The sequence below is a fragment of the Indicator indicator genome, chromosome 4 (assembly GCF_027791375.1).
Source record: "Indicator indicator isolate 239-I01 chromosome 4, UM_Iind_1.1, whole genome shotgun sequence".
In the NCBI taxonomy this organism is placed as follows: Eukaryota; Metazoa; Chordata; class Aves; order Piciformes; family Indicatoridae; genus Indicator; species Indicator indicator.
The window spans coordinates 32421799-32565977 of record NC_072013.1 but is presented as its reverse complement, the minus strand read 5'-3'; the positions used below and the strand labels follow the sequence as shown (position 1 = coordinate 32565977).

The following is a 144179-nucleotide window of genomic DNA, read 5'->3' as shown; positions in this document are numbered from 1 at the left end:
CATAACAGAGAACTCCACTGGCTCTCCTGACCTGGAGCATGTCAGGCATGGGTTTCCTGTTGACATAAATCCCTGTGCCATCGTTCATCCTTCTTATATCATATGGTCCTGTTCTTGCGATACTTCCAGCTGCCAGGAGCAGCCTCCACCAAGTGTGACTCTTGCCTTGGCCCAAAAAGGAGACGACAAGTCTCAAATAATTCTCCAGTTGTCCCTGTGGCCAGAAGGGTCCTTGAAATTTGTGTCTCTCCGAAAGAGCTGGTGGGTCCTGCAGTGCTTTCTTGACATCTGTTTCCACCAAAGGGAGTTGTTAGCAGAACACTTGAATCCATGTGATGGGGAAAGTGGATAAATCCCAGGTACTCAGCCTCTGAGCAGCCTGATCTAAGATGTCTCTGCTGACCACAGTGGGGCTGGACTAGATGACCTTTACAGGTCCCTTCCAACCCAAACCATTCCATGATTCTATAGATTTTACCAAACATTGATTCATCTCAGAGCTGAAAATGTCCTTCCTGCTCCTTGCCCAGAGCCTGAGTGTCTCACAACAGCTGTACCCAGGACCTCACTCCCGTTGCTGATCTTCCTCTGCACCACCTGTGTCTGGCTCATAGTTCTGGTACAACTCATTATCCTCAGCTTGGACTCCTCACCTCATGGCTTGCACAGCAAACCACCATTCCCTGCACCGCCCGTGTTTTAGTAAAGGATGAGGCAGAAATGCTGCATGAGGATGCAGGAACATGTCTCTCTCAGCTTTTGCCATCTCCCCATCAGTCATTCAACCAGCCCCAGGACCTCCAGAGATGTTGAACCATTGCCTCCAGCCAACCCACTGTCAAGGCTTCCAAATTCTTTCAGCAAAACCTGTCCCAGACGTAGCTTTCCTTGGCCACTTGCACTGATTCCTGGAGGGTGCTCTCCTGTGGATGCTGCAGATGCTTTGCGTGGTGCTGTCAGCAAGCAGTTGGTGTAACTAATCTTCTAGACACCCAGGATAGAAAATGCTGTGTTTTGATGAAGTCATCCCACAACATGATCAGTCTGTAGAGCTTTTTCTGGCTGAAAGAAACTTCAAAAAGTACTTTACTACACTACTGATTTCCACTTACCCGAGAGAAAAGAAGTAACTCCAGCCCAAAAGTTTAAATATCTCAACAATAGGCTCCCCCCACCCCCTTTTCTCCTGTAATATACAACATATTAAACCACTTTCTATTGCCCAACAGAGTTTTTGAGACTTTGCCACTCTCATCCTGGCTCTTCTCCACCTCCCGAAGGCCTCCTATTCATTGCCTTTACAAACACAAAGTTCAGGCTGGAAGGCTGAAACTCTCCCATGGAGCTGAAGCTCAAAGAAAACCCACATGTCACGCAATGTTCCACCACCATCCCTGGAGCTGGTGACTCTGGGCTCTTAGAAGAAGCACTTATCCACTGCTAGTCAGCAAGAAGGAAAAACCCCAAATCCCTAATAATTCATCTAATGGCTCTGACACCATCATCTGCAGAGCTGACCAGACAGTGGGAAGTGTCTGTTTGGAAGTGATTTACTGGGAAGCAGTGGGGAAAGAAGGAAAAAAATCCATAGTTCACACCACCAGTTATTCCCAGCTGCTCATTTTGGGGCATGGTGGGAAGCAGAGCTGTGGGAAAGCACCTTGTGCTGGGACCCAGCATCCTGGAGATCCATGCAGGTCATGAAGGAAGGGAGGAAAGGTGCCCCCAGCACTCTAAATGTTTGCAGAGCAGTGAGTCCATGACCATCACCCAGTTCTACAGAATCAACTCCCCACCCTGGGCCCTGGCACTGATGTTTCCTGTTATCTCTCCAGCCCCAGCTCTCCCCTCCCCAACGGTCTGGAGAAGCTGGCTCCCAGCCCGTGGGTTTTCCCTCTATCAGTGCAGGGAGCAGGGAGGTGAAGTTCATCCCTTACATTTCACCGGGGGTCTGAGGCCTGTGGAGGCATGGGGCATCCCTGAGCCATTCCCAACAATTTCCACCCTTATGGATGTGCTCTGCAGTGGGGTCAAAATCATCTCAAGACATGTATGGGTCAAAGACAGAGTGGATTCGTGTTCTGACCAGGTCTGGGGTTTCGCCAGACGAGTTTTTCCTGGTGAGTATTGTAAATGTTGCTCAGGGAATGGTTTGACCCCATGGGACTGCAAACACCACCAGATTATGAAATGGAGTAGTAAGTCCAGCCATGGGGACTGGTTGCCCAGAGATCCTTAAGGGACATGAGGATGGGGAGGATCTGGGATCAATTTTCCACTGTGGAAACCCCAGAAATTCCAGCCTAGGCTACTTTTCCCATCTGGCTGGCACCAGGATGCTCATGAAACACTGACCTGCTTGGTGCTGATAGCCTAGTCCCCACTCTGCAGACCTTAACGGATTTTTGAGGTGGGTTTATGCTTCATCTCCCATGTCTACGACAGCAGCAGCCTGGAGAGTGAAATGGAGAAACTCAAACCCTATCCCATGATGTGGAGAGCAGGCACCAGTGGTCAGCTGGGGTATACTCATGGACCAGCTATCCCCCAAAACTCCATGCCTCCTGAGAGTCATAGAATCATCACAGAATTGTTTTGGTTGGAAAAGACCTCTAAGATCATCAAGTCCAGCTGTCAGCCTAAGACCACCATGGCCACTAAACCCTGTCCTGAAGTGCCACGTCCAACACATTTCTTGAACACCTCCAGGGATGGTGACTCCACCACCTCCCTGGGCAGCCTGTTCCAATGCCTGACTAAAGGAGCCACATGGCCCTCTGCCCCCAAGAGAGGAGCTGCCTGCTGCCCCCTAGTCCAGCAAGAAGGAATGAGAGGCCAGCAGTGCTGGTCCTACAGAAACATCACCACTTTGTTCCCATTGTCTAATCCCAGAGGCATCCAAAGCCTTGGGAATAAGGGATTTAGAAGGAACCCACAATGGCACAGGCAGCCAGGAGTTCTCCAAGGCTGCGAAGGCCAAAGAAGTAGAACAGCAGCCCCATAAATCACACTCACCCTATAAATCACACCTTCCTGAGAAATCCCACCTCTATGGCAGGAAGCATCAAAGGCTGGAGGTGGAGGGCACTGAGGACAGAGCTGCTGGGGGGTGGCCACGTTTGCTGGAGAAGGAAACGCAGGAGGGATTTATGGCAAGGCACGTCAGAGCGCTGCCAAAGCCGGGCTGCTAACATGCTCCCCAGCACAGCCACCAGCCTGACGTGGGCACCAGCCTGACATGGGCACCAGCCTGACGTGTGCCTCAGGGCAGTGTTTGGCCACTCAGCCCTGAAGGAACCATCCTTCTGGCTACTTTCACCCTGTGTGAATCATCCAAATTTGCCCCACATCCCAGGTTGTGGGTGCAGGTGGAGCAACCCAGCATTGTCCCCTATGACTGCATCACTTGGGATCCATGGGACTCCCCACAGTCCCTCAGACTGCCCTTCTGTCTTTTTTTTTTCTTTTTTTTAAACCAAACAGAAGCACTGAGCTGGACAGGTTGAGGGTGGAGGGGAAGCTCCTGAAGTTCAGGAGCAAGTAGAGAGTCCTGCACCTGGGGAGGAATAACCCTTGTGCCAGTACAGGTGAGGGGGTGGCCTGCTGGAAGCAAGCTCCTTGGGGAAGGACCTGAGAGTCCTGGTGGATGTCAAGCTCACCGTGAGTCAGCAGTGTGTTCTTGTGGCCAAGAAGGCAAATAGCCTCCTGGGGTTCATGAAGAAGTATGGCCAGAAGGTCTAAGGAGATTCTGCTCCACCTCTGCTCTGCCCTAGTGAGGCCACAGCTGCAGTACTGGGTCCAGTACTGGGCTCCCCAGTTCAAGAGAGGCATCAGAGGTTACAAAGATGATGAGGCTACAAAGACACAGAGAATCACTGTGAGGAGGAAGGAGTGAAAGAGCTGGGACTCTTTAGCCTGGAGAAGAGCAGCCTGAGGGGGGGTCTTTCAATGCTGATCAATAGCTAAAGGGTGAGGATCAAGAGGATGGAGCCAGTGACAGGACAAGGGGCAATGGGCACAAACTGGAACCCAGGAGGTTCCCTTTGAACATGAGGAACAGCTTCTTTGCTGTGAGGGTACTGGAGCCCTGGAGTCAGCTGCCCAGAGAGGTTGTGGAGTCTCCTCTTGGGGAGATTCCAAACCCACCTGGACATTGTGGGTGACTCTGCTTTAGAAGGGGGGATTGGACTAGACGATCTCCAGAGGTCCTTTCCTACCCTGCCACTCTAGAATTCTGTGATATCCTGACTACTCTCGTTGGCTTCAGGGTGTTTGCTGGATGTCCCTGACCAAACCCAGGTATAAACAGCAGCAGCTAAGGAAGCTACAGCAATTTTCTCCCCATTTTGCAGATGGAGATGCTGAGGCTGGACACACAGTGCTGATTTCCAACCACTGAGCATGCAGCTCCCTGCTGGGGCTGGGATCATATTGCTTGGAGTGACTGGGGTGGTTTATATGGTGGAAAAAGGCACAACAACCCCTGTATGCAGGTCTGGGGCAAAAATAACACCAAACTGTTTCCTTTTTGAGGGAAAAAAACCCAGGAAGCTGCAGAGAAACCGCAGGGTTTAGTGCACTGATAGACACTGGGCTCAGATTTCCCAACCACATCCACATCTCTTGCTTTGGCTCTCAGTGCTATGCTGAAATTTTCTGAGCTGAATAAAGGGATCTGAGAACATCAAAGAGAATCAGATACCTGAGATGCTCCATGTGTCTGCAGTGGCCAAGCACATTTGGGAGCTTATTGCTCTGAAGGAAGTTGGAGATGGATGATGCCCAGACAGCTGGATGAGTTTGCGCTTCTTTGGCTTCAGTCTTCAGCAGAAAGGTCAGATGCAAGAGGGATGGTAATGCAGTTAGTGCTGGAAAAATAGAGACAGAGCAGAGTGGAGTAGTTTAGCAAGCGAGATGTTATTGAATCATCTGGGTGGGATGAACTTCATCTCCAAACAGAGAGGTCTGAGTGATGGGCAGCTCCCAAAGAAAGGATCCAAGCAGGAATAGGTGATATGGGGAGATGTTTGGCACTCCCCTAACCCCACTGAAGCAGAAGTGGGGTGGTGCAAGGGTGGTGAGACACTGGAACAGGTTGCCCAGGGAGGTTGTGGGTACCCCTTCCCTGGAGGTGTTCAAGGCCAGGTTGGATGAAGCCTTGAGCAATCTGGTCTAGTAGAAGGTGTCCCTGCCCATGGCAGCAGGGTTGGAACTAGAAGATCTTCAAGGTCCCTTCCAACCCCAAATTGCTAGTGACTTATGAGCTCCTAGCAGACACAGCCAAAGGTGCTGTTGTGCACCTACAGCTTCTGGGGCAGCCCTACATCTCCTGTAAACTGGGGACAGGCAGGGTCAATGAGGGCCTCACTGGGAACACCCACTCCAAGTCATCTGCAGACCATGGTGAGATGGGAGGATGATTAACGAGGAAAGGTAAAAGAATTCAGGCTGTTTACTCTAGAGAAAGAAAGATGCTGATAACATCTTCAGGTAGATAAAAGAGGGTGTATCAGAAGAAGGAGGGATGGAATAGGGAGGAAATGCACCTTTCCCAGTTTTCACAATGGACAGGCAAAAAACAATGGGCAGGTCACCTGGAGAAAGGTTCAGGTTAGCATTTTGGGGAGACTGTTTATGTGTGAGAGAGTGAAGGACTACAGCAGGTGTGGAATCACCATCATCAAAGGGTGCTGAAGGATATCTGCTCTGCACCAGTGGGGCTCTCCCACCTTCTCTGGTCAGTAAAAGCTTTTGGTGGTGCAGTGCTTAAACTGCAGGATGCTGGAGCTGATCTAAAGAGCAACAACTTCATTCTCTCTAACGATGGGCTTGAAATCAGTGCCATGCTCAGACTTGATCCAGTCCCTGCTTGCAGGTAAATCTCTGTGCTCTACTGCATGCTGGACTCAGCACTGAGGATGCCCCAACACCACCATGTGCTGGAAGGATGACTATCCACTTGTGTCATTGTAGCCATGTGTGGCTAAGAGCTCAGGATGGGGAGCACATTGCTTCTAGATCATCCCATGGGCCAACAAAAATACCAGCAGCACAGAATCACAGAAACCCAGCTCAGGTGGGAGTGGAGAGGTGGCAAGCACTGAGGGACCAGGATCCTTGATCCCTGCTGCCAGCTAGGACTATTAGAAGCTGGTCTGAGATTGCATCCTGAGATGCAGCAGGATGATTCTCATGGGATCATGAGGGATCATGATCAGCAATAATGGAAGGTTGGACACATCTTGGACCTGCTGCTCTCTGGGGAGCAGAGAGATCAAGGAGAGGTTGTGTTGCATATTTTGCAGCCTGGTTGATGTTGCAGCTCTCATGCAGCAGACACAGAGAGGAGTCAAGGCCAGTCACTAGGGCAAGAAACTGCAGGAACCAGCTGGGTCCTGGGAAAGAACAGAAAAAACCATCCAGCAAATAAGTAGCTGTGCCGAGAGCTGAGCGTAAGCGACAGTTGTTTAAACATGGCAGAGTATCAGAGCACTCGAGGAGCTGGATGTGTGTACAAGAAGAAGGTAGCTGGAGGTGGGTGCCAGCGTTTTCTGGCAGCGTTGGGCTGGAAGCATCCTTCAACTCCTTCGATAGCAAGCCGGAGATTACGATGTGAAGGAATGCACCGCCGACCGCTGCTGCGCACGGCCGGGGGAGGGTGGGAGGAGAAGCCAAGCCCCATGGCAGCGTGATAGGAAACAGCCTGGGAGGAGAAAATCAGGTCAACGCTCTGAAGTGGCTTAGCAAGCCATCAGGAAGTGCTTGGGAAGGAGACCAGCACAGGGGAGGATATTTTGGGTGGGAGGAGATCTCTATGGCAGAGAGGTCATGGAATCATAGAATGGTTGGGGTTGGAAGGGACCTTTAAAAGTTGTCTAGTCCAGTCCCCCTGCAGTCAGCAGGGATACCTGCAACTAGAGCAGGTTGCTCACAGCCACAGACTACTTGGCTGGGAATGGTGCCAGGGATGAGACATCTCCCACCTCTCTGGACATCTTGGGCCAGTGTTCCACCACTCTCAGCAAAAAAAATTCATCCTTGTATCTAGTTCCAATCTCCTCTCTTAGTTTAAACCCATCACCTCTTGTCCTATCAAGACAGGGTGATGGTTATTCCCCATGATGGATGTCATGATTTCAGCTGGGGTATGGGTGGCACTAACAGAGAGCCTCTGGGAGCAGGAGGGAGGTTTAGTGCCACCTTCTGGGGGATGAATGGGGACACCAGGCAGGTTTGGGATCCCAACCCAGGGCTCTGCCACCCTCCCATCTTTGCCTGCAAGTGATGAACAGGACCAGGGCATACAAGACCTGGGGTTCACCATGAGCTCCCTTATGCAAAGGTACTCTTTTCACCTGCTGACCCACTACTGGTGAGCACAGGAAAGCATCTATCACCTTGTTTGGCTCCCCAAAGCTCTCTACACCAAGCACCAGCTGCTTTTAGGAAATCCCATCTCAATCTGACAGCCCAAATCCTGACACATCTGCCCAGATCCTTGGAGGCCCATGGCACTCTGCATACAGCACTGTCCCCCACATTGGTGGTAATGCAGATGGGGAAGGACAAGTTCTGCAGGCTTCTCCTTGGCAGGGAATTAGAGGGAGGGAAGTTGAAACAGGAAAAGATCTCAACCGCATGTTTGAACGCAGAGCCAGCAAAGTGATATTCCCAAGACCTCATCTGTTTTCCCAACTACATGGAAACATGGCTGGAGAGAAGGAGAGACCTATTTTGGCTGTCCAATGTGCTTTTCTTCCCCAGAGGCCTCTAACTAAGGTCCTGAGAAGCCACTGCAGCTTACACTGAGCTTGAAATCTCCAGGTCTTTATTTTGACCGGTTTTAAATAACACCACTGTTGATTTCCATCCATTCCTTTGGGAATTCTCCAGGAGACTGTGCTGCCAGGGTATTTTTTCCAAGCATTAAGTCCCCATACTAGTTTGGGCAGTGGAGATGCTGCCAGCTGAGCAAAGATGGGTTATTACAACATCTGTTCCTTTCAAGGAAACACCTCTGCCTTCTCCTCCATCTTTAAAGTGATGACATTGGATGATGACACCAGCAGGCCAGGAAGGAACACTGATAGCAGCACTGGAAGGAATAAGGAAAAATAAAATTCCTCCATGTGTCAGTTCCTGTGGAAATTAGGCAGCAAGGAATCTTAGAACTGTGGAGGTTGGAAGAGACCTTTGAGATCATGATACCCAACTACTGCTAAGTCACAACCACTAAACCATGTCCCTCAACTCCCCATTCACACATCTTTTAAACAGCTGCAGGATGGTGACTCCACCCTCTTCCTGGGAAGCCTGTTCCAATGCCTGAGAGCCCTTGCTGTGAAGAAATTGTTCCTAATGTCCAGCCTAAACCTCCCTGGTGCAACTTGAGGCCATTTCCTCTTGCCCTGTCACTCATTGCGTGTGAGAGCACAATCCTTTCACCTCACTCCAACCTCCTTTGAGGGAGTTACAGAGGGAGATGAGGTCTCCCCTCAGCCCTTCACCAGCTTTGTTGCCCTTCTCTGGACATGCTCCAGCACTTTCAATGTCCTTCATGGAGTGAGTGGTCCAAAACTGAACCCAGTATTCGAGGTGTGGCCTCACCAGTGCTGAGTACATGAAGACAATCAAATCCCTACACCTACTGTCCATGCCATTCCTGATGCAAGCCAGGATGCCATTGGCTTTCTTGGTCACCTGAGCACACTGCTGCCAGATGCTCATCCTGCATTTTGCAGGAGTCACTCCTGGATCTCAAAGGAGATGTTACCAAGTCCGTGTATATTACTGGCATGTGGAGGTTGGGTCTAAATTATGTGTCCTTCCTGGAAAGCACTGCAGTGTAAAAACGGGACCTGCTCCTCTCCAACAGATCAAGCCCCATCTTATGAGAATCTGAGTCCTGGGAACACAGTTGGCATCTCAGGTGGCTTTGGCACATGACATCATGATTGCTACCTTCTGTACCCAAACAACTTGTGGTCACGGCACTGGGAAGAGCATCTCTCAGGCTTTGAGGAGGAGGAAGAAGCATGTGCCTCCTAATTTCTTTTCCCTGGAAGAGGTGCCACGATCAGGCAGGGCCACCCCACAATGCCAGCTCATGGTGCCCTTACATGCCTTCTGCTGTCAACCAGACACCTAGGGATGGCTCAGATGGAATAACTTTCTCTGTAGCATCATGCCAGTGGAGTATCCACTGAGTAAGCCTGGAGTTAATGTCCCAGGCAAAGTTGTAGGAAATGAAAAGTCCTACAGACAACAGCACAAAGCCTGGTGTGTTTCTGCTCTCCTGCATCCCACATCACACAAATGGGGATTGTCCAGTGAGGCAGAGCCATTTGGGGGTAAAATAAAGTAATTTAAAAAAATAGAAGGAGCTAGTTCTTTGCAGAATAGCTGCTCCAGAGATCATGGGTGACATTTCCAGCAGGGCAAGGCATGCTACACAGTCATGTCCCAGCTAATACAAGGAAGATGTGGGCTCGTTTCCAAGCTCTCTGGCTTCGGGCCAGTCACTTAACTCTCAGCATCTGGGTTTCTTTAGCTGCAAAAGAGGCAGGTTGTCCTTCCTGGCTTCTCTGGTACTGGAAGGTTCTCACTTTGGGAGGTGAGGATGGGGTGCACAGCCCCACCTCAGCAAGCTGTCAATGGGATGACCCTGATTTTTGGGAACCCAGTCCCATGCTCACAGGTGCAAGCCCGTTTTCTGCAAGGTCAGGTTCAGGAAACATCATTTGAATGACTGATGGTCTGCTTTTGGGGGGAGTTGTTTCCTTCTGTCAGCCAGCTGGAAGCTACCCACTGCTAAGGGCAGGATGTCAGGAGCACAGTGTTGGCTCTGACAAAAGCCCCATGCCCCTAACTTGCCCTCTCCAAGGAAATTTGGCAGCAGCAGCAGTGAAGGTCACTGCACTGAAAGCTCTCAGGGACAGCAAAAGGAGACCTGAGTGCAATGCTTTAAATGAATTCAGGAAGGGACACATCTGTCTGTTTGTCCAGTCTGTCCATCCATCTGAGCTATTTTGCAGCCAGCACCTCCACTGATTCTAAAAGCATTGTGTTGCCAACAGATCAAATGCCAAGTTCACCAAATCCAGAAGGGACATCTCTCTGAGATTCCCTCAGGCTCTTCATAAACTGGCCAGGCACAACAATCCATGTGCAGGGTGAGCATGGGAGTTTCTGCACAACCTGGCCCAATGTTTCACCACCCTCAGCATAAAAGATTTCTTCCTCAGATCTAGAATCACAGAATTATTTCAGCTGGAAAAGACCTTTAAGATCCTTGAGTCCAACCATTCTCTAACTCTACCAAGTCTGGTGCTAAACCGTGGCCCTCAGCACCACATCTCTGCATCTTTTAAACACCTCTGAGGATGGGGATTCAACCACCTACCTGGGCAGCCTGTTCTAGTGTTTGAGAACCCTTTCAGTGAAGAAACTTCTTCTAATGTCCAACTTAAACCTCCCCTGGTACAACTTGAAGCGATTTCTCCTTGTCCTGTCACTTACTACAAAGGAGAAGAGACCCATATCCACCTGCAGATTCTAGTCTGAACCTCTGTGTTTTAGTTTAAACTCATCACCCCTTGTCCTGTCACAACAGACCTTGCTAAAAAGCCTGTCCTCAGCTTTCTTATCATCCCCTTTAAGTATTGGAAGGCCACCATAAGGTCTCCCTGGAGCATTCTCTTCTCTGGGCTGAATAACCCCATCTCTCTCAGCCTGTCCTCACAGGGGAGGTCCTATCAAGATCTCTGCTAGGATCAAGAGAGTAAAAGATTCAGTGCTGGCCAACAGACAGTGTAAATGCCAAAGCACCCAAGACCCAAGTAAGGATCTTGCTCTAGTCAAGCATCAGTTGACAACAAACTGAAGACGAGCCAGCCCTAGTCACTTGCAGCCCGGAAGGCCAACTGTGTCCTGGGCTGCATTCAAAGAAGTGTGACCAGCAGGAGGAGGGAGGTGATTCTGCTCATCTGCTCTGCTCTTGTGAGACCCACCTGGAGTATTGTGTCCATTTCTGGTGTCCACATCATGAGAAGGACATCGAACTGTTGGAGCGGGTCCAGAGGAGGCCACGACGATGATCAGAGGGCTGCAGCATCTCACCTGTGGGGACAGGTTGAGAGAGTTGGGGCTCTTCAGACTGGACAAGAGAAAGCTCCAGAGAGACCTTATAGCAGACTTTCAGTAACTGAAGGGGGCCGCAAGAAAACCGGGGAGGGACTTTTCACAAGGGCTTGTAGTGATAGGACAAGAGGGAATGGATTGAAGCTGGAGGAGGGCAGATTTAAACTGGATGTTAGGAAGAGATTCTTTCCAGTCAGGAGGGTGAGACACCGGAACAGGTTGCCCAGGGAGGTTGTGGATGCCCCTTCCCTGGAGGTGTTCAAGGCCAGGTTGGATGAGACCCTGAGCAACCTGGTCTAGTGGAAGATGTCCCTGCCCACGGCAGGGACGTTGCAACTAGATGATTTTTAAGATCCCTTCCAACCCAAACTATTCTATGAATCTTGCTGCTCCCTCTGCTCTCCAGGACATGCAGTCCTCCCTTCCCAAGAGCTGAGATGTTTCAGAGCTCACAGAGACGATTCACAAAGCTGACTGCAAACTAGAAAACCTTATGTCAGGAAGAAGTCACAAGGCATCCTAACCAGAAACATATTTGAGGAGTGAGTCAGGGGAAGGGGGGGAGGGGAGGAGCAAAAAAGAAAGTTGCACCCTTTAACTTGATGAAAAAAGCAGATGGCAACAGCCAGCATTGTGAACAACATTCCCCACTGCAGCAGCCGAGCCAGAAAGAGAATTCATGACTCAACCCTTGCATTTCATCCAAATATAAAGAAAAAATGTCTCCTTCAGGAGGGGTATCTTCAGGGAGAGTCAGCAAGAACGGATTTAGCTGGTTAATTAACTAAATTGCTTGGGGAGGGTGAAATTATTTGGCAGAAGCTTTTAAACTCCTTTTAAAGCTCTGATTTAAACCCAGACGAGTGTGGAGAAACAAGTGCACTCTGCAGATGGATGTAAGGCATGAAATACATTCCTCCATGCTCACAGAGAGTCATAGAATGTTAGGAGCTGGAAAGGACCTCAAGGATCCTCCAGTCCAACACCCCTGCCAAAGCAGAATCACCTAGAGCAGGCCACACAGGAATGTATCCAGATGGGTCTTGAAGGCCTCCAGAGAAGGAGACTCCACAACCTCTCTGGGCAGCCTGCTCCAGGGCTCCATCACCCTCACCATAAAGAATCATAGAATCAACAGGGTTGGAACAGACATCAGAGATCATCAAGTCGTCCAACCTATCACCCAGTATCTCATGACTAACTAAACCATGGCTTCAAGTGCCACATCCAATCCTTTTTTGAACACCTCCAGGGACAGTGACTCCACCACCCCCCTGGGCAGCACATTCCAATGGCAGAGCACTCTCTCTGTGAAGAACTTTCTCCTCACCTCGAGCCTAAACTTCCCCTGGCACAGCTTGAGACTGTGTCCTCTTGTTCTGGTGCTGGTTGCCTGGGAGAAGAGACCAAACCCCTCCTGGCTACAACCTCCCTTCAGGTAGTTGTAGAGAGCAATGAGGTCACTCCTGAGCCTCCTCTTCTCCAGGCTGAAGCTTCTCCTCACACTGAGGTGGAACTTGCTGTGTTCCATTTTATACACTTCGTTCCTTGTCCTATAACTAGGCACCACCAAAACCAGACTGGCACCTTCATCTTGACACCCACCCCTCACTCAGATATTTATAGAGATTAATAGATCCCCTCTCAGCCTTCTCTTCTCAAGACTAAACAGCCCCAGATCTCTCACACATGGTTTCTCCTGGTGCCACAGAATAAACTCGGGGGAACTTCAATGCTTACACGGAACAGCTTGCATCCAGAGCTTCTTCCCCCAGAAGGCTGTGAAGATGTCACCATAAATCATCGAGCCGAGGAGGCCAAGAATGCCATCATGATTATGAAACATGAGGAGGAATTGGCAAAGCATTTGCTGCAAAAAAAAAAAAAACCAACAAACCAAACCAATCCATACAACTCTGATTGTCTGTGAGCAGCTGGAATCAAAGACCAGGACACATTGTGGAATGCAGGACCAACACGTTCTGCAGATGTTTTTCAGGTGCTGGCACTCGCTAAGGCTGCTCAGAATCAAAATCCACTGCAGGGAGACACTTGTCTGAAGCAGCCAGTCCTCAATATTCACGCCCCCCCCCCTTCTCCCCCCCCCCAAAGACTCTGTGGTTGCAGATGTCAAAGCTGTAATTCTCAGTCAGCACAGTGACTTGGGAAAGAAAGTGAAAAATCCCTGGAAAGCAGCTTGGCGATGTTGGGTGGGAACTTTCTGCCTCCAGGAGATCAGAGAAGATGCATTGGTCCCTCCTGACTTGAGGCACCCATCAGTGTCCAAGTTTAGATGGCTCTGGGTAGGGAAATGAAGGCTCCTGTGGCAGCTGCTCCTTGGAGGCTGCCCATTGAAAATGGGCTGGAGACCATGCACCAGAAAACCCCCATAATGGGGACAAGCTCAGCAAGGGGTTTCAGTTCCCTGGACACACACATGTATGTTATCTGGAGACACAGTTCCTCCAGTATTGGGAGGTCCCACCTAAGTAGACAGGACACAGGCTGCTTTGCAGGACTGTTCCCAGGCTGAGTGTGGTCACTGAAGCAATGAAATATCACCAGGAGAAGCCCTGTGATAGTCATGTTTTAGGTAAGCAGCAGTACCTTAGTGGAGGTGCTCTCACGGTGAGCAGGAAGGGATCACTCAACCCTGAAGACCAAGAGGGTGCTGAGGACAGGCACAGTACTAAGCCCTCATGGGAGGAGAATCACAGAACTGTTGAGGTTGGAAGAGACCTTTGAGATCAGCAAATCCAACTGCTCACCTAGAGCTCAGAATCCCACGACTACTGCTAAGCTGCTACCACTAAACCATGTCCCTCAGCACCACATCCACACATTTTTTAAACCCCTCCAGGGATGGTGATTCCACCCCCTCCCTGGGTGGCCTGTTCCAATGCCTGAGAGCCCTTTCTGTGAAGAAAATCTTCCCAGTATTGAACCTGAACCTCCCCTGGCACTATCTGAGGCAGTTTCCTCTTGTCCTGTCACTTGTTGCATGTGAGAAGAGACTGACCCCCACCTGGCTCCAACCTCCATTGATGTAGTTGTAGTGGGTGGATGCGGTCCCCCCTCAGTCTCCTCTTCTAAAGACTAAACAACCTCAGTTCCCTCTCCTGTTCTTCAATACTCTTATGTTCAAGGCCCTTCACCAGCTCAACTGCTCTTCCAAAGCACAACTTCTACCTTCAGAGCTCTCACCCTGCTTGCTGCCATCCGCCTTGCACCCACATCTCCTGATGGGAGCATCAAGCTACAACATGTGTTGAACACGTGCTGGCTGATACACATCAGGCTGTTCCATCAGGCTGCCAAGCTTTGCCTTGATTTAATCAGTGCTTCTCCTGCCTGTTTCTCTCCCCCCCACCCCCTTTCTTCCCTGCCAACCAAAATGCAGATGTGGTCTCTCCAATACCAAGGAGATGTCAGGTTTCTTTCATAAGAGCAGAGCACGCAGTGTTGGAAGGAACATCTCTACCTTCTTCCCTTTTCTGCAATCACCACAAAGCAGCCTCACCTCCCTCTCTCCCTCCCTTCCCCCTGCTGATTCTTAATACTTTGGTTTAGATAAAAATTAAAAAAACCTCACCCCACACTCAGTTGCATGCAAGGGGCAACCTGTGGAAGGAGAAACCCTGAGGAGCATGCTAAGAGATATAACTGTACAAAACCCCAATGATGTTGGGGTGGGAAACACAGAACATTCATAGAATCAATGAATCATAGAATGGCAGGAGTTGGAAGGGACCTCCAGAGATCATCAAGTCCAACTACCCTGACAAAACAGATTCACACAGGGCAGCTCACATGGGAACACATCCAGATAGGTCTTGAAAGTCTCCAGAGAAGGAGACTCCACAACCTCTCTGGGCAGCTTGTTCCAGTGCTCTGTCACCCTCAGAGTAAAGAAGTTTTCCCTCATGTTGAAGTTGAACTTCCTGTGTTCCAGTTTGCATCTACTGCCCCTTGTCCTGTCACAGGACACCACTGAAAAGAGACTGGCCTCTTCTTCTTGACACTCACCCCTCAGATATTTGTATATCTAAGATCCTCCTTCAGTCTTCTCTTCTCCAGACTATTCAGCGGCTACTTCAGTACAAGCCCTCCAGACATGGACACCAGCGCCACAGCCAAGCTGTTTAGAGATTCCAACTGAATTTCTCCTTATGGAAACCACAGAGATTGACTGAAGGACCCTTCACAGTCCAGTAGCTGTAAAACAAAGTAGGGAAGTACTGGTGGCATCGCTGGAACCCACTCCTGAAAGACAGTAGCTGGGAGATAGATTCATAGAATGATTTGGGTTGAAAGAGACCTTACAGACCATATAGTTCCAAACCCCCTGCCATGGGCAGAGACACCTTCCACTAGACCAGGTTGCTCAAAGCCTCATCCAACCTGGCCTTGAATACCTCCAGGGAGGGGGCATCCACAATCTCCCTGGGCAACCCTTTCCAGTGTCTCACCCTCCTCACTGGAAAGAACTTCTTCCTAACATCCAGTCTAAATCTGCCCTCCTCCAGCTTCAATCCATTCCCTCTTGTCCTATCACTACAAGCCCTTGTGAAAAGTCCCTCCCCAGTTTTCTTGTAGCCCCCTTCAGTTACTGGAAGTCTGCTATAAGGTCTTTCTGGAGCTCTCTCTTGTGCAGTCTGAACAGCCACAGTTCTCTCAGCCTGTTTGTTTTGGAAGTGGTTTGTCCTTTGCAAATATCCTTGAGCATTTCCCTACTGAAAGTACACCTAGCAATGTTGAAAGTACAGCAAGCTATTTTTAAACTTAAGTATTGGTTACTTAAAAGTAATTCTGAATGTCAAAAATACTGACAAATCCTGCAATGTGAAACATTCTGGAAACTGAACATGAGCATTTTCAGGCTGAACAGGTGTTTGCTCCTCCTTTGGCCCTTCAGCACAACAGAATGGGATGAGAAGCAGGGAATAAAATAATTTGTGTACGTTTCATAGAAACGGAATGGGTTGGGTTGGAAGGCACCTTAAAGGTCACCTTGTTCCTACCCAGCCCCTACCATGGCAGAGGTACCTTCCACTAGACCAGGTTGCTCAAAGCCCTGTCCAACCTGACTTTGAACACTTCCAGGGTTGGGACATCCACAGTTCATCTGGGCAACCAGTTCCAGTGTCTCACCACCCTCACAATGAAAAATTTCTTCATTTTATCTAAGCTAAATCTCTCCTCTTTCACTTTCAGGCCATGACCCCTTGTCCCATCACTATGCTCCCTGATGAAAAGTCCCTCCTCATCTTTCTTACAGCTTCTCTTTAAGTACTGATAGGCTGCATAAGGTCTCCCTGGAGCCTTCTCTCTCTTCAGGCTGAACAACCCCAACTTTTAAAATCTCAGAGGGTTCTTTTTTGGGACTTCTCCCATTTTGCATTTCCACACCAATTCACAACACGGAAACACCTACCCCAGGAGCTAGTGGGGAGCCTGCTCCTGCCCAGTTGGACTCGGAGTGATGAAGCACAGGGCTGGTGGCAAACCCACAGCAAACCACAGTGAGGGGAAGCCCCACTCCCTCCTTGCAGGCTGTTTTTTTGCAGCACAGCCAACTCAGCATGCCAGCTGCTCATGGTTTCATGAGCTCCACAGCCCTGAGACCACAACCATTTACCTCAACTCATCCATCTTTGCTCAGTCGTTCATAAGTGACTTTTCCACTTTTGAGGGTGACTCAAAATTATCTCCATCCCCAGCTTGCTGGGTCCTTACTCTGCAAAACCTGATTAACAGGAGTGCAGAAAGCCCACTGCGTGTTGGTGACTCAGATCTGAGAACACAAGCTGTGAAAAGACACCAGAGATGATGTGGTCTGTCAGCCTCCTCCTGCTGGTAGCACAAACTCCTTTTCAGTTGTGGGTAGGTGTGAGAGGCAGCAGTAGATGGAGAGATATCACAAACTCACAATTAGCAGAGCTGCTCTCCATTCCCCCTTCCTGTGGCTTTGGTTTCCAACCAGTCTGGGCTTGGCAGGCAGAGGAATACGAACAGAAAACCAGCATTCAACCCTCTGCTTGCTGAGAGGTTGCTGGGTGTAAAACAAGCATGGAGCAGCTCAGGGAGGCCAAGACAGATCCCAGGGTATTGCAGAATGGTTTGGGTTGAAAAGGACATTAGAAATCATCTCTTTCCAATCTGCTTACCATGGACAGTGACACTTTCCACTAGACAAGGTTGCTCAAGGCCCTATCCAACCTGGTTTTGAACACTTCCATGGACTGGACACGTCTAGTTGCTCTGGGCAACCTGTTCCATTGTCTCACTACCATCATGGGGAAGAACTTCTTCTTAATATCTGCTCTAAATCTCCCTTATTTCAATTTAAAACCATCACCCCTTGCCCTATCACTACATGCCTTATTAAAATGTCCCTCTGCACCTTTCCCATAGGCCCCTTTAAGTACTGAAAGGCCACCAGAAAGTTTCTCTCAAGCCTTCTCTTTCTCAGCCTGGTCTCATAGGGGAGGTCCTATCAAGATCTCTCCAATCAAGGGATTCAGGGATTTGGTGCTGTCCAACTGGCAACCTAAATGCCAAAGCCTTTTATTCCCCCACCTAATCCATGTTATATATGAAAACTAGGAGGAGCAATAAGCACTAAGGGCACTCAGAACATGATCCAACAGTCACCAAAGTCAAGAGATCTTTCTTTCAGCCAAGTAGGAATCTGGCTGTTAGAGAAATAGTATAAACAGGTTAATTTCTACTTCAAACAGCTGTTGTGAGTACAAAACCCATGTCAACGGAGCTTTCTTATAGACTGAAGAAAGTAGTAATACCCCAAAACCTGAGATGCTTTGGTGCAATCATAGAATCGCTTTTGTTGGAAAAGACCTTTAAGATCATTGAGTGAAACCATTATCTAACTCTACTAAGGCTGGTGCTAAATCATGTCCCTCAGCACCACATCTCTACATCTTTTATTAAACACCTCCAGGGACAGGGATTCAACCACCCCTCTCAGGTGAGCCTGTTCCAGTGTGTTTGAGAACCCTTTCAGTGAAGAAGGTTCTTTTAATGTCCAACCTAACCTTCCTTTGGTGCAACTCGAGGCCATTTCCTTTCATTCTATCACTTGTTACTAGGGACAAGAGAAAGACCCCCAGCTTGCTCCAGTCTCCTTCCAGGCAGTTGAAGACACTGAGAAGGTCTCCCCTCTACCTGCTTTACGCAGGCTGAACAACCCCAATTCCCTCACTTGCCCCTCACCAGACATGTTCCCCAGACCCTCCACCAGCTTCATTGCCCTTCTCTAGACATGCTCCAACACCTCAATACCTTTCTTCTAGAGGGGGCAAACATGCATGAAACCCCTGTTCTAAACTGGAAGCCAAGGATCTTCTCTATCAAGGGGTATGGGGAAATGGTAAGACCCTTTAAGTAGCTGCTCTTTAAGTACAGAGTATGTGACCAGTCTGAGATGACATACTGACCTTCAAGGAGATAGTGAAAGAGCCATAAAGCCAGCAAGAACAACAAATTTGACCTGGGCTCCTTGGAACTTGTGTGTCTGGTCAGGGCTGGAGTCTGTAGAGAAGTTTGCACTTTTCCTGTCCCATGTTCATGCTCCCAATCAATGAGTCACCAGGGAATGGGCAGAGTAGCTGCAAGAAATGCCATTTTATTTGAGAAACAAAGAGAGAAGTTAATCTGTGGCAGATGTCTATAGAATTGTCAAATGGAAACCCTCCCTTTGGATAAATCAATGAGGATTTCAAAACCACAAGAGATTGCTTCTGGGACATCTCATGTTTGCAAGGGGACTCAATGACTTTTCACTCTTGAAGGGAAAGGATTGGCCAAGGGCTGCTAGTCAGGAGCAGCTGCCACAGAAGCTGAGGCATTTTTTTGGGGAAAAGGCCGATGCTGGAATTTGCTTCCTAACAGGACCAGGGAGCACTGACCTCCAGGGTGAACTGAAACACTATAGCAAAGTGTGGGTCAAATGGACCTCAAGGGATGCAGGAGAAACCCAAAGAGCAAGCAACCAGTCTTTGGAGAGGCTGACTCAGATCCACTGCTCACTAACACACTACAATTAATTGCCAGTGACAGAAAATGCTCTGCCAGTCCCAGGAATAAGCTGACTGGAAGGCCACTATAAGGTCTCCCCAGAGCCTTCTCTTCTCCAGGCTGAACAGCCCCAGCTGCCTTGGCCTGTCCTCATAGGTGAGGTGCTCCAGCCCTCTGATCATCTGCATGGCCTCCTCTGGATCCACCCCAGCAGTTGGGTGTCTTTCTTCTGCTGGGGTACAGAACTGGACACAGTACTCCAGGTGGGTCTCAGAAGAGCAGAGGGGGAGAATCACCTCTCTTGTCCTGCTGGTCACACTTGCTCTGGTGCAGCACAGGACATGGTTGGCCTTCTGAGCAGCAAGTGCATATGGATGGCATCATGAGATGACTTTGTAGGACACCATGGGTCAGTAACCTGCAGTCCAATCGCAGCAGAAGAATGATGTGTGGAGGTGGAAAGCTCATTTCCAAGCTTACCACAGAAAAATGAGAACAAGGAATTTCAAATAAACTCGCTGGGCAGAGGGCACACAAACAATCACCAACTAACTGCAAACAGTTGACAGTGATTCATGAACTCCACTTGAAAAAAAATCAATCCCCACCGATTTAGCTATGAGCTGAGACAGCTCAACTGATAAGCAGCATAAAAGAAAACTACAGAGGGAGAGGTGGCAATCCAGCCTAACACAGTCAGCTGAGAATGGGAAACATGTCAGATCAGCCTAATAATGCTAATTAGGAAAGGAGATAAAATAACTGAACTTGGCCACCTAGACTATCATGGTGAATGGAAATCTGAGCTCAGTGTCCACCAGTGCAGTAAGCTCTCTGGTTTCTCTGCAGCCTCCCAGTGTTATTTTCCCTCATAAAGGAAGCAGCTTGGGGTTATTTTTGCCCCATATCTGTATACAAGGCATGTTGTGCCTTTTTTCCACCATACAACCCCCCCCCCCAAGCCATCCTGAGTGATATGATCCCAGCCCCAGAAGGGAGCTGCATGCTCAGTAGGTGGAAGTCAGCACTGTGTATCAAGCCTCAACATCTCCATCTGCAAAATGGGGAGAAAGTTGCTGCAGTTTCCTTGGCTGCAGCTGTTTATACCTGGATTTGGTCAGGGACATCCAGCAAACACCCTAAAGCAAACAAGAGTAGTCAGGATATCACAGAATTCTGAGTGGTAGGGGCAGGAAGAGACCTCTCGAGATCATCTAGTCCAATCCCCCCTGCTAAAGCAGGGTCACCCACAGCAGCTTGCCCAGGATCACAATGTCCAGGTAGGTTTGGAATCTCTCCAGAGATTCCACAACCTCTCTAGCCAGCCTGCTATAGGACTCCAGCACCCTCACAGCAAAGGAGTTATTCCTCCTGTTCAGATAGAACCTCCTGGGTTCCACTTTGTGCTTGTTGCCCTTGTCCTGTTGCTTGGAACCACTGAAAAGAGTCTGGCTCCATCCTCTTGCCCCTCACTCTTTAGCTATTGATCAGCAGTGAAAGATCCCTTCTCAAGTCTGCTCTTCTCTAGGCTGAACAGTCCCTCAAAGCAGAGGAGTTTCAGCCCTCAGCATCACTTTTGTGGCTATCCTTTGGACCATCTCCAGTCCCCTAATCATCTTTACATATACAAAGGAAGAGAGGTTGTAGACAAACCATGACAGAAAAATTAGGAAGAAAGTGATAGAATTCAGAGAAAAAAAAAAAAAAAACAAACAAAAATGCTCACCCCACAGCCATAATTAAAGCTGATTCTCTGCCAAAATGACCTTGTAGCAAAAAACCCCCAAACCTGTAGGTATAAAATCTGGGCTAAGTTCTCAAGGCCAAGCTTCAGAAAACAGCTCAGTATCGGTCAAAGACTGACAACACTGCAGCGTGTTCCCCTTATCTTGGTTTCTCAAGAGAAACCACCAGTCAACACAGCTTGTAAAGCTAAACATCATTCTTGCAGAAGAAAACAAGTTGGTAATTGGAAGCCAGGACATTCCATCTCTATATTATGCCACAAACCATCTGACCAGAAAGTTTTAAGTGTGAAATTTAGACTCCAGCATGCAGAGACGTGACCCCACTCGAATTTGTGTTATGCTGCGGGAGGGAAATGGGGCAACCCTTTTCCTAACAACTTCAGAGTTTCATTTTCAAATGGTGTTTTGCCTTTGCAGGAGGACAAGAGATCTTTTTGGAGGATTAAAAAGATGAAAGCCTGCCTACAGCATGCCTAACACCTTTGCATACACTGTAGAATAAATCTCCATTTATTGTTCTGAGGTACATTTTATCTTTGTGATCAAGAGTGGAGATTAGCAGATGCTCTATGAAGCTACAAATCAGAACAGCACCATAGAATCATAGAATGGTTTGGGTTGGAAGGGACCTTAAAGTCATCCAGTTCCAACCCCCGTGCCACAGGTGGTGATATCTTTCACTAGACCAGGTTGCTCAAGGCCTTGTCCAACCTGACCTTGAACACCTCCAGGGAGGGGCCATCCACAACCTCCCTGGCAACCTGTTCCAGTGTCTCACCACCCTCACTGTAAAGAACTTCTTCCTAAACTCCAGCGTAAACCTCCCCTTCTCCAGCTTCAATCCCTTTCATCTCATCACTATAAGCCCTTGTAAAAAGTTCCTTCACAGCTTTCTTGGAGCCTTCTCCAGGCTGAACAGCCCCAACTCTTGTAGCCTGTCCCCAGCAGGGAGGTGTTCCAGCCCTCTGATCATCTTGGTAGCCTCCTCTGGACCTGCTCCAGCAGTTCAATGTCCTTCTTGTACTCAGGGCTCCAGAACTGGACACAGTACTCTAGGTGGACATGAATACATGTCCATTAACTTGGGAGAAAGGCAAAGCAATGAACAGGTATTGATCCTCCTTATCCCTTCTTCTCACAGCAATATGATTTACTTCTCAGCTCTATCTTCTCCCTGATTCACCAAGGTTTAAGTACATAACAGTGTGATCCCATCCCTTATATGGACAGCAGTCAGCAAGTAGCAGCACGTTCTGAGGAGAGGGGAACAGCTACTCCATAAATCTGAACCACACTCTGGACACCAGCAGTTCACACAGACCACAAGAATGACAGGAATTAACCCCCATCTGTTTACAGCCTTTAAACTGGGATCTAGTATAGATCCAGTAGTGGAAGAGGGTAACTCAGCAGTGACACAATCCAACTCCAAGCACTGAAAACACAAACCATGCACATTTCGAAACGGTTTGTGTGTCTTACATACAAAAGGGGATTCTCCTTTACTATGTTGCAGCTTTCCTAATTAGGAAGGGCTGATTAAACAACTTATCTAGGAAGCCAGCAATGTAAACAGAGGCCTGTTTTCTGGAGCAGAGGCATCAAGCTTCCATCTCTGAGAGGGCTGCTTCAATTTTTCATTGTTTATCAACCAAGATAAATACATCAGGCAGGAGAATTACAATTCAGTGAGCCCAGAAGGATTTCTTTGCAGAGCCACAGTCAAGTGTGGTACTTTGCACTGTCTCAACATCTTTGTTCACTGCATTTATAGTCTAAACACAGAATGCTTTTGGTTGGAAGGCACCATCTAGCTCAACCCCCGTGCAGTCAGCAGGGACATCTGCAACTACAGCAGGTTGCTCAGAGCCCCAAACAACCTGACCTGGAATGGTTCTAGGGACAGGACATCTACCACCTCTCTGGACAGCTTGGGCCAGTGTTTCACCACACTCACAGTGAAGAATTTTGTTCTACATAGTCTAAATCTCCCCTCTTTTGGTTTAAAACCATCACCCCTTGTCCTCTTGTAACAAGGGTGGTAAAGATAAAGTCTGTCCCTATCTTTCTTACTGACTCCTTTAAGCACTCAAAGACCACTAGAAGGCCTCCCTGGAGTCCTCTCTTTTCCAGGCTGAACAACCCCAACTCTCTCTGTCTGCTCTCATAGCAGAGGGCTTCCAGCCCTCCCATCATTGCTGTGGCCTTCTCTGGCCCCACTCCAACAGGTCCACGTCCCTCCTGCGCTGAGGACTCCAGAGCTGCTCCCAGCACTGCAGGTGGGGTCTCAGCAGAGAGGAGGAAAGGAGCAGAATCCCCTCTCTCCACCTGCTGCCCACATAACACTTACAGTGGCCATATACATTTAATAATAGTAAGCATATGGCAGCTGAATCCTCTGCAAACAAAGTCTAAAGTGAAGTCAAAACCTTCACATGCCTGAGAAACACTCAGGACCTAAAAAGCAAGGGCAGTTACTTACCTTTGAGAAGAATGTGACTGATGTAATTTGTGTGAAACCACAAATATTTATTTTTAATGAAAAAATACTTAAAGTGTGCCACAGTGTCCATATATTCATTTGAATAGTAGTACAAAGATATGTATTTCTGAGAAAAAGTCTTAACACTGTAGAAAATAAATGTGGTTCTTAAATTATGTCAAAAGAAACCAGTAAAAAAGTAATGTTTTATACACTGGAATAAAATGAAACAATTATTAGAGATAATAATAAATTATAATTACAGTATTTCAAATATTTGCTCCATGCCTTATTTTTTTTTTTTTTGTCTTTTGTCTTCAGCATTCATTTCTAAATGGGTCAATGTAGAATAATACACCCTTAAAAGCCAGCAGTCAGATGGTCTTTCAATGGAGAAGAGGATGTGGAGCTGAATAAAGTCCTGGGGAAATTACACCAGCAAGTTGTTATTGACTGATACAGAAAACATCAGAACATGGCAGTTTTAGGTTTGTCTCTAACATATATTTTTCTTAATGGAAATTAATTTAGATTTGATTTTTGTGTTGTTTTTTTTTTTTAATCAACTAATCTTTTATACTTCAATGAACTAAACATTCATTATGCTCATTAACAAGTATGTCACCCAAGCACACTGTGCAACTGTGCTTACAGGATGCTACACATTTTATCAGCTTTTTATACAGTCAAACAAGAATTTGGGGTCATTTCAGGGCTAATTAAGCACTGCAAAAAATGTTTAAAACTATAAAGTGCTTGAAAATACAAATTCAGTTTTGCTTTTCAGAAATAGGGAAAAAACCAAACTAAAAACAAACCAACAAACCCAAACATGCACTTAAACCTGAAACCTCCATGCCATACATTACTGCAGTTGAACAGTAAACCATCTGGGTTTGTGCCATTTGCTTTAAAATCTCCTTCCCCAGCAAAAAATTCAACTCAAGTCCAAATTGGATTTGTCAGGATCTTCTTGGTCCTGCTTGTACATGAAGGTGAGGAGGAACAGCGCGATGTCCAGGGATGACCAGTAGGCAGTGTGCGAGGTGACGGCAGACCAGTATCTGCTTTCCACAAGACCTTCCCTGAGCTCAAAATCAATCCTGTGCTCCAGTTCTACTAGAAAGGGAACAAGAAACAAAAGCATCATTAGAGCTGTCCATCAGCAGAAGAAAAAACACCATCAGCTTTGGGTTCTGACTCTACTTGTCAGAAGAGCAACAAAACTGGCAAAGGGTCTGGAGAACAGGTCTGGTGAGGAGCAGCTGAGGGAACTGGAGTTGTCGAGCCTGGGGAAAAGGAGGCTGAGGGGAGACCCTGCTGCTGTCAACAACTCTCTGAAAGGAGATTGGAGCCAGGTGGGGGTCAATCTCTTCTCCCAAGTAACAAGTGAGAGAACAAGAAGCAATGGACTCAAATTGTGCCAGACAAGGCTTAGGTTGGACATCAGAAATTTTTTTTTCCCTGAAAAGGTTGTTAAACCCTGGAACGGGCTTGCCCAGGGCAGTGGTAGAGTCCTCATTCCTAAAGGGATTTAAAAGCCATGTAGATGTGATGCTGAGGGACATGGTTTAGTGGTGACTTGGCAGTGACCATGTAGATGTGGTGCTGAGGGATGTGGTTTAGTGGTGACTTGGCAGTGCTGGGCTCATGATTGGACCTGATCTTAAAGGTCTTTTCCAATTAAATTGATCTTATGATTCTAAACCCTAAAGCTTGCAGAGAGCTGCATTTTTAAAGCATCTGTTTTCCTTTTAATAGCTACATAAATACATTTATTTATGCTCCTGATGATAACTACAGAGACATGTCCAGCAAATGTTGAGGCCCCATTAGGAAACACTGACTTTCAGAAGTTGGATGCTCAGATCTTTCTAAAATAAATGAACTTCTCACTTCTTCAGTGGCCCTACAAGGAGACTACACCCAATATTAGAAGCCCTTTCTGAAAACCAGCAGTCCCTATGCAGCACCAGCCCTTTTAATTTCCAGATCATTGCAAATCTCTTTCAGCAGCTATCCTTTCAAGCTCAATGGCTGCTTTGATTAATTCCACATTCAAGGCAGTTTTCACTGCGTCTTTAGCGGGGCCAATGGTTAACCTATTGTTAAAGGAACTTCAGTGGTCAGAAAAAAAGGAAGAAAAAAAAATCTCTGCAAGGAGCAATAGAACGAAAAGGACAAAATGAAAAGTCTGCTCAGCTCCAAAAGCCAAAACCCCATATTGAGTAAAAAATGCATCCATTTATCAAAGCCAGTTTGAAGGAATGTTAGTTCTTGGCTGGAAGAGCGCAGAGAGGGAGCATGGCGCTTGGGGAACCACATCCCTGCGCCTCTGCACGGGAGCATCGCGCACGCAGCAAGGAGAGGAGGTCAGAGCCTTCCAACACCAGGAGATGACCAGACAGAGTCATTTCCACCAAGAGCCATCTGTCCATAAAAGCCAGCTGCTTGGCAGGAAGGACGCCCTGAACGACTCTGTCTGAGAGGCTGTTACGGCAGCTTGGGAGGCAGCCAAGCCCCACCACAAGCCCAGCGGCCGCCCTCTCAGAAGCAAATACTTGGGTTGTGGATTGCATCATTCAGCTCACAGCCTCCCTGGCCTCTGCTCCATGCTCTCCTTCTATGGAGCAGGGTCAGGCTTTCAGCAAAGAGGGAGGCAGGAACCATGTAGGCGTGCCAACCCCCCTCCCACCCCCCTGAAAGGACCTCATGGCATATTTGCTCTCATGTTGCTCTGTTTTCCCCAAGTTTCGAACCAAATCTCTGTCCTCAGCTACCAACTCAGACAGGTTGTCTGTTGAAATGAGCAGTGAGGAACTGGTAGCAATGCATCATGTGGACACTATCACAGGATACAACATACTTGTGACTCCTTAGATTGCAAAACCCACCCCTTGCCTTGCATCAGTGCCAAGGAGAAGTATGGAAATAAAACCCACCCAGTACGAATTCCTGCAAAGGAAGTACCTATATTTTTCCATAAAAAGCCAGCTGCAAAAATTGCACATTCTGTTCTGGGAGGTTCAGATCAGGACAAGGGCAGCTTCTGTTTCCAGTCATATGTGCCTGTAGATACAGATTGCTTCAGAATTGTACATGTGTGGGGAAATGTAAATAAATCCGCTAATGATGAATAGTGAGTGGAATTCTCTGCAGGAATTACTTTGTTTTTCCTAGCAGAGGAATTATTGATATGCAGAGTCCAGGAACTACTGATATGCAGACCTCAGTAACCACAATTCATACATGCACACACATACACATCTGGGGCACATGTATGTATGTACAAAACCATGTAAGATAAGGTAGATTGGAGAGAAGGAAGAAATTTTCTATGCTGAGGGTGGTGAAATGCTGTCCCAGGTTGCCCAGAGAGGTGAGAGAAGCCCCATCCCTGTAACCATTTTCCAGGTCAGGTTGTTCGGGGTGCTGTGAGCAACCTTCTATAGTTGCAGATGTCCCTGCTGACTGCAGCGGGGTTGGACTAGACCTTTAAAGGTCCCTTTCAATCCAAATCACAGAATCATTTTGATTGGAAGAGGCATTTAAGATCATCATGTCCAACTGTTAACACTATCACGTCACTGCTAAACCATGCCCCTCAGCACCACATCTACACGGTGTTTAAATACCTCCAGGGATGGGGACTCCACCACTTCCCAGGGCAGCCTGTTCCAGGGCTTTATGATCCTTCTAGGGAAGAAATTCTCACTAATATCCAACTTTAACCTCCCTTAGCACAACTTAAGGTTGTTTCCTCTCATCCTGTTCCTTGTTACCTGGGAGAAGAGACTGACTCCCACCTCACTTCAACCTCATGTCAGGGAGTTAGAGAGAGTGAGAAGGTCTCCCCTTACCCTCTTTTTCTCCAGGCTAAGCAACCCCAGTACCCTCAGCAGCTCCTCATAAGAATTGTGCTCTAGACCTTTCACCAGCTTCAGTTGCTCTTCTGTGGACATGCTCCAGTACCTCAATGTTCTTCTTAGAGGTCAAAAAAAAAAAAATTAAAACAAGAACAAAGAGTCAGTCATTGGACAGTCTTAAGATATTGAAGAACCAAGCTCAGCTTCAGTATTTATCATGCTAGAGCAAACCAAACTAACCAAATAGTGACATATTTTATTATAGTATTTCCAGCCTCTCAACACACATGGAGCCCACCCAAGCTCTTGTTTCCACACACTTTGTAAGGTGGCCTCAGCACTAACCTGTGGGTTCGAGAAACCCCGAGCTGCTGTGTGGTAAAGGCGGCGACCCAACAGTTGTGGCCTTTTTGTCATCTCCCTCAGCTCCATCTTTTCCTGTCTCCAGTGTCTGTGGGGTGGTTGTGCTAGATCTTCCAAACCTGGAGAAAAGCATCCCACCGAGGCCCTTCCCGATACTCGCAGCTCCTGTAGTTGGCATGGAGGAAAAAACCCAAACACAAACAGAAGGGCAGCTACATCAAACAGCAAATTTAAGTCACTGTGGCACCTATGAATTACAGTTGAATGACAGATGAGGGAAAACACCATTCATGCTTTTCTAGGGTGGGAACAGCTTATCTGACTTCAGTGTCCACTGTTTATCGTGAGGCTAATCTAGCGTAGGAGCAAAGGCTATAATTTGGAAACTGTAGTTAGGGGAACAAAAATACATGAGAAGACTCCTGCAGCAAGAAATGTGGGACTTGTACAGAGCAGAGTAATTCCTCTGGTTTAAGACTAAGATCAAAATGCTCTATAACAATGTTAGTACCTTCTGCACTTAAGAATTCCATCCCATTTAAGATATTTGTCTCCATAAGGGTCTTTCTGTTGACATCAGCCTATCGACACTGGGAAATGCTCTGTCATCCTGCAAAGGGACTTTTTTTGGTTGCCCAGGAAGAGGGGTGTAAAAGTTAAGACCAGATCTGCCATGTTTTCTCCCGACTTTGCTGCCACCTTATGGACAAGCCATTAAAGTTACTATAGTTAACACAGCAAAAAGCAAGCCTGCTTTGAAACATAACCTACTTCTACTTAAGGACTTGACTTGTTTGGGAAGAATCCTGGCACCAGCTTTCTTCCAAATCCCACACAGAGAGCTAAAGAAAAGCCTTGAGTCAACAACAACTGTAAGTGCATGCTCAAATGTAAGCTCCAGTAAAAGTGAATTTAGGCTCACTTAAACCAGGGCTCATTTTGAAACAGAAAGCCAGGAAGAGACAGACTTGGCATTAAACCAGCCTGAATGTCCTATGGTGAAATCGTGAGTTAAATATAATAGCTTACACAAAGTGATTTTTCTTCTATTTGCCAAAATTAAAAAATGCAGTCACAAACCAAACTTTAATTTACTTTTTCCCCCCCATAGAATGGAAACTATTAAATCACCAGGATGTTGCTTCCTTAAGGCAGACAGCAACCAAATTCATAGAATGGTTTGGGTTGGAAGGACCTTCCAAGATCATCTAGTTCCAACCCTTTTGCCATGGGCAGGGACACCTTCCACTAGACCAGGTTGCTCAAGGCTTCATCCAACCTGGCCTTGAACAGCCCCAGGGAGAGGCATCCATGACCTCCTTTGGCAACCTGTTTCAGTGTCTCACCATCCTCACTCTAAAGAATTTTGGCCTAATCTCCAGCCTAATATTGCCCTCCTTAAGCTTCAAGCCATTGCCCTTCATCCTATCACTAGCCCTTGTGAAAAGTCCCTCCCCAGTTTTCTCATAGCCCCCTTCAGGTACTGGAAGTCTGCTACAAGGTCTCTGTGGAGACTTCTCTTCTCCAGGCTGAACAGCCCCCAATTCTTTCAGCCTGCCCCCATATGGGAGGTATCCCAGCTCTCTGATCATTTTTGTGGCTTCCCCTGGACCTGCTCCAGCAGTTTGATGTGCTTGTGCTGGGGTACCAGAGCTGAATGCAGTACTCCGGGTGGGGGTTCACAAGAGCAGAGTAGAGGGGGAAAAATAATCTCCCTTTGTCCTGCTGGTCACACTTCTTTTGATGCAGTCCAGGACATGGTTGGCCTTCTGTTGCTCCAAGTGCACACTGCCAGCACACACTAAAGCAGCAAGAACATAAACTCCCTGGTCTACATCCTCTCCCTACAAGCTTTGACTCCAGCATACACAAACTGTCTTTTCTTCAAAGGAACTATCAGCTGGGAGTTAAACAAGCCATAAACTCACACATAACCTTTATAGGCACAACCAAGAAGGTTTGAAGTGCTTGTGGTTGCACCTCAACCACCACACCACAAAGCACTGAAGCTCTACAAGAAAAGTCTTACACATTCTTTACAGTAAAGGTAGTGAGACACAGGAACAGGTTGCCCAGGGAAGTTGTGGATACCCCTTCCATAGAGGTATTCAACGCTAGGTTGGGTGAGGCCTTGAGCAAGCTGGTCTAGTGGAAGGTGACAGAGGAGGTGGAGCTAGATGATCTTTAAGGTCCCTTCCAACTCAAAGCATTCTATGAATCTGTAAAACAAAGGAGATCAAGAGGAGTTACCTAATATACTTGCTTTGCCTATATTTGTTATAGACTCCCCATAGTGCCGTCGAACCATGACTGGAGAAGTAGTTGGGCTCGGTACTGCCGAAACGCTCTCGCTCTCTGTAACTGAGGTAGGTTCTTTTGTTGGGTTGAGGAAACTTGGCTTCATATGCTCATAGGGGAGAGGGTTTGCAGTGTTGTACCAGTGGATCTGGACAGGCGAAATGTTGCTGTAGTGCTTCAGAATTAAAGGTTCTAACCTATAGGCCTGCAAGAGTAATTCAGGAAAGAACATCATGAGTGGCAAGGCTGAAAAACATCCCTCCCCATACAGAGTCCTGTCCAACCACAAATCCAAAACATCTAAGGCATGGAGCCTAGAATCTGTCAGAATGGCGGCGCTATGTTCACTTCTATTTTCCCAGTCTGGAAGATAGATTGGCTGTCCAGTTGCTTGTGCATTCCTTGTGGCACATTGACCTGCAACACTACTTCTATTTCAGCATGTTTGGAACACACAAGTTACCATCAACAGATGTTGGTCATCATGGATGGACAGTGCAAATTTTAAAGAGTCCAGCTGCTTCTGCACAATGCAACAGAGAGGGAGGAACTGGCCACGTAAACATGTTGTCTGATGAGTCTTCATTGGTCCCACACCATGGTGTGCTTATTAAAACCAATCATTTTCTATTGATTCATCATTTTTCTTTCATGTAGAAAAGCATTCTGCAGTTCTTTCTCTTAAAGCTGACTAAAGTTACTATTTCCAGAATGGGATCACAGATTGCAGCCTGACCAGCCATCCCGAATGTCCCAGGGGAACTGAGGTTTTGGAGTAGCTGGAGCTGAACAAGATCTTGAGATGGGCAGATCAAGCATGTTTGGATTGAAGTCTGAAGATACTCAGATTCAGGCAGAGTTTAAACACAAAATTACCCCCAGTTTATTATTCTAAGATAAGCATGAAATCCCAAATCAAGCTTGCATCAAAGCAGTTGCCAAGGTGATAGAGATCAAAGGCTCCTTGATAACAGCAAACACTGGCTATCTATAGAAGAGTATAAGGACAGGGTGAACCTATTCCAGTCCTGCCCTTCCAAATATGGTCCCATCCTCTACCAACCTGTTACTCTGGACCCTTTGGGGAAAAAAACTCCACAATATCAGTGGTTTTGTTTTTCTATAGCATCTTGTAAACTGCTTGTGAAGCCTTTTTTTTAACATCAGTAGTATCTTTGAGCAGCTGATGCTTAATAGAAGTCACTAAGTTAAATACAAGCTGGAACTTGACTGAGAAGGATTATTTCTTATGTCTTTGGAAACCAAAAAAGGCAGAGTAATCTTTAATCTTATGCTTATTAACATACGAAGGGAAGCAAAGTATCTGGTACTTAAGGCAATTCTCTTTAGGAACTGTTATTCTACAGTTACAACCCCCAAGACATTGCAGGATGACCATTAACAAATAGTCCTGTGCTGGAACATCCTTGTGCTGATTCACACCTTTGAAGAGCACACATTAGCACACTGCTGATGCTTAAAAGTAGTCAAGGTAAAAGCTTGCAGCTGCAATTAAAACTCACCACTGGATCTGTGGGATGAAAAATATTTAGCAAGCGGTTACAAATTGTCCTGGGCAGAATATGGTCTTGACTGCCACTGTTTCCTGGACGGATGCCACGCAATGCCAAAAACACTGCCAGTGGAGATCCCATGCAGAAGAAATTCTCAACCTAAAGAGAGATTTGATCCACGTTAACAAGGATGGAAATAACGCTTTAAACGTGGCTGGGTTTGAGTTCCCTCTTTCAATTGACTTCTCAGTTTCAACTGAGGGACTTCCACAGTATTAGTAAGTCAGAACAGGGAAGACCACTATAACATAGATATAACATGAGGGTCAAGTTTCCTGTGTTCCATTGCTGTGAGAACAGCTATGTGCTGTGGCACTACAGCAGTGGAAAACTGAAAAGCAAGTCAGATATCGGAACTGAATGTAACAGTGTGAGAGCTGAAATCCCCCCGCCCCGACTATAACCAGGCTAGCTCAGTCTGGAAGCAAATGCAAGCTGTTATTTACAAGCAAATCTACAATCTATGATGAAATGCAATGAATATGTACAAATATACACTATTCACAACATTTACAAATATATACAATCAACAGAAAAGCACAACCAAGCTCGCTTTGCTTCCCCCAAAGAGGGGACCTCCCAAGGGGCCTCTCCTCCCAGACCCTCCCTGGCAGAAGGCAGAGTTAAGCAGCAGAGAGGCTGTTAGACTTAGCTTGCCAAGGTCAGTGTGTTATCTTCAACCAGAAAAGACGAAGCAGCAGTCAGACAGCCCAGCAAGTTGCAAACTGCCCAACTCTGTTTTGAGTAGGGTTTCTTAAACATTTCTCTCTCTCCAATGGAAGTGTTTAGTACAATCATTATTTTGCTGTGTTACACCCAATAGTGACTTATTTACATTCCTTCGCTTTCTCTGCTTGAACTTTGCAAAGAAAAATTAAAAAGACAGTTTCAAACCATCACACTGAAAGAGGTCAACCAACACTGGAAAGGCTGGAGCAAGAAGAATTTGGAAGACACTAAGGAAATGTGGTGAGTTTTGCAAGATTGAAGACTGATTTCTCATGAAACATCCCAAAGCTTACCATGTCCTTCATCTTAACCTAACCAAGTATTCCATAGTTTGTTTTGCTGCACACAAAGGAAGTAGAAATGCAAGCCACACTGAGCATTAAAGGTGACCTAGAGAATTCTTGTAGCAGTCACATGCATACAGGCTGGTGTTGGGTACACCTCCTAAAACACCTCTTGATATGTCAACAGAATGGTGCTTCTCAAAGTGCCACCATGTCAGGAGCCACTGCCAAGGGACAGGTACAGCACACTGACAGACTCTGTGTGCTGCTCTCATGTCATCTAAAAGGACTGCCTCTAGCTCTGAGAGGCAACTGAGTAAACCTGACCTGCAACTGCTAACCCATCTGACAGAGGTCACTGAACATAGAACCACAGGATTCTTTTGGTTAGAAAAGATCTTTAAGATTGAGTTCTTTACCTGTACCAAGTCTGCTGCTAAGCCATATCCCTCAGCACTGCATCCCTGCATCTTTGAAGCACCTCCAGGGGTGGGGATTCAACCACCTTCCTGGGGAGCCTGTTCCAGTGTTTGAGAACCCTAACACTGGAAGGTGATAACCCTAACCTGGACTGGCACTCAACAGGGACCCAGAGATGAATGGGTCTGTACCCCGTTACTAACCCTCAGCAATCAGCTCCTAGAAACACCGGATGCAAAACTCTGTAGTTATAACATAGAATCATAGAATTGAAGGGACCTTTAAAGGTCAAGTCCAACCCCCCTGCAGTCAGAAGGGACATCTGCAACAGGATCAGGTTTCTTAGAGCCCCAACTAACTTGACATGGAATAATTCCAGCAAGGGGCATCTACCACCTGTCTGGGCAACCTGGGTCGGTCAGCATTTCACACTTTCATAAGCCAGCATTATTTTTTAACCTTCAAAGTATTTTCTTCTATGAAAAATAAACTCCACCATTGTCCTGGTTTAAGGCTGGACAGATCCTCTATTGCCTTGAGAGGGGCAAAAGAATGATACACAAATGGACTGGAAAGTGATGGAAAGTTTAAATGAAAAAAACAATTAGTGTTTTACAGAAACTACAAAGCATAGTGGCAAAGATATCTCAAAGCATACAGAGTCCCTTGCACCTTACCTAAAGGCCTCCCAACACTTCCCTTCTCCCCAGCTAAGGGTCTACCCAAGAAAACCCAGGGATCTTTCTTCCCCCTCAACTGCTAGGCTAGTCCAGGCTGGCCAGGTCTGAGATTTGTCCCCTCGACCCCCATCCTGGCATCAGACCTAGAGAGGCCTAAGAGGCCTTAAGATACTCCCCCACCATGACCTGATCAGGAGCATCTCCCACGGGAGCAGAGAGGGAAGAAAGAGGCAGAGAATGACTTTGCAGAGGAATTTAGAGGGTGCAGGATTTATGGGTAGAAAGAGGCTGTTTCCTGTGTCTACCTTTATGGGCTGGACACTCGGGACACCAGAGGTGTAACTTACGTGGCAGCAACAGGAGGCACCCAGCCTAAACTGCCACAAGCGTTATGAGACCTTCACTGCAACTTGCCCAGTTTGCAGGGCACTGCAGCTGAGCAACTCCTAGTGTGCTGCTACTGAACCAGCACGAGAAAGCTGCATTCTTGCTAAGTGCATGCGGAGGATGGTTGGATTCCCATGTGCCGTCTCTATACATCAGCACATGGAGCGAGGGTGTAGAAATAATGGTCTGTTTCATCTATCGGATTCCAGCACCGCACAAAACATTCCTCCTCCTCTGACTTGGCTCTGGTACCCCACCTCTTCCTTCCAAAAGAATAGGAACAAACATCTCGGTCTTCAGCAAAGCTATTCAGTGTCATATGCTGCAAAGCTCTGCTCTGTCATCTCCATTGTTCCTTTAGTCTAGTCAAAGCTTCTCTCCTTTCTTAGAATGAAGCTTTACACAGACCCTTCCATCCTTGCATTTTGGACAAAAAAAGCTTTCTCATCTTCAGATACAACAGAAACTGATATTCACCGTGCAATCCTTTGAAGTGAATAAGCAACCTTTAGCCCTGTCCATCTGATACTCCTGTATCCACCACCTGGAACACACAACTATGGGCTTTCTGCTTCAGAAAGAAATCAGAAAGCCACTACCAGCTTACGCTTGCTAGCAGATTCTTGAAAGATGCTTTTATGATTTCCCCTTAGCCAACTGCAGACTAGGCCAAAATCTCACAAGGTAGATAGTTTTGGTGGTTACATGGTACATGGCTTTTGCTCTCTTGTTTCTGTTCACAGACACGAGATTAACAGTGTTCATGGACAGGAGCTTTCTTCTCGGACAGCACTCTTTGCTATGTATTTTCTTACACACACCAGCCTTTTAGTGTGTTTTTCCAGCTCTGGAAATGCTTACAAAGACAAAGTACCAAGAGATGGGGGCACCTTAATGGGTAGCACCAGACCAACACCAAAGCAGTGAATACTACAAATCAAAATTAAATGTTCCAAAAATAAAGTCCTTCAATTGCAGCCATTAGACTCTCAGTGCTGTTGCAGAGTGGCTGATGAGAAGATTGCCGTAAGATGAAACCCATAGGGAACTAAGGACTAAAATCTTTCTATGAAACATCCATTTTGGCGTTTCTCCTAGAAGCAGGAATGGAGCACTTCACATACACTCCTGTAAGTGTTTAATCACAAGGAAGAAAGGTTTAATACTCAGGCAAACACTTTTTTTTCTGTGTATGATTCATAAACAGAAGACTAAATGAATTTATTTGTATTTTAAGGAGAAGCTGAGCCAAACGGTCATCCATTCACCTTCAGACTGCAGGATTTTCCAAAGTAAATAACCAAAACCATCTGAATGAGCTCACATAAGTGAGGCAGCGTAGGTGAATGTGGGGGAGAAATGAAAGTTGTTTAGTGGTGATGTTAAAACAGAAGACACAGAAGGTGATTACAATTTATGGTTCTGTATTGCCTTTCAGCCCGAGGGATCCCAAATATCCTCCTAGAATGAGGAAGTAAAGATCTCTGCACCAGCCTCTACCTGTTTCTGCACCCAGGAACGCCCTGCAGCTTTGACAAAGGGAGCAAAAACCTCTACAAGTATAACACACAGAAAACTGAACTGGGCAGTGTGTGTTGAACTATATGGCACATTCCGAATTGGATTTAAAGGCTTCCTCTTCTCAGACAAGGCTGTATCCGTTAAGCTCTTGTAATTCTTGTACATGTGCTAAATCACTAGTAATAAAAATAATTTGTGATAGTTGTCAACACTGACAACACTGTCAGATGATGCTACATAGAAACCACAAGGTTAAGGGCTTGAGCTTCTTTCAGAAGAGTTTGTGTAAGCCTGGGTGAATGAGAAGCGCTAAGAAATCCTCCGGCACACTGACAAGCCCAGATATCAATGGATTTCCATATTAGTCCTAGGGAGCAGTGTGTCTTGTCCTCCTCTTCCCAACTGTGACTGAAAATTGACTTTCAACAGCTATCTTCACGCACCACAAAGTCATAAAGACATAGGTATCACATCATCCTTCATGTTTTCATGTTCTTCAGCCCCTTTAACCTTTTCCTCCAACTTCTCTCACGCAGCTGGGTGAGGAGAAGGCTGTGCTTCTACAAAGAGTGTTTGCTTTGCTTCTAAAACACACAGTTCCTATTGATGTAAGTGTATTCAATTATAGCATCTGAAAAGTAGAGGAAGAGAGAAAGATACCTCACCCTCACTTGTCCAATCTATTATTAGAATACAAGACACTTCATACCTTGAGGTTTGTTGGTTTCATTTCTTCCCCAAAGGCTCAGTTAATCACACAGATCCTTTCAACACCAGCCAAGTCAGCTGCTGAATTTGTTCTTGCACTTGCCTTGCCAAAAGCAACCTCTGTACTTGCTCAACATCAGCAAGCTTAACTTTGCTTAATGTAGGACTAGTGACTCTCATCTTGGGAAGCTTAACAGTCCATAAAAGAAGCAACACATCAACAGTGCTGAGCCTTTTTCATGACAGTTAGATGTGCCCATTACAGCCTAAGGAGATCAGTGACCAAAAGGTCCAGTCTCTGGGCTCACACAGACTAAAGTAATTGGTGAATCAAGCATTTGTGGTGAATGGCAAATCACAATCAAGGCAGAGCTCTGGTCTGCCATGAAGAGTCAAGGAGCAGGTAGTTGGTACCTACAAGGCAGTAAGTTCTCTTTCAACAAGCTTGCCACCCTCAGTAAGTTGGACTGGGTTGTTGATGAGCAACTCTCTTTCAATCAGCCTGCTGAAATCCTCTTTTGGCAGAAGCACTTTGCCATCATGTTCATGGAAAGCCCCTCTCTGCCCTCAGAGCTCTGCCTCAGTTATGACAATTGAAGCAATTACAGTCTCCAGACCTCTGGAGATCGTCTAAGCCACCCCCCCTGCTAAAGCAAGGTCACCTAACAGTTGACTGCCCAGGATCACAATATCCAGGTAGCTTTGGAATCTCTCCAGAGAAGGAGACTCCACAACCTCTCTGGGAAGCCTTTTCTAGGGCTCCATCAATGTTTCAATGGAAGTCACTAGTGTAAAGTTTCCCAGAAACAAAACATCTTCCTCTCAGTAAGGGCAAGAGAAGGGAGGTACTGCAGTGGAAAACTACCTAGCAGTAATTTGGATTGACACAGTCCTCCCTTTCATCTTCCCCTCTTTTCCTGCTCCCTCTAAAAGACAACTGTTCATAAAATCTTCAGTTTAGTGGAGAAAAAAATTTCACAGAGCTGGAGGAGTATCAGCCTGACTCCAGCTTCCTTGATGGTAGAGATAATAGCATGACACACACTTCTGAGCAGCAATGAAAAGGAGAAGGCTGTGACAAACTGAATTATGGTTAGCTTTCTTTTTTTTATAGCTCAAGGTTGACCTTGGCTTCTGGGAGTCCTTCTGAACTCAGAAGGAAAGAAAAACGGCAGGTTAAGACACAATCATCTATTTTGTTCTCATCTACCATGTCACATTTTTTATGATTTAAAATCTCAGGATAGTTTAGCACATCCTACCAAGAGGCTAGCAAATGTCTTTTCCCCAACACTGAAAAGTTCTGGCAAATTTGTACAGCTGATTAGCAAGCCATCTATTTCTTGAGACTAGAAGTAACTTGGGCTAACCGTCAGAGCAGAATAATTTGGGAGGAAAATCCACTGCTGGAGGAAATTCAATCAGATTTGCTCAGAGATGTGACATGTTAAAAGTAGTCCCCGAGGAAAATGGATTAGTCAACAAAGCAGAAGTGAAATTGTTTAAGGTGCATGATTAATGTCATTTGCCAAATAGCTTTTACCTTCCCACACAGTTGTCTCTGTGTGTAGTAACAACAATTTATGTATATATTAGTAACAAATAATAAATGAATCCAGGAACATATTTACACACATGGACACACACTTCAACATATTGAAATGATTCTACCAACATCAACTCTAGGGACATGGAAAAACCCCACCCAAACCAGTGAACAGAATCACTCCTATTGCAGGTCTATTTTTACAGCAAGCAGAATATTCAGGAGAAACTTTCTTAAAAATACATACCTTAAATTTTAAGACAGGTGGTTTTGATATGGTGGATGCCTTTAACCCATATAATCTCTCTTCTATCTCTCTCAACCTAGAAAATAGAGATCTTTCTGAGATCCAATAAAAAATGCAGCCTTAACCTCTCTGATCCAAACAGGCATTCCTGTGGGGTCCAACAGTTTTGTCTGCTGGGAAGAGAGAGTGATGGTGTCAGTATTTCTTGGAGGCAGTTCAATTGATTAAGAATCAGTATATGTGAAATCCTCTTTCTCTGACCACAGAAGAAATCAATCAACACTTGACAGTTTCCTTGTTCAGCACTCCAAGCATCTGCCTGCCCTCTTTCCTCAGGAGCAGGTGATTCACCTCCTGTTTCCTTGGTGTTTTTGCAGCTCAATCATCTGGTTTGGTTTCTTTTCTTTATTAAAAAACCAAACCAAAACAAAACACCAAAGCCAGAGAAAACTCCATGGTCCAAGCATTATGGAGCTCTGTATTGTGGGGGAATAGCTGGAGAACAGTGTCCCACCCTTACAACTAGCATTGAAAAAGGGTGGGCACCTTCAGTTAGATGGAATTTAAAAAGCAGCTACAACAAAAAGCACTCATATGGAGTGGCAAAACTGTAACCAGTCCCAACACTAGAACATTACACCCTTCAGAGCAGGAAGACTTCATCTCATAACGGTCATAGGTTCATACAATGGTTTGAGTTGGAAGGGACCTTAAAAATCATCTAGTTCTAACCCTCCTGCCATGGGCAGGAACATCCTCCACTAGACCATGTTGCTCAAGTTCCATGAAAGTGTTACAGAAACAAGTACCTTAAAATTAACCTCTGCCATCCTGGTTAGAAAGAAGCAAGTCTGGAGCTAAAAATTCTCAAAGATTTCCCAGTACAGTCAAAAAACGTTTGTGTGATTCAGTCCTAAAAAAGGAAGGCATGAAGAATACTTGACTATTGTGAACTGCTGTTGAAGGTTTGAAGGTTTCCAGTGCCTGACCTCACACCCTGTGTGTGATTATGCAGTGTAGAATATTTGTAGGTGCTACAACACATCCTGCATAAGCACTTCCAGAAATCCACTCTGTGTTTGCCAACCTTACAGGACCAGAAATCCCCAAGTTACAGGATGTTACCAGCAGATTTTCTATTGTTTCAGGCTGAACTGTGCTAGAGATGTTTCACAAAATGGAGTTACTCTTTCTAGATGGAAGTGCCAGTGTAAAATAGTACTTGGATTACTGTGAATGCAACCTGAGCACCTCAAAGGGTGCATCAGGAGCTGGAACATGAGTGTGAAAATTGTAAATTTTCTCTGATGATATGCTAGTGGTAAGCCTGAAGGATGTGCCTGGACAATTTCATTAGAATCACAGAATGGTTTGGGTTGGAAGGGACCTTAAGGATCATCTAGTTCCAAACCCCCTGCTATGGGCAGGAACACCTTCCACTAGAGCAGATTGCTCTAAGACCAATCCAATCTCGCTCTGAACTCTTCTAGGGATGCAACAGCCACAACTTCTCTGGGTAACCTGTTCCAGTGCCTCACCAACCTTGCAGTGAATAGCTTCTTACTTACATCTAATCTAAATCTCCCCTCTTTCAATTTGAAATCATCACTCCTTATGTTACTGCACTCCCTGATGAAGAGTTGCTCCCCATCTTTCCTGTAGGCCCCATTTAAGTACTGGAAGGCAGCTAGGAAGTCTTTCCACAGCTCTTTGCTTCTCCAGCCTGAACAACCAGCAACGATGTTTCTTACTTCTCTCAGAAAGACTGCACTTTATCCAGCCTTGCAGTTGATAAGAGATGTCCTGTACAATCCATAATTACATAGAATCACAGAATACAAGATTGAAAGGAACCTCAAGGATCATCTGGTCCAACCTTTGATGTACTGATTACAAGCTGTATTAATGTTTCCAAAGTACCACCAACACTACAATAGGTTTAAAGAAAGAACCAAAAAGAACTGTGACCATGATTGATCCTCAGTTCCCCCTGGGAAAACTAAAGCTCAAGCTTCATCTGTGGGTGTCTTAATAGCATTTCAATACCCAGGTTAGGACAGCTAAGTCACCTTAACACTGTGGAGACATCATGATGATCTGCAATGACCAAGAGTCCCTACCAACACTTTCAAGGTGCCAAAACTGAGACCACATCTGTCACAGTGGGCAGTACTGCTTCACACTCCCAACAGCACCCACATTTCTAGATGTGAGCAGGAAGAAGCTGGTAGATGATGTGCAGGCCAGCAGCAACCCCATAAGCCAAATCCCAGCAATTACATCCGTATCCAGTTGGTGGAGCTCAATTTCTTAGGCTCAGCTTGAAAAACTCATTTTGCTCTAGAAACTTGGGAATTTGACTGTTCAGGTTCTGCACAGTATTACAGCTCACTGCCCACCTGTAAGCTACTTTATTGTGCTTCTCCAGTATCTGAAGGGCTAATGGCCTGATCTTCTCCTTTCTTCTTGGCTATGATCTGCTCCCACTGCATCTAGTCAGTGAGCAGTAGCTACTTGCTTGGTTCTGGTACAGCCCATAGGATGTGGATTTAGAGCTCCTATTGTAGTGCCAGCTCCCTGTGCCTGAGCTGAACTCAGTCCCGTGTTTAGCTTTCACCACAGCCACTCAGTGGAAGAACATCAGCCACAACAGATAACAACCATGGTTAAATTCTGGAAACACTCAAAAAGCACCATCTTGAGATGTGGTTTTCTCCTTTGATAATCAGAAGTGGGAGCGTTACCGTTGTTTAGTTATGTAAAGCTCTTCAAGCAAATGTTGCTCCTCATAGCTCATCCAACGGTCTTCAAGCTCCTCCTCTTCCTTCTGCAGCAACTGTTCATAAAGCCTGACTGGGTTCCAGCCAGTCATGATGTCGTAGGTGATGACGCAGCCCAAGGAGTGGGACACAATGGAGACTTTGCCTCCTTTCTCCTCAAACTCAGGATTCCGGGAGCAGAAGAGCGTGTACAGCCGGTTCAGCTCCTGCTGCAGCCCTTTCACCAGCTGTTTCGACAGGGCAAGGAAAGAAAGTTTAATATCAACATCTTACCACTCTTGCTCATATATGCTCATGTACTACACTGACCAGCTTCTCAAGCATGCCTCTAGGGTGAACACAGATAAGTCTCTTCACTTACATTTTGAAGATGAGTAAAATCTAATGGCTAGCAGCAGCAGTTTGGCTGACTGTCACCGACTCCAGCAGTTCATCTCTACCCCCTAGACTCAGCAGCAATGGTCACAGAGGACACCTAGTGACCCTAGAACTACTACACTACATATGCCACAGCACTGCATTGAAAGAAACCCTTAAACAAATGACAGCTCTGCTTAAATCACTTCACAGCATCCTTTGAGGTGAGCAACAGCAAGGTACTAGGTTGTCACTAGTGGTCCATTAGCACAACAATGAGTAATTAACACCACTGAATTTCCCTTACTGGTTGTTTTTCTACTTTTTTTGCATCACTGAATGTTTCTCCTGTGTCAGAGGTTTAGCTCTTTTTTTTTTAACCTAAGCAGGCTGAGCCATACATGGTCTAGAATCGACTCACATCAAGACATACTCTCTCTTCTCCATTTGTTCAAGTAAGCATCAGCATTCATAGAACCATACAATGGTTTGGGTCAGAATTTACCTTCCAAGGTCATCTAGTCCAACCTCCCCTGCAGCAAGCAGGGACATCTGCAACTAGATCCTCTCGCCCTGCACCCCTGCTATTGATCAGCATTGAGAGGATGCCCTCTCAAGACTGCTCTTCTCCAGGCTAAACAGCTTCAGGTGTCCTTTCCTCCTCACAGAGATGCTCCAGGCCCCTCATCATCTTTGTAGCCTCCACTGGACTCTCTCCAGTAGCTCCCTGTCTCTTCTGAACTGGGGAGTCCAGAACTGGACCCAGTCCTCCAGATGTGGCAATACTAGGGCAAAGTAGAAGGGGAGGAGAACCTCCCTCGACCTGCTGGCCACATTCTTCTTGATGCACCCCAGGATACTATTAGCCTAATGGTAGCCAATACATACATATGCAACTTATACAGAATGATATCAATAATCACAAAAATTAGTTTTAGAGAGAAAAGTTGAAAACTCAGATTTTGGAACTAGACAATACATGAAAAAGAAAAGGCAGCTTTGCTTGTGGAACTCAGCGTGGTAACTGAGCAATGCTTTCAGGCTGTGGCAGAGAGGAGGACCAACAAGAAATTGCAAATCATCCCCTTGTTAGCAGCAGGAAATTGAAGCTATAGAAGATGTAATTTGAGCATGATTTTTCAAGAGCCTGAATCATTACTGGATATAAATATGGATGGCACGAGGACTGTCAGCGTTTGAGACACATTTGACTAAGCGAGAATCCACACATCCAACCCCCTGCCTAAAGCACTGTGAAATGATTACCAAAGCCTTACAACAGCTTGGGGAAATCAGGATTTTAATACCTATTCTCGAGTATTTTTGACTGTGACGTTGCCTCATTCTTGTCTTTGGCTCTGTACAGACTTTGGAAACTACTTTCACACATGAACAAGCAGGCAGAGGTTTTAGCAAGAGCTGGAGCTGAAAACAGAAATCAGGACTAGCTTTGGCTGGCTGGAACGTTCTCCACTTAGGAAAGTTTTGATCAAAACCCAGATCACAATAGTGAAGATCTGTTGTAATCAAAGTGTTTTGGGATTCCTGCCAGGAGCTCAGTGAAGCAAGGGAATACTGATAGCCAGCAGCTTGTGTGGCTGGCTGCTGTGGAACCCTCCATGTGAGCCAACACACATCATCCTGCCATCAGGGACCACAACAGGGAACCCATGACCCTCCAGCCATGCAGCTGGCACTCTGGATGGAGTGCTGCCTTCAGGTTTCAAAGCTGGTGGTGTTAAAAATGCCAAGCAAAGTAGTGCTGGATTCATCAAGGCATCCAGCATTCCTGTCAGTACAGCAGGGAAATGAGTAATGTCATCTTAGAATTATGGAATTGTTTTGGTTGGAAAAGACCTTTAAGATCATCAAGTCCAGCTGTTAACCCATCACTGCCAAGTCTACCACTAAACCGTGTCACCAAGCACCACATTTACCTGTCTTTTAAATCCCTTCAGGGATTATATTTTTTTATCCACAGCCTGTCTTTTTGCTCACCCAGAGCTTGATGACAGCTTCTCCTGCTCTCACTGCACCTCCATCCAATGACCTCCCCATTCTGGAAGCCCTTTTCCCTCTGTCTTCCCTGGCATTTCTTACAAACCCCAAGCCTCATTAACTGCCACTCCATGGAATCTATTACGTGCTTAGGAAGCACCTGCTGGTTTCTACCTGAAAACAGGAAAGCAGATGTCATCCAGGAAAACAAAAAAGGGGAATAACAGAATGCAACATGACCAGACCCATCTCACTCTCTTCCCATCTCTCTTCATCTCCTCTCTCCCAGTTCCCACTGTATTTGGGGACCACTCCAACAGCTGTTTCTCCAGCCCCCTTGGCAGTGACATTTTTTGACAGTCCTCCCAGTAGGGCTTGCCTCAAGAAAAGACTACAGTTCCCTTGGGTTGCTGCCCAATCCATACTGCCATCTCCTAAGACTTCTCCCACAGACAAAACAAGCACAAATGTCTCACAAAAGATAAACGTGGCAGCAGTAGATTGAGGAAATTTTTTTTTCCTCTTATTGCAGCTGCTCCCACAAATGCTGCTTGCTGCTCTGACTGCTAAAGAGCAGGCTGCTCACTCTGCTCCATCACCCTCAGCTCTTCCAGGAGCACCAGTGTAACAAACAGCTCAAACCACTGTGACAAAGGGAGCACTTCCTATTCCCTCAAAAAGTCATGTAAAATCCCTTCCTCCCAGCTGACCAGAAACTACCACAGCATTAGTTCAAGCATCAGCTTGAGCACGCTGCAATAGTGGAAATAAAAGTGCAGAAAAATCTTCTAGTGTTCCTATTTTTTCCCCAAGAAAAGTTCTTTCTCCCTGTTCTGCTTTTTAGGGGAAAATTTCTTCCTTTTCCTCCTCGTTTCAGTGCAGAATTCAATAGCTACGAACCTTGTAGTAGTGCTGCAAATATTCCTAGCTACCCAGAGAAAATGAAATACAAACAGAGCAGGGTTTTGCAATGCCTGAAGCCTTTAATATAATCAAATTTCCAAGACTGATTTTATGGCAAGACCTAATGAGGCAGATGAAGCACCCCACAGATCTCAGGCTGGAGAGAGAGCCCTCAGGCACTATTAAAATTTCAGACCTGCTTAATTCTGTTTAATATCTTTATCAATAACCTGACAAGGGGATTGAGGGCACCCTCAGTAAGTTTGCAGACAACACTAAGCTGGGAGGGAGTGTCAATCTGCTTGAGGGTAGAGAGGCGCTACAGAGGGGTCTGGACAGGCTGGATTCATAGGTTGAGGTCAGTGGGATGAGGTTCAATAAGGCCAAGTGCTGGGTCCTGCACTCGGGGTCACAACAACCCTGTGAATGCACCAGACTTGGGGCGAAGTGGCTGGAGACTGCCCAGTGGAAAAGCACCTTCCACCCCCTACCATTCTATGATTCTGTGTGTTGGCTAAATAGCTGGCTAAAAATGAGCCACTGTGTGCCCAGGTGGCCAAGAAGGCCAATAGCATCCCGGCCTGCATCAGGAATGGTGTGGCCAGCAGGAGCAGGGCAGGGACTGTCCCCCTGTGCTTAGCACTGGTGAGGCCACACCTTCCATACAGTGCTGTTTTTGGCCACGCTTCCTCCAAGGACATTGAGGTGCTGGAGTGTGTCCAGAGAACAACGAATGTAATGAAGGGTCTGGAGAATGAGCCTTGTGTAGAGCAGCAGAGGGAACTAGGGTTGTCTAGCCTGGAGAAAAGAAGGCTGAGGGGAGATCTTCTTGCCCTCTACCACTCGTCTGAAAGGAGGCTGGAGCCAAGTGGGAGTAGGTCTCTTCTCCCAAGGAATAAACAATAAGACAAGAAGACATGGCCTCAACTTGTGCCAGGGTAGGTTTAGGTTGGACACTGGGTAACATGTCTTCCTTGAAAGGCTTTCCAGGCCCTGGAACAGGTTGCCCAGAGAAGTGGTGGACTCAGCATCCCTGGAGGGGTTGAAAAGCTGTGTAGATGTGGTGCTGAGGGACATGGTTTAGGGGTGACCTAGCAGTGTTGGATTAATGGTTGGTTGGACTCAATGGTTTTCTAACTGAAACAATTCTGTGATTCTATGACTCTAAAACTACCAGAAGCATAAATACTTGAGAGACAGCTTGACACAGTTCAACAAGGCAGCATCCAAGAAATGGATGCATTTCCTACATGTTCTAGTCTGGTCCCAAAGAGTAAGGGAGAGTCCTGATTACCAGTAGTCAAAGATCTCACCAAACCAGGGTGAACAGAGAAAAAAATGCCACTGGACAACTCACCACATGTGGTGTGCTGTGTGCTGTGCTCCTACAAAGTTCTTCTGGGAACGTGATTCATGCTTGCTTCATGAAAAGCAGGTTAATTACTAGCTGCCTGAAGCTCCCTTTATCAGCTGAAGTTTTGCCAACAAATTTTCCATGCAGGAAACCCAAGCCCACTAGATCAAGTTGCTCAGAAATCACCATCTTATATTCTGACAAACAGAGGTTAAATGCTCAATGCCCTTCACAAACCAAGTTAAAGGCACAAACCAAATTCTGCACATTCATGGAGAGCCAGTGCGTGCGATCTGAGAGGAAGCCAAAAACCAGGCTGTCAACCAAGGAATGGATTGTTGGACTTCATCAGACTGAAAATCCCCTCTCCTTTCCAGTAACATGCCTACTTGGCATATCATTTCCAAGAAGTCAAAAAATAACAGCCCATTCCACCTGGTCAGGAATCCTGGTGGCAAGGGCCATGTGTTTTATGAAGCCAAGACTGGAGTCATGAGTCAGATGAGACACACCAGTGTCATTTCCAGCAGAAGGAGGAGCTGTGGGAAGGCTGATAGTAAGCACTGAAGAATCCTATCTCTTACCACCTCTTGGGTACTGGGTAAGCCTGAACTGCTTCATCATGATGGGAAAGCAAGTAACTGTAAGCAGTGACACACTGAGAGCTGCTGTCTGTCTCATATGAAGCCCTTTTGTGCAGAACATTAGCAGCATCCTGTGCTGAGCTGGAAAAACCCAAGCCTCTGAGTCTCTGGCACCAGCATCCACAGCTGTTCACTCCTCTTCTGACGCAAAAGAAGCCTCACGAGACACCACCATAAATAATCACTCCTGTTTCCTCCAGGCAGGAGGAAGAACTCAGAACTAGAGAAGCACAGAATGCTTCTGGTTGGCAGGTATGGAAAGCTTCAGGTTGGAAAGTCATCTAGTCCAAGCCCCCAGCAGTCAGCAGGGACACCTGCAACTAGAACAGGCTGCTCAGAGGCCCAAACAACCTGACCTGGAATGGTTCCAGGGATGGGGCATCTACCACTTTCTCTTGGAAACCTGTACTGGTGGTTCACCACCCTCATTGTCAAAAATTTCTTCCTTCTCTCCAGTCTGAATATCCCTCTTTCAGGTCAAAGCCATCACCTCTTGTCCTGTCACAACAGGTCCTGCTCAAATGGCTGTCCCTGTCTTTCTTATCAGCCCTCTTAAAGCACTGCAAGACTACAATAAGGTCTCCCTGGAGCCTTAGCCGGGCTGAATAACCCCCAAACTGATCTTTCTGCTCAGAGCAATACCTGTTCCAGTTCATTACGGAAGTGATTAGCCCCCCTGCAGCTAATTGGAGTGAGTCCTGCAAGATCAGGCCTTTCCATCCCCCCAGGAGAAGCCCCATGCTCAGCCAAGAAGGATTCTACATTAGGCACCTTGCATACTTTGCCCATTCTAGTGGGCAGATCACTAGGGTCAAAGGGGCTTTTCATTGCATGCCAAAAGCACCAGGACAGAAAATTACATTTTCCCTTCAATACCCACGAAATGATTTTTTTCAGAGAAAGCAAGGAGCACAAAACTCCTGCCAGGACCCTGATTACAGAAGTAACACTGAGCTGGGCACAGTTCTCACTCAGATCCTCAATGGCCTGCTTGCTGCCAAAACTTGAATACAGCACTCCAGACCCAACCTCTTTGATCTGTCAAAGTCAACAAAACCGTTTGCTCTCCTCTTGGACTATTCTGCTTGTTCTTTTCTGAGACTGCTCTCAGCTCTGACCACCCCCATGTCGTAACTTTGAGGTCCTTTGTCTCTGCCGACTTCAAAATACCCTTACCCAATGAACAACCTTCTCACATGAACAGCTTGAAGCACAAGAGAAAAAAATTTAAGATAGCTCCATATGAAAGGGAGTGCAGGAAACTTGACCTCTGTACCCCTCCAGCTTGAACAGCATGACTGTTTTTGTAGGCTTCGTGGGAAAGGAATTTTAAGGAGATCTGAAGAACAGTGTTGCAAGCTCCCTCTAAACGTCAAGAGAACTTCAGGAGAAATTGCAAACTCATTTCAAATTCAGGAACCAGGCAATGAGAAGGTGTGTGAGGGAACCGGAAGTAGAAGAAGGTCCTAAAAAGCCAACTAAAGAGCTGCAGCTCAAGGATGGATTGTCAAGGAGCGTGAAAGCGAAGACAAGAAGTGTTTGCTTCACGTAAACGAGGGGAAGGTGCCAGCACACAGCATGGAGATGGTGAGCCTGCTGGCCCTCCAGAATACAAGTTGTCAGGCTTCCCGACAGCATCACTGATGGCTGCCAAGAGAGTGTCACAACAACAGATGAGAGGCCAGAATGACACTTAGCTGTGTGAACAGACAGGAGTGGCTGCGTGTCTTAGGGATGTGACAGAAAGAAGATCTGCCCAGACCTGAGTTTTTCTCTCAATTAGTACTTCTGCTGCTGCTGAAAAGCTGAGTCTAACTCGCTTCTGACCAAGTCACTGTGTTCAAGGCCAAGTGTAGGTTTAGGCAGATCCAGTAACCTGTCACTTCATAAAGTTGAGAGTAGATTCAAGGACAATCAAATGAATTAAGTAAGCCACAAAAGTGCTGTCGAGCAGCTCCTAGACTATTAGGTTCACCAGAGTAAGTAAACCCAGTGCTGAAATAGTCTCAGTTAAAAATTTCCTGCTTCACATCCCTCTTGTTTTCAAACACACATAAACCAGTTGCCTTTTGTGGCTGAAAGGATTGCTGAAGTGTCTCCAAAAGGCAATCAAGGTGAAGGGTTTAGAGCACAAGTGTTCTGAGGAACAGCTGAGGGAATTGGGATTGTTTAGCCTGGAAAAAAAGAGGTTGAGGGGAGACCTTCTGGCTCTCTAGAACTCCCTGAATGGAGGTTGTAGCCAGGTGGGGGTTGGTCTCTTCTCCCAAGGAACAAGCAATAGGACAAGAGGAAACAGCCTCAAGTTGTGCCAGGCGAGGCTTAGGTTCAACATTAGGGAAAACATCTTCATGGAAATGGTTCTCAAAGCCTGGAACAGGATGCCCAAGGAAATGGTGGAGTCCCCATGCCTGGAGGGCTTTAACAGCCTGGTAGATGTGGTGCTGAGGGACATGGTTTAGTGCCGCTGGGTTAAAGGTTGGACTCAATGTCTTTAAAGGTCTTTTTCATCTAAATGATTCCATGATTTTATAAGAGAAGAACATCTCTGTTGCAAAACCTCATATCAAAGAGGGATGAAGGCTCTAGGAAGAGTTAATACTTGTCCTGACTTCCAAGGATATAGTCATTAATTCTCCTTTTTAATACAACAGGCAGATCATCAAGCCATTCAAGGTGGACAGTGAAGTTTGCTCAAGGAAGCAATACTAGGTTGACTGAATTGCACTGCATTCCCCCTGACCTTCTGAAGCCTGTAATGATCCTCCAACACCAGACCTACAGCCACCACATCCCAGATCCCAGCTTCTCCTTTGTTTCCTTTCCTCAGCTGGTGAGAAATGGTCAATATCCACCAGGTTTCCTTGCTCTTCAGCTGTGGTGGAAGTAATCCACAAACTTCTACTAATTTTCTAAGGCTACAGTAATGTTTGCATTAAATCTTTAGAGCTCTCGGGATGGTGGATGTAAACAATGTTTATCCTGCACTGAAGGCATTTTCTGCCAAGACATATATCAATAATTTACAGAATTACAATTAGGCTGCAAGTAAGCACAGTGAAGATCAGTAAAATAAGCATTTAGCAATATAATGGAGGTGTCAACACTGAATTTACTATGCATCAATTAGTCATCTTAATCTCTGCTACAGCCATTTATTGTTAAAGGAATATGAAGCTACAGTGACACAGATGTGAAACAGTCACCCACTGAAGACACTCAAACCCAAGATGATGTCAGAATTAAAATGTTGAGTGAGTGTTCATTTAGAAACAGGCACATGTGCAGCCAAATAGCTATTTATTGGTTTTCCTTATTGTCTGTATCATGTTTAAAGAGGGATTCTGTTTTACTCATCATGGACCACTGTATAGGTGAGAACCTGCACAGCACAATCCACTTTGCAGCCACACACAAACGCTCTGTTGGCTGCAGACGTTCTCCAGACTGAACCCTGAGACCAGGCTGTCTGAGATGCTCACAGGGCTGCACACTGAATTATTAATACTTTTCTGGTATCAAATGACATGTCAGAAGTCAGGGGCACCTTTGGGATATTCTCCTACCATGCTGCTGAAGAAACAATACTTGAAATGAGAGAGGGAGTCATCCACCATGCTCCTGTAACACTTAGCAGAGCAACACATCTGCATCTCAAACAGCTCCCTGCTGTCTCATGTGAAAGCCTACCTAGAATCACAGGATTGTTTAGGTTGAAAGAGACCTTTAAGATCACCCAGTCCAACCATTAAACCATCATCACCAAGACCACCACACTAAACCATGTCCATCAGCACCACATCTACACGCCTTTTAAATCCCTCCAGGGATGGTGTCTCCACCACATCCCTGGGGAGCCTGTTCCAGGCCTTTCAGTGAAGAAACTTCTCCTTATGTCCAACCTAAACCTCCCCTGACAAGGCTTCTTCCTCCCAAAAGAAGATAGTGGCTACCCACTTGCAAATCCCTTAATGACGTGTTTGAAGAGTGGCCAAAAAGAAGCAGTTATGATACTTTTAGATACGCAAAAAATCCTTGGAAACAGAAAGAAAATTCCTATGGAAGTACTGCTGAGTGTTGCTAGGTGAACAGTGGCTTTACACAAGGCTAAACTTGTGGCACCGCTCAGTTTATTTCACAGCAAAATTTAATCGGTCCTTGAGAGACAGTTTTAGGATTTCTGGATGGAAAGCACCAGGAGTGCCTGCACCACACAACCAAATGGTCACTGTGATGAAGTGGTGAGCAGGAACACTAGTTCTGAGCAACATGTGACCACGTGCTTGAAGACAAGGCTTATTCTGAGCTGGAATGTGCACTTGGAGTTAAGTGCCACCAAAGGGCTCCACACTGAACACGGGGGAAAAAACCCACCAAAACCATTTTCCCAGAAGAATGCTCAACTTGATACTATTGTTTTTAAACTCTGCAAACATTAGGTCACAGAAAATAAAATAGGATAAGGAAGAGAAACCAAAAAAACCCACAATCAATCAACCATAAACCAAACTAAGTCTTCTTTCTGTAGCTGAAGGCAAAATAGAAGGTGAAAAAAATTACAATAAATTATTTCAGCTTTACATGATTTCTAAACCAAATGAGCAGAATCAAACAAGAAGCCACAACCCTGACAACTCCCTGGCAGAAAATGAACTCTGTGGCTGAATGAACAGCAAGAAAACCTGCATCCCAAACATGTTGACTGCAACACCCAAGATGCATTTCAGAAACTGGTTCTTCAAGGTTTTAACGTTTCATTTATAATGACACTTTCTTCTTTGGACAAATGCTTACAATTCAAATTGTACAACTCTGCTTTGAGAAAGTTGAAGAGTTATCAAAACAGTCTGAATGTGAACCACGGAATGGTTTGAGTTGCAAGAGACCTCTAAAGGTCATCTAGTTCAATACCCCTGCAGTCAGCAGGGATGTCTTCTAAAGGAGGTTGCTCAGAGCCTGAAACAATCTGATGTGGAATGATTCCAAGGGTGGGGCATCTACCACCTCTCTGAGAAACCTGGTCCAGGGTCTCATCACCATTAGCACCAAAAATATTTTCCTTTTACCTAGTATGAATCTCCTCTTCTTTTTTTTTTTTTTTATTGTTGTTTTGTTTAAAACCATCAGCCCTAGTCCTCTTGCAAAAGGCCCTGCTAAAAAGATTCTCCCCGTCCTTCTCCATCCCCACACAGAATCACAAAGGTTGGAAAAGAGCTCCAAGATCATCAAGTCCAACCTTGTACCCAACACCTTCATGACCCATATGGGATAGTATCATCAACTTGTGTGTATTGTTGCCAATGCTTTGAGAAAATTCACTTGATTTGGTAAAAAAAAAAAACACCAAAACAAAACACCACCAAAACAACTTGCAGAGCACACCCATTTGATTGGTCCATTCCTGTACCCAAGGGAAGGTGACATACCTGAAAAACTGCAGTTGTACCCAGCAGTGAATTAAATTTTTCATGCATTGTTGGCCAGCATACCTGAACTTTACTTGCTAATCTTTTTCCCATAAGATGTCCACAGACATGCCAAGCCTCTAATGCAGTTTGAAAAAAAAAAAAAAAAGTCTATTTTAAAGCTGTCAGAAAAGTTTTCATCTCGTGTCACAAAAGTTCATGCTGGTCTCAAGCTGCACAACAGACAGATAAATCTGATATACAAGGGAGGTACCCAGGAGACCTGAACAATGAACTGTGCATCACTGAGCAATGAGAGAGGTTCAGGTTTCAGTGCACCTGTTGCTAGTGTTGGAAGCTTAAAAGGTTCATGGTGATCTCACTACCACTGCTGCTATCAGGGAAAGAAGTACTGGGTTCAGTTGTGGGGCTCTTGCTGCAAGGAGGGCACTGAGGTACTGGAGTGGGTCCAGGGAAGGGCAACAAAGCTGGTGAAGGGTCTAAAGCAGTACAAGTTTGTGAGCAGCAGCTGAGGGAACTGGGGTTGTTTAGCCTGGAGAAAAGAAGGCTGAGGGGAGACCTTCTGGCTTTCTAGAACTCCCTGAAAGGAGGCTTTCTAGAACCCCTGAAAGGTGGGGGTCAGTCTCTTCTCCCAAGAAACAAGCAATAGGATGAAACAGCCTCAATTTGTACCAGGGAAGATTTAGACTGAACGTTAGGAAAAATTTCTTCCCTGAAAGGGTTGTCAAGCCCTGGACCAGGCTTCTCAGGGCAGTGGTGGAGTCCCCTTTCCTGGAGGTATTTAAAAGCCAGGTAGATGTGGTGCTGAGGCACATGGCTTAGTAATGACCTGGCAGTGCTGGGTTAATGGTTGAACATGATGCTCTTAAAGGTCTCTTCCAGTCAAAACAATTCTATGAATCCATAAACCTGGCTTGGGCATGTTTGCAGACACTGCCATTCCATCTGACAGCACAAAATGACAAATGGCCACAGATCTTGCAAGAGGCAAAAAGAAGATCATCTCTGTAGACTCCCATTACTTCCAATATGCAGATGTATGATAATGCCATAAAAAACATTCCCATTCCCAGACTCAGTTTAAACAGACATTTCTGCCCTAAATAAATTATTCCCTTTTTTCCAGCTGTTTCTCTGATCCTCTCACTCTCAAAACTCTGTATTTTGATCACTATGGATAACCATCACATACTTGCAAAGTGCTGGTGTTCTTTATGCAGGCTGTCTCACAAGGAAACTTTGCTCTCATTCCTAAGCCCAGCTTGTTTCATTCTCTGTGCCCTGCTCTAGTCAGCCTTCCATAAAGCGACACTTACTTCATCTCTGTAAAGAGGACTTGTATAATACATGATATCCATCGCGCTGCTGTTCAGCATATCCCTTAAACCTCGGACTTTATCTGGGGTAATGGAGTCCACAGTGTCTGGAAAAAAAAAAAAGTTTGAGTTACATGCAGGAAAATGATAAAGGCACAGGATGAGAACATGGCATGAAACTTCTGGGGACAATTTTACAGGCTGGGGGCAGTGATTGTCCCCCTGTACGTGGCAGTGGCGAGGCTCCATCTCAAATATTGGGTTCAGTTTTGAGATATTCACTCAAAGAATAACACTGAGTTCCTGGAGCACGTACAGAGAAGAGCAACAAAGCTGATGAAGGATCTGGAAAACAGATCTGGTTAGGAGTGGCTGTGGCAACTGGGGTTGTTTAGCCTGGAGAAGAGAAGGCCTAGGGGAGACCTCCCTGCTCTCAATGACTCCCTGAAAGGAGGTTGGAGCCAGGTGGGGGTGACAGATTCATAGAATACATCAGATTGGAAGGAACCCTGAAAGGTCATCTTGTCCAACCTCTCCAGCAGTCAGGAGGGACACCTCCAACTCGATCAGGCTGCCCAGGGCCGTATCAACTCTGATCTTGAGTGTCCACAGGGACGGGGCCTCAACCACATCCCCGGGCAGCCTCTTCCAGTATTTTACCAATCCTGTTGTTAAGAACTTCCTCCTAATGTCTCAATCTAAATCTGCCTTGCTCCAGTTATAAACCATTGCCCCTCATCTATCACTACAAGCCCTTCTAAACAGTCCCTCCCCAGCCTTCCTGTAGGTCCCCTTCAGTTATTGAAATGCAGCTATAAGGTATCCCCAGAGCTTTTTCTTCTCCAGGCTGAACAGCCCAAATTCTTTCATCCTGTCTTTGTAGGAGAGGTGCTCCAGCCCTCTGATCATCTTGGTGGCCCTCCTCTGCTCCAGCAGGTCCACGTCTCTCTTGTGTTTGGGACCCCAGAGCCAGACACAGTACTCCAGGTGAAGTCTCACCAGAACAGAGTGGCACAATCATCTCTCCTGACCTGCTGGCCATGCTTCTTTTCATCTTCTCCCTAGTATCAGGTAATAGAAGAGGAAATGGCCTGAAATTGTGCCAGGGGAGTTTTAGTTGGGTATCAGGAAAAATTTCTTTTGTGAAAGAGTGGTCAGGCATTGGAACAGGCTGCCCAGGGACGTGGTGGAGTCACTGTTCCTGGCAGAGTTCAATAAATGTGTGGACATGGCATTTCAGAACATGGCTTAATGGCCACGGTGGTACTGGTTGGATTTGATCTTGGAGATCTCTTCCAAATGAAACAATTGTATGATTCTATATTGGAACAATAAAAGAACCAAGTAAGTAATATACCTCCATCAAGCGTGAGTTTTGATCTCCATTCAACTGGGAGAAATTCGACATGTGTTGCAAGATTGGAAAAATATTTTTCTTCTATTTTTCGTGCAGTATCTCGCATCCTGTAAAAACGAGAAGAGAACATGTTCCTGCAAAGGCTGCTACAGGTGTCCTTGTCTCATAAAGCCACTGCAACCGCGAGCAACACGCCTCACATTTCTACTCTTCAAGTGTGGTAATGCCTGCATACTAACGTTGGGAATGACCTCACCTCATGCTTTTGTTATAAAGTAATTAAATTCTCAAATGATGAAGAATTTTGTGCATTAAAGGCTCAAAAGAAAGAGTTTTATAACCTTTAAACGTGTCATAACATGGGCTTAATGTAAACCACCTAAATTCAGCCAAGAGATAGCTGTTAATTCTGGTGGGTTTGGGGTAGAATATGACTGAAAATTAAGAATTTTATTACTGCCTTCAAATTTTGAATCTAATGAAATCAACCATCTATACCAGTATGGAAGGAAGATAATTTTGTGCTTTTTAAGCACAAAGAAAACTATAGCAATATTGCTTGAAAAGTCAAAATTTTACTTTAATTTCGCATATCAAAGTGGAAGGCTTGAGAGCTCCCAGAGTGCCATCCCCTGGAGCTGTTCAAGAAACTTCAGGGCATGGCTTAACGCCCACAGTACTTGTAGGCTGATGGTCTGATTCCATGATCTTAGAGGTCTTTCCCAACCGAAACAATTCTATGACTCTATGATATAGGAGCATTTGTTAGCATTTTAACTTGCAGTAGCAGGAGGAATGGCTAACTCTCCTTTTAAAAGGCTTTTTGTTTTCAAGGCATACCTGAACGTGAACCTGTTTGAAAAGATGTGAGAAACTTTGAAGTACCTTAGAAAGAATGGTCAGGCATTAGAATAGGTTGTCCAGGGAGGTGGTGGTGTCACTGTCCCTGGAGGTGTTCAAAAGATGTGTGGACACGGCACTTCAAGACATGGGTTAATGGCCATGGTGGTGTTAGGTTGAAGGTTGGACTTCATGATCTTAGAGGTCTTTTCCAATCAAAACAATTCTATGATTTTATGATAAATAAAGTGCTTCTGACCCTCTCTGTTGTTTTGGTGGAGAAAGGGAATCATGGTGTGCTATATTCTTTTAAAAATGCTACTTTACTAGTGTGTGTGAAAGTCTGATCAGCAAAAAATGAAAAGCACCATGAATTATACTAGTTAGTAAAACATCCATGCATTCTACTAAAATCAGTCAGCAACCAAACTGAGAAAGCATTCCACTTTCCTTCCTTTCCTTTCCATGACTCTTGGCTCCCAATGACATTACTATGTTCAAAGATGAGCATGACAAACTAAATCTGACCAAAGGGCAGCTGTGCTGGCTTCCCAACAGCTGGTTCCCAGTTCCAACCATTATTTCTGAAGCAAAGCCCAGAATTTCAACATGGGTTGCTTTTATTCCTTCTTCCTTTCAAGGCAAACTCCTTTTACTGATTGCTATGACCAAAGCCATGATGACATTAATCTCCCATCTGTGCTTCCACCAGTCCAAATGCGGTTTAGTGAGCTTAGCCCCCTTGCTGAGGCACTTTCCTTAAATATATTAATGCTCCTCTGGTCTCCTTCAGTAGAAATGAGACAGTTTAACTTAAATCACTATCAACACCTGAGACAGTAATCACTTAAGCTGCTCCATTTGATGAGCACTTTCTGCACCAACAAAACATCAACCGCACACAGAGATCACATACAGACAACTCTGCCAAGCCTGAGTTTCAGCCCCCTTTAGAACAAAAGCAGCAGGACACAACAGGGAGCTGCAAGATGAAGTCAGGAGCTGCCCAAATCTCCTCTGGACCTGACAATATAGATAAAAAGGAAGAGGTATTGACAAAATCTGTTCTTCATCTCCCGCTGTAGCTGTCATCCTGTCCAGATGCAGCTTTGCTAGTGGGATATAGGCTGTGCAGAAGAGCAGAAGGCAGAGGTGCCTGGTGGAACACAGAGATTAATTTCAAACATCAGTGGCAGCTCCTGAGGGCTGCAGAGAGATTTCATGGTGGCTTTGGGCAAAATGCCTTCTATGTTTTCACTTCACTGTGCAGTGAAAGAACACTTCTCTAAGGAAAGGGTATAAAAGGCAATGCCCTGCAAAAAACATTTTCTACAAAGATAATGAATTTTTCATCTGCATCCTGTTGTTTGTTTCACCAGGAAAAGGGAAAGCCCATCGTGGTACTAAAGAAGCAAATCTCAGGATCACAGGATGTTAGGGGTTGGAAGGGACCTCTGGAGATCATCTAGTCCAACCTCCCCATCAACAACAGACCAAAATTTTGAAGGAAGCAATCAAAACACTTTTCCACAGATGACATCTGCTTTTTGATGGGGCAAGGGTAGAAATGGGGGTAAGGGAAATAAAAGTAAGAGAAGTGTCCTTTACACCTCTGGCTGACCAAATGGCTAAGAAACACAACTGCTCAGCAGCTCTATTTTTAAAGCCTGGTTTGATTGCAATCCTAATCTCCCAGTCTTTAGTACAACAACATGACAAAGGTTTAAGTAAAGCAGAATGCCCTGCCCATGATGAGGAAAACAAAAACAATTCATCGAGAGGATCTGCTTAAATTGAGGTTGACTTAAGGCCCGAGCTGACCTAGCCTTGCAAAACACAAAACCACCCTCACCACCCCCACCCCACACAACACACCCCTAAGGCCATTTTTTGGAGAGCCTGACTTCTAAATTATCAACAACATAAAAAAAAAAAAAAATCAGTAAATACATGAATATGCCTGGAGTCCCCAGTCAACCAAAACAAAAGAGGAACATGCCTGTCTGACCAAAATCAGAAGATTACTAGTACAAGGAATTGCAGGGACTCCAAATTTCAACAAACCTGGTTTGGAAATGCAAACAATTCTTTGGTACTGACAAGTCAGCTTGATTTTCCCTGCATGGAGGAGGATGGTGGCCAGCTCAGAAGAATTTCAAAACAGTTAAGTTTAGCAGGAAACCAGCCAAGCAGCAATATAAAGCTGCCAGGCTAAAAAGCAATAAAAGCATAGAAATGTGGTATGAATCAAGCACAGGATTCTACACTGGAGCTACTACTTTAAATGAAGGAACCAGTAAACAGCCTGGTCCTAACAGTGCAGGAAAAAAAACATCCAAAGTATTTACCCATCGGTAAACATTATAAAGAAACAGTCATTAGAGCTTTTGGCATCCCCATATTCAAATATGACAGCTACAGGGTTTCTTCTTCAAAATGGTCCGGGTCTTACTAAAGCTATTGACAGGCAATTTCTCTCCCCCCCCCAACCCCTTCACTAGAAGTCTCCTTTCTAGAGCTAGATAGATGAGTTTGGAAAAAACACTGCAGCAATTCTGCCAAAGCTTTTGGGAAAAGCTGGAAGTCTTTCCTCCTAAAATCTATGCAGGTTTTGTTTCCTTATGCAAAATACTGTGAAATGCAAACCCCAATTTTACCCAGATCTGGAGGGTTCTCCCTGACATCAGCTGAGGCTGTCTAGATAACGCCCAGCCTTGGGCAGAATAGTCCCAAACTTCTGCTAGAACGGGTTATAGAACAAACACTCAAAAGCCCTTGGCTCTGTGTGAGTCTTCCCTGTGCCTGGCAAAATCCATCCTGGCAGAAATGCACAGGAACTCCATTTCAACAAATTTTTCTTTTATTGTCCTGGTTTAAGAGAACAGAACTAATTCTGTTCAGTGATTTGACTTTTCAGCTCAGTCTCTGCTAAGTAAGTGCACTTTCTGAAGCTCACAGCATGTTTTCACAGACATTGGTTGCTTCTAACAGTGGTGATGCTGACATTTAGAGTGACTGCCAAGGACTGCTGTGCAGAACAAGGTCACTACTAAATCTTGTGTGCTGTATTGGGGGTGCAGAGCAAAAGGCTGCACCTGCAGGGAATGGCAGACAGTTCAGGTGACCCTAAACTGACCAACAAGGGATTCCACTCCATATGCATATTTGATAGAAAGCTGAGGGATCACCAGGGTCAAGTCTTTTTTTTCCACTCTTCTTTCAACAGCTGGCATCCAAGCATCTGCCTTTGATCTCTGTCCATGAGTTTCTGAAACCAGTTCCAGAATCTGGTTCCCATCTGCTGCTGAGTCCAGCCTGGCACTTGCCCAGTGCCTCCCAACAGTATCAGTGGTGATAGTGACTAACTGCCATCAGGGGGCTGGGTTTGATACTGGTTTGCATGTGTTTGTATACAGTTCATTTTATTGTTACTATTTCCATTGAAGCTGATTCAGTTTTCTTTTCCAGCCCATCAGTTTCTCTCCCTTATTCCCTTTCTCTTCCCTTTGGGAAGGAAGAGGGGTTCATGGAGAGCATCTGTCACCAGTTTAGAGGCCAGCCCAGCCCTAACCCTTGACATTGATACTACAAATTCTGAAGAAAATTGTGGTGTCATTGCCAAGTGATGTGGCTGTGCTCACACACAAAATCCCAGCATGTATACCTGCTATACACAGCCTCATCTGTCCTGATACACAGGTGTTTGTTTCTTTCCTTCTTCTATTTTCTTTAAAATAAATATTTTGAGCTATTTTATTAACTAGCAAGTCCTTCCACTTATTTGCTAAGTAACACCAACTGAAGTAATAAATATCCACCTAAACATGCAGAGAATCATTCTCCTTTCTAATACAAACGGATGTTGAAATATCTACCCCAGAGAAACAATTACTTACATCTTTACATTGAAAAACATGGTAACAACCAAAATTTATGATTTTTCTAAGAAAAACAACAACTCAGGTGCAGATACACTGCATATCCTTGAAAGCATTTTGACATATTGCTGTTTTCCATGCAAGAAGTTAAGGCCTGAAAATAGATGCTTTGAGACTCCCCATAAATAAAACGTGCTTGGCTGCCTTTCTCTGATTAAAATAATAAACTCATATTTTCACAAGCATATTCCAGAGATATATTAACATATTTATGATCCTTGCTGGGTTATGCTACAAAATTTACTCTTGTGCAACATTCACAAATACTACATTAAAAAGTGGAGAGCTACAAACAAGTTCACTTCAGCTAGTTCACCAGTTTTATAAAATGACCTTGACAGCTGGGAACAGAACAAAATGCCTGGAGGCTTGGAGATGATAGTCACTTTATTTCCAAGTCAGCTTTGCAGTCTCTCCTCGGTTAGATGATCAACAGCCAAGAAAAAGGGAATAGTTCAGAATTTAAAAAACATTACACCAGCCAACTTCTTACTCTGAACTCTTGATTTCAGAGATAGACAAATGAGATGTCCCCATAAAAACCCCCACAAACCTAAAGTCTGGCTACTGCCTGCAAAACTGTGTGGATCCATTGCTGGACTTTGGCTGTAGAGAGTAAACCATGCTCTAAACTATTTCTCAACTGCTTCTCAACATTCTGATGTTCACAGAATGGTAGGAAGTGGAAGGCACCTCTGGAGATCATCTAGTCAAACCTCCCCCTGCTAAAGCAGGTCACCTATAGCAGGATGCTCAGCATTGCAATGTCCATGTGGGTTTGGAATCTCTCCAGAAGAGCTGTCACAGTCTCTCTGGGGTAGCCTGCTGCTCCAGGGCTCCAGCACCCTCATAGAAAAGATGTTTCTCCTCATGTTCAGATGGAATCTGCTGGGCTTCACTTTATGCCTATTTCTACTTGTCCTGTCACTGGGCACCACTGAGAAGAGTGTGGTCCCATGCTCTTGACCCCCACCCTTTAGATATTGATGAGCACTGAGAAGATCTCCTCTCAGGCTGCTCTTCTCCAGGCTAAACAGCCCCAAGTCTCTCAGCCCTTCCTCCTCACACAGATTCTTCAGTCCTCTCAGCATATTTGTAGCCTCCAATGGACTCTCTGCCCATTAGTTCCCTGTCTCTCAAATGGAGCACAGCATTCACTGCACCTTTGGGGAAATAATAACATGACTTAGTGAGGAAACAGGTCTGGCTTGAGCTAGATTGGTCAGTCAAAGTGAGAGTAGGGGGCATAAGTAATTGTAGAAATGGAGATCTGCTGAAGCCAGAGGAAATGAAATGAGGTTGTTTTCAAAAGCATAGCTGCATTGCAGAAATGTCAAACTCAAGTCTTAAGCATATTTCAATGAGTCATCTACTTCAAACCTCCCTGCCATGGGCAAGGACACCTTCCACCAGAGCCAGACTACACTTGAACCCATGAAGACCTCTGCTCTAGGACACATATAGACTCATTTTACTCCAGAAGAGAGATGGAAGTTGCAGCATGCAGACAAAATAAGCATGACTGTAATTTACACTACATCCTTCTCAAGAATAACAGGACTGTGCATGATCAAAGAACTCAAGCTGCTTGGTTAAGTGGATTATGGAATTCCTGAGACAAGCTTGAGGAGATTCAGGTGCTCCAAGCGTGACTCCCTCCTTGGCACTGCCTTCTGAACAGCAGGCAAGCTTGTTGGATAGGGCTTGCAGAAATCTGGTCTAGTGGAAGGTGTCCCTGTTCATGGTAGGGGGGTGGTTAAAACTAGATGACCTCTAAAGGTCACTTCCAACCCAAACCATTCTGTGATCCAGGGAGACGTCTTCCTTCCATCTAGTCTAAATCTCCCCTCTTTTAGTTTAAAACCATCAGTCTTCTTCATAAGAGGCTGTTAAAAATCTGTCCCCAGCTTTCTTATAGAACCCTTTAAACACTAGAAAGCTGCTAGGTCTCCCCAGAGCATCCCCAACTCTCAATCTGTCCTCATAGCAGAGGACACCTCTTGTTAAAAGGCCTCCTTCAAGTACTGAAGGCTGCAATAAGGTCCCTCCTTGAACCCTCTCTTAGATGTTTAGGACATCTAAATCCTAAAGGGGCTGTTACAGCATCTGTCCAATCTGCAGTCCTGTGTTAGGTAATTAATAAACAGACAGAAACCAAGCTCTTCTGGAAGTACCACATGCCCTAACACACTTTTTACCTCTTGGGTTGAACTTCTCACTTAGCTTGCAAGACAAGCTCACATTGAAACCTGTAAGTCAGTTTTTACCACTTGGATGCTTCATTTCAGAAGAACATGCTGCCATTACCATCAGCACCAAGGAATGGAAACCAGACACATAGTACCTATGCAATGCAAGCATTTTGATGGAAATAAGCAAAACATAAAAATAAGCAAAACTACTAAAGAGCTGAAAAATTAAAAATTACTGACACAAAAATTGACTTGTTCTCAGTTTCCAGAAGCACACATTTATTGCACTGAAAGGCCTCTGAACTTCATGAGGGCTTGTATACCACTGGAAATCTACCAAAACAGCTATTCTGAAGTAATAATTATAATGACATTCCACAATTAAAATGCTTTCTAATGGGATTTGCAATAAACCTGTAACTGGTGATCCTTGAACGCCAAGATGATGTCAGCTGTCCAGACATCAATTTTTGTGCTATGAGCAGCAGTGCAGGCAAATACAATGTTTGAATCAAAACAGGAGTTCAGCGGCAGATAGAGAACAGTTTAGGGTAAGAGCAGCCAAAAAGTGTCACAACATTACAGCTACTATGGGAATACAATGAACAGTTGCTTTCGATTTTCAAGTACTGGAACTAATGAAATTTAGAGGGTCAGTCTAAGGGTCTGACCTTTATCTAAGTCAAGTAAAACAACAGGATTCTTTCTAAAGCAGGTTGGAAATGTGGATAGTAACATCCCTAAATTCTATTTAATATGTGGCAAGAAACCCCTTCTCTCTTAATCTAGCATAAATTCAACTAAATCAGAGATTAGGCTTCAGTGAAAAAATATTCCAAATAACAGGAGAGTGTGTGCAGTAAAATAAAAGAATATTCCAAAATTGTTTTAAGTCAGCATTGTGCCTTTTCAAAAACCTGATAATGCCAGCATACTGCACCTGATGGCAAAGAAACCCCCTCCAGCTATGTATGGTATGCCATAGTATCTTACAGAACATCATGGAATCACAGCATGTTTTGAGTTGGAAGGGACCTTTCAAAGTCATCTAGTTCAACCTCCCTGCAGCCAGCAGGGACATCTGCAACTAGAACAGGTTGCTCACAGCCCTATACACCCTGACCTGGAAAGTTCCAGGAATGGGGCATCTACCACCTCTCTGGGCAACTTGGGCCAGTGCCTCACCACTCTCAACATCAAATATTTCTTCTTCCTCTCTAGTCTGAATCTCCCTTTTGCAGTTTAAACCATCACCCACTCTCCTGTCACAACAGGACCCTGGTCAAAAGTCTGTCCCCAGCTTTCTTATTAACACTTTTAAGTACTGAAAAGGCCACCTGAAGGTCTCCCTGGAGCCTTCTCTTCTCCAGACAACCCCAACTATCTCAGCCTAGCCTCACACCAGAGGGTTTCCAGCCCTTCCATCATTGTGTGGCCTCCTCTGGCCCTGCTCCAACAGGTCCATGTCTCTCCTGTGCTGAGGACTCCAGAGCTGACCCCAGCACTGCAGGTGGGGTCTCAGCAGAGCAGAGGAGCAGAATCCCCTCTCTCCACCTGCTGCCCATGCTGCTGGGGATCAGCTCAGGACAGGGACAGGTCCAGGCTGTGAGCACACAGTGCTGGCTCATGGCCAGCTTTTCAACCACCAGCACCCCCAAGTCCTTCTCCTCAGGACTGCTCTACAGCCCTTCATCATCCAGCCTGTGTTGATACCAGGGGCAGTCCCAACCCAGGTGCAGGACTTTACAGCTTGGCTTTGTTGAACTTCATGAGGTTCACAGAGTCCCTATTCTCAAGCCTGTTTTAAATCCCTCTGGATTTAAGAATAAGAGACACCACCTTTAAGGAATTAACTAACCATCCCCGTGCTACCGAAGTGGCTCACACTATGTTATTCTGCTCACGTTAGGTCAGCTGAATCACGACTCCAGCCTGGAGGATGTACAGTCCCTTCCCAGATGAGTTCTGCACTTAATATCAACACTGACAGGAACAGCTTGTTGTACCAGCTGCTGTGCTACGTTTAGATAATAAATGTGTTTAACTACACTGGGAAGAAACAAAATCATGGCACATCTACCAAAGATCTGTTCAGTCAAGCATCGATAAAATGCATTTTTTCCATTTACTAACTCACAGGACACTGTGCAACCACAGCATTTAACCACATTAATGATTAGAGTGAACTCCATTCCTTAATGAAATTAGTGCATATAATGTTAAATTACCCTGGAAGAAGAGTTCTGTTTTCACCTCTGTAACCATGACAATCTGTCTAATGATGCAGATGCATCCACGAGAACTGCATCCATTTCCTCTCAAGGTGGTAACCTGAGGACAGAGGACATCAAGTGCTCTAGCAACAGGACATGAGGAAATGTCCCCAGTTGCACCAGGGGAGGTTTAGGTTGGATATTTAGAAAAATATCTTCAAAGAAAGGGTTGTCAAGCCTTGGAATAGGCTGTCCAGGGCAGTGGTGGAGTCACCATCCATGGAGGGATTTAAAAGCAGTGCAGATGTGCAGAGGGGCATAATCTAGTGGTGACCTGGCAGTGCTGGGTTAATGGTTGGTTGGACTCAAGGATTTCAAAGGTCTCTTCCAGTCAAAACAATTCTATGACTATGTAACAGATTTAGCATGGCTGAAACCACAGGTTTGCTACTTAAAAATATGCATTTAAATGGGAAAAAAAAACCTCAAACAAACAAAACCACAACAAAAACCTAAAGTCTTTTCTCTTTGTCTTCTAAGTGTGAGTGGTCAAAAAAATACTTCTCCTTATCCATCTTATCTTTCAAAAGGCACCATCTGATTTCCCTGTGTCCCTGTTGCAAAAGAATGTTAAAAAAAACAAATTAAAATGCACACGTCTACTGTGGATGAAGGTGCTAACAGAAAGCACTAGCATGGCTTGTGTGAGCTGCCATTGAGCTGGCCTGACAGACATTGCTTCTAAAATCTCTTCCTAGAACATATGGGATGTTCCTCACTGATAAGTTTCAAGCAAGAAAAAAAAAAAGAGGGACTTCAATCTAAACTGATGCTTTCAGTTGCAGATTTTGTACAGAATACACAATTTATGCCAATAATTAGCATTTGAAAAGGCTATGCAACACTGTCTGATATTTCATGAGGATATGAGTGAGATTTACAGAAGCATGACACGTCTTGTTTTCCTTTTAGATAAAAGATCTCACATAATGGGCTGTCAACTAAAGCAGGACTTCTTCTGGAATAGAAGTGATTATACATTGTGTCCTGAGCTGTTAATTCACCCATGACCTCTATATGTATGTTCAGTTGAAGATGAGGTAAGGAGAAACAAAAAACAGAGTCACAGAATGGTAAGGGCTGGAAGGGACCTCTAGAGATCAAGTCCAACCTTCATGCCAAAGCAGGATCACCTAGGCCAGGTCACACAGGAATACATCTAGATGTGTCTCAAAAGTTTCTAGAGAAAGAGACTCCACAACCTCTCTGGGCAGCCTGCTCCAGGGCCCCAGCACTCTCACAGTGAAGAAGTTTTTCCTCATGTTGAGGTGGAACTTCCTGTGTTCCAGTTTGTATCCACTGCCCCTTGTGCACCATTGAGAAGAGACTGGCCCCTTCTTCTTGACACCCACCTATCAGGTATTTATAAGTATTAATAAGGTCTCCACTCAGTCCTCTCTTCTCCAGACCAAACACCCCCAGGTCTCTCACACTTTCCTCATCAGAGAGATGTTTCAGTCCCTTGACCACCCTTGTAGCCTCTGTTGGACATGCTATAGCAGCTTCCTGTACCTCTTCAACTGAATAGCCCTGAACTGGACACAATACTCCAGATGTGGTCTCACCAGGGCAGAGTAAAGGGGGAGGAGAACCTCCCTTGACCTGCTGGACACAGTTCTTAATGTACCCCAGGATACCATTGCCCTCCTTGGCCACAAGGGCACATTGTTGTCCCATGGATAAGTTACCATCCACCAGGACTCCAAGGTCCTTCTCCAAGTCCTCAGAGTTAAGAATAAATATATGAAGCAGCCAGAAGTAGTCAACAATTAATGAGCAGGCCAGGCATACACTACACATTTGACCTTTCCACCAGGAGCAGTGGGAAAAGAAAGCCAGTGAGATTTAGAACAGATTTTCATTGCTTTGTAAGAGGGACTGCTGGACAAGCTGCATGCATAGCTGTGGGGGGTCTCTTCCAATGTGCCCACACAGGTCTGTGTCTGGGTTGATATCCCCCAACGCCACCACAGTCAAGTTCATCTGTTCTGGATCTGCAGTGCTGATGGCCTAGTTCCCTCAGAAAACGTTAGCAATTCTAAGGTGGAAGTCTTATTTCTCATCACTCTTACATCAGCAACTTATATCCAAGGTATTTGCATCCCCAGTAATTGCATCATATAATAATGTCACTTTTTTAATTTAGTGATAAATTCAGCTTTTCACCTTTTTCTCTTTAGTTTTGATTGCTTGCTCTTAAACATCATGAAGAAAAGAGCATGAAGAAAAGTGAGAGAATAAGGGAGTTAGGGAGTAACAGCTTTGAGATGACAAATGACACAGTGGTGAAATCTAGAGGTTTGCTTTACTGCTCCAGAGGACGCTGGAGTGGAACAAGAAGCTGAAGAAGCACAAGAGGCTGCTGACATGCTGGCACACACCACAGAAACTGCACAGCAGCAGTGATCTATGTTGTTATTCTGGGTTTAAAGGGAGGTTCACAAAACTCTTACCATGAAATCAGCAATACCAGATCTACACACACTTTCACAGGAGTCACTGGTAGGTCCACTGTCAACTTTGATAGAACATGGAAGTATTTGGGACCCAGGTACTAAATCATCTGCACAATCCAGATGTGCAGTTAACACTTCAGCTCTTCTTTCAGCTAGTGAAGAATTCCTTATGCCAGCTTTCCCTGCACAACACTGTTGTCATGATTTGACAATTTCTTCTAATATTCAGAAATCTTTTCACATTCAGCATTCTCAATAACTCAAGAGTTTGTCTTCCAATTCAACAGCACCCAAAGTGGTCTTCTGAGTTAGCTCATATGTCAAATCAAAAGCCATTTGCAAAACAGTCTTCACAACAGATATTTGATTAAAAGATCCGGTGAGCTTTCAATCATGTTTTACTGTTCAACTGCTGTCTATGCATGAAACCCCATGAGCAGTCCCACACCAATAGCTTCCAACTGCATGAAGTAACTGTACTTTTAGCAATGCCAACATTCCTAACTTAAAAGGGGCTTAAAAGAGAGCAGGGCTTGTTGTGACGGGACAAGGGGTGATGGGTTTAAACTAAGAGAGGGAGATTCAGACTAGAGAGAAGGATGAAATTTTTGGTGCTTGGGGTGGTGAAACACTGGTTCAGGTTGCTCAGAGAGGTGGTAGATGCCCCATCCCTGGAACCAATCCAGGTCAGATTGTTTGGGGCTCTGAGCAATCTGCTCTAGTTAGTAGACTACAGGGGAGTTGGACTAGATGACCTTTAAAGGTCCCTTCCCATCCAAACCAAACTATGATTCCTGCTAACTCCCTGCTTCCCCTCTCTTACCAGTATGCACTTGTCCACTGTTCTGGCAACCAACAGGAACAACAGGTTTCTCTTGATTTTGACCAAGTGAAAAATGTCTTCCTTGCTCAAAGTAATTGACCAGAGCAGCTAGAAATTCACAGGCCAGTCTCCTATAAGACTCAAGTGCTGGTCATGAAAACAGAGAGTACCCTTTGGTCTTCCTGCTTTTCTGGCTTGCAGCTGCTCCCACTAAGTCCACACATTCAAATTAACACAGAAAGTAGCATATCCACAGGAGTAAGACTAATGACTCAGGGAAAGAGGAGGAAAAGGAAACATGAAAAGACAGAGCTTAAACCAAGAAGTCTGATTATCATTTAGAACATCAGCCTTAGATTCAGGCTAGAGTTTGGTACTGTAAATATTACAGGGCACTCACATAGCTGTATTTTTGATGATCCTTCCTTGGTCCATTTTCTGCCCAATACCATGCACAACAAACACAATGTGACTAGTTTGTGGTGGCTTGTCTTCTAACGTAGCTTCTTCTACATAGCCTCTATGTAGCCTTGTCCCACTACTTGAAGCTGCAGAAAAGACATCATCCTAGATTAGTTACATTCTATGAAGTGCAATGGTCTCATATGCTGACAAAAGCTTAATTTTTCTAACACCAACACATTATTCTGAAAATAAGATTATACATAAAGGAATAAGATGTAATTTGGAATAGCAGCAATTTTAACCTCTTGAGGGATTTGAGTGAGTAGGCAATACTAATTGTATCAATTAATTACCAGGCCTTTTCCACTGCAAAGATAATTTCAGAAATGTTTTGAAAACCAAATTTTGCGTAACTGTGCACTTTTACAACAAAATACTCTTCCTCTCTATGTCTCAGTCATTAAACTTCCTCATATATTCACCTTAATCCCACAGCATAGAAATATCACAGAACTGTCTGGCCACCCATTGTCACTCTTTCTCTGATCCAGTTAAGAAAGCTTTACAATTTTGATGGGGAAAACCTCTCTTTGACTTCAAGCTGATCCAACCTCACATTTCTCTGTTCAATGGCCAAGCCAATAATCAATTAACCAGGGCAAATCTGGGTGCTGTCTGAGATGCTTGAGAAACCCACACAGCGTGCCTCCACCCCCCTCTAGTGACAGACCCATAGAGAGGACCACAGCCACACTGAGTCCAGAAACCCCTTCAGAGGGTCATGTAGAAGAAGGCAGCATCGTTGCCCCTGACAAAAAATGGGAAACAACCAACCTGTTTTGTTTTAAAAGAGGAGGAAAATGTTCCAAAACCCTTCAGGGCAGTTTTTTTACAGAGGATAGGTTTTGTCTACTAAATGGGATTCTATCTGATACTTCCCCCTCTGCCAAAATTGTTTAGGATAGATACTATTTATTGCACGCTAGCCAAATAATATTCTGGATACAGAACATTTACTTTCTTCTGGAACTGAAGCACTGAATCGTATTCATTTGGGGCAAATATTAATTAAGTATCCACCCTTTTACCCTGTGGGGCAAAAGGACATTAATGACAGGACAGAGGTATGGAGTTTACCTGACCTTGCCTCTTCAGAGACCAAGGAACAAACTAGGTGTGTATGTTCTTGTTTTTGTGGTTGTTCAGGAGCACAAGGCCAGAGAGGACAAGTTCCAGTTTTCCAGGTCAGCAATAATTTGCCTTTTGGTTGACAGAGACCATCCTCTCTTCCAACCATCCCAGCCTTGCTGGCTTTATGACTAGTAGTTTTGAGCTAAAGCAAGCCTGGATTCCTACTGAAAACAATTCCTGTCTAAATGTTTCACTCCTCCTCTCAGTTGATATGTTTAATGAACAGAAAAAAGGCAAGAGATGGTGGAAGGGGAAGGTGTGATGGTGTATTTGAGGAATCCATCACAGCATGCAAGCACACACTGGTGAAGTTAAGATTGCAAGGGAACTGTAATTCTCTTACTGTGTCTGTGACACTCTGCCACTGTAATATTTTCATATAATTGTAATGCTGATGCATCCAAAATAATGATAAAATATGTAATAAAATTAACTCACAGCCCACTCACATCTAGTTACGATTATGTACAACCATAATCTGTAAAAACTGCCATAGTCATTCATAATATTCTTTACAAACTCCGAGAAATATTACCTTTGGAAAACCCCAACTTTTGTGTAACAGTTCTTGCAATTTTAGATGTTGTTGCATCACTGTAAAGATACACTTCATCCACACTGTGCCAGTCCACATGGTTGCGACTCAACTTTAGACTATGAATAGCTGCAGCAAAAAAGGAACAGCATTTAATTTAGGTGGGTAAGATTAAAACAACAACAACAAACAAATCTCTTCAAACAGAGAGAAAAGCATAATTTATATACAGGTTAAAGGCTAAAGCTCCATTATACCTGAATTTGTATTATCTCTTACCTTGGAAAGTTTTTACATTTAGGATTAATCTGCCCGGGACAAGCAGCAATTTGGAGACCACCTCTGAGGACATTTCACATCATTCTCTTCCCACCTGTAATTTGGGGTGGCAGGTATCCAAAATATTCCCTTAGCTGAAGACAAAAACCTAAGTGGAGGCAGGGCAAAGCATCCTGAACTACTGCAGGTTGGTGTGATGACTCACACCATGGATTCTCAGCACTAGAAAAAGGCATGTCACTCTTATCTCCTCTCTCCTGGCTCTGTACAATGAGATCTTTGGGTTTGACTGCACTCTGCAGTGACCCAGAGGCTTTCAGTGACTCCATTACTCGAAGGCTCCATTGCATTTCTCTCCTTTCAGAAATATCTAGGAGCTGGAAACGTGGTTCAATGAGCAAGCCTGTGAATGAGTAATTTCTGGCACAGAACAGAATCTAGCTCTTTCAAAAGCCATTAAGAGCTCCAGTGGTTTTTGTGCAGTTACTGTGTTTTCCAGATTTGGAACTGATTGAGCTCTGGGACCAACCTCATGACACACACTGCCTGATTGTCAGGATTAAGCCCAGCAGGCATGTTACAATGCAGATCAGAATGTCTCATCTAAAGCGTGGAGCTTGCATGAGCAAAGCAGTACCACAGCTGTATTAGTAGTAATTTGGATTTCACCTTGAGTTTGGAAATCTGCTTCTTAGGTCTCATCTAATATGGGATACACAGCATTTGGAAAGCTGACAACAGCAATAACCCTGTGACAAAAAAAAGGTATTATTTAACTGTCGTCGGCCTTGCTAAAAAGCTCAAAGTTGTGGAAAACACCCAGAGGGGTAGCCTTGGATTTGTTGGTGTGGGGTATTTTTTTCCATAACAAGCAGAGCTCTAACCTGTCTCCTACCTGGAACCACTGAAATGATTTTTTTGTACTCTTCTAAAAGCATTCTGAGAAAGCTTGAGCCATCATGATTTTATGTTTTAACTCTGCTACAGCACAAACCAAACAAGCCAGATGTTGTGACCTTTCTCCTATAGCATGTTTGGTTTCTTTGCCAAGGCAGATAGACCTGACCCAGTCTGATGAAAAACCTAAATGAAGTCTGTATAAACAAGGGGATTAGAAAAGGATTACCCCTTCAAAAAAAAAACAAAAAAACCAACAAGAACTGTATTGCTGTTTTACACTGACAGAGCAAGAACAGGAAAGGAAGAAGCTTGGCTTTGAAGAGCAGACATCAGCTGAAGGTAATGACTGACCAGAGCAAGCAGTAATCAATGAACATGCTTTCGTAAACATCTCTGCAGGCAGAGAGATGAGTCCAGGTCCAAAAATCTCTATTTAGAACTGGGGAAGGAAAAGAACTCAAAGACAGTGCCACAGAGGCTGATGTCCTGAGACAGGCACACAGTTTAGTGGCAAAGGCATGAGACCGCCTTGCAGATGCCACTGCATTGTCTTCCACCCTCAACTCCATGACAAACAGAGATGTGTTATGCATTGTTTAGCAGCTCCTCAAAAGCTGTTGTGCTAAAATTCCTTTCTGATTATGTTCCTGGGGAAGCTGAGAAAGAAGAGCTTGAAGCTTGATACCTTTTGAGTGTTGTGCTCAAGGTCCAAAGAGTGCAGAGGCAGAGGGGTCCATGGCTGAGTCACTTATTACCAGTGAAGAAAAGCAGTTTGGGAAGGAGCAACTTGAAACTCTTTCTGGATTCAAGTACATGAAAGAATATACAGAAAGAAGTAGGTTTTCCTTAGCCCGCATTAATTATTCTCACTAGGGAAGAACAATTTCTAATTCTTACTCTTATGGTGTTCCTCAAACACGTGTGTTGAAGGACACATCAAAACGAAACACAACACGTGCAAGCACTGAGGAACTGCAGATGAAATACCCAATGTCATTTCTCTGCATATTTAGCAATGCCTTCAAAAGAGAACCTGAAGAATTTGGCTTACTGTTAACACAAGCACCACATGAAACAACCAGAAACCTTCAGTAGGAACATACTTCCCTGTCCCTTGACAACAGAATGACTTACTTCTCTGAGTTGTATTGTTAATCTATACAGAATGGTAGGGGTTGGCAGTGACCTCTGGATGTACTGAACTCAAGCTCAGATCTTTTTACAGCCCTTGGACTACACAGCCCTTAGACTACAAAGTCTTCCTTTCTGCCCAGCACCCAGAATAAAAATACAAGTGTTTATTTGTTCTTGCTTCTCAGTTTTCCTTAAACCACAAAGTATCAGGAGCTTTTAGGGAAGCCGCAGGATCCAGGACACGTGTATGGACAATGCCATACAGAGAATCTACCAATTTGCCAGTGAGATGACAAGATTTTGCAACTTGACATATTTACATTTTGTTTTGCATCTCTTCACAAATTTTGTTTGCCAACACATTTACTGCTTTGCTTTTCAATGCCTGTCCATGTGCACACTCCTGAGCAAAGCCCAAACCAGCAGTATAGAGACTCAAGTCACTGAAAAATGTGAAAAAGTGTCCTAGTGGGGCCACATCTGGAATACTGGCTCCAGTTTTGGGCTCCACAGTTCAAAAGAGACAGGGAGCTCCTGAAGAGAGTCCATCAGAGGCTATGAAGATGCTGAGAGGCCTGGGGCATCTCTGTGAGGAGGAAAGGCTGAGAGACATGGGGCTGGTTAGCCTGGAGAAGAGCAACCTGAGAGGGGATCATTTCCGTAATCAGCAAGAGCTAAAGGGCAGGGGGCAAGAGGATGGGGCCATACTCTTTTCAGTGATACCCAGCAACAGGATAAGGAGCAAGTGTCTTCTTACTATGGTGGGGTGGAACATTGCCTTGTCTTTCTTAATTTATAGTAAAATTGAGAAGTCTGTTCATCCTCAGATCCTGGATGTGATGTCAACCATGTGGAACAAAATCCCCTAGTAAGGGAAAAATCTGTCATTGTGTGCTCCAGGCCCTCTTGATGTGCAAGAAAATACATTCAAAATAGAAGAGACACCCAACTTGACAACTGTTGTTGTGCTTTATCTTTACCGAGACTGCGTCCTAGCAATGACAGTGTCTAGGGAGGTAAAAATGGTACAGCCTTAGGGATCTGCATGGCAGAAACCCAACTGAGAGAAGAGCTGAGATCAGTCCTGGGATAAAGGATCCATAAGGCATGTGTGCAGGCACATCTAGGTAGAGACATTGGATTTTATGTCACTATGCACAGGAATCATAGAAGGGTAGGGGCTGGAAGGGACCTCCGGAGATCAAGTCCAATCCCCCTGCCCCGCAAGATCACCAAATCAGGAGATATTCTTTTTGCAAAAAAACCCAAACAAACTACCTCCTCATGAGGGCCAACACTGCACCAAGGATGGTGAGGAGATGCTCAAGACTCTCAGGAGTCCAACCAAAATGTGCTTCTGATGCCAACAGTCCCAGGGTGTTAATAGTGAGGCAGGAAATAAAAAAAAAACCAACCCCACACTACCCTGTCTTTGGAGAAGACTTGATTGCAGTCTGAAAATCATCATCCTAAAAAGAAATCAAAATATGCAAACTGCTGTCCAGGTGTGGAATAACAAGAGATGCTGCTGCTGTTTTGAAACTGATCACAAAGAAAAGAAGGTTGGGTTTTCCTGAAGATGAGGTAACATGATTTACATTCTCTTTGCAGAACAAACAGTGACTGTCCTAGACATCTCTTGCATGCTGCAGAGACAGTCAAATTGACAGTTCAGGTTAGACAATGGGTATAGCACAAGGGAATGCTCTTTGTGTTAATTCTTCTGCCTTCTGGGTCCTTCAGAAACATGTTTTCCATGTTTGTGGATTCTCTCCAGAGCACCAGGCCAGGGTGTGGCTGAGCTTCACTGAGATCTGACTGCAGCTACAGCATCTCCGAATGTCAGGGACAGAAAACAAAAGGTCTCCTGTAAAACCATTGGACAGGAAGCCCCCTCTGGTCTGGACCAGACTTCTCACAGCTTTATTTCAACATGAACTACTTCTCTGACATTGACAATATGCATAGACGTCTTAGCAGGTGTCTCCTCAGGGGCATCTTCCCCAGTTGCAGAAAACCCTTGGTATTCTACACACTGCTTAGTCTTCTAGTTTGGGACTGAAAGCCAAGCTCATGGAAATTAGATCAAGACAGACACCTAGAGTATGAGTATGGGGAAGGCACAACTCCACTGCATATGGAAGACAACCTGATGCTGGACAGGAGTGAGCAAGCTGTGCAAACCCAAGGAGAGAAGCACAGGAGAAGAGAGAGGAATCAAGAAAGTACTTCCTCCAGCTGAAAAAATTGACAGTTGCTACCACACAAACCTTCCATTTCACCAAAAGTGAAAACCTTTATATATGAAAAATGAAGAGTTAAACATAAAAAGCAGAATACTTACTCCTAAAGCCTTAAAGAATCTGATCTCAATAAGACTGCAGAAACTCATCTTGAATCAAAGTAACTGGAGAATAAGTGAGGAGCAGAAATTCTGCACTATTTTTGATACTTATGGAGAAAGCTGGAGACACACACATGTAAACATCCTCCCAGCTAAAGTGCTTGAGCAGCTGAACACCTCCAGCATCAAGTACAGACAGACAGGCACTTGAACATGACATTTCACCATGGCATTTAAAATAAAATATCTTTTAAGGTAAGCACTTGTGTTTTTTTCATGTGGTACTCTCATCCCTGCCAAGACCAAAGCATGGGGTGATTCTCTTCTAACAGAATTTGACTGAGCTCAAGACAAAATTGATTTAGAGGAAAGCATCTTTGACATGCTGAGAGCTGATCTTACCTCCATCTCCACCACAAAGGCACTGCCATTCCACTCAGGGCTAAAGACCAGAAGAGGGATATGTGCTGTCTGAAAACCTTTTCTGCCTTCTTTTTTTCATTTTTTTTTTAATTTAAATCTAGGTGTCTTGCCATCAGTAAGCAGTGGTTTCTATCTAAGAGCCTGCCACAGGTAGCTAAGAGCATAACTTGGCTGTGATTGTTCTTTCTTAAACAGCTCTGAAGCTCTGATATGTAAACCTGAGGGACAGTTGTAGATTTTTCTTATTTATGTAAACAACAAAAAGCCATTAAAAGGGCTGTTGCTCTTAATTAAAAAGTGTTGTTTCACATTGCTGTCATTTTTACCATTGCACTTTACCACCTCTCAATTCATCAGTGTCACTTTTTGTTGTACCAGCAGTTTCTTTTAAATTCAAGCACATTCATTACAACTGAACATGATTTGGAGAAAAAAAAATAAATTTGCAATTATAATTACAAAACAAAAGACAGAAGTTTTTTCCTACTGCTCCAGACAGTAACACTTAATCACCATTAACAGATTCAAGTTCCATGTGTGAGAAGAGACAGGAAAAAGTTTACTGTTAAAAATTCTGATTTCAACCATTTTCATTTGGACCAAATTATAGGAAAACATAATGAAAGGAAATAAAAAGGCAAACATTTCTGCATCTCAGTATAAATTCTCATGCTTTACAACATCCCTAAGAGCTAGAAGAATATACGACATGAGAAGGATAACTCTAAACTTACCATACACTTTTACATTTTAATCCAAGGGTGCATTTTCCAGAGGTCTAGGTCCACAGACACTGCAGTCAGTAAGAGTTTAATCACTACTGGATTTAATGGTGGCAGTGAAAGACCAGTGACAAATACTTTAGAGCCTCTGCAATCAGTAACAGCTCCTCTAGGATCTACTCCCAATTTCAGCAACAAATTTGCATGTCAGCTGCTGCAAAGTTCAAAGGTTTTATCACCTATTTCATCAGCCTTTCCCTTTTTATATTGTATGTGCAAAGTCTCATTTCATTCCACTAATATAAAAGCTGCAGTAAAAATTATTTACAACATAAAATTAAGGATGCATGCACTATCCAAAAATAAAAAGTGACAAGGATTACCTAATACAACCCCCCTCCATGCCTTCTCTGACATTACCCAGCCTAAAAATGGTTGCTTTTTGTTTATTGAAAAAGCCAAACTATAATATAAAGAGCATAAGAAACAAACTTCTACAGTTTTCATTACATTCACAAACAATTATAATAAGGATTACTGCTGTTACTACTGTTAGCATCTACTTTGCTCTAAGACTCACAAGGCTTCTGCTTTTTCTTCTAAGATTTAAGATGCTTTTTCCTTCCATTTTGAAGGAAATGGCATGAATACAACTCAAGAATCTGAAGCATGTAAATGTAACACATTTAACTGGGATAAGCAAACTAGCTTTTCAAGCTTCCTAAGCCAGGAATACTACAGGAAAAAAAAAAAAGATAAATCTACAATTACTGTACCTTGGGAATGCTTTCGCTTAAGACATGCAGCCTCTGACTTCTCCTTATATCCTCTCCATTTGAACAAAGAAGGGAGGGAGAAGGGAGGGAGGTAGTAGAGAACTAAAAGTAAAAACACTGAGCTTCAAAGTAAAATTTTTAAAAGGGGGGTAATTTTTTTTATTAGTATTTATCATTTTTAGGAGGGCAGAAAATAAAAAAAAAGTTGGCATATTTTCTGTATACACATTTAAAAAAAAAAAAAACTGGTTTTGTAGCAAAAGTGTCAGGTCACATTAGCCAAATTTAATTTCTTCCCTCTTCATTAACAGTTACGATAGCACAACAAAGCTAAAAGCATCAGTAAAGGACAGCTGGGACACAGTATAATCAGGTTCACCAAGTACCTTTGCACTTATACTTACAAAAGCACAAATGAGCTATTTCTATAGGGTAGAACCCAGTAACCCCTCTTAAGTATATACCAAACATTTGAGAAAGAAGCAAAAGCCAACTTAATTTTAAGCACACCTCTATAATTTTCCCCAAGGAGTGTAAGTGGATCACTAAAAGCTAGATTAGACAAAATAACCCTACTCTACCCTGTTCTGTAACTCCTGCCTTCTGTGGTGAAATGCAACAGTGTGGACTCATGCTTTGCTGCTGAGCTTCTCCTTGATGGTAAGACAAGACCATAGCTTCTGTGAGACTTTCAATCATCTTTGATTTTACTCCTCGTGAAGATACTGAAATGTTGCACAGCAATCCAAAGGATTCTTTTTTCAGGGACTTATGTATGGGGTGATTATGGAAGGAAATATGGAAGGTTAAGTGAAAGCTGCTGCTAAGGAGCAGGTCAACCTATGTTAGCAGGAAGAAGCTGCTCTTGGCACTTCCACAACAGGAGAACCTGTCTGCACTGTTAACTCAGGCATAATAGACAGACAACCTTTCACACTTCTTCAGGGCTTCCTGAGCAAGGCCAAAAGTCCTACAAATCTACACCTTCCCTTCTCTGTGGGCCCCTCACTCACACAAATAAATCTTAATTTCCAAATGTTTTAGTCTCAATAAACCTGATTTAGTCAAGAAAACATGTTCAAAACCCAGTGAGAAACCAAGACTCTCCAGCTTCTGAATCCCCAGTCATTAAGCTGTGAAATCAATCAGGAGAGTGTGAGTGAATGACATCTTCCTTTACAAACACCAGGAGTAATTAATACTCCATGATCCAGTAACTTATGCCAGCATGAGTGATATTCCATGGTTATGTCAAGGGCTTTGATAATAGTCCAGGATCTCACATCTTCGCAGCCTCAGCTAACAGCTCTGTCAGCAGATGCCTTAATGAGGATGCAAGTCAAGTATATTACTATTCACATCAGAGGAGAGGAAAATTAGGCTCATAGCTACTGCACTTGAGACTTGATGGAATAATTTAGTCTGCAGAATATTGTACTGGCAGTTCAACACTCAAGAAGCATGTACACAGGAAATCCAAGAAGAGTACAGGAAAAAAAAATGCTACAGTGAGGATGGTAAAACACTAGAACAGACTGGTCAGGGAGGCTGTGGAGTCTCCATTGTTGGAGATAGTCAAAACCCCATAGGAAACATCCTGAGCAACCTGCTCTCATTGACTGTGTAGCTTTGAGCAAGGAAATTGGACTAGACCATCTCCAGAAACCCCTCTTGACCTGTGTGACTCTGTGTTCGGGACATTCCCATCTAAAGGTTAACCTTAGCAGGCTGTGACAAGAATCTATATACATTTTATGACGAGAGAAAATATTATTTCAAATAAAATTTAAAAAATCCCACAACTATTCCAAATGCAACTTCCATAGTTTTTGTGGCATGTAACCACGTGCTGAAATTCCAGAAAAAAAAACAAAAATGCCTTTTCAAAATCAATGCACTAGCAAAATTCTGTTTCTGACCCACAGGATTTTTTTCTACAATTCTTATCATCTATCACAGAATCATCAACTTGATCACAGAATAACTTCTGTCAAAGAGAGTTTTGGGGCTTGTCTGCTCTAATCGTCTACACATAGCAGGATTGACTAAGTTGGATAAAATCCAGCTGAATCAGGTTGCTTAGGAGTTCTGAGCATCTCTCTGTGCAAATACACTGAACTACACCTATTCCTATCATACTATCATATATATTAAGCTTTCAGCTTCACTTCATCCTTAATTAGAATTGTCAGGTCATACCTGAAAATGATGATGGAGTAACAACATGACAGGTACTCAATTGTAGTTGTGATAGTAACAGCTAACCAAGTATTCTTAAGGTAGAGATGGAATTACAGAATCATTCTGGTTGAAAAAAGATCTCTGAGATCATCAAGTCCAACTGTTAACCCAGCAACGATAAGCCCACCACTAAACCATGTCCCTCAGCACCACATCTACATGGCTTTTAAATCCCTGCATGGATGGGGAAACCACCACTGCCCTGTGCAGCCTCTTTCAGGGCTTGGCAGCACTTTCCATGAAGAAATGTTTCTAAATGTCTAACCTAAACCTCCCCTAGCACAAGTTGAGGCCATTTCCTCTTGTCCTATCACTTGTTGCTTGAATGAAGAGACAGTCCCCCAGCTGGCTCCAACCTCCTATCAGGAAGTTCTATAGAGCCCAAACCTCTTCCCTCAGCCTCCTTTTCTCCAGGCTGAATAACTCCAGTTTCCTCAGCTGCTCCTCACCAGACTTGTCCTGTAGACAAACATTAAAGCTGGTAGAGGGTATTATTGATACCAAGGGCCATTTTATGATGTACCCTTTGAGCCACTGCTCATGGTCTTGAATGGAAGAATCAGAACTAGCCCTCATGCTAGCCTAGAGCAGTGGGAGAAACCATCCACCACTACTTTCCCAGGAGCACGCTGAGCTCGTGCTGTTCCTGCTCTGCTGTTTGACACCATCACTGAGACATGGAAGGCAAGAGATGACAATTTTACTGTGGTAAACTGCTGAACCCACAGGTTGACCCTGCAGACGAAAGTCACAGTGTGTGACAAAAGCTACTCTTCCATCTCTGACTGCCTTCCTGCACTTGAAACAGGGGGCACCTGCCTGCTAAGAGCTCCTCTGTGACTGAGGAACTCACAGCAAGGGATATGTGGGCTCTGACCACGGAGCAAGAGCGAAAAAAATCAACAGTGAAATAGTGACTTTGACCCTCCATCAAGATGTTCTTGGTCTGAACATTGCTGCCTTTATTGCAGTTAATGCCGTTAGCAAAACATCTGCTTTGGGAACCCTTAGGAACCTGCTATGATCCGAGTTCATGGTCTTGTTTTATCTTACAATGGCCTTGATATTACTGAAATCTCTTGAGAACACTGCTCCTTTAATGGACTACTTTAGCTAAGTCCTGAACTCACTGTCTGCATCAAAAGCAGTTTCCAAATCTTACGTGGTTCTGGGAGCTCTAAGCCTATTGACTGCTAAAAAAGTATCCTTTGCCTATTCCCTTCCAAGTGGTTTCAGCTGCAGTGCTGCTTCACAGGACAAGTATTATAATCTAGGTTTTTCTCAGAAATATTTATGGAATTATCTTACAGTAGTAAGTGTAATCAGTGGGTAGATGTAGTATGAGAAAGGTCAGTGTTCCTGCAGAGAGATATAACCCATTCCCAACCTGATCACATAAGCAACTCATACATTTCCATATCTTAAGGGCTGAAGTTAATATCCAATATTTAACATTTGGAACTTAAAAACAGATCAAAATGTCACATCTTCTGTTCCAGAATCACCGAATTATAGAGGTTGAAAGGTTCCTCTGAAGGTCATCTTGTCCAATTTTCCCACCAGAGCAGGTTTATCTAGAGCAAGTTGCAGGGGACAGCATCGAAGGGGGTTCTGAATGACTCCAGAGACACAGATTTCATCACCTTTCTGAGAAACCTGTTCAGTGCTCTACCACCCTCAAACTAAAGAAGTTCCTCCTCATGTTTAGATGGAACTTTCTGTGTTTAAGTTTGTGCCTGTTACCCCTTGTCCTGTCACTGGGCACCACTGAAATAAGACTGGCCCCATCCTCCAGACACCCACCCTTTAAGTACTTGTAAGCATTGATAGATTTCTCCTCAGCCTTCTCTAGGCTAAAAAGCCCCAAGTCCCTCAACATTTCTTCATAAGACAGATGTTCTAGTCCCCTAATTATCTTTGTAGCCCTTTGCTGTAGCCTCTCAAGCAGTTCCCTGCCTTTCTTGAACTGGGGGGCCTAGAACTGGGCACTGCTCTGGATGTTGATGTTAATTTAACATATGTTAAGTTTGAAGAATAAATTCTTCTTAAGGACAAGCAATGCTAATATGAAAAAAGAGTTTAGTGCTACCTGAATGAAAAAACCAAGTACCAGACAAATTAATTTGGGGTCTTAAAATCTTCCCCAACATTGTCTATCTCTCAACAGAGCAGCAGATCAACAAATCAGACCTGGAAGCCCACATATACTGTTACTGCAGTGCAGCATCTCATTTAGGGGTTTAAGGTGTCATCCCAGTTGACTGCTTTTAGCACAGACTGGAGTGGCAAACACCAAGCTCTGCTCCTCAACGCAACTACAAAATGACAATAGGATGACTTTCATTCTGCTCAGAAAAATGATATAAAATTACTTTATGCAATGACAAGTGCCTTCCTTAATCTGTCAATATGCAAATTTGTGCAAATGTGTGATTTGCATTAAATGCAGGCTGCAGACACTGAATTTCCCAACAAAGAAGATGAGATGCAGCCAACCCCCCCAGTTCCTTATCCGCGTCAGTGTGGTTTCCTCCTGGCTACTGTGTCTTAAAGATCATAGAATTGTTTTGGTCGGAAACAACCTTTAATATCATCAAGTCCAACCATTTATGGCGACATCTTTTCCTTTATCAACAGCAAACTGTTTAAACTGGAAAACCTATTTGGAATTTGGTCAGGATCAAAGCAGAGTCCAGGATGGTAAGATGTGAAACAGTGTGGTCAAGCTTTGGAGGAAATGGGTGATGCCCTTGCAGCATCTGCTTGCACCAGGACCTCAGTAGCATTCCTCTGGCCTGGTTTTAGGAGACAGAGCTCCTACAGGGTCAATGAAGTGAAAGTTTCATGTTCTCAGGATCCCTCCCTGACATGAAGACCTCCTGCTAGTCTGTGGTGATGTGGGGAGTCAGCTGTCACACACCAACACCTGCCATGGATACTCCACTTCAGAGATCTCAGTAGACTTAACAACCACCTTGATGGGACCATAATATGTTTCATACAGTATGCAATTACAACAAATTGTAGCATTTAAGGAATTTATAACCTGAATTCAGCACTTCTCCAACTAATTATGTTTACTTCACCAGAAATGATGCAAGTTGTAAAGCTTCTCCCAGTGCCACGTGCAGATGGCAATCATGGATGCCAGCTGATCAGAGATGTATTCAGAGGCACATTATAATGACAAAACCACTATTCACACTTACTGGTAGCTGTAATTTTCCTGCAACTCTCCTATTACTACAAAAAAAAAACCTCAACTAAATGTATTGAAAGCTATTGGCAACTTGACAGCCCATTTTGCAGCTTCTGCACACATAGATGGGGATTTTTTTATTTGTGTGGTTTTTCTGTGGGGTTTTTTTGTGGTTTGTTTTGTTTCTTTTTTTTGTGTGTGTATTTTGTTTGTTTTTCTTGTTTGTGTTTTTTTCATTTTTTTGTTTTGTTTTCTTTTGACTTTAGTTTTAAAAAATGTACTGGTATCTGACTTTGGAGGTTTTTTTTCCCTAATCTTTTATGTTTGCATATATATTAGGGATTATGTCTTTTTCATCATTCTTTCAACCTCAAATCTGAAAATTTCTGCTCTGCAGACCAGACTTTTTCTTAAAAAACCTGAACTTTCTTCCTTACTCAATAAGAAGAATCCAGGTACAACTGAATCCTTCCCTCCCTCCTTTCTCTCTTTATCTTCCTCCCTTCCAGAATTAAGCCACCAAAAGCTACAAGCACTCAGCAGCATGGAGAGATGTGTTTTTCATGCAAAAGCAGACTACCCCTACCACAAACAGGGTGCAGCTGTACTAACAATGCTGAGCTTTGTACCAGTACACTGGAATAATAGATCAGTACAAGTAGACAGAAATACAGGTATAAATGCCTTTTAAAAGGGTGGTTGTACTGGTATGGTGCTGTAGCTCAGGGCTCACATCATTTTATGCACCTGCTTGACAGAGCTGTTGAAAAAGACTGTGCTGTAGGCATGGCTAGAGGAAAAGATCTTCTAAAGTGGGACAAATAGGAAAAAAATATTCAGAGACTCCTTTGTAGCTTTAAGGGGAGTTAGAAACTTAGTTCTCTCTGTACTGTTGAAAAACCTCCCTGATTCAACAGATTATATTCTGTTTTTCCTTACAGTAATCACAGAAGCACCTGAAATCCTGCCTTGCTCCCAATTTATTTACAAGTTCATACTTTTGTGCAGTCCATGCAGCTCACATATAAGAGCTCCTCCATGCTCAAAGGCCAAAACACAGCCACTCCTGCACTCTGTAACTGTTTCCTACACAGTTTAACTAAAAGAGTTTAAATGTAAAGTTGTTTTATAAAGAATAACACAACCAAACTCCTACTAAAATATATTGTGAGGCCTCTGCACTTGCAGCCTGCAGTTTGTAGATTGCTCACCAAGTGACAAGCAATAAACAGAAGTGTGAAAGCCAAAAATACTTAAACTTTTCTGTGCTACACTTACCCTGAGCAACCAATGTCACTGGGTACTTTAAGTAATGGATCAGCCATTTCAGATGGCTATTCTCAAAAAAGCTAACTGCATTTGACTGAGATTCCCAGGAACACTAATTGAATGTCCTCAGCCTGGTCATCAAAATATAAGGACTTCCATAAAGGAATGAATGTCCAAGATTTACTATAGCTGAGAACTACTCACCACAGACTGACCAAGAATGGAAAACGCAATGTGATCTGTAAAACTGATACTCCTTTCAGGGCAGAATTAAGAATGTTACCCAGACAGCTAACAGCCACTTTGCATTTGGACACTGACTCTTCTTGTTCCATCAAGAGATTTCAGTTTCAAGTGAGATACAATTAAAGATATGCAACATGAAGCAAAATAGGAACAAGAAGTTTACCCATAAATATAATTTTGCAGTGTTCATCAAACATGTTGCAACAGGAAATCCTACAACACTGGGATGCATTGAAAAATGGGAGAGCAAACTGATGCCTTGCAACAACATTCAACCACTATGTTGGATGGAAAACATTACAGATCACATTTTAACTTAAGAAGACTTTGGGTGGTTGGACTACATGACCTTTAAAGGTCCCTTGCAACCCAAAGTGTTCTATGAGTTTAAAACCAGACTCCAATTTCCCAGGGAACATACTATAAAAACAGTGAATGAAACACAATCTTACCCTCCTTCCCATCAACAGGTTTTGCTACTTCCATGTCAAAGCTCTCCTGCAACTGCTGGCCTTTGAAGCGGTTGAGATGCTCCTGTTCTATTAAGTTGCTTTCCTCTTCTTCCAGAGGTTGCCATGTACCATCAATAAACCACTGTCCACGCATTACAGGGATCTTTTCTGTTTCTAAAATAAATAAAAAAAAAATTATGCAACAAATCACAAATTGACAGCAGACGAGAAGGAAAGGGAATTGTGGTTCATGTGCTGCTGAGAAAGTTACTCTGCTGCTGCTGGGACCCCTAAGCGAGGCAACCACAAATGCCTTGAGAAACACAGAAACACAGACTGGTGGGAGTTGGAAGGAAGCTATGGATGTCATCTAGTCCAACCCTCATTCTAAAGCAGGGTCACCCAGAGCGAATTCCCAGGATCACACTGTCCAGGTGGGTTTGGAATCTCTCCAGATAAGGAGACTCCACAACCTTTCTGTGCAGCCTGATTCAGGGCTCCAACACTCTAACAGCAAAGAAGTTTCTCTTCTTGTTCAGATGCAACCTCCTGGGTCCCAGTTCATGCCCATTACTCCTTGTCCTCCCACTGGGAGTTAGGACAGGACCTTCTCCCCTGGGGCTGAAATGAGTAGTGAAAGTAATGTTCATCTGCAAACATATCAGCTAGTGAAGCTAAATTTTCAGAGTGTGTGAGGATGTGAGAGTTGGACAAAGATGCAGATTCTGTAAAATTTATTAAAGGTTAAGCTCAAATAGCAGTCCAGCTTTAAGGGGATACTGACCCAGTTGCCTTGAATTCTCAACACATTATCAGCTTAGCAAGACTCATGCTCCTCTATAAAATCTGACAATAACCCCTGGTTTCAAATTTATCAAGGGGATGCAGAACATGGAGGAGGTATAAACCTAGTGATGCTTACCCTGACTGCACAGAGCCTTGTTTGCTTTGGGAACTGCACGTACAATAACCTAAATCATACCTCAATCATCTTTAAAATCACCCTTTATGCTAAAAGATGTTATTTATGAAAACTAGTCTTTCACCAAGGGCTGGTTTTGAACACTGTCCTTCTCGTTTTGGCGCTCTGAACAAGGAAGCTGAGTGCCTGGCAAGTCCTGCCCATGTGACCAAAGAGAAGTCTCTATGAAAAAACATATTCTGCTGCTAATTCTTCATCAAACTGTGCTTGATAGCCCACACTAACTACTGGGGTTGTATCGAATAAGGCTTCTCCTCTTAAGTTCATCAATGCAAGCAAGATGAGACAGTAACATTCAACAGCTCAGCTCAGAATTTCTCCATCATCTGGATAATCAAGAATTAAAACGGTGTGTGCCTGTGGTCCCTAAGCCTGTAAGAACCAACCTTCAGCTTCAAGGGACCAGCACCAAGTCTACTGAGACCCTGGAGCAGTTGGACCACTGACCTCCAGTGCATGCTGATGTATGCTGCTGTATCTTGCCTACATATTGACACTTGGCCAAATGCAAACATCTCTTGTGTGGGCACACTAATCACACAAGATTAGCTCTCCAAAGCACCTAAGAACCCAAGCCCAAAGAAGAAGTTGGAGAAAAATGGAGTTAAAGAAAAAAAGAAAAAAGGCTTTACTACTCAAAAATCTACCTAGAAGGCGGGAAATAAAGCTGGTAAGGACATCTTGGAAAAGAAACAATACAGGCAAAGAAACAGTTAATTAAAAATAGGTAAAAAAAAAAAAAGAAGAAACACAGGAGAGCATGGAGATTTCAGTGTTACTGAGCAAAAGGCAAAAATCTATCTGATCTGTCTCCAATACAAAGGCAGCTGGACAAGATGACCCAGCCAAGGGCAGGAGCTTTTCGCCTGGTCACACTGCTCTGTTAGCACAGGTCATACAAATATCTGCTTCACAGAGCACCACACCCACACCAGACAGGTCCCACTCCCTCTGATGGTGTCATAGAATCACAGACTAGTAAGGGTTGGAAGGGACCTCTGGAGATCACCTAGTCCAGCCCCACTGTCAAAGCAGGGTTGCCCAAATCACAATGTTTGGAATCTCCCCAGAGAAGGAGATTCCACAACTTCTCTGGGCAGCCTGCTCCAGGGCTCCATCACCCCCACACCAAAGAAGTTTCTCCTCATGTTCAGACAGAAGCTCCTGGATTCTCATTTGTGCCTATTGCCTATTGTCCTGTTGCTGGGCACCACTGAAAAGAGTCCAGCCCCATTCTCTTGCCCCTGGCCTTTTAGATTTTGTTGAACAATGAGAAGATCCTCTCTCAGCCTGCTCTTCTGCAGGTTAAACAGACCCAGATTCCTCAGGTTTTCCTCCTCAGAGACCAAGCATCTCTAAACACCCCTGCACTAGTGTTCATTGGGCTCCTGGATACTAGTGTACACCAGAAGTGTATACATACTAATTGCTTGCAGGTGAGTACACAATAGAATTACAAGCACCTCCATAGTTACTTGGAACCCCTAAACTATTCTGAATTCATCCCTCAGACCACTGCAGCTACTAGCTATGAAAGCAAAAGGAAAACCTCTCTGCAATAATCTCCCCACGGGGCAAGCAACACTCAGAATGTTACAAAACCAATTGTGAAACGTTTCAAATAAGGGATTTAGAGGAAAACACTGTTTCCACAGTACTAGAAGGAATGGTAAGCTCTTAACACCCTTGTAACACGAGAAGGGCACATTTGTGGGTGATGGCATCCTTAAGTTGGTCCTGCAGTGATCAGCAAGGAACAGCAGGAAAGCCTGTGGCAAGGAGGGAAGAGGAAGCTGGAAGCAGATGATTGGGAGCAAGGAGCCAAGATTACCACTGTCCCTCACCTGGTGCTGGCAGATGTGTTCTTCCAGTTACCCAAGTATTCTTGTGACTAGGAATCCTGCAGGCAACCCTATAAAACAGCTCCTCTGTGTAACATGGCACAACACAAAGTGACTTTCTCAAAACAATGGCTCCAAGCACTGCCAGCCTCTCATCTCAACTTCCCACAGATCACTGTTTTCTCTGCAGGCATCGAATGTACCAGTTCACCCCTCCCAAGTCCCCCAAAGCTCCATTCAAACTCTTTGATCTCCCTGCATCCTCAGCTATAAATAACACAGATGACTCAGGTCTTGTTGGCCTGACCAAAATGCAGACAAGAGCAGTGCAGGACCCAGTTCTGCCATTCAGCTTCTGACTGCACTGCTAAAATAGCTACGTCAGAGAGAAGCCACTTGCTGTGCACTGAATTTCTAATGCTGCTGATCCATTGGATGAATAAAGAGGTTGGACTGTTCAAACAGCATGGTTATTTAATGAAAAATTAATCCCAAATATATCAGAAGAACAGAATCATAACATTACAGAATGGCTTAGGTTGTAAAGGACCTTAGAGATCATCTATTCCTAGCTCACTGCCATGGGAGCCTTACACTAGACCAGGTTGCTCAAGCCCTTATCCAACCTAACCTTGAACACTTCCAGGGAGGGGGCATCCACAACCTCCCTGGGCAACCTGTTCCAGTGCCTCATCACTCTCACAGTGAAAGCTGGCAGCCACTACAAATGACCAAGAAAATTCAACCGTTTATGAAAATTGAAACTAACTTTGGAGTCTGCATCCCATCAATGAAGTGTGAAGCAAGAGCATTTAGTTTTCATGAAATCAAAGTTAATCACAGCAATGTTGTCACCATATAAAGTAGACTCTCATCATGAACTTCCCTGAACCTCTGTTGTATTCCTCTGGACTTCACACCTGCCAGAGATCGACGTTTTTCAGTACAGTTAATGTCCACAGACCCAGTCAGGCTGCCCTTACAAAGACAGCACTGTCTGCAGGAAAAAATGAAATGCACATTATATGTGTGGGTAGAGAAAGGATCCCATTGTTGGTGAAGCAATGATCCCTACTGGGAAAAATCTGCAAGCAATCCCTCAATTCTTGACTAAACATTCTGATGAGGCTCCATTCATCAAATCCACAAAAAGATAATTTTTTTCCAAATCTAAAAAGATTTTTCTTTCAAAAAAAGTAATAACAACATGAATACTATTTTGTACTCCAAATTGAATTAACACAAGACACCTCTTTTTCAGTTTTGAAGGGCTTTAAGCTTTTCACATGGGAATTTCCACCTACAGATTGCTACAATTCTAGCATTAAACATTAAAATAAACATTTCCAGGCTCTTTTTTGCCCAAGAGAGACTTTCCCATAGTGGTTCTTTACAAGATCTGTCTGCAGCACTCAAAGGCAGCTCTCAAATGTAAGATGAGCAGTGCCTTTTCCAGAAAGGCTCAGCCAGGAAAAATTGGCATGTCTGAAATAAGAAAAAAATTATAAAATCCTCACAGGGTGATTTACATTGAGAATAAAATAAACTACTATATCTGACTATGGGTCTGGAAAGGGTGTTTATATGGAAACATAAATAATTTCAGACCCAAAGACAGATGATTAGGTTGGAAGGGTTTGGGTTGGAAGCGACCTTAAAGATCATCTAGTTCCAACCCCCTTGTACTTGACAGGGACATAAATTCATAGAATGGTTTAGGATGGAAGGACCCTTCAAGATCATGTAGTTCCAAACCCTCTGCCATGGGCAGGGATACCTTCCACTAGACCAGGTTGCTCAAAGCCTCATCCAACCTGGCCTTGAACACCTCCAGGGAGGAGGCATCCACAACCTCCCTGGGCAACCTATTCCAGTGTCTCACCATCCTCACTGTAAAGAATTCCTTCCTATTCTCCAGTCAAAATCTCCCCTCTTCCAGCTTCAATCCATTCCCTCTCACCCTATCACTACAAGCCCTTGTAGAAAGGTCCCTTCCCAGTTTTCTTGTAGGCTCCTTTCAGGTACTGCAAATTCTTTCAGTTGTTTTTGTTTTATGGGAGAATTAAAAACTGAAGACATTTACACCTTGTTGTAATTTAACTTATTTTTCTTGACAATACCAAATTCCAAATCTATAGTATGAACTGTTACTTGTCTTCATCCCTACCATCTTGATCCCACCCCCAGGAAAGGATTTGCCTTGATTTCTTTACTGCCTTAAGTCTTACGCCACATAATCTGCAGTGCTTCAGACTGAAAGATACCAATATATTTGGCTGGTTAAACACTTCCATGGTTTATTTATTCAACATTTTCCAAATAAATTTCAATGGCAGGGATTATGAGCCAATGAAAAGCACTTTATTTTAATTAGTCATAGATACTTTACCACTTTCAGAGGAAAAATAGTTTATGTGATCTAGACTGCAACAAAGGATTTATTATTTTACACAAAAAGGGCTTCTTTCCCCCCAAATCTAAAGAATAAAAGAATACAAGTGCTGTAATTAATGATGTGAAAAGATATTAACATGCATGATTTGCATTATGATAATCACCTAAATCTTCCAAAGAAGAAAAATAATGTTAAAATAAAACCTGTATCATAGAATTACGCCCCCTCCCTTGGAGGTGTTCAAAGGCAAGTTGGATGAGGCCTCGAGCAAGCTGGTCAAGTAGGAGGTGTCCCTGCCCACAGCAGGCAGCTTGGAACTAGGTATCTTCAAGGTCCTTTCCAATGCAAACCATTCTATGAAATCTATGAATCATAGGATGGTTTTGGTTGGAGAAGACCTCTAAGATCATTGAGTCCAAGTGTTAACCCAGAACTGTCACCACAAAGGCATGTCACCAAGCTCTGTATCTACATGGCTTTGAAATCTCTCCAGAAATGAGGACTCCACCGCTTCCCTGGGCAGCCTATTCCAGAGCTTGACAACCCCTTCAGGGAAAAAAAAAAAATTTGTCCTTGTTCAACCTAAACCTCCCTTGGTGCAACTTGAGGCAATTTCTTCTTGCCCTTACGCATTTGTTACTTAGGAGAAGAGACCAACACCCACCTCACTACAACCACCTTTCAGGGAGTTGTAGAGAATGAGAAGGTCTCCCCTGAACTTCCTCTTCTCCTGGGTAAACAACCCCAGTTCTCTCAGCTGCTCCTCATAAGACTTGTATCTGCAAGACACAGCACACGTGTGCAGTGATTTATCTGCGTGCCCCAGCTACTTCTTTTTTGCAAAGATCTTTAAACTGTGTCATCACATCCAATATAAACGGCATGAAAAATCTATGGACTCCATCAGAACACAGCATGAAAAGTAATAACTGTGCACAATTTGCCTTCATTTTTCATCTTGTACTACTACATCAATGATATCATTTGTTCCCTGCCACCACACTGGTTGAGACAGTGTACACCAATTTAAACCCTGCACAGCTTGACCTGGCTTACATTACCCTCTTTCACCTTACTTCATTCAGAACCAGGAAACTCTTGCAAAACTGAGATAATACAAAGATAATTAAAGGATAACAAACAGAGCTTGAACCAGCAGCTCAAATGCCTGCTTAAAAAAGATGCCAATACCATCCAGCATGCAACTTGGAAAATAAACAGAGTAACTGAGAGCAACCAAGTAAACTTCTATTTGAGTCCTCTCCAAAGCTGAGGTCCTGTTCAGCTTCATAGGTTCACAGAGTGGTTTGGATTGGAAGGGACCTGAAAGATCACCTAGTTCCAAACCCTCTGCCATGGGCAGAGACACCTTACACAAGACCAGGTTGCTCAAGGCCTCATCCAACCCGGTCTTGAACACCTCCAGGGAGGGGGCATCCATGACCTCCCTGGGCAACCTGTTCCAGGGTCTCACCACCTGTAGAGAATTTCTTCCTAATCTCCAGTCTAAATCTCCCTTCCTCCAGCTTCAATCCATTCCCTCTCATCCTATCACTACCGGCCTTGTAAATGATGGAAAGTTAAGGCACTTCTGGCTCTCTTCACTCATTGATCTCAAGACAGCTATAACAATTTACCCACAAATGAGACCTAAAAGGTTAATATAATATTCAAAGGCTGAGAAATTTCAATTAAAGCTGGTCTTTTGCTGACATTGACAATCCCATTTTCCCAGCTTTGCAAGCCCAAAGCCAGTAGGTTGAACAAGAAACACAAGCTCATGAAGTGCAGCCAGCTTGAGATGCTTTTCTGTGTAGCAATTTCAGATTCCTGCTTTTCAATGTACTTCTGTTCCTTAAATTTTACTTCCTTATTACTAGTTGCAAACAATTTGCAAGAAGGTAACATCTGCACAAGCTGAAGGCAACTGTGAAGCTACCGTAAGTGACATTTCAAGATGAAAGGTATTTGAAGTGCCTACACATTCACCAAGGGGGAGGGGGAAAACAAACACAAACCACATGGGGAAAAGAGTTTTCCTCATTTTCTTCTTTCTCCCTTTTCTCTCCACAAAGGCCTGCTGAAAGTGCTGAACATCACATGTCTTGGAGCACCGTGAGGCCAGCAATTGTAATGCATGCAGGAACGTGCAAGAATGGGGTTTAAGATTGGGCATTAAGAAAAACTTCCTCTCCCAAAAGGGTTGTTAAGGCTTGGAACAGGCTGCCAAGGTAGTGGTAGAATTCCCACCCCTGGAGGGATTGAAAAGCTGTGTAGATGTGGTGCTGAAGAACATGGTCTAGTAGTGGTTTTGGCAGTGCTGGGTTAATGCTTGGACTTGATAATCTTTAAGGTCTTTTCCAAGCTCAATGATTCCCTGATTCTTTGATTTTAACCTGAATGTTGATATCAGCCACAGAAAGAAATGTATTCTGGAGTAACATCAACAATATTACTGGAGATTTCAAATTTTGCTATCCATTCCTACCCTATCTGTCCTTCAACTCTGCTTTGGGTATAGTAGCTACTGCACAGCCCTGAAAACTTTTCACTAGTGCAAACCTTGTTAAGTATAAGGTTGGGTATTACTTGACCCTTGCATCAGTGTGTCTCCTACCCTACCAACAGCCACAACCCCCACCACATCCCTAGCAAAAGCAATTTGCAGATTCTGGTTTTGTCAATGCAAATGCACAACTTGCAGTCTGTGGGACAAGAGCTCTTCTTACTTAAGTTTTCTTCTGGTTGGGTTTGTATATGAGCCTGTAGAAGGAAATGAAATAAAAAAAAAAATAAAGAACTCATGAAGTTTTAATTATGAGAATGGAATATTACAGATATTGGTCATGAGATGGAAGATTTCACAGATTCACAGAAAGGTTTGTGACCTTAAAGATTACCTAGTTTCAACCACCCTGCCTTCTGCATTTTACTGTCAGGAATATGATCTTGCATGCTCAGTGGACAAACATATGTTATAATGAAATAGATCCAAACTAAAATTACATTATTTCATGTTTGCTACCTAATGTTAGAGACTTTTGGTCTCTTTTAATAGCTTTAAGTTCTTCATTTTTCTAGCTATTCCCTAACGTATTTCATAACAGAGCAGGTCACTAACATCTAAACAAATGGAACCACTCATTTCATCACAGCCTGGGTGACCTCCCCTTTGTTTAACCACTAACACATGCAAATCTGGTCTGCTCTCTCGAAAGTAAAAACGTAATCTGAAGCGGAGTTCAAGGGTGAAATCCTGGCCACAAAAAAAACTTCACAGACCTATACAAATTTACAGAGCCAGACATGTACTTTTTTATTCAGTATCTGAGATAAAAAGAGAGATTTCATTCACTGAGTAGTAAAGGATATGAGTCAAATAATTCTGAATTGCTTTAGTGAAGCAATTTCAAAATTACAGGTAGAAGTCAATTCTGAGTTTCACAGAGCCTAAGCATATTATTAAGAACAAGCTGATTGGCATAGATAGGATTTTCTTTCCAGCTCTGATCTAGAAAGCAGCCACACATGTGAGCCTCTACATTTGCTTCTATGTTAGATGCAGCAAGGGAGGAACATGTGGTTTGTTTGCTGTGAAACTGTCTCTTTTTGACCAAGACTGCCTGAATTATTCAAGCACCAGCTTGAAACTGGTTGTCCCTGAACCATTTCTAATCCATTTACACTATGAACTGAGCATTCCAAAACAGTAACAAAAGGCTGCACTTCAGGGCTGCTTCAAATATCAAACTCAGAAGGAATGCCTCTAAAAGAGATGAAAAGTCATCTCTCATCTCAGGTGCTCTATGCCACCCCAAAATACAGCACATATTGTTGTTTTCAATAACGATTTTCCTGGTTTAAGGTACTACTTCAATTAATATCTCTACAATTGCTCTTTATACAGACCTGAAATTGATGGTCCAAATAAAATAAAATTAAAAAAAAAGATCACCTGATGGTCCAAGCAAAAAATCATAAAGCTCATCTTCCTTGCCATATCAATGATCACAAAAATCACAGAATGGTCTGGGTTGGAAGCAACCTTAAAGATCATATAGTTCCATCCCCTCTGCCATAGGCAGGGACACCTCCTACTAGACCAGGTTGATCAAGGCTTCATCCAACCTGGGTCTGAACATTTCCAGGGATGAGGCATCCACAGCTTCCCTAGGCAACCTGTTTCAGTGTCTCTCCACCCTCACAGTGAAGAGCTTCTTCCTTGCATCTAACCTAAATCTACTTTCTTTCAGATTAAAACCATTACCCCTTGTCACAACAGACCCTGCTCAAAAATCCGTCCCCGTCTTTCTTCTCAGCCCCTTCAAGCACTGAAAGGCGATCAGAAGGTCTCCCCGGAGTCTCCTCCGGGCTGAACAACCCCAACTCTCTCAGCCTGGCCTCACAGCAGAGGGGTTCCAGCCCTCACATAATTTCTATAGCCTCCTCTGGACCTGCTCCAACAGGTCCATGTCTTTCTTACGCTGGGTGCCCCAAGACTGACCACAATACTCCAGTTGATGCCAGCAGAAAGCACTCATCAGAAAACCTTAGATTGCTGTAACATGAAATGTAGCCACCATTTTAAATTCAGAGGTTTATTTTTATTAGATTGTTACCATTTGAAGTATTTACCAAATTTCAGCACTAGTACCCTGAGGTGGAGCACCTCCACCACCAGTGGAGTCAGTAAGCTGTAGGAGCTGGGTCATTATCAGCTCTTTTCTCACCCAGAGAAACTTCAGTCTTTTTTGAAAACCACATTAGGTGAAAGCTAAACTGCTCCAAAAAAAACTGACTGGGCCACATGACAAGCATGTGAGCACCTCCTAAAATGTAAGCATGTGCCCAAACCCCATTGAAAGTCACGGGACTACTGCACAATCAGACCCTCAGCTCAAAGTGTGTGTGGCAGCCCTTCATCAATTGCCCTTTGTTAGTGAGCTCTCACCAGCACTAAGCAGCAATGATCATGCAGGGGCAGCTTGAGCAAGTAGGTTCCCATAAAGTAGTACATTTTAAAACAAGAGCAGTAAGATTTTTCCTGCACATACCTCAAATCTACTGCTAATGAACAAGATGGGCTTCTACAGGTATGTCAACTAGAAAACGAAGGTCAAAGAGTGTTCCTCACAATGAACGTAGCTAGGAAGCTGGTAAGAACAGAAGAGAAGTAATGGGTTTAAACTAGAGAGGAGATTCAGATTAGATAAAGAAGAAATTTTTGATGCTGAAGGTTGTGAAACACTGGCCCAGGCTGCCCAGAGAAGCGGTAGATGCCCCATCCCTGGAAACATTCCAGGTCACATTGGACAAGGCTCTGAGCAATGTGGTTTAGTTGAAGATGTACATGCTGACTGCAGCAGGGTTGGACTAGATGAACTTCAAAGGTCCCTTCCAGCTCAAAACATGATTCAAGGGCACACTAACTTTTGCTCTTAACTCATTCCCTCTTCCTCTTCTGCAGGGACTTTTTCCCTGCACTCTCCTAAATTTTATGTTTGTCTGCTCCACCCCACCTTCAGATTTCCCTACACTTTCATCCCCAGATTTAACTTTTTCCTTAAATAAAATACCACTGCCTGGGATTTCACTTGTACCACATACTCCATTCACCACAGCACTTACTAACCATACTATTTACAACACCTATGATCTCTAGAGCTTCTCCTCATCAGCTCCACACCAGACACTCTCTAGTGTGGCTTCAGCTGCTTGCAACCCTCTCAAACAAATCATATGACAGTAGAGACCTTTTCTCTGGCCAGCACTCAAAGCCGCTACTACATCTTCATGTTTTCCAACCTTACAGGTACCACTTACAAAATTGCTCATGCTTCTTAATTTCTTTTGCAATTTTTTCATAGAATCATAGAATCAGTCAGGGTTGGAAGGGACCACAAGGATCATCCAGTTCCAACCCCCCCTGCCATGGGCAGGGACACCTCACACTAGATCAGGCTGGCCAGAGCCTCATCCAGCCTGGCCTTAAAACACCTCCAAGGATGGGGCCTCAACCACCTCCCTGGACAACCCATTCCAGGCTCTCACCACTCTCATGGTGAAGAAATTCTTCCTCACATCCAGCCTGAATCTCCCCACTAGTTTTTCTTCCATCTAGTCCTTCTGCTTACTAATTTACAGTGTCAGCACCTCCAGATTCTTCTTGTGTTCCTCTCAAGAGAAAATGGAGCTCTGCCCAAGGTCTCTCTTTGCCTTCAGTATTGTTTTTTTTCCTAGACAGCATCTCCTACGCACACACAGAGAAACTGACCTGTCATCTCTCTTTCATCTAGCCCTGTCACCTCCAAATTAAATCTCATCTTTTTTATTTGGTAATACCATAGTCGAATCAGTATTCAAGCCTGAATTAAGCCAGAACAGAACTCCTGATCCCTCTCATCCCACAAACATTTTCTGCTTTCTCAGTTTAGTAGGTAACACTCTGTCACCCACAACTTGTAACCCAAGTATTCCCTGTATCTCTGACCACTTCCTTGTTGACCACACCAGGGAAAGTGCTGGACCACATGGAGGGGCAAGCACAACTCTGTTTCTAAGCTGAGTCAATCCTTCAATACTCTGCTGTTCCTGACACCATCTGCCAGAAAGCGATTCTGTGATTATCATTTATAGGAGTAAGAGAACAGATTAATTTTGCTTAAATAATGTTTGTAAATCACAAAACTAAAAGCTGAGATCATGGAAGAAACTTGCCCTTAAAGACACATCCAAGCGAAGTGCTGACATCTCCCATTTGTTCTAGTAAAAGGATCCTAAATGCTGTAAGTTTTCCTGAAAGAAGGTACCAGAGATCATAACCAGAACATACATACAAACAAGTGTAAGTTATTATGTAATACATGGAGCTCTGCAAATCTAAAAATTACTCCATCTGTGTGCGTGTTAGACCTCCTGTTCAAGAAGGAGTTGGCCAAAAATAAGCCATAAGATCTCTTTGGAAGGCTGGTATGGTAAGAACAGGAACAAAAAAGTAAAATCCAGGAAAGATTTTGAGTAGCTAAAGTAATGCTTTACCTTGTCACATAAACTACCAGTATTTTATTTGCAATAGAACAATCCATCTGGAAAGAAAAGCAAGCAAAGGAATTCAGCTTTTAATGAAAAGGTCCTTTACTGAAGTGAAATTGTGTTGACCAAGGTCAAAGACCATCTAACACACCAAAAGCAATGTTCTAAGGATGCTGTAAAAGCAACTAGAAATGTGTTCTGCTGCTAAGAAGAGAATAAAACTAATGCAAGCCACAAACAAACTGATAAACTCTTAATTTCAAACCCTTAGCTTTCATCTTGCCTCATGAATCTGTTTCAATACCGTTTGTTTCAGAATACAAAACAAACATGCAGCCTCAGAAGAAATAACAGACATTGACTAAAGCAGCCAGGCAAGAAGTCTAGTGGAGGCTCAAGACAGGTTAAGGTTAACACACACGGCAGCTCTAGGGAAGGCAGAAGCACCCTATGCCCCTTCACAAAGCAGAGAAGCACTCACAGTTCTGAAATGTTGATTTCTACCCTTGACAGCAGAGCCTAAAGCATCACCAGCATCTGAGAGACAAAAGGCTAATATCTATCCCCCACATCAAAGCAAACCTAGGATTAAAAAAAAAAAAATTAACTGAGAAAATAATCATCTAGTGTCAGGCATCAACTTCTACACTCAACTTCTCAGAAATCTTGACCACCTCTAAGTTCAGAAGGCAGATACCATTGCCCTAGCATTCGCATCTCCTTTTGCAGAAGATGAACCTGCAGAGGCTTTTCACAAGGTGCTGCTGACTGCTTCTTCTTCCAGCTTGCAAAGCAGCTCACAAAAGAAAACACAGGGTCTTGAAAAGTTCTTTCAGTCCAAGCTTAAAGGCTTGGAAACAGTTCATAAAAGCTGCCCAATTTCAGCCTAGGCATACAAATTTTAAAAATAAGAGACAGGTTAGCACTCTGTATTGCCAGGTTATTTCCAGGCTAAGGTCAGTAAAGTATCTGTTATACCAGTAGAATGGATCTCAAGGATGGTGTTAGTGAACTAATTTTGTCTAAACACAACAAGAGGTATTTTACTTAATAGAATTCTGAAACAAGAGGTATTTTGCTTAATAGACTTCTGAAACTATAAGGTACAAAAATACACATTATAAAAAACAAAACAAACCAAACTTCTTGTCAAGCCTGTGTCTGGGTGTGGTTTATCCTTCCCTAAAAGGCAATGCTCCGGAAGCTCCCCAAGTGGCTGCAGAAACACACGTTTGTCTTACTGCTTCTCTCCAAATACCACCAGATTTTACTCAAGTTTTACTTCAGTTTTAAATGCTGTCACTGTAAAACAGACACAAGCTTAGGCAATGAGTAACCCCAACACACAGTCAGAATTGAAACTGGAGAATACATTGCGATGAAGACCTGGAGAGTGAAGTGGTGTAAGAAAACACTCCCTGCAAGAACAAAATACAGGCAGCTTGACAATGTAACCTTCAAAAAGTATGAGAAAAGTGAACATCAGATAGGGCAATAACCACATGGGACCAATAATCACAAGCCAAAGAACAGGAGAAGGTCACCCAGAAGACCCCAGACTGCAGGTTTAACAGATTCATCTTTGAACACTAAACTTAACTCCATAGAAAAATGGTTGTAAAACATCACTCTTCAATTGGGAAGGGAGAAAAGGGATGGATAATTTTAGGAGACTGAAAGAGAGGACCCATGCATAAAACGCCACTCATTGTTTTGTCCATGGAAGAAAAGTAGCAGCCCAACTCCAAGTTACTCACTTATCTGGAAGCCTACACTAATAATTTCCGTCCTCTTGCGCCGTCTTTGCAAATTTTATGATGCTAATTAAATAAATCCCAGAGGTCACAAGGTAAGGATAAAATTCTCAGTAATTAATCTGCTAAAACTGTTAACTCAGGCTGATATTCCTGATGTTACAAACAATTCCTGTAATGAGCTAAAGGTATCTCAAGATGTGGAGTGAAAAAAATGTCAGCACATGCCAAGCTATAATCAACAATTTTCTGTCATTAAGATGTCAAAGGAGCTGAAGATCTGTCAGCACAGTTCTACAGCTGTGAGATAGCAGCCTTCCCTCAAGTATAGCTCATAGGTGAAAAAGAACAGCAAAACAGGCAAGAACAACAAAGAGAAAAGCTTTTGACCTTTGCTCTCAACGGAAAATGTGAATCAGCAAAACCAGAGAGCGGTTTCTGTACTCTTTCTGTACTCTTTAACTCAGCATATTTTAAGTCAGTTGTACTCATTAAACTTCATGTTCATGGAATCAGAGAGTGAGATTCTCCTTCCTTATTCATGGGCTTCACTCATGTGGGATCTGGTTACCCACCACAAGCTTTCTCCAGCACTACAGCAAACCATCGTAGCAGTGGATCCACAATTACACATGCACTATCAAACGGGAATAATTTGGGAATAACAGCTACGCCAAAGCCTTCAAAAGCACACGAGACTGAATCCTTGGGAACTCACCCTGCTGTTTTCTTAGCTGTGGGCACAGTAGCTGGAAAGAAAGAAGGGGAGAACGGCAAGAGTACTCATGTACACAGGGAATAAAAGCAAGGAAATGTGCAAGTGAAGGAGTTAGACCAGCAGACTGACAGAACCTCGTAACACCAAAAGTTTATCTCAGTCTTGAGAAGGAGTGGACTTGATAGTAAGAAAAGACTTGAGCACTCCTCTTAATCAGCTTTCTGAGGACTAAAAAACATTGCCATCGTTAGTCTTCTCAGGACCATGAGTTTATTACTCCCCTGCTAGCACTGCTTCTGGTGCTAACCTCAGAATCTCTTCCTCCAAGCATCAGAAATCTGCACAGTGTATGTTGTCACTTGAAACATCTGCTCCTCAGGCTTAATAAGACTGAATCAGCTTCCCAAATGGACAAGGCACAGGGTCAAGAAATTAAACCTTTAAGCTGCTGATGAGGCCAGTCTCATGCTCCCATTACCCACTGCCTCACCTGACAGCTCTGCTCATTTCTCTCCTCTCTCTCTGTGGCACAGTCACAAAAGAGATGGTAGCAGTTTCCTCAACCTTTGGACAACCTGCTACCATCTCTTTCCAGTAACCATGTGGGAGATGCATCAAGTACCAACAGCAGGGCCTTCAGGTGGTGACGGAAGAATCATCTCCACTTTCTGCTCAAGAAGCCATGCCCAGGTTCCTCCAACTCAAAATATGTGTGGACCAAGAAATCTGCTTGTTCCTCAAGCTCAGTGTCTGTCTGCTGGGACAACAATTTGAAAGACAAATTGTCACACCCCAAGTGAATTGTACCACCTGGTATTGTTATTTATGGATCTTCTTCCCATAAAGATGCTGACAAAGAAAAAAGGAAACAAAAGCAAACCCTAGTTTTCATAGCTCACACAGTTCTGCTGATCCTCTGTGACTCCCACCTGAGTCTCAAAATTTTGCAGAAGAGACAAGAGAAACCTGTCTGATCCTCTCCCAAGTCCATGCCAGAACAGTGTCCCTTGCTGGGCTACTCTGCACCTCTCACTCAACTCCAGATTTCCCTTTCCTTGAAGTACTGCCATTGGAAAGCACGGATGGAGGGTTAGCAGTGGCACACCTTTTCTGCTCCAGGAGAGCAGATGCTCACTTGCCCAGTGAGAGACTCTGGGAGACATTCCCTCCAAAGGATGAGGCAGAAGAGCTGAGGTATATGGGTTTTTTCCATCTTTGTTCTTCAAGGTCCCCACTCCAGTAAAGGATACATGAAAGCAAGGGGAAGGGTGGAAGAGGGGGTGCATCACCACGTCATTTTGAACTTCAAGGGGTGAAGCAAATTCCTCTCTATTGGAAGGGTAAGAAGTAAGGACTGTGTTATCTGAGATGCCTGTTGCATCCCCTCCAACAGAAAGCAGAGTCCCGTTTCCTGCCCAGTCCCAGAGGATAGGTGATGGGGAAGGAAAGAGAAAGTACCTTATCATCACTTTCCTAGCATAGAGCACAAGGGTGGCAGAGGGGAAGCCAGGTACCAGCCCTCTCTTCCATTGTTTCTAACTAAAGAAGAGGGACCAGAAGTGTTAGTGTGGTGGGGAGGCAGTGGAAAAACAACTGCTGTTTCTACCCTGCTCCTTCTGAAGGAAGGGTGTGCATATTGAGGGAAGGGGGAGAGTGATGAAGGCAAACACCCACCCTGCCTCCCCCTTTGTTTAGCAAAAGGGGAAGCATGAGCAAGAAGGTTCGCAGTCACATTCCCTCCTGCTTTCTTCTGTGCCTGCCGAGAAACGAGAAGGTGCCCAGATCTCCCATTCCCACTTCTGTATATGCCAGGTGTGAACGCCCAGATCCCAGTGTCCTGCAGATGCATTTGGACAGGGGGGGTGAGTGGGAAATATGTCTAGTTCCCTTTGCAGCTGCAAGTGGGTGAAGACGTGCCCACTGCACCCTTCTCCCATGGCCCTGCACTGCAGGGTGAGGGGTATCCAGTGCCTGCCATCCTCTGAATGTGCTATGGGGGTGCTGGGGGGTGCAGTGTCCCACTCTCTCAGGTGCATGCCCATGCCACTTCCCATATGGACGTGCCTGGGAGGGCAGGATGCCCAGTACTGCCGTTAACACCCCATTTCTGAGACTTGGAAGGGAAATTACCAGTCTTTCCTCTTTCAGGTGTGTGACGGCTGGGCATTCAGTGTCCCCTCTGCCTGGGGAATAATATTTCGTCCTGTATCTCCAAGAGCACACGGGCAAGCAGTGCCCAGCCTCCTTGGCTGAGTTCGGTGTGATAAGGACAGCTCAGACCCCCATTCTTCTGAGGGGAGGGAACAGGAAGGACTGCCTGGTGTCCCCACGGTGATAGGGGAAACCCATTGCAGTACCTCTGTGCGCAGAGGGAATGCCCAGAGTCCCTCGTTGCGGACAGCGGGAGGTGATAGGTAGTCCAGGTGACCCTCGGGGCCGCGGTGCGAGGACACTGAGACCCGCCCTGGACTCCGTAAGAAGGGAAAGAGCTTCCCTGGTCCCCAGGGCAGGGAAGGCAAGGGACACCGGAATCCCCTCGGTCCGAGTGGGAGGGGTAGGGGCGCTCCGCGGTCCCCCGGGGAGGGACAGCAAGGACACCGGGACTCCCCCGGTCCCCAAGGAAGGGATAGCGGCACTCACGGTTCCAGTAGACGGGGTAGCTTTCCGCGTTGACCACGTCCACCTCGTAGAGCCCGCTCCGCACGCACACCGGCTCCACCGCCGCCGCCTCGCCTTCCCGCTGCTCTCCGAAGGCGCGGTAGGCCAGCTCGATCCGTAACGAGTCGTAACCGATAAAGGGCTTCCAGGTTTTCCGGTCCTCTCGGTAAAACCAGCGCACCTCCTCGGCTCCCAGCTCCCGCACCACTTCATAGCGGGGCCGGCCGCCGCCCGGTCGCCTCCTCTCCGCCAGCGAGAAGCTGCTGCCGCCGCTCTCGCTGCTCGCCAGCCCCGCTCCCTCGCCCTCGCTGCCCTCGCCGCCCGTGCCCGTAGAGTAGCGCAGCGAGCCGCCGGATTCGGCCGAGTCGAAGTCGCCGCTACCGCCGCCGGCGGCCTCGTCACTCAAGCTAGGCTCCCGCGGCAGAGCGACCGCCTCCGGTTCCCCCTCGGAGGAGGACGTGGAAAGCGCGGCGCGGAGCAGCGGCGCGGAGCGCTGCTGGGGTAGGCGAGAGGGGCGGGCAAAGGGATGCTGCAAGCCGCGGTTCGCCGCCGCTTCCTCCTCTCCGCGGGTAGGTCGCTCGTAGTAGCCGGTAGCTTCACCGGGCAGGTCCCAGGTGCCCTGCGGCGAGTCGGGCTCCGGGTAATCCATGCCGCAACCCGGCAGTACCGCCTCGTCCACCCCCGCACCGCACCGCCCCGCTCACGCCCGGCCCGCGGCTGCCGCAGCCGCCGCCGGCTCCGTCCGGGCGGAGGCGGCGCCGCCGCCGCATCGTCACGCGCGACGCGACGCGGCCGGGGGCGGGGCGCTGGCACGCGGCCTGCGGGCCCGCGGGGGCGGGAGAACAGAGTGAGGAGAGGCCTCGGGAACCGGGTGTGGGAGACGGGGTTTGGACAGGGCCTGCAGCCCGACTTCTGTGTGAGACACTTTCAAGCACAGACTGCAGCCCCACGTCTGTGTGTGACACCTTCAGACACAGACTGCAGCCCGAGTTCTGTGCGAGACACCTTCAGACACAGCTTGCAACCGCAGCTTGTATATGAGACACCCTCAGACAGCTTACAGTCTGCCTGTGTGTAAGACAGATACAGCCTACAAGCATATCTTCCATGGAACACCCTCAAACAAGTCTACAACCCCAGCTCTGAGTGCAAGACACACTTAAACAGTCTAGAGCCCTGTCTTGTGTAAGACACTCTCAAACACAGCTTACGGCCCCATCAGCATGTGTGAGACACCTTCAAACACAGTCCCTAGCTCCCTGTGTGACAGACACCTTGAACTGCAATCTGTGTGCTTGAGACCCTTAAAATCCAGCCTGCTGCCTCGTGGACGTGTTTGATGCCCAGCAGCATGGCCTTGTGACTCTCCGTGTGGGTGCAGCACCCTGACAGGCAGACCAGCACACTGAAACGCAGTCAGACACCCAGCAAGTGTCCGACACTCAAGCATAATCTGCAGCCTCACAGGCAGACAAAACGCCCTGTGAAACACACCCTGCAGCCTAGTGTGTGAGTGATGGGCACCCTCAAAATGCACAAACAGCGGCTTGGTGTGTTTATGGGAGGCAGCCCTAAAACAACCCTCTGTGTGTGGCAAACACCCCCAAGATGTATGTCCTCCCCCAGCGCAATACCCTGATGGCCTGGCAGGGAGCAGTGGTCAGGTTTGACCTCTGCTTTGTTGGCATGACATCCCTTTTTCCTTCAGTCAGGCATTTCTTGGTTGTGTGGGCTATGTGTGACAGGCATACCCTGAACACACTGAAAAATAACGGGGCCAACAACCTGGGTTCACCCTTGTGTGAGAAAGACTTCACTCCTCCAAAATGCTAGCTCTGCCCCCCCAAATCACAGAATCATAGAATTGCTTCAGTTGGAAAAGACCTCTAAGATCAAGTCCAACTGTCAACCCAGCACCGTTATGCCTACTAAACCATGCCCTGAAGTGACTCCACCACCTCCCTGGGCTGTCTGTTCCAATGCCTGACCACTCTTTCAGTAAAGACATTTTTCCTAATGTCCAACCGAAACTCCCCTTGGTGCAACTTGAGGGCATTTCCTCACATTCTACCACTTGATACTAGGGAGAAGAGATAACTACCTCATTACAACCTCCTTCCAGGTAGTTGTAGAGGGGTTGGGGTTCACCTATGCTTATTTGTGTATGTGAGTGGGAAACAGCTGTGCTTATCCCCAATACACTCCTCCTAGTCAACAGACGAGGGTGTTGCAATGCATGGCTGTCAATGCATGTCTGTCTCATAAAACACCTGGCAGCTTGGAGTAGGAAAAAAGACGAGGAAGGGTGCCTGGGTTTTACACTTCTGTAAGACCAATCCTGGTCCCAACACATACCCTAAAGCCAAGTGAGGGGCAGTGATGGATCACCTCTGCAGTGCCAATTCTCCCTTCATCCTTTCTCATACGGTGAGCTTTGCTGCATGTGTGGGAAAGAGAGAGACTCCCAGAAACACACCCCTGCTTACTGGGGTGGGGTCACCTGTTTATGAGATGCCTCCCCCTTTTCGCAACATGCCCAGGAGGAAGGAGGTGGTGAGAGGGTATATCAGTGATACTCTTATCTCAGTTCCACCTTGAAGGGCGAGGGAGCTGATACCTCTGCATCCGTCACATCTCTGTGTACTGTGTCCCTGTTTTCTTACTTACAAATCATCCTGCTGGTGGGGCAGGGTGCTGGTCCGCAGCCTTTGGCTATATACAACCTGCAGCTTTACAAGGGGATGTGGCTGTGCATAGACTGTACTCCCAACCCAACCTTCACACACACTCACATAATTTTTCCTTCAGTATGAACAGGAGAACCGGGAAGGACTGGGTGTATTCTCTACCCAAAACACCCAACTGCCTATAGTGGCCTGCAGTGGATGTCTGGGTTTTACCCACCTAAAAGAGGCATCCAGATTGTCTGTGTGTGTGTGCGTGTGTGTTTGCAGTCAGAATGCAGGAAGGAAAGTAGTTGAATGAGTGTCATATAAGTTTGCCTCTCCACTGTCTCATTCTCCTTCTTGATTTACAGCAAGCCCCTTCACACAGCCCTGTTGCCAGCTGGGGAGAAACACCCAGAGTACAGTGCATGTGTTCTCTGGTTCTTTTGTCTCCTACACACTCTGCTTGTCTCCATCCTACAATCTCCATCGACAAGGGGACTTCTGTGTGCTGCATGGTGTTGTATGTCCAAAAATAGGTTTGTGCCCTACCTCCTACGTCTGCTTTCAGCTGGGGAATCCTGTTAATGGAGTGTGTTAAAACACAGAGAGAGGCCAGCTGAAGTTCAGGCTGGAAGGGGAGGTGAAGCTTTTGAAAATGTTCACTGCTGCCATGTTGTTTCCCTGAGTCATTAAAATTGTGCTGAAAGACTGCATATGGATCATTGAATGCGGCAGCAGCACTTTTCAATCCCAAAATCTCCAAGAAGTCTGTTAGCATTCATGAGTTCCCACTGCAGGAGCTTTGTGTGTTCTTGTTTCACCTTCTCAAATGGGTAAAGAGAGAGAAAAGACGAGATAAACAAGGTATGAGCAAGAAGTCAGGGAGTAGGCTGTGCCAGAGTGTTTGACCACTTTACTGTAGCAAAAGGGACATGAGCTGTTTGTTTATCTTTTGCATTTCTAATCATCTCCACAAGGTAATTTCTCCATGAAACCTGTCCCATATTTTTCCTCACAGTGGGGAAGCAAAATAGATTGTCACCTCACTTGTAGATTGCTTTTGAGACACAGATTGTAGGAGTCTCACTTTTTATCCTCATTTCCTTTAAAACCAGGGAGATTTCACCATCTTTTCTTATTCAACAAGTGTTTCATATCCTACTTGAATTCTCCCTCCTTTTTGTCATTATTTGAGATCACAGAATCACACAGAATCACAGAATGATAGGGATTGGAAGGGACCTCTGGAGTCTAGTCTAGTTTATCCCAATCTGCCAGAGCGGATTCACTTAGAGCAGGTTGCACAGGACAGCATCCAGACAGGCTTTGAATGACTCCAGAAACTGAATTGTTCCACCACCACTCTGGGCAGCCTGTTCCAGTGCTTCCCCACCCTCAATGTAAGGAAGTTCTGCCTTATGTTTAGGTGGAACTTTCTATGTTTAAAATGGTCTTTACCCTTTTTATGTATTCTTTCAGCTGATTTGATTTATTTCTTGGAGTACATTTCTGGAGTATATGTCTGCTCTCTGTATGCAGACACTACATTCTTGTGCACAGTGTCCCTGTAGACAACAGGCACGAAAACTGAGCACTAGTGGTGAGTCATCATCATGCTGAACCACCGAGAGTTACAGTGTGTCTTCATTACACCCATTTTGGAGACCTACAGGGACCCAGTGCATGAAAACAGGTTGCACAGAACTCTGAGCAACCTGTTCTAGTTGCAAATGTCCCTGTGCACTGCAGGGAGGTTGAGCTAGATGACCTTCCAAACCAAAACATGCCATGATTCTATGATTCTATGATTAAGGGCAAAGTGAAAGGAAGTCCAGAGACTGGAGGCCCCTCCTGGAAAAGTCCAAATGGCTTTGATTTTGTGAGGAAGTTATTAGCTGGAGTGGGCTGGTATTAATGCAGTTGAAAGATCAAAAAAAGGAGTATTTTCTTTTTTTATTGTTAGTAGCTCTTGTGGAGGTGTGGAGTAGCTTGAGACTTTCTGTTATGACATAAGACTCAAGTTCGACCACCACAGAGTCACAAGAAATGAAAAATAAAACCAAATGTATAAACTTAATTTACCATAAATTTTCCTTAGAATGGAATAAATGTGAAAGAATGAAAGTGTCTATGTGGAACTTTGAAAGCAAAGCTACTTTTATTTTGGAATGTAATTTACGTAGCACCGTGAATTTCCATGCAGACTAAGAGCAGCAGATGCTGTGGTCCTTCCACCATGAGACCTTCACAGAGAACTTCCATAGCCATATATGTGTAGAGGTTTCCTTTCTGCAGACTTAATGCAGTTGGGAATTTCCTGGGAAAGAGTTAGGGAAGTACCATGAGGAGTTCCCAAGGACCTCCCTTTGTCCAAGAGAAAAAGAAGTGCCATGAAGGTAGGCAGTATGTGTGTAGCTGAAAGTCTAATGCACTATAAATCATCTCTGAATATCCTCCAGTTTTTAACATTAAAAAAACTGAGCAAACAAGAAATGGACTCTGAATTTCTGCAACATCACTAAAAATGAAACCCAGCAATGCCTCCTGCTTGTCCTGAGATTCCTGTTAGCCACAGCATTGCACTGGAGTTAGCTCAGTGCCAATGTCCCTGAAGCACAGTTTTCCACAGCACACTCCACTGCTTTCAAGGCTATGGACTAACCAAGAGGCAGTTCTACATTTAGATGTTATCATGGAGTCATAGAATCACAGAATGCCAGTTTGGAAGAGACCCCAAGGATCATATGGTCCAAGCTTTCTAGGTGATAGTGTAGTTTAAATGAGATGGCCCAGCACTTGTTCTTAAAACTGTCCAAGGTGGGGGTCCACTACTTGCCTTGGGAGATGATTCTAATGTCTAACTGTTCTCATTGTGAAAAATTTTCTTCTGGATTCCAGTCGGAATCTCCCCAACAGTAACTGGGAGCCATTACCCCTTGTCTTTTCCATGTAACTCCATGTGAAAAGGAAGTCTCCATCCTCCTGGTGGCCATCCTTTATGTACTGGTGCACGGCAGTAGGGTCTCCCCCAAGCCTTCTCTTCTCAAGGCTGAATGAATCCAGTTCTCTCAACCTTTCCTCATGTGGTAGGTCTTCCTATCTGTCTATATGATCAACCCTACACTGTGCTGGATATTTATTCCCAAGTATGGGATTTTCCACTTACCTCTCCTAAGACCTTCTTTAACTAAGCCCATTTTAGCAAGTTCTCCTGATTATCCTCCTCCTAGCAGTCTTTGTTTGCTGCTGACAGTAGTGCCATTTTAAACAGCACAGTCGCTTTTGAAACTCTTGGTTCACAAATGATGCAATCATTTTGTGCTTTCTTGCAGATCTGAAATAGCATTCAATGAATAGCACAAGTGCAAGTGCCTGCGAGAGTCCATTAGAAACAGTCTTGGTCCATTGATGAATCCTTTGTAACAAAGCCATTTTAAGATCTTCCCATTGGCTATTTTAAAACCATTTATTAGGTGTATATATTGATTTTGTATTTTTTCCTCCTCTACTCTGGATACTGATTAGAGTGCAGCACTGAGTCAACACACTTACTGCTATCAACTGTACCCATGAATTTATCAAAGAACAAGATGCAATTTGCAAAAAGTGCTGATTAGTGTTTCATTACACTCCCACTCTCCACCTCCTTATTAACTGGTACAAATCTGGTTCAAGAGAGACAGAGAACTACTGGAAAGAGTTCAGAGAAGTCTATGAAGGCTATGCTGAGGAGACTGGAGCATTTCTGTGAAAAGGAAAGGCTGAGAGACCTGAGGCTCTGTAGCCTGGAGAAGAGCAGCCTGAGAGGAGGTCTTCTTAATGCTGATCAATATCTTCAGGGTAGGGGGTGACAGGATGGGGCCAGATCCTTTGCACTGATGCCCAGTGACAGGACAAGGGGCAGTGGGGACAAACTGGAACCCAGGAGGTTCCATCTGAACATGAGGTAAAACTTCTGCTGTGAGGGTGCTGCAGCCCTGGAGCAGGCTGCCCAGAGAGGTTGTGGAGTCTCCTTCTCTGGAGAGATTCCAAACCCATCTGGAAATTGTGATCCTGGGCAAGCTGCTGTGGGTGACCCTGCTTTAGCAGGAAGATTAAACTAGGTGATTCCCAGAGGTCCCTTCCAACCTTCCCCAATCTGTGATTCTGTGAAATCACTTCATTATACCTAGCTCAGGAGCACTGTTGGACTAGCCAGCCTGAAATTACGTGGACTTACCTCAGGTGCACTTTTCAAATATTGACACTGCACTGTTTGCCTTGTCAGAATTGGTCTCCTGGACTATTTTTCAGCTCTCACATCCCCACCTTATGTGAGAACAGTCATCTGAAGGACCATCTCTTAAAAAGCTGGTGTGCAAATCTTCCAGATGGACTGCTTTTAAAATACTAGTTGTGCTGTTTGATGTTCTTTTAAAAGTTTTTTGACTAGGAAGCATTTAGTTATTGTTATATAATGTGGAAATGGCATTCAACTTTGTCCCAAATAGAGGCAGGAAATATTTATTAAACACTTCTGCTTTTTCGTTTTCACAGCTATCCAAATATGTTTGGGTACACTGAGAGTGTTAGTAATTGGACTCCACTAAAACATTGTTTCATCAAATTCAGCAATAATAATCCAATAATCTTTGCTTACAGCATGATATTTTCTGCACAGGGAACAAAAACTCTCTGGCTCTTTTAGAAGGGGCTTTTGTCAGTTTGGTTAAATTATTATTATTATTAAATTGGTTAAAAATCCCCCTTGTGAATGCTTTACCCTGTCAGACATGTGGTGCTTTTCTGTTTGTTTATGTTTTTCTTTTCCTTGAACACTGGCACTGTTCATACAGCTCTTATGCCAAGGTCAGAAGTGCCTTTTGCTAGATCTGAAATGTTCTTCCAAAGCTATATCTCTGTGTTCCTGAACCCTCGCTGCCAGCAGCAGAAGAATATTCCCCTAGCTCCAAAAGACAGGAATTAGGGAGCAAGGAGAGGGTCATTTCTGTGATACCAGATACTGTGTCACTCAATGCTGCATTGTTCAATTGTGCAGGCTTTCCTCCTCCTTTTTTTTTTTTTTTCTATTGTCCCAGGGCAAACAAAGAAAACAAGGAAAGTAATGATCCCAGGCAGAAATATTTATCCTTCCAGGCTTTGATTTGGTGAAGTCCTGGTGTTCAGTATTCACCTGCGTGTCAGTGTGACTCACAGAAAGCCATGCACAGGCAGATTATTGGCACAGCTTGCAAATAAAAGGCTGAAGAGGAGATGTGCTGATGATATGGGTTCAGCCAACACATCTCCTCCTGGCTCCTCCCTTTCACCAGGGGTAGGAATTTTGCCCTTCTTGCTGGAGTGAATGAGGATAGGATAACTTGTGTAACAAGGCAAAGTGGGGCTGATGAGACTTAGGGAAGAGTTCCTCATGGTAAGCCTGTCATCACACAAACTAATATCATCATAGGGGTGTTGGACATGAATTGTTGGCCACTCTTTGTTAAAAAAAGTCCTGGCCTTGCAGTTGTGCTCCTGATAAAGAAGGGGGCAAAGTTGGGAAAGAGATAAAGACCTCAAATGAAGGGGCTGTACTAAATTTTCTAGCCAAAACTCCTTCAGTGTTCTCCTCAAAAGTGCCAAAGAAAGGTTAGTTGCAAAATGTTAGTTACTAAAATTATGTTCTCTGTGTGTGTGTGTGTGCACACGTGTGCTCACAGAGATGGATGAAAGGCCTCTTCCGTAAGTGTGATTGCACTCCAGATGTGTGTCCTGCACTGGAGAGAGTCCTTCAAACCCAAGTAGTTCTCCTCATAGAGCATCGACACAGCCCGTCTCCAAAGATGCCAATAGCTATTCTGTGTCCCATACACAGTGCCACATAAATGATGACATATAATTTCTAGTATATTTCCCTTCTTTCCAGAATGCTCTCCCAAGGGACTTCTATCACATATCCCCTGGTTCTGGGATTGGGGCACTTCTTGGTATTAAAGGAGTTGCTATTGATTTTTTTCCCCCCTTACTAAAGATGGTGAGTACATGGATGAAAATAATGTAGAAAAGGTGGGTTTTGTGGTGTTTTTTGACTTCTACTTGTAACAGGATACAGGAGGTGCACAGAAGTTCTACTTTCTCCAGGTCTTTCATGTAGCCAAAGCCTGTAACATATAATCCAAGAGTAAACATGTTTCTTCCTGTGGTTTATTTTCCTTCCTGATGAGATCCTATGAATGTGGGTACATGAAAAGCAAATGAGTTTTGTAGATCCAAGAACAATAACATTGGCACAGATAATTTTTAGGGAGGGGAGAGAGGTGTTTTGTAGCATTCTGGTAAATCTTGATTGTGGACTTGACCAGATCAAGGTTGAAAACAAGGTATTCACAGAATCACCCAATGGCTTGGGTTAGAAGGGACCTTTAAAGGTCATCTAGTCCAACTCTCCTGGAGTCAGCAGGGATATCTGCAACTAGAGCAGGGTTCATCCAACCTGACCTGGAATGTTTCCAGGGATGCAGCATCTACCACATCTCTGGGCAACCTGGGCCACTCTCTTACAACCCTCAGCATAAGTAATGTCTTCCTTTCATCTAGTCTTGAGTCTTTCTTTTAGTTTAAACCATCACCCCTTGTTCTGTCACAGCAGGCTAAAATGTCTGTCCCCATCTTTCTTCTTGGCACCTTTAAGTACTGAAAGGCCACCAGAAGGTCTCCCTGAAGCCTTCTCTTCTCCCGGCTGAACAACCCCAACTTTCTCATCCTGTCCTCACAGCAGAGGGGTTCCAGCCCTTGGGTCATTGTTGTGGCCTTGCCTCACTCACTTCACCAGGTGAATACTGTGCCAACTACCAAGCCAAGAGGTGAAGCACAAAAACCTTCCAGAGGAAACCATCACAGTTCTTTGGGAAAATGGAAACCCGGTCCCTTTGTGTAGACACTGGAGTCAAGAGACAGGATACTGTTTCTCCCACAAACTTTGCAGCTGGCTGTCTTGAAGGATAGGACACACAGAGCACAAACTGGGGAAAGGAGCAAGAAAGGAAGGGGGAGAAAGAGCAAGGCAGGAGAGGCAAGGGGAGAGAATGGAAAAGGGAAGGGAAAGGAAAAGGGAAGGAAAGGGAAAAGGGAAGGCAAGGGAAGAAGGAAGGGAAGGGAACAGGGAAGAGAAGGGAAGGATAGGGAAGGTTTTGTGAATGGCTGAAAATCCAAGAACACAGGAGGTTACAAGTTGTCAAAAACTCCTGCAGATAGGGATTGTGAGGGATTATGAAGGAGCAAACCAAAAATGCTCCCTCATTTACTTGGAAAGGGTTGGCTGCACAGGGCCAGAGTAAAGAGGGTTTTGTAGGAGAGTGTGGCTGTGCCAGAGTTCACAGCTGAGGATCTTGACAGCAGAGTCAGATGAAGATGAAAACATTTCAAAGCCAACTGTGCCAGAGTCACAAGGTTGGAGGGTTACACAGAAGTGCTTGGTCTCAAGAATAACATTCAAAAGCATTGCTGGAGTTGCAAGACCTTGGGAACACTTGGCATTAAAAGCAACTTTAAGGTCACATGTGAAATCCTGGCTTTACTAGTAGAGACTCATGTGAGTATTGCCATTGATTTCAGCAAGGTTAAAAATTCACCTGCTCTCTCTGGTTCATCCTTTCCTCCCCCAAGTCAATTGATCACAATCCACTGAATATATTTCTGGCTCAGACTTGAGATAACTGTTATGCACAATGAATCATAGGAGATACAAAATATATTACCTAGTCCTCACAGTACATGCTGTTCTAGGACAGCAGTGCTTGTCATTGCATCCTTGATGGAAGCACTAAGGGACATACTTAACTTCAGACATGAGAACATCAGAAATTACTCATCTAAAGTCAGGTACTGACTTTACTATCTTACTGAAATAGGGTCTGATTGAGAAGACTTTTAAGCCTGCAGAGTAAAATGACACCTTACAGCAGGTGAGTGACCTTGGATCAGCTGATGCCATCATATTACCCTGAAGGAATGGCCTCATGACTTGTGTTTGAGTAGGTAAAATGGGCTCTTTGCTGCTGGTGGCTGTAGCACGTGTGAAGGGTTAGGGAAAGCTGCTGTGGTAGCTTGAGGTGAAAGACACTGTGCTGTCATCTGTCTGGAGCTGTCTGTTGGTCAGATGATACCAAGACCAGATTGCAGCTATAAATATATCACATTTTAGTCATCACACCAAAAGCCTGGATCTGCTCCTTGCTGAATATTCCACCTATGTCATTCTGCCTTAAGTCCCAGATTTATTCACTTCTCCTTAATGTAACGTTAAAAGGTTTCCTCCTTTGTGTCATGTCTGGCAAATGGATTTAAACTGTAGTGTTGCAAGCCTAAGAGAGATTGAAAGCAAACTATTCCTACAGCCCTGGCCAGTGGTGCAGGCAGACCTCCTTTCTGTTTAAGGTGGAAGTGCTTTTAGAGCAAGTAGTAAAGGGCCTGGCAAGGCAGGAGAGGGGACTTGGAGAGTGAGATCTGTACCTGGGTACACTTATTTAGCCTTCACTTTATCCAAGATCACTGCTGTGAATGAGACAAGCTGTACACATATGGTACTGAGGGATATAAAAAAAAAAAAAAGCAGAAAAAAAGAGAGAAGGAACAAGTATCTTATGTGGAAACCCTTTCTGTAGTGAAAAAACTGACTCTAGTAGGAAACTTGACTGTGGTGGAAATCTTCCTAGGACTCAGCTGATTGAAAAAGCCACACGCAGCAATTTCCTTCCTGTTTCTTTGTGGAGATAGACAACCACCGAAATCTGAAATACCCCTTTTGCTTCCCAATGACTTACCTTCTTTTGCATCAACATACCATCCCAAAATTTCCCTTTTATATAATGCATAGTTCAGTCTGGAGAACATGAGACCCAGGAGAGACCTTCTTGCTCTTTACAACTACTTGAAATGAGGTTGTAGTGATGTGAGAGTTGGTGTCTTCTCCCAAGTAACAAGTGATAGGACAAGATGAAACAGCCTCAAGCTCCACCAGGGGAGGTTTAAGTTGGATACTAGGAGACATGTTTTCCCTGAAAGGGTTATCAAGTCCTGGAACAGGCTGCCCAGGGAAGTGGTGGAGTCCCTGTCCCTGGAGGGATTTGAAAGCCACAGAGCTGGCAGTGTTGGGTTAATGGTTGGACTTGATAAAGTTAGAAGTCTCTTACAGCCAAAACAATTCTATAATTCTATGTAAGAGTATTTCCACCTCCTGGTGTGGAAGGGGACACTGCAGGACTGCCCAGGGGACAGGATTCCTCTTGCTTCTTACCTGCAAATTACTCCCAGGGCTGCATAAATGCAGTAATTGAAACCTTTCAGAATATTTCAGTAGGTTGAATCATAGCCCTTCCCAGGTCTTTCCAAAACGTTCCTAAGGAAAGGCTTTTTGGCCATTTAAGTCTCAGGTCGCTGGAGATTTCTCACCCTAGGTGAACTAGTTGAACAGGAAGCTTACAGTTGTGCATACCGTGTTTCTAAAGCAAGGTGTAATGGGTGGATCTGCAAAACTGCAATGTCTTGAGTGATCCTTGTCCTGTTCCCCAAACTGGTAGTTGCACAGGGAAACAGGTGCCAGCCCTCTCGAATTGGCTCAGTTAGGATGTTTTAGGTGGATGAGGGATGAGCAAATGTTTTGTGTCACTCTCACTGTGTCTGATTTCACACCCTGATCTGAGGGTTTGTTTTTCCTGTAGGACTTTTTCACTTGGCTGATAGATGGGATTTGTAAATCACAAGGGAGATTCCAGTAAGAGAGTCAGATATCCAAAGCTGGCATCAGCACTGCAATTGGCTGGCTGAGCAGCACGAGTAATGACAGGTTTCATGATGTGAACATCTCTATTGACAGTGATGTCCCATGCCTCACTCTCTTTTTACAGTATTTTTAAGTCAGTGGTCCATGATAGGAGGGAGTAAAATCAGAACCATCTCTCCTGGCCTGAGTGGATGGCCAGCACTGCAGACTGTGACTTGGGAATGTGAAGTGCAATCAAGCAAAGTACATACACTGCAATTAGAACTCTCTGGGCAGATAAAACTCCAGGAAGAGGCTCTGTCTGTCCATCACTTTCTATTCAGGTCCAGAAGAACATTTCTGTGGGGATGTATCTGGATAGGCTTTATCATTGTGACTTCCACATCCACAAAGTTTTGGGCCCCTAGCGAGTATCAAGGTGCTCATATTGGATTGGCCCTCTCGTTACCTTTTGTTTGAGACAGACCCAACTAAGAGTAGTTCAGCAAAAGTGACCTTCCTGTTGCCTTTTACTCTAACCTGAACATTGCTCAAAATGCAACAAGACTTCTCCTCTTGCTACTGTTTCTGTGATTTTTTTTTTTACTTCTCCATCTATTGCATAATCTTTCCTTCTTTCCTATCCTAATACCTAACAAAGACAGCCAAGAATCCACATTTTGCAACTTGGTGTAACTCTTGTAGCTGTTTCTGATGCTGGGAAAGCAACATCCAAGGAAAGAGGCCAAAGCTAGCAAAGATATGTCAGGTTTCAGGGCTGCTGATAAGACAGAGAAAGTGTCTGTTTCCCAGCCATCAAAGCACAAAAGACAGTTGAAATCGAGCAGTGATTTCTATTTTTATTTATCTTTTCTTTCTACTTTACTTTGCTTTCATCATATCTTTTTGTAGAAAGAAAGCAAGGCCAGGTTGGGCAGGGCCTTGAGCAACCTGGTTTAGAGGAAGGTGTCATGTGGGTTGGAACCAGATCATGTGGGTGAGTTGGAACCAGATGATCTTTAAGATCCCTTCCAACCCAAACCATTCTATGATTCTATTGCTTGCACTGCCTGGAGAAAGCCAAGGATATGTTTTTTTTAGTTTGCCAATTGGTTGGTTTGGGTTAATTTTGTTTTGTTTTGGTGGAGCGTCTGTTTGTGGGACCGAGAACAGAAATAAGGACATTGTTCTTCTCTAGAGACTTTCAAGACCCTTCTAGATGTGTTCCTGTTTGACCTGCCCTACATGATGTTCCACCTTCTTTAGGTGAATCTGCCTTAGCAGTGGGGTTGGACTTGATGGTCTCCAAAGGTCCCTTCCAACTCCCACCATTCTGAGATTCCATAACTCTGTGGCATTAGCCTCTTCTATTACACAGGAGGCTAAATGCCTACCACATGGACTAACTCCTACAATCTGTTTTTTTGTGGGTTTTGATTAAGTCTCACGGTCCCCTGGATCAAAATACTAGTTTGTTTGTTTGTTTGTTTGTTTGTTTTTATTCCTGTGGCTCTGATTATTATCTATGCTTTGGGAAGATTCTGAGCCTCTTCACCATGTGCTTTTAGGCTAAAGATCTCAAAGCCCTGACAACCATGTTGTACCAGCAGTGGGCTCATGGCCACAGTTTGGGGTACAGCTACACAAGGAAATACAGGTACCACAAATATGCTGTGCCTCCTTTATCAGTCTCTTCATAGAATCAGAATCATGGAGTCATAGAACCATAGACTGGTTTGGGTCAGAAGGGACATCTTCAGCTAGAGCTGGTTGCTCAAAGCCTCAAACAACCTGACCGGGGGCATCTACCATTTCTCTGGGCAACCTGGGCCAGTGTTTCACCACCCCCAGCATAAAATTTGTGTTCATTATATCTAATGTTCATGGCAATTGCTGGTGCAAAAGGCTTTTGCCAAATAGTTTTCCTCATTTTTGTGATCAGATTATTTATTCTGTCTAACAACAACACTATCCTTAGGCAAAACAGCCCTCTGCCTTGTGACTTTCTCTTGGGTCTGTGCTGCCTCCCTTCCTCTCACATCCAGCTTTTTCTCTTTATGTGGCTGGCAAACAATACCCATCTTTGTGTCTGTGCTCAGCATGAACAGAACAGTTGCCACACACAGCTCAGCTCCCACTGGCATAGGCTGCTGCTCATGTTTTTGGTGATGCCCTCTTCCTCTGACAAGAAACTTCCCTCCTTCATGAGTTCACTCCAGTAGGTTGTGCTGGTTTGGGGCCAGACAGATCGTCTCTTGCCCCGAAAGGGACAAAAGAATGAGACTCACACAAATGGATTGGAGAGTGATGGAAAGTTTAAATGGAAAAGCAATTGGTGAAGCTACAGAGAACTACAAACTACAAAGCATAGTGGCAAAGAGTATCCCAAAGCATACAGAACCCCTCACAGAATTCCCAAAGCTTCCCAATCCTTCCCTTCTCCCCACCTGAGGGTAAACCCAAACCCCCCAGGGCTCTTTCTTCCCCCCCCCTCCCGCTGCTAGGCAAGTCTCAGGCTGGCCAGGTCTGAGACTGCCTCCCCCTCCATTCTCCTCCTGGCATTAGACCTAGACAGGCCTAAGAGGCCTTGAGGATACTCCCCCGGCATTACCTGATAAGAGAGGACATCTCCCGTGGGAGCAGAGAGGGAAGAAAGAGGAAGAGGATGACTCTGCAGATGGCTTTATAGGGTGCAGGACTTATGGGTAGAAATACGCCGTTTCCTGTGTCCACCCCTGTGGGTGGGCACCCAGGACACCAGAGGTGTATCTCATGTAGCAGTGGCAGGGGGCACCCAGCCCAAACTGCCACATAGGTCAACTTGAAAGTGCTCTGCTCAGAGCAGCCAGCAGAAGTTCCTTGCTTTCACCTTAGGATGCTGGTGGTGTAAATCTGTTGATAGTGCTTTAGTGGAAGGGACTCTTTGACTTCACAGAAAGAGACTGGCCTTTGGAATGGCCTGCCTGGGGAGGTGGTGGAATCACCATCCCTGGAAGTGTTTAAAAACAGACCGGCTGAGGCACTCAGTGCCATGGTTTAGTTGGTTAGATGGTGTTGGGTGATAGGTTGGACTTGATGATCTCAGAGGTCTTTTCCAACCTGGTTGATTCTGTGATTCTGTGACTTGATGTGAACTCATTAGTGAGCTTCTCTAAAGGTTTGATTCAGTCAAGGCAACAGGAGCCTTTCCAGGAGCTTCCATGTGCTTCAGGCCCAGCCCCCCCTTGCTTTATTTATTTTACTCAACTCTTGGTACCTGAGGCACCTCCAGCAGCTGCCTGCTTTACTCTAAAGATGACATGGGGCCTTTTCTGCGTCCTTCACCCAACCTTGCTGTGAGTTTTCCTCCAGTTGTGCTGAGACAGTCAGAGCAAATCTTTTGGAGCCAAACCCATCCATCACCCTGAAGGCACGAAACTGGTGGAGGAAGGGTTGCCTCACACCTAGAGCCCAGCCTTCTCACTGCCTCCTCTCCCGTGAGGTGAGATGAGGAAGCCCAGGAGGACAGAAGGCACCCATGAGAGCTGACAGGCACCAAGTTGGTCCTCAGAGCCAGGGGAGAGCAGTGCAGGGTAATGCAATGAGCAAATGCAGCCACCATGAAAGCAAACCTCTTTATCATAGAAGCATAGAACTGTTTTGGTTGGAAAAGACCTCTAAGGTCATCAAGTCCAATCATTGTCCCAACACCACCATGGCCATTAAACCATGTCCTAAAGTGCCATGTCTACACATTTTTTGAGTACCTCCAAAAATGGTGACTCCATCACCTCCCTGGGGAGCCTCTCCCAATGACTGACCAATGCTGTGGAGCAACACAGATCATGAAAAAGATCTCCATTGAGCCTGCTTCTTCCTTAACCCCACAGCAACCCATCAGACACTACCTTAGTGTGTGCAGGAAGATGACTCTAGGCAGCAAATTTGGTAATTTCAAGCTTCATTCTGGATTGGTTTCAGCCTGACAGGTGAAGTGCTGATTGGTTCTGAAATGGTTTTCATATCACAATTTGATTAGCATGTGGTGATGCTCATTTATTTCAGATCATGCTTTTCTCCCTTTTAGCAATGCCATATCTGGTGATCCAGAAATCCCTGGTCAGGTTGGAACATATCTAGGATGTCCAGGAGGCTTTCATAGCTCTTAAAAATATGGAAGACAGATCTTCTTGTGGTCTTTCAGTACTTAAAGGGGGCTAATAAGAAAGCTGGGGACAGACATTTTAGTAGGGCCTGTTGTGACAGGACAGGGGATGGTGGTTTGAACTAAAAGAGGGGAGATTTGGACTAGAGATAAGGAAGTAGTTTTTATGCTGAGGTTGGTGAGGCACCAGCCCATATTGCCCAGAGAGGTGGTAGATGCCCCACGTTTGGAATCATTCCAGGTCAGGTTGTTTTGGGCTCTAAGCAACCTATTGTTGTTGTAGTTGCAGATGTCTCTGCTGACTGCGGAGAATTTGGACTAGAAGACCTTTAAAGGTCCATTCCAAGGAAAATCATTCTTTGATTCTATGATTATGAATGATTTAAAGGCTTTAACCAAGACTGAGCACCACTGCACAGAGTGTGGTGCCAAACAGAGAGGTGTAACCATGTTTGCTCCCTGAAATGTGAGAGCTCTAAGGAGAAACTGAAGAATCAAGAAGAAAGAAGTGTGCTAACATGTTGGCAGAGAGTAAAGTGAAGCACTGAATTATTGAACAGTTTGTGGGAGGGCACATGGGGCTCTTGCAGAGCCTGGATCTGATTCCAGATCAGAAGGTACCTAACTACTCTCCAAGACTTCTAGCAGCACGAGCTTTGCACAAATAACAGCTGCTCCCCCTTTCACATCTGTTTTCTAGGGCACCTCTTAAAAAAAGAGTGGGGGAAAAAAATCTCTGTGATGAAAACAGCACTGAAAGAAAGGGTTGAGGACAAGCACACCTGTCTCCTGCAGCCCTGATTCTGGCCTATCCTTCTCGCCTTTAGGCAGGATGAGAACCTTAATGCTGGAGAAAGAGGAGATTAATGTGTAGACCTTTCAACCAGCTCAGGGAAGGCACAACTGCATCCATGCTCTGCAAAAGGCAAATTCAGACATGCAAGTACAGCTAAGCTGGCTTAATTTCTGTGTTAGATAAATGCTCATTGATAAAAAGCTGCCAAGTGTGTAAATAACTGGCTGAGGAATCTGTTTGGTTGGAGTTTGCTGTTTTTTTCTGCAGCAAGACCATCCCAAGCATTTGGAAACCATCTGCAGGCACTGTGAACCCAACGCTGTCCAGAAGGATGTGATAGAGGGATCAGAGATTTAAACTTCCCATCCCATGTTGCTCCTTACAAGCACCATTCAAATCAGGCACTTCAAACTTACACTACCGTGATGAGACCCTGCTTTTGTCCCATCCCGTCCCAACCCATCCCCATGTTTTCAATTCCAGATTTGCCCATTGGTGGAGAGAATCACTGATGGAAAGACAGCCCTTCATCACTGTTGGCAAAACAGTGCTTCTGTGAAAAAGTAGCTTCTGTGAAACACCACCAGGACATAACATAGCGAGTGCCTTTAGGAATCCATGTAAAAATCCTAGTAATGGGTCTAATTACAGCAAACCAGCATCTCACACACAGCATCTGTGCTTTTCAGAGGTACCTTTTGGTCTCTGCAGGAATCTGACTGCTGAAATGAAGGAAAAGAAATACATGAGCAATTAGAACCCTTCTTTTTGTCACATGTTTTCTTCTTAAGATAATAAGTCTCCTGAAGACGTCATCTGCAGCATACAATAATGAGAAATGCAGATCATTCCCGAGGAACTGGAACTGCACCCAAATCCTTGCTCTGCAGAGAGCATACAGCTCTTTTCAGTGCAAAAAAATGGTATCATATGGAATTTCTTGAAGGTCAATGGCCATAGATAGAAATTTTCTTATTAGGCAATGATAATCAGCTCGAGCTTGGTCTAATCAAAGATGTGAGGAGCTGGCTTCAGCTCAGCTTGGCAGCTCAAAGCCTGCTAATCCAAGTACCACAGATGCTGAGACATTCTTTCATATGGTATGAGCCAAGTTCTGCACACTGCCAAGTGCTTCCTCTGAAATTCATGGGAACCCAGGAGTGTGTGGCACCTGGCAAGACCAAGCTTGCCCTAAAAACCCTTTGGAATGGCCATGGTTTGCATACCAGAACTTGGTCTAGTATGCTGATTGTGGCCCCAGCCTTGCTGTTGGCAGCAGGAGCCAATATCAAGATCATGTCGGAGGAAAGTTTGTGAAGCAGGGTGAGAAACCTGCAGCCCAGAGATTTACAGACTGGAATTTCATTCATACAGCCCTGATCACATGGCTTATCCTTCCATGGTTTTACAATAAAATGTTGGCTACTCTGACAGTAAAGCCTGTTTTGCCCTGAGAAAGGAAGAGGTTCTCCACCATTGTTGCTGGAAAACGTCAGATCCATTGTTGGTAAACGTGCAGAGGCACCCAGCAACCACTTACCCAGCCTGTGCTTGGCATTGACTTTGTAAGCACCACAAGAGGTCTGAACTTGATTAAACCTTCATGCCAAATCCAGACAGAGAATAGAAAAAAAGATAGATTTTCTCTCTCCCACCTCTGAGTGTCATCTTTTAAATCTCCACAATCCAGATGCACAAAGCCAAACATGCTGAATGAGAGCTATACCCACATGTTATGAAGAGGTCTTCACAGCTCACCAGCACCTCAGCTTTGCAGAAAGGTAGCTCAGATACTGCTGGAGTTGTGGTAGTGTCTAGGAATCACCAGGAGAGAATGAAATTTCATGGCCAAGACCAATGACAGAACAAAAGAACCGAAGGGTAGAACTACCCTACCAAATTTTTGCTGATATTTTGGGTTTTGAGGATCTTCAGTATTTTTCTAAAGCCAAATCCACCAGTGTTGTCGTGAAGGTTTTCTTTAACCATTTCCTCCTCCCAATGCTGCTACAAACCTTGCTTACTTGGCAGCTAACATCCTTTCCTCGTAGTGATTCTTATCTCCAGGTTGAGCAAAGTACGTGAAATGTGCTTTCATCTGATCTGCAAGCAGGTTCAGCTAAGAAGGAACTGTTTGGCCAGTTGATTACAAAGTTGATTACAAAGTTGATTACAGGAACCTTGCATCAGTCCTGCACAAACAGCGAGCTGGCTGGTTGAGCCAAGAGAAGCTATAATCAGAGTTCACCCCAAGATGTTTGGTGGACCTAGTTTGCTGGGATGTGACTAAACCTCTGGCATGAGGTGTTTATGAGCTTCAACATGGATCCTCAGCTGGTCTTCCTCCAGGGTCCTGCTGTGAGTGGCCATGCTTGATGCAGTGCCCAGGGTAGGATTGTCTGCTCCTGGGGCTTGGTTGGGCAAAGCCTGGTCCTGCAGCAGAGAGGAGATATATTTTTGGTGGTTCTTTGTGGATTCAGTGTACTTTCATACAGTGGGCCCTATGTGACTTGCATTTTTCCATTATCTCATCTCCTGCAGCCCCCATGAGCTGGACAATGAAATCTGACCTAATTCTGAGGACATGTAACATAGTCTAGCTCTCTAGGGCATTAGAAGTCAATTTAAGTGACTCCTTCTCTCCTTACACATTCACTGCTCTGTTTCAGCCTGTAGCTGCCATTAATTTTGCTGTTTGCAGATCACACTCTTTTCAGGGGAAACTTTTGGATTTTATTATTAGCATGTGATATGAAGGCTTGATCCAAAATCTACTCCAAATGAGAGAGGTATGTAGAAGGAAAGTGGCCTCATCTGATATGAGGACCTTACACAACAGTCAGGAACATTTTTGTTGTGGTGATTGGTCCAAAGGTCCTTCTGGAGCATGATCCTTGCTTTGCTTTGGACACACTCAAAACACAAGTGCTCTTCTGAGGATTTTCTACAGGCCTAAGTTGAATGCCAGGGGTTGAAGGTCTAGAACTTAAATTTAGTGCCAACTTTAGCTCCTGGCATCAGAGATCAGTCTTGTCCCAGAAATTAAGTGGCACTTGGGCAGGAGTTACGTGACTGGCCATGCACTGCTGTTTAGTTATATGTAACAAAGCAATGGTTGAAAGAGCAAATGCTTGCTGGACATTGCCTGACAGCTAGAGATGTGGTGACCTACAGCAAGTATAGAGTGTACTGGTGGACAAGATCTTCTTCACTGGCCTTCATGAGACACAAACATCCATCGTGGATTATCTGCTGAGTTACTCTTGGGCCACACTTGTATCAGTATGGTCACCTAAGGCAAGTCGTCCTGTAGACAGCCGTAAAGTGCCAGCAGACTTTGTTTCCTCTAGAGTGAATAACGTTCATAGAGCTATTGTGCAGATTTTAAATTAAAAAAATAATTATTTTAACAGTTTAACCAAGCTTTTTGCTGGACTTCATGTTTTGTCAGTGCTGGGGAAGGATCTGTGGGAAGGGTGGGAAGGGCCACCTCATTTAAACTATATTCTTACTCTGAAAGGTTGGACTAGATGATCCTTGAGGCCACTTCCACCCTGGTATTCTAGGAATCTATGACTTTATGATCTACTACTCAAGTTCAGTTTCTCTGTAGAAGACCCAGCATATCTGGTAACTCTGACTTACTCCCCAAAGAAGACATGCCCCAAAGAAGACATGATTTAGAGCAACTCACTGCCTCCAGGACTACTCAGGCACCTGGCACTGCACAGCAGGTTTGCCACTCAACTGGTACAGATGTGTAGCTGATAGACCACAGATACCCAAGAGATGGTGGTGGGAAGCAGGATACATGAACAGTTACAGCAATGGTGAACCATACACAGAATTTCTATCCCCTTTGCAGTTGCTCCAGAAAATATCAGCACAAGGAATTGTCTTCATAGGCCATCAGAGGACAGAGCCAAAAAGCAGTGCTTCCAACTCAAAGGAGTGTGCTGTAGCTTGGCCTGCTGGCTTTCTAAACCCTTCAGTGTTCTGAAGACTCTTGGCCTGGAGTGGTGGGCTGGAGGGTATGAACCAGGAGAATGTAGCAGCAAAGTTTAAACCTGAGAGTGTGGCTGAGCACTGCTTGAATTTCCCTGGAGCTCTCAAGGCTGACAAGCAACGTTAAACACCTCCCCTCCCTTAGAGTCCATGTCGTTCAAATGTCACTTGGTGGAAAATAAAGTATCCTCTCTATTCCTATTCTATTCTGGAAAATAAAGTATCCTCTCTATTCCTCTATTCCTATCCTATCTCTATTCTCTAATGCATGGTGAAAAGGCCAAAACCACTGTGATTTGGGAATATGATGCTTCCAACCAGAAGTTTCCCAGAAATTTCTGACATTACTGATCCTGGAAAAGTACTGCTTGAGCCATGAATGGTGGTAGATCAGAAGGGAAAAAAAATAGGACGATGTCTTGTATGGCCACGAGATGGCAGCTGGAGCCTGGGAAGTGTTTTGCAGCCACAGTAGCTCCTGTGGAAAACTTGAGTCGTTTGCCAACCCAGTTTGAAATTGCAGAAGAGAAGAGCCTGCAGTTGGGAATATGCACCTGCGCTGCCTTGGCTTTGAACATTCTGTGCCAGCGCTCGAAGCGGGCGAGCTTTGGAGTATCTGATTCCCTCTTTCATTTCTCAGCCCCTCTGAGCTCTCCTCAATTAGTCACTATCAAATGCATGGTTTAACCAATGTAATCCCTGTTGATAGGAAACCACCACTGCATCTGGTTTGGTACTGCTGTTACAATCTACTCTGCTCCAACACCTAATTCAACAGCGATCTGGGGCCAGGTGCTCTGCCCACCTTGTGCCATGACCAATTCTGTCTGCAGGTCCTCCTGGAGCTTTGAATGGTTGATTGTGTGTGGTGTTAATCAATGATTGTGCTTTGTTCCAGAGCAGACCACATTTCAGGAGCAGTTTATTCATAGATTCATAGACTGGGTTGGAAGACACCTTATAGATCATCTAGTTCCAACTCCTCTGCCATGGTCAGGGATACCTTGCACTATCCCATGTTGCTCAGGGCCTCATCCAACCTGGCCTTGAACACCTCCAGGGAGGGGACACCCATGACTTCTCTGGGCAACCTGTTCCAGTGTCTCACCACCCTCACTGTAAAGAATATCTTTCTAATATCCAGTCTAAATCTCCCCTCCTCAAGCTTTGATCCATTTAAGCAAGCCCTTGGCTGCCCTTTTGTCTCTGCAATGTAATTCAGTTGGGCTTGGGCTCTGCAAAGGCCTTTCATATGGAGCTGGTCTCATGAGTGCTGCCCTCACCAAGGGCCGAATATCCCTTGACACAGGCAACATGAGACCTGAGATTTCTTAGCTTTGTTAAGATCATAGTATCATAAAATCATTTTGTTTGGAAGAGACTTTAAGATCAGGTCCAATCTGCACTGCCAGGTCACCACTAAACTATGTCCCTCAGGACCACATCTACATGGCTTTTCAGTCCTTCCAGGGATGGGGACTCCACGACTTCCCTGGGCAGGTTGTTCTGGGGCTTGACATCCCTTTCAGGGAAGAATTTTTTTCTTAATGTCCAGTCTAAATATTCCCTGGTACAACTTGAGGCTGTTTCCTCTCTTCCTGTTGTTTGTTTCTTGGGAGAAGATACTGAACCTCACCTGGCTCCAACCTCCTTTCAGGGAGCTAGAGAGAGCAAGAAGATCTCCCCTCAGCCTCCTTTATCCCTGGCTAGAAAATCCATTTCCCTCAGCAGCTCCTTATGAGAATTGTAAAAAGAAGACCAGCTTTGTTGGTCTTCTTTTTACATGCTCCAGCACCTCAGTGTGCTTGTAGTGAGGGGACTAATGTTGTTCTTGCAGTGAGGGATCCTTATGAACACCAGAGAAATGTGAACTGGAAAGTGGAGGTTTAGGGCAGAAATTGATTATCATGGTGAAAAAAGGAATGAGTATTTACATAGATGGGTTTTAAGACCACAGAAGCAGCACATGCAGTGGTCTGTGTAGTAATCTGGAAGTCCTGCTGTAAAGCCATTTGGTTTAGAGCCAGCATCCATGAAAAGTGTCAATGCATTTGGCTGCTTTCCCCAGAAGTGACAGCACAGAATGCTCCATCCCCACCTTTCGCAGCTGCTCAGCATATGCCGGTGCCGTGCGGGAATCCTGTCCTTTGCATGATGGAAAACATGCTCATATTTCCCTGTTTCTGCCTGGGGGAGATCTTCACGTGATGTGTAGCTATCACTGTCCATCTTTACTCCATTCCTGCTTGGTATTTCCCAGCTGAGTTGTTGTTTCCCCAGTTGGGGTGGTGCTAATCATGCCACCAAACTCCCATCTGAGCAAGGTCATAGCACTTGCCTCTTTAGAACCTCCTTACAAAACCAAAGAAAAAGCTCTTGAGTTTATAGTTTGTTTTATTATGACACTTTGAACTGCTGGTAGGCACCACTTGAGCTAGAAGAGGTGAACTGATTCACCCACACCCCAAATTGGGACAGACCTGTCCACCTAAAGCCTGGTATCCCCTGATGGGACCAATCTTTTTTCAGTGGCACCCAGTGACAGGACAAGGGATAATGGGCACAAACTTGAAAGTAAGAAGTTGTGTCTAAATGTGATGAGGAACTTATTTAATTTAAGGGTGATGGAGCACTGGAACAGGCTGGCCATAGAGGTGGTGGAGTCTCCATCTCTGGAGGCATTCAAAACCCACCTGTATGTGTTCCTGTGTGATCTGCTTTAGATGAACCTGCCTTGGCAGAGGGGTTGGTCTCTATGATCTCCAGAGGTCCCTTCCAATCCCTACCATTCTCTGATTCTGTGATACAGCCACACCATCCTTGATACCTCCTAGCAGTAGAAAACCTACCTGTTCCTCCTCCCTGTATCATCTTGTTTTGACATGCTATGAGCAGATAGTTCCCAGGAGCTGTCACACTTTGTGCAGCAGGGGGAGGAAAGCCTTGGGAGTCAGGAGGTGGTAGGAAGTAGTCACAGTGGAAATGTTGAACAGAACAGGGAGGAAACTGGGGAAAAAAGGCGAAGAATCCTCATGGTGATTTCTGTACTTCTTGATTGATTTGGTTTGTGGAATGGAAACTACCACCACTCTGGGCAAATTTGTTCAGCAAGATTCCCTCTTTCTTCAGAGCCTAAGCTTATTTTATAGGACAGCAGAACACAACCAGATATGAGCTCTTAGCCTCTTTTTTTTTTTAATTATTGTTTTTTTTTCTCCTGACCTATCGTGAGTTATTTACAAAGGTTTAGACCAAGTTAATGCAAAGATGAATTTCTGAGCCTGCTGCTTAATATCTTGCAGCTGCTCTTCTGAGGCCTGATCCAAAGACCAGTAATGTTGCCAGGCACCACCTCCCTGACATCAGGGGGCACTAGAATGGGATTTATGCATTTGGAAGAGGGGTTTGAATACTTTATTTAAACTCTGGAGACAGCAACAGTGATTCCAGTCAAGTTAAGTGTTCAAGATTTGATGTCTGTTAAGTGCCAAGTCTTGTGGGATCACATGTTTGTAAATGGGGCACTAACCTTATGAATGATGTAGTCCTGATGAGAAAGGGACAATTCCCACCCCATTCTCACCTCTTCAAAGCTGTGTATTCCCATGACATCCCCTTGCTGTCCCTGGGGCTTTGTGGGCTCTCAGAAGCCAGGTTGTAGAGCTGTTGGATTCACACTGCTCCTGTCCCACTGTTTCCTGAACATTGTCTTTAACCAGAAATTAGACTCCCCATGGATACAGGCAAACACCAGCTTCTTGAGATGATTCACCTGTCCCATTGGCTCTGTGTGTCTGTCATGGTGGTCTTAAGTAGGGAGCAGTGTCTCCTTGAAGTGCAGGGAGCTGTTTGCAGGCTGCAGTGATGTCCCTGGGAATGCAGCTTGATGCTTCCTGGGCAGTGCCTGATGTGAGGTGGGACACTGGAGAAGGAGTGGGGCTTTGATCTGCTGGGCAGATCTTCTGAGGCTTTGGGTTTCCCTCAGTGTCTCCTAAGCCCCATCCCCTGCTGTACAAGGCAAACATGCATGGTGACTCTTGTATGCATCTGATCATGGAATCATAGAATTGTTTTGGTTGGAAGAGACTTTAAGATCACCAAGTCCAATTGTGAACCCTGCACTGCCAGGTCACCACTGAACTATGTCCCTCAGGATCACATCTACATAGCTTTTAAATCCTTCCAGGATTCCAGCTGGAGTGAGATTCCTGGGGAACTGGAGAACTGTGAATGTTCATGCTGGAAAAACGGAGGCTGAGGGGAGACCTTCTGGCTCTCTGCAATTCCCTGAAAAGTTGGAGCCAGATGGAGCCTGATCTCTTCTCCAAGGAACAAGTTATGGGACAAGAGGAAATGGCCTTAAGTTACACCAGGAGTGGTTTTGGTTGGACATTAGAAGAAACTTCTTCACTGAAAGGGTTCTCAAACACTGAAACAGGCTCTCCAGGGAAGTGGTTGAATCCCCATCCCTGGAGGTGTTTAAAAGACACAGAGATGAGATTCTGGGGGACATGGTTTGGTACCAGACTTTGTCGAGTTAGATAATGGTTGGACTCAATGATCTTAGAGGTCTTTTCCCACCAAAATGATTCTCTGATTGTATGAAATGGAACCAATGTCACCCCCTCTTCAGCTAAGGAGAGTGCACTCCTGCCATCTCATGGACATCTTGGAGAACAGGGAGGAATTTCTGCACAGGAAGAGGGGGTTATGATGAGTTTTTCTTCAAATCTATTTCAACAGTTGAGAATTTAGCTAAGTATTAAACAGATTATTATTTCTAATTTTTTAAACTTTTTTTTTCTTTTATGCAGGCTTTTGATTATGCACTTTTAGTAATGAACTCAATGTGGTTGTTTCCGATCTGGCCCTTGTAGCATCTGGCAGAGAGCCTCTGTCTGAATGTGAGCCTTGCTGCATCCAGATTTGATTCCTTTTCCTTGGCATGACTTTCCCTCCTGCTGATGGAAGCTTTAAAGAAAAAAAAAAAATACCATGACATCTGAAACTCTGCCAAAATCCATCAAAATGCTTTCTGGCTGCCATCTATTGTGCAATGCAAACCTCTTAAGATTTAATATTTCTAAAACTGTGGTGCACCTGCTTGCAAGAAAAACTACCTTGTCACATGATGACATGTTTTCTTAAATCACTTCTTTTTTATTTATTAGCTTCAGATTGTGGGCTTCTTTCCTCTCTCCCTTTATTTTATTTTTGTTTTCCTCCTCTAGCCCAAAATTTTACGATAAAAAAGCCACAACTTCCTCCTAGAATTTTAATCTCTAATTTTATGATCATTTCCCACCCTCTGGTTTTGACAGATCCTTGTTTTCTGACTGTGGTGACCACTTTGATGACTGGGTACATCTGGTTGTGCCCTGAAGGCATTGCTTCTGGCTGCCCCAAAGCACCAGATAAACCCCGTGCTTGGCTCAGCTAGGAGATTCAGGCTGCCCAGGAAAGTTGTAGATGCCCCCTCCCTGGAGGTGTTGGATGGGGCCTTGAGCAACCTGGTCTAGTGGAAGGTGCCCCTGCCTATGGCAGGGGGGAGGGTTGGAGCTAAATGATCTTTAAGGTCCCTTCCAACCCAAACTGTTCTATGAATTTATGAATCTGTGAATTGCCAGTGCCTGCAAGGTCACCTTGGTTCAACCAGCTGTTCACTACCCACCACTGGACTGAAGAGGGCTCTGCTGTCTGGCCAAAGCAAGCTCTCCTAGCTGCCTTAAAAAAGGTTTTTCTTCTGTTTGATTTGTTTCAGTTGTTTTTCGAGGTAGATTTCAGCTCCACAGGTGCTTTGCTGGTGTGGGAATCTGAGACGGAGCTGGAGGTGGGCTTAGGCGGACCAGGAGAGCTCAGAGTGGAGAAGTCTCCTGAGAAACATGTGGGATCCCTTCCTTTCACTCCCACCTGGTAGATCAAAGTATTGCTGAGCGATAAGGTCTAGCAAGTCGCCTTCCAGGTGTCACAGAGATAAGGTGCTTTGCTCAGGTTACACTTAGCTGTTGCTGTTGCTTGCTGTCACTAGAGCAAGCACAAACAACATGTGCTCACTTTGAAGATCATTCTTGAAAGACCTTTTCCTAGTTTTCAGAAGGGTGGCAGCATGGTCTCACCCTTTATCCAATTTTTCAACGCCCTTCATTCTTCTTCTGCCCTTGGAAGGTGACACAGAGGCTAGAGTTCTCCATAAATAACTAAAAAGTCATATTGCTGTGCTTCACCCAATATCTGGCAACCTGGTCCATGGGTGAGTTGGGACTGTGGAGTCTCTTGAGCTACAGCACCTGGGGCACCCCATCATTTTTATGGGCACTGCTTTTTTTCTATTGCATTTGCCTATTGCATCAATGGCAACCAGTAGAAATCCCTGGAGGAACAAATACAGCCTCTTTTCTTCCATGTTTGGGCCCTTTCTGGGATGTTTAAATTGTCTGTTGAGACTATAGTAGGAGACCCTCAGGGGAATGTAAGATCTCCAGGCATGTGGCCTCTGGCTGCAAAGCTTCTGGCTTACTCTGACCTGTCAACTTCTTCCTTTCACAACCCACAAACTGCTTTTGATCCTCCACAACTAGAAAGGCAAAAGTGCTTGTTCAGGTTCCTTCTCTTCTCTGACTCCCTGATCTTTGGGAGGAGGATCACGGGGAGCTTTTGTGTTAGGTGACTGTAGCTGCTCCATCTGAAAAAAAAAATAAAAGAAAGAAAGTTCCCTGTTGCTTTGAGGTGCTCCAGACAGAGAATCTGAGCAGCTGAACATGGTGACTGTGGGTTTGTTTCGGTAGGTCAGACAGAGCAGTCTTTCCTACACCCACCTCAGCATGAGGAAAAACTTCTTTACTGTAAGAGTGATGGAGCCTTGGAGAAGGCTGCCCAGAGAGGCTGTAGAGTCTCCTTCTCTGGAGGCTTTCAAAACCTATCTGGATGTGTTCCTGTGTGGCCTGCCCTAAGTGATCCTACTTTGGCAGGGGGGTTGGACTAGTTGATCTCTAGAGAGTGCTCTTCCCACCTCTAACACTCTCTGGTTCTATGATTCTACTTGGCAGGTGAGGAAGCTGAGACACAGAAGGCCACAGAGTCCTACAAGAACCCAGCAGCAAAATGTGGTGTTCTAGCTCCTCCTGGGTAGGTAGGTGCTATCAGCCTGCGGTGTCTGATCTCTAGCAGCAAACCCAGGCAAGGAGGAGTTCACACTTGAGCTTTGTCCCTGTTTCACCAGCCTCTGTGATATTCTAATTAGAAGAGGAGGACATGGGCATCCTCTTCCTTGCTCTTGGCTGTGAGCTGCCCTAAGAGTGGGTGGCAGCTTGTGGTGACAGACAGATGCACCAGGCTACCAAACCACCTAGGGCTTTCAGCAGCTGCTGAATAAATGGAGATCCTTGGGAGGTTTGTCAATATTTATCCTTGCTGCATATAGCAGATGAGTGTTGGCTAATTACAGTCTGTACCACCACAGACAGGCAGGCTCTGGTTGTGTGGAGCTGGGCTTGCCAAATGTCCTCATTGATGTTGCCTTCATCAGCTGTGCTTGCTAGTAAATCAGCCTCTTCAGCTCACTGTTTGTCTCTCTGGAAGGGCTTGGAATTCTCTCAAGCTGCTGCAGACATTCTCATGCAATCCAGAGCAGCGTGGTGATACAGAGATCGCTGTAGGAGGATGTAACTGGCTCTGCAGTGGTCTGGAAAACACACTGGACCTCCAGAGAAATGCAGCCTACCCTTGTTATCACAGAATCATAAAATGCCATGGGATGAAAGGGACCTTTGCAGGTCATCTAGTCCAACCCCCCTGCAATCAGCAGGGATATCTGCAAATAAAACAGGTTGCTCAGAGCCCTGTTCAACCCCACATGGAACAGTTCCAGGGATGGGACATCTACTGCCTCTCTGGGCAACAAGGGCCTGTGTCTTACCACCCTCACTGTCAAAAATGTCTTCCTTCTATCTAGTCTAAATCTCCCCTCTTTTAAAGATTCACAGATTGCATTGCATGAAATTGGAAGGGACCTTCAAATGTCATCTTGCTCAAACCTTTTGAACAGAGCAGTTTTAGTTTAAAACCATCACCCCTTGTGCTGTGACAACAGGACCTGCTAAAAAGATTTTCCTCATCTTTCTTATTGGCCCCTTTAAGCACTGAAAGGCCACCAGAAGGTCTCCCTGGAACCTTCTCTTCTCCAGGCTGAACAACTCCAACTCTCTCAGCCTGTCCTCACAGCAGAGGGCTTCCAGCCCTCCCATCATTGCTGTGGCCTCCTCTGGCCCCATTCCAGCAGGTCCATGTCTCTTCTGTGCTGAGGACTCCAGAACTGGACCCAGCACTGCTGGGGTCTCAGAAGAGCAGAGCAAAGGGGCAAAATCCCCTCCCTCTACCTGCTGCCCATGCTACTGGGGATGGACATGACTGGCTTCTGGGCTGTGGACGCATGCTGCCGGCTCACATTGAGCTTCTCATCCACCAGCACCCCCAAGTTCTTCTTCTCAGGACCACTCTCTACCTCTTCATCCCCCAGCCTGCACAGATGACCTGCAAAATGTCCTTTCCAACCCAAACCATTCTGTGATTCTATGATCCCATGGATGTCAGCCTGACTCCTCTCTATGTACTTGTTGGCACTGAATGGGTGCCTTCAAATGGCAGTGAGCAAAAGGGAAGATCTCCTCTCCTGCCTTTTCCATCCTGCACTCGAGCAGACACAACATTTCTCTTCGTTTGCTACAGAACAACACAGGTCCCATTTCCCATATTGTGAAGCCCTCTGCCATAAATCAGGCTGATAGGTTTATTCTCTACGTAATGGGAAATTATGACAAATGCAGCTGTATAATCTAGTTAGTAACTCACCATAATGACTGCTTCTGGGGTGATTTATGGGTTTTGTCATATGTGAGCTTTCAGAACATTAGAGATTACATTTTTCACACTTTTTTTTTTTTTGGTTGGAATCTCAGTTTATTAGGCTTCACTGCAGCATTAATCACTTGCAGTACAACCCCGGACTTCACAAATGTATCAGATCAGCATGAAAAAGGCAGAGAAAACAAGGACTGTTGTGAATTAATGAGCTGGGTAACACATGTCTCACAAGCATGTGATGAAACAACCTGTGTTCTTCTTCTTCAAGCCACAACAGAAAGCCCTGAAGTCTGTGGCTGTATTTTTTTTTCTTTTTTTTTTTTTTCTTCCACATAATAACAAGCAGCAGCAAAGAACCAAAACCACCACAGCCAGGCTTGAAACCTGAAAGATCCTGGAGGCTGAACCTATCCTAAGTAATGGTAAAATGATGTGTGAATCCGTCCTAAATGGTCAAATAAAGAAGATTGATTCCCGGTTATAATACAGCTTATAAGCAAAACACTGGGATTGTACAGGAGAAACGCATGGCTTGTGAAACAACTGATTAATCAAGAGAGACAGTTCCAAGGTCTACTGTGAAGGTCTGGGAAATGTTCAGAGTTGCTATCTATGGAGTTTCATAGAGGGGTTTGGATTGGAAGGGGTCTTACAGATCGTCTAGTGCTAATGCCCATGCCGCAGGCAGAGACACCTTGCACTAGACCAGGTTGCTCTCTCCAACCTGGCCTTGAACACCTCCAGTGAGGGGGCATCCACAACTTCCCTGGGCAGTCTTTTCCAGTGTCTCACCACCCTCACTGTAAAGAATTTCTTCCTAATACCCAGTCTAAATATCCCCTCTTCCAGTTTAAACCTGTTCCCCCTTGTGTGTGGGAACCTGGTTTGATGTGGGAGAAAGCAGACCAAAAGGACAGCACTACCCAAACTGCTTTGGTTGATGCAGTTTTGTTGGTTTATTTTGCAGGGAGCCCACTGAGATAATGTTTTACAATACTCCAGGAAATATGTTGAAAGGGTCACTACAAGCCATCAAGAAGAGCAAAGGGAAAGGCTGGGGGTGATGCAACAAGTTCACGGGAAGTTTAGGGTGGATGTTAGGAAATATTCCTTTCCTGAAAGTCTGGTCAGGCATTGGAACAGGCTGCCCAGGAGGTGGTGGAGTCACCATCCCTGGAGATGTTTAAAAAATTATCTAATTGTGGCACTTTGGGACACAGTTTAGTGGTTATGGTAGTGTTAGGTTGACAGTTGGATTTGATGATTTTAGAGGTCTTTTGCAACCTTAATGATTCTCTGATTGTATGTTCCCTGCATCAGGAAGAGGGTGGACAGGCCTCTTTTGGGCTGAATAAGCACGGTTCAGGGAGATGGCTCACACCCCTCCTCAAACCGTGGCTAGCAAAAACCTTGATGGGCAGTGACACCCAAATGACTCTGGTTTTCAGTGGTGGTAAAATGATCTGCAGGTGGTGAGGAGTATCTCTGTTCCCTGAGCACCTGGAGAGCTGCAGACACTGATAACTGATAACTGCATGGGCCAGAGAGGTGACCTGAGGTTGGTGAGCTAGTCCTGGTGTCTCCTTTCTACTGCTGCTTTCTGCTGGAGATAACAGCCTGTTAATGAGATCTCCTTGCTAAACTGATAAATGACTTGTGAGATTCAGTGCTGCATGCCCCTGTTTTCATCTGCATTTCTTCTGTGCTCAGTACCAGGAAGGATTGCACCAGAAAAAAAGGATTTAGGGTCTCAGAGCTGGAGATGAGATGGACAGCCAAGTAGAGCAGCCAGAGGTGTCACAAACGCTCTGGCAAAATACAGCTCTGCTCTATTGCAAGAAGGGGATACTGAGCTGCACCATGAATGTATGACAGCAGTGAGATACCACAGTGCTCAAGGCAGCATATCTTCAGAGAAGAGGTTCTGCCCTGGTCTGAGCTTCTTGGGATACTCCAGGAGCAGATCAAGCATGAAGCTTCACATCTTCTGTGAACCAAGGCTGCCTTCTTAGCCCCTTTCTGCTTTATGACAAGACTATCATATACACAGGACCACACAGTCCATTCTATGATTCTGCATGTCCCAGCTTGATATAGGACAGATCTTGGTTTGCAGTGCCATGTGCAGTACCCATCTTCTACCACCTCTGGAGCCTGTCCCCATCATCTCAGCTTCTCCTCCTGATAGGTATTGCTAGTAAGTCCCATGCAATGTTTTCCCTCGACTTTCTGGGCAGCACAGAGGAAAATGTCGCCATAGGGATGCTGGCATGTTAGTGTTGCTCTTCTGAAGGCCTGTTTGTCCCCTGTTTCCTCTTTTCATCTTTCTTGGAGGAAAACTGTCTTTTATTTCCAGCCCTGAATACTGGGGAGTACAGCATAAGTAGTGTCTTAATCCTAGAACCATAGAAACATAGAATTGTTTGGGATGGAAGGGACCTTAAACATCTTCTAGTTCCAGGTCCCCTGCCATGGACAGGGACAGGTTCCACTAGACCAGGTTGCTCAAGGCCTTGTCCAACCTGGCCTTGAACACCTCCAGGAAGGGGGAATCCACAGCCTCTGTGGGCAACCTGTTCCAGTGTCTCACCACCTTCCCTGTAAAGAATTTCTTCCTAACATCCAGTTTAAATCTGCCCTCTTCAAGCTTCAAACCATTCCCTCTCATCCTATAACAACAAACCCTTGCATAAAGTCCCTTACAATTCCTTTCTCCACATTCCCATGGCTCCATGTCTCCATCTGCTCCCAGCCTGGGGATGCTGAATTGCCTCCTGGGGAGCAGTGCACAAGGAATGGAAAATTTGGGGTAAACTAGTGAAAAGGTTGCTTTAGGAGCTCAAGTGAAGAGATCTGCTCCGAGGTCAAGGAACTGCTGCTTTTGCCAGCAGAAAGAGCCCAGATGTTTTTCAGCGCCCACGGGTGAGCTCACCAAAGGCAGGTTAGCACCATCAAACTGCACTTCTGTGATGGCAAGGACCCCCTCTTTGCAAAGTCCCTGGCATAAAATCTCCACTGTGCAACGGGAGGTGGGAGTGCTGAAGTGATTTAAGAGCCTTTGCTCTGTCGCAAGGATTTTGAAAGGGGTCTTGGTGTTTGTTGTGTTTCTGGGTTCTAATATCAATGAGAGAATTAAATCATTATATTAAAACATCAAAACACTTAATGCTTTGTTTTCATTGGCACGAACCAAAATGATCTAACTCAAAAGCCATGAAATATCAGCCTGGTTGGGTTTGTGTGGGTTTTCTTTTTTCTTCCCAACCCCCCCCCCTTTTTTTTTTTCCTGATGAATAATAAGATCTCTGTCCGCTTGTGATAGTAAATTTAATAATGTCAGTGATTTGAAAGGTTTGAGTGTTTGAGTCCTAAACGTGAAGAAATGTATTTTACCTCCTCCACCCTCTTGCACCCCCACTCCTCCCCCCCCCCGCCAGCTTCCATCAGGAAGTTTTGTGGTAAATAAACCCAAATGCAGAGATTAGAACCTATTGGTCTCACCTACCTGGTGAGTGCCAAACTCCACATACCCTACCCAAACCTCCCATCTCCCAGGTGGTCTGAATTTGCTTATAGCTGGGTCCTGTAAGCAGATTTAATATTTCATAAGCACTGCTCCATCTCATGCCTATATTATTGACACCACATGGAAGTCAGGAAATTGGTTCTTTCTGGGAACAGTTTGCAGAAATATGCAGCCTGTCAGCTCCTTTCTCATGGGGTGCATTAACAGAGGGGCTCGCAATTACAAGTAATGAACCTTCTCCAGATGTCTGCAGTGACTCAGCTCCAACTTTATCTTCGAATGTCCGAGATGGACTTGACAAGATGGATTATTTGTGGATATAATATAATAACTTTGCAAAAAGTGGAATTCCCAATTATTGCAAGGCAAGGGAAGCATTCGGTAGGAGAGGGAACGCCAAGGTTCATCCACTGGATAAACAACAACAACCAAAAAAGGAAATGTGCTGCACCATTTCCCCTGCTTCCAACTACAAAATGTTCCCATGCTGTTTTAATTCTTCCTCTTTACGATGCCGTTTATGTTACACACATTAAAGTTAAGTCATGTCTTTAATAAGATGGAAACTGGAAGTGAGATTTTGAGGGGGGAAAAAGGAGCTCGGCTTCCTAAATTTACTCTGAGCGCAGAAAAAGCAACAGAAAGGACGGGATATACCAAAGAAAGCAATTTTAATTGTCATCTTCCATGGAAAATTGAATCCAGTCATTCCCCACCGCCACGAGTGCCAACGTGCTGTGCTATATATGGCTGGGTGCTTATTTTAGCATTTCAGCCCTACAGAAAGAGTGTAACCAACGTGGAGTTTCTGGGGTAAAGTTCTAGCTGCATACGATGCATCAGGTTTCTTGAGTTATAAATTTTCAACTGGGTATTCCAGGGCCTGCATCAAGTAATTGGGACAAATCTGTTTCATTTCGGGTTTGATTAAGAGTGATAATTCCACGCGAATGCCCTCCAAAAGCATACTTGTCAGGCGTGGATAAAGAGATGCTGAATTATCTTTCTTTTAAATCACAAGTTTCCCAGTACCCAAGTTCTAAGTCTGGGGTCTCCTTGGGGAAATATTTGTATATCTTCTTGGGCTGAGCTGCAGGTTTGTTTGATGTGGATCTTCAAGATAAAATTACTGCACTCCAGATGTTCCAGTTTAAATGTTTGTACATAGGGATTTCCTTGGTTGTTGAAGAGAGGAGACTCAAAACAGACTCGATCATTCATGCATCTATTTCTAGCACATGCTTTGCTCTGTTTGAGGAGGTGAATGTCAAGAGGAGCTTTTATAAACAGGCTTTTCTTTCTCAGAGCACAGTTTGTTTACCAGCTTAATGTGCGGAGCAGGCTTCTTCAGCACTAACAGCAAACTGTTGATTTAAACTATCACGCCTCTCCCTCCAGCTCCAAACCCCTTCCTTTCTGCTCAGGAGGAGAAAATAAAGGGGGAAATTCTGCTCCCTACCTGTTGCCTGCCAAGGGTGAGCTGTGCTCTGCTTCCATCCCTGCTGGCTAGTGTTGCAGCTTCTGTGGTGGCTTTTCCCAGATGTGGGAAAGGATTGGCTCTCAGGATGCTGGACCCTGTCCAACCCCAGGTTATGTTGATCTGAAGAATCCTGGTCAGATCCTTGCTGCAATCAGGCTCTTTGCTGTCCTGGAGGTTTCCTTGTGCTCCCCCATGCCCTGCTGCTCTAACAACCCCATACCATGTGCTGTGTGTCCCCAGGGTGGTGTGGAGACCTGGGTGGGAATGATCACAGCTGCTTATACATTTGCTGGCTGCATCCTCTGCATTGTGTCAGTCCTGCAAAGCAAAACACACCTAACTTATCAAATCTCAAAATGCCAAATACCATGCTTATGGTGGCGACATGGCAGTGTTGGGTTAATGGTTGTACTTGATGATCTTTTCCAACCAAAATTATCCTATTCTATGACCCTGTTCATCAGCCAGCTGGTAGGAGCAAAAAGACCATCATTATGGGTTTCTCTGCAGGAAGAGTTCACTCATTACAAGACCTGCAGGAGACAAGCACTGTTGGCTGTTATTGAGAAGCTAGTACCCATTTGGGAAATAGCAGAGACCTTCCCCATGTAGTTTTTTGCCAGGGAGGAGTCTCTTCATGGGTGTCCTGAGCAATCTGGGACAAAAACATATCTCGAAGCAGCAGCGAGCATGTGTGGAGACAAAACTGACTTCAAAGGGAAAAAAAGCACATCAGCATAGCTGATAATTATCAAAAGGAAAAGCCAGGCCTTTGTAAATAATACAAAAAGAAAGCCCACTGCAGGATGAGGTCTATCCAGACACCAGTTTTGGTGGCATTGCATGCAGCAGTTGGGGAGCAGGGCTGCAACTTTCCTCTTGGACGTGTGTAGAAGCCAATGTAAGGGGCTGTGCTGCTTTATGTGGGGACTGAGGAAACCTGGGGCTAGCTCAGCAGTTGCTATTTTCATGTGATCATTTAGGGTGGTTCTGACATCCCAAGTGATGGCTCTGTCAGCATGGAGATGCAGAGAAGGGGGTTAATTCTTCACCTGCATGTATTTACAAACCCTGCTTTCGACGATAACTCAGAAATGTGGTGAAAAATAGACAACCCTATTAAACAGTGGGGGAACAAAGAAACACAGGGTTGAGGAACAAGGTGGTGGAAAGGACACCTGTCTTGAAATTGGTCTCAATCCTTTTTGCCTCACAGCAAGATGGGGGACCTTAGAGCTCTGTTTGAGGTGAAAGCTCACAGCAACGATGTTCAGATATGGCGTTTTGGGCCATGGTTCAGTGGGCACGATGGTGTTGGTTTGACAGCTGGGCTTGATCTTAGAAGTCTTTTCCAACCTTAATGATCCTATGATTCCCTGGAAAGAGGGAGGGCATCTGGGTGTGAGCACTACATGAAGCTGCAAAACACATCCCTGCAGTGACATGCTCCCTTCTCCCTCCTTTTCCATCCACACAGCCAAGAAGCTCTGAGCCATCACTGGTGGCTGCAGTCAAGGTGAGCCAGCTCAGTCAGCCACCTGCACCCAGCACATGCAGCCGTTTCCAGCCAGAGCATCTGGGGCTCAGGCTGCCTCTTTCCGGGCACCTCATCCTTCCCAGTCTATGGTGGTGGTCTTGGATGAGCCGCAGCATCTGCTGGTGAGCAGGAGCAGCCCTGCTGGCCCCAGGGTGCAGAGCGGGCGGCCTGGTCGGATGTTTCCCAAGTGGCTTGAGGCGTTTGTAGTGAGAAAGGAATGTTCTTCCTGTCCCGCCCCATCCCCTTTCAAAGCCCAGCCAGCCATATGATTCCCTTCCCAATATATTCTTCCCTCCAGCTGTACTTTTTTTTTTTTAAATCTTTTGCAAAACCCCACAGAAGAGAGATCATGTCCTACCACCTTGTCCAGGTGAGGAGTTCACCTGTAAATCTCAGGCAGTACCTCTATGGCCTGTTCAGATACAACCCAACTTGGTTCTTCCCTGTTCAGGCAGGTCCAGGTGAGCATCTGAGACTTGGGCTTTTGAACCACCACTTCCCAATACAGTGGCAAGAAATCTGGTGGTCTTTGAACTGGTGCTTCAAACTAGACACAACAATCTTCATCCTGAGGAGGAAGGAACAGTCAAGACTGTTTGATTTTGTTGTTACTACTGCAAAAATTTGCATCATCCTTCTTCTCAGCTAGAAGAAGACACACATTCCTCAGTTAAGGGGACAGCATGGAGGGCAAAGAGGGACTTTCAAAACCCACCTGGATGTGTTCCCATGCAACCTACTCTAGATGAACCTGTTTTTTTTTGTGTGTGTGTGTGTGTGTATCAAATGATCTTTTGAGGTTCCTTCCAACCCCCTACCATTCTGTGACTTTGTGATTCTGTGAAAGCAGCTGCATGATGGTTGACTGTTCTCTGCAAGGTGACCTGGTGTGCATCGTGACAACCATGTTCCAGTTCTAGCAAGCCAGTGTCTGGAGAGCTGGTCTGGCCATTGCTATGAGCTCCTGGGGTTTGGTCTAAGGTTTATTGTAGGGTTATGGATGTGAAGTCCTGGCTGGCCGGAGGATGTCTTGTTAAACTGAGGGTCTGAGGAGACTAATAGGCCAACAAGAAGAAATAAGAAGCACAAAGAGGGCCATAGCCCAGGGATATGCACTTTCCAATGCTGTTCAAAGAAAGCTTGGTGATGCTGCAGGATCTTAAACTTACCTGTGGATAACAAAACGCACTTTGATCTGATTTAATTCTGCCTTTTGCTTTCAGCTTGTGATGATTTTTGAAACAAAAATCCACAATAAACTGCACTGCATCTTCCTGTTCTTCACAGGCTGCCCCAAAATTCCTCTATACGACATCACCCTGAGGTTATCAGTATTACAGTTTTGGGCACAGAAATGTTTTGGTGCATGCAGGTGCCAATATAAACAGTGGGAAAGTCAGAGTCTAGACTCCAAAAACTTGAAATCTCTGTTTTATGGTGTTTACTGTGACCTTACATATGTGAGAGAGGAGGTTTGAATCTCTTCACAGTGTTCACTGTAATGTGACTGTGGTTCCCCAAAGAGCAAGATCTTCCCTGAGAGACCCCTACAGGGTGAAATATCCCCACTGGCAGGAAGAGTGACCAAAATAATCTGGAGGATGCTCAGAGAGAGCTTAGGAAGCGAAGCCCTCATGCATACACACAGAATTTACCAGCAAAAGCCTTGAGATTTTTCCTGGGAGTAGTGGTCAATAGCCAACTAAATATGAGCCAGTGTGCCCAGGTGGCCAAGAAGGGCAACAACAGCTAACTACTTTGAAGAGAATGGATTTAGCAGTATTTTTCATACCTCCTAAAGCATATATAGAGAAGTGCACAAAGTCTAAACCTCTCCTGGCTCTATCACTGGTGCTCAGTCACACCAGGCATTGCTGCATCTTATCTTGACCAAGAATGGCTGGCTGAAGCTTATTGGTCCCAAAAGGACACTCCTTGAGTCCCTAGACAGGTTTTCTCTGCTGAGTGAATTATCTGGTTCAGTCCTGAAGTGAAAACTGCCATATATGCAAAATGGGCAGCAAGGAGGCAAAATTGGTTCCTAGTAACCAATCTAAATCTCCTCTCTTCCAGCTTCAATCCATTCCCTCTCATTCTATCACTACAAACCCTTGTAAGAAGTCCCTCCCCAGCTTTCTTGCAGGTCTTCTTCAGGTACTGGAAGCCCACTAAAAAGTCTCCCTGAAGCCTTCTCTTTCTCAGGCTCAACATCCCCAACTCTCTCAGCCTGTCCCCATAGGGGAGGTGCTCCAGCCCTCTGATCCTCTTAGTGGTCTCCTCTGGACCCACTCCAGTAGTGACGTGGAGAAATGGGAAAAAAAGGAGGCTAAAAGCAGCCTGGTAGTATAAATGTAACTTTTAGGGCCAAAAAACAGCATGTGACAAGCAGGTATAATTTTTCTGGGATAAAAGGAGCTGTGCCACTTCAGATAGAGTGAAACAAATTGCCCTTGGCTGTGCAGGCTGTGCAGCCTCTTTAAGTCATCAGCATGGAAGAACAGCACCATGAAGGATGGTCCCAGGTGGCTGTGCAGCTCGTGTCACTGTCCTTGACCAGCTGGCGGTCCCTTTTGTTCCCCAGAGCGTGGCAGAGGAGGAGCAGACCTCGGCGTGGCCACGCAGCCAGAGCAGCAGGACTCCCACCGTCCTGTCCCAGAACACGTTGTCCTTGGATGCTGCTGGCGGTGCGGCTGCGAGGACAAAGACCTACGAGCCAACATAAATCATCGTTTGAAGTCTGAAATGACAGCATGGAGAAACAGTAATGGGATGGTTTAATAAAATCCACATTGTTTCTATTGGGAAGCTGTATAAACAGCACTATCAGGGGCTGCTGAAGCCAGTCCTCGAAGGCCGTGAGTGTGTGCTCTTGGGCTCGTCCTTCTTGCATGTGGAGGGAGGCAGGGAGCTGGATTGAACGATTGATTAATCAAACTGTAGTTTGGCTCCAGGGTGGCTCACATGGGAGCTGGGACACACCCTTCCCTTCAGCAGCAAGCTGGCCATCTCTTCCTCGAGCCCAGCTGTAGGTTAGGGATGCACAGAAGAATGTGACACCTCTTGCTTGTGTTACCCTTGCAGCCAGCCAGCACCTGTGGGTCCCTGCTGTGGCTGATCTTGGCTGAGACATCACAGAATCACAGAATGGTTTGGGTTGGAAGAGACCTTTAAAATTCATCTAGTCCTATACCCCTGCAGTCAGCAGAGACATCTACAACTTGAGCAGGTTGCTCACAGCCCCTGAAATGGTTCCAGGGATGGAGCTTTTACCACCTTTCTGGACAACCTGGGTGAGTGTTTCACCACACTCAACACAAAAAAATTCTTCCTTAAATCTAGTCTGAATCTTTTCTCTTTTAGTTTAAAACTATCACCCCTTGTCCTGTTGCAACAGGCTCTACTAAAAAGTCTCCTCCATCATTCATCTTAAGCTCTATGAGATATATAATAATCCAGGCAAGATCATGGAGTTAATTTTCCTTCACCAGCTCAGGGCACTTGAGGAGTGCTTGGATATTTCTAGTCTTTTTAGGAACTGCATATCTGAACTTGATTGCTCTGAAGAAAGCCTGAAGATGGGCAGAGCTGCCAACTCACAGGATTTTATGGGAAGCTCTGTGGTATTTCTTAAGTCCCAGTTCTTGGAATTATGTGAGAATTTCAGTGTTTGTTTAAAAACTTTTCTCAGATGAGGTGTGAAACCTGAGATCACCATCAAGACTCTCTGAGAGAAAATGGGCTTTTAAAAAAAATATTGCAGTTTGAATGAGTGTCAGTTTCAGGGAGCTGGACTGGATTCTAAGTATGGCAGGTTCTGCTGAGAAAGTGTGATTTTAACAAGGTAACATCTGTGGGGAAAGGGCAATACATGGTGGAGCAAGAGCATGAAAAGCCATTCGCAGGATGAGAGGTCCTCCTGGGTTTTTCCTCTGCTGAACTTGTCTCCTAGCATTTGATCTGGATCCTTCTCACCTGTAGGAGAAGGGCAATATGGGCCACCCCTAAACTCACAGGGCTGCACCACATGGCCTCTTCAGCACAACTTCCTTCTGCTCCTGGCTACGGAGTAGCATCTGTGAATGTCTGGCTGCATCTCATCATATACTTCAGGTGCCTCCAGATGAACCAGTTCTCTTAGGCTCCCTATGGAGCTGGTGAGCAGAAGTAAAGGCTCCCAGGTTCACATCCACCCAACATCTTCTGCTGCAAAAGTGGGAAAGAACACCTCTGATTTGTTCATTTCTTTCATCGGGTTATAAAGGGAACCTGTGAGGATCACCACAGATGCAGGTCAGAGACACCTGTACTGGGCCAGAGGGGTGGGAAAAGTGGCCCTCCTGGCATCCTAGAGGTGACAGCATGGTCTCCCTCGCTAGCAGGACACTGCTTGGAGATGTCAGGGTGCCCTGTAAAGCATCTGATTGCAGAGTTCTGTCACAAGTGTGGCTGCCAGAAACTGAAAATATAATCAAGTGATTTCATATCTACAAAAGTCACAAGTACGAGAGGTGGGATGGACCTCAGCCCCTTCTCCATCAAAGAAGAATCCTCAAACATCCACCACAACTAATAAGCTACTACCATTAAACCACATACCTCAGCACCACATCCACACATCTTTTAAATACCTCCAGGGATGGCAACTCCACCACCTCCCTGGGTAGCCTGTTCCAACACCTGAGAATCCCTTCTGTGAAGAAATTGTTCCTAATATCCAACCTGAACCCCAACATATGATGTTCAGTGTGTAAGACAACACCCCAGTCCCCACAGGGCTTCTTGACTTTGACTTTTGTTGGCATGTGTTTTTGAGCTCTGTGCTGGTGCAGTTTGCAGTCAGATTTGTGGCTTTGTTGAGTCAGTCATGGGTATGGATACCTCAGAGTGGATCCCTTCTCTACTCTCTGGTCTTCTTTCATTTTCTGTTCATCTCCAAGAAAATTGCTCTGCATTAATCTCTTTTTCTTCAGCTGGATTTTATTTGTGTGGTAGCAACCTGTTGAGTTTTCTTCTAAAGTTGCACATTGTGCTCCCAGATGTCTTTGATCAGCCAAGGCAAATCTGGTAGGTGTTTTTATTTCCTAAGGAACTTTGCTTTTCCCTTGAATACTCTGCTTGTTTAAGAGGTTTTCTTGTAACAGTAGCACTTTTCTTCCTATCTTCTGGACAATATTTTGTCTGTTCATTTCCAATGGAGTGAAACCTTGGTCTGTCAGTGTCAGGTGGTTTCACAGAATCCCAGACTGGTAGAAGTTGGAAGGGACCTCTGGAGACCATCTAGTCCAGCCTTTCTGCTAAAGTAGGGTCACCTACAGTAGGCTGCACAAGATTGCAATGCCCAGGTGGGTTTGGAATCTCTACAGCAAAGGAGACTCTACAACCTCTCTGGACAGCCTGCTCCAGAGCTCTGGCACTCTCACAGGAAATATTTCTGCCTTTAGATCCAGTGGGATTGGGGTTTCCAGTCCTACACTACATGGACTGATTAAAGAAAAAAAAAAAAAAGGATCCTAACATCACACAGCAATGTATTCATGGAAAAACCTCAACAAACCAAGGAATTCACTGGTGCTCCTGCACTGTCATAGCTGTGGTTTTCATAGAATCACAGAATGCTCTGGGTTGGAAGGAATCTCTCAAGGTCACATAGTCCAGCCCCCCTACAGTCATCAGGGACATCTCAACAGCTCCAAATAACCTTGCCTGGAATGGTTCCAGGGATGGGGTATGCACCACCTCTCAGGGCAACCTGGGCCAGTGTTTTACCATAGTCAGCACCAAAAATGTCTTCCTTCTGTCTAGTCTAAATCTCTCCTGTTTTAGTTAAAAACAATCACCTCTTGTTCTGTGGCAACAGACCCTGCTAAAGATATTTTTAAGGTCCATCACTAAGCCCAGATACAGTCCTGGTGGACTGGACAATGCTGAGAGCAAGCTGGAGGCTGCTTCTGCCCCTGCTACCCCTCCCTGGTGCAATGGGAACAGCACACGGCAGGATAAGATGAACTTTGTGAGAATTTGCTGGTTAGTTTGTTAACTGTTTGGCAACCTTTGCCCACCCAGAATGACACTGTAAACTTTAAGGAGCATAAAGAAAACCAGAAGAGAGAAAGAAAAATCTTGGCTGAATCTAATTAGTTGAATCTAATCAAGGGCTGCAAACATAACCATGCTTGAATTATAACTGCGTCATTATTTCTTGACTGTAGGGCAGAGTTAAAGAAAGAATATCCTGGATGAACACACCCTGGGCTGGTTTGGATTTCTTTCCCATTTCAATTTAATTCTGATTTTTCTGACCCTAGCTCCTGGGGCTTGGGATGAGTCCAACATCTCTGTAATGGTGCTACTCCACCTGCAGCCTCCACTTCAGCCTGGATGTTTGCTTGAGATTCTGTATTTTTTTAAACTGCACCAGTATCCAAAGTTCTGAAGGTCCAGAACCAGGTCATTGAATCATAGGATGTATTGCATTGGAAGGGACCCTTGAAGGTCACCTTGTCCAACTGCCACACAGTGAGCAGGGGTGTCTCCAACTATATCAGGTTGTGCAGGGCCCCATCGAGTTTGACCTTTGGGCACCTGTTCCAGTATTTCACAACCCTCATAGTAAAGAAGGTGGCTTCAGCTCCAAAAGCATCTGGCTGTGTTGATGAAGCAGCCCCATGCATTAGCTGACATTCACCTGCTGCCTTCATTGTGCTCTCCTTGCTTTCTCCTCCTGCTCACAGAGTGACCTGGGTCCTACTGAACCATGTGTATCTCCACATAGAATCACAGAGTCATTATGGTTGGAAAAGATCTCTAAGATCATCAAGTCCAACCATCAGTCCAACACTACCATGAGCAGTAACCCATGTCCTGAAGTGACATGGTTTATGTCTCTAAATCCCACTTTGTGACTATGCTGTGAATGATAGGGGCTGCACAAGGGTCAGTAAAGCTGTAATTAAGGTTTAGGTCCATGTCTATGTATTGGGAGTAATGCGCATGGAGGATATACCAAATGTGATCCATTAATATAATTTCTGGATATATAGAAAAACCTTCATGATGAGGACAGTCAATGAAGGAACGAAGACACTGTGCAGTCTCCATCCTTGGAAATTTATGAGGCTGACTGGGTAAAGCTCTGAGCATCCTGGGCTGAGCTCAGAGTCAAGTTGCTCAGAGCCCCATCAAGTCTGACATTGAGTGTCAAGTCATCATAGTATCTGTAGCACCTCTCTGGGGTTAGGACACAGC

General features: G+C 44.9%; 1 protein-coding gene across 1 annotated transcript; it reads right to left on the bottom strand.

Annotated features, from left to right (window-relative positions):
- Positions 1-24343: 24343 nt before the first annotated feature.
- DDHD1 (DDHD domain containing 1) lies at positions 24344-100828 on the bottom strand. Its single transcript, XM_054400679.1, has 13 exons — positions 100162-100828; positions 82800-82973; positions 75393-75494; positions 68815-68943; positions 67084-67231; positions 54162-54268; positions 52805-52911; positions 40774-41036; positions 38030-38105; positions 31457-31606; positions 29886-30138; positions 27618-27800; positions 24344-24525 (listed from the first exon to the last, which is right to left on the bottom strand). Exons 1-13 carry the CDS (start codon positions 100826-100828, stop codon positions 24344-24346), a joined length of 2541 nt encoding a protein of 846 aa, XP_054256654.1.
- Between the last annotated feature and the right edge of the window lie 43351 nt (positions 100829-144179).

Excerpts from the sequence above, each read along its gene's own strand:
- DDHD1 (XM_054400679.1), bottom strand. The coding sequence starts at position 100,828 with ATGGATTACCCGGAGCCCGACTCGCCGCAGGGCACCTGGGACCTGCCC. Across the intron at positions 27,801-29,885 it reads AGGCAAAGCAAGTATATTAG|GAGCTGCGAGTATCGGGAAG; the intron begins GTAACTCCTCTT and ends TGCCAACTACAG. Across the intron at positions 24,526-27,617 it reads GGGGTTTCTCGAACCCACAG|TAGAACTGGAGCACAGGATT; the intron begins GTTAGTGCTGAG and ends TTCCCTTTCTAG.